The following is a 144,179-nucleotide window of genomic DNA, read 5'->3' as shown; positions in this document are numbered from 1 at the left end:
GGGCCTGATGGTATCCACCCGAGAGTCCTGAGAGAGCTGGCGGATGTCATTGCCAAACCCCTGTCCATTATCTTTGGGCAGTCTTGGCTCACTGGGGAAGTTCCGCTGGACTGGAGGCTGGCGGATGTTACCCCCATTTACAAAAAAGGGCGGAAGGAGGATCCGGGGAACTACAGGCCTGTTAGTCTGACCTCGGTGACGGGCAAAGTCATGGAACAGGTTATCTTGAGTGCTATTAATGAGCACATACAGGTTAACCGGGTGATCAGGCCCAGTCAACATGGGTTTATGAAAGGCAGGTCTTGCCAATCAAACCTGATCACCTTCTATGATGGGGTGACCCGCCTGGTTGATGAGGAAAAGGCTGTGGATGTAGTTTTTCTTGACCTCAGTAAAGCCTTTGATACAGTTTCTCACAGTGTTCTGGTTGAGAAACTGATAACTGCTGGCCTGGATAGGCACAACCTCCTTTGGGTTAAAAACTGTCTGGATGGCCGGGCCCAAAGAGTGGTGGTAAATGGGGCTAAATCCAGCTGGAGGCCGGTCACCAGAGGGGTTCCCCAGGGCTCAGTGCTGGGTCCGGTTCTGTTTAACATCTTTATCAATGACCTGGATGAGGGGATTGAATGCACCCTCAGTAAGTTTGCGGACGACACCAAGCTGGGAGGCTGTGTCGATCTGATTGAGGGTAGGGAGGCCCTTCAGAGGGATTTGAACAGACTGGATCGTTGGGCTGAGGCCAATGGCATGAGCTTTAATAAGGCCAAGTGCAGAGTTCTTCACTTGGGGTATAAAAACCCCATGCATCGCTACAGGCTCGGGGAAGAGTGGCTGGAGAGCTGCCTGGCGGAAAAGGACCTGGGGGTGTTGGTTGACTACCGGCTTGAAATGAGCCAGCAGTGTGCCCAGGTGGCCAAAAAGGCCAATGGGATACTGGCGTATTCCTGGAAGTGCAGAAAACACTTGCAGATCTAAAAATGTTGACAGAAGACTCAAGCTCAAGCACAGTTTTAGCTGTACAGTTTACATTCAGCAAGCTCTCCCTTTCTTTCGGCAGTTTGTCTCCTAAATGACCTTGTTTATGATCAGGAGATAAAATTGTCTTTTTGTCTTAACTGGGACTACTACAGTATGTTCTTCTAATGAGACTGCCTGTATTTCAGATATGCAACAAAACTTTTTTATTAGGACATGTTAAAACCTAAAGATAGATACGTCTAGGGATGTGCAGTTATTATAGATGCGGTTACCATGGATAAAAAGAATGGATAAATATGAAGGTAAAGATGGAGAGTGTGCTTCTCACTTCAACTTTGATCAGCAAATTGGAATGTCTTATCATGTTTAAGTTCCACTTACTGAGCTCCATTAAATCTTATTTAGCAGATGGGCAAGGAAGTCAAATCGAGCAAGTGGAGGAAGGCATTGGTAGTGTTGGGCAACAAGAAACATAGCAGTCAACCAGTGATAAAGTCCTGGTGGTCTGTCTTGTTTTGATCTTGACTAGTTTGACCCTCATCCTGTCATTAATTTGATTAATTGCTGGCAGTCAGTTGAGCCAGTATGTATACTTTTATATGAATTGTAGGATAATCATCATTCTTTTCTCCTTTTCTAATGAGCTTGAATTTGGTAGAAAATGCTTTTGTGTAGAGATGCTACATGAAATACAGAGAAGGCTTTTATCCTTGCTGCCACAGTTCTAGGTCAAAACGCATTTAATATATATCAGCTATAAAGGCTGGAGGCTGTTTGGAGAGAGTGTATTAATTTCTCACCAGTCACAAAGAAAATTCTTTTGTCTCCACATCCACCACTCACAATTTGTATTCACCACTTAGTGGAGAATACCATGGAAATTAAATCTCTACATAGAGAAATTTTGCTGATATGGAGATATATTTAGATTTTGAACGTCTTATTCCCTGTAAAGAATGTACTGATATCCAGGCAGGTACTGTAGGATCTTACATTTTGAAAACATTGTTTAGTTTGCAAAATATATTGCAAAAAACTATACAGGCAGCACTTGTTCTATGGAGAATACTGCATTTTTTTTTTCATTTGCCATAACAATGATTTCTTATATTTGAACGTTCAATGTTATCTAAGGTTGTATGCTTCTTCCTGCTTTTGCATACTAAAAACTCTTTACATGACAATTTCTCCAACTCTCCTTTGCTGATTAACGAAAAATCAGTGTAATAGACACACACGTACGTACAGATAGTCCGCACGCTGTGTTTATGGGAAAAGAAATTTAGCAGCAGTCTTTTCCTGAAGTGCCCTCAACTGACTGAGGATTTAAGTAGTAATGTTTAGGTATTATGTTACTATCAGGAAAGATTGCAAGCAACTTGTAAAAACAAGCTAGATGGTCATATCAGAATAACTAATGAGATATACTCTGTGACATATATAAATGCATAGAATATTGGTCAGGTACAACTGGTGGGACAAATTTTCGCCCATTTATCTTAAAGAAAAATGTTCATGAATCCCAGCTGTTAAGTAATCTTTGCAGATCATAGTACTTTATCATGAATAGACATTTTATATAAAAATTTCAATAAAGTACAAACAATAAAGTTATTACTGTCTTTTGAAGTACATGTAACTATCTATTTCGATTTGCTAAGCACTTAACATTGCCAACTAAAAAGAGATGGAGAACAGTTAGACATGCTAATTTGTTTCCCTTTTTACTTGATTTAATGCATCTACAGTACAAGGCCTCACCAGAAATTATAGCCATTGCTTCATCTAATACTTATTATCAAATTACACATTTCCACTGAATATTCAATTACCATAAGAATACGGAGAAAAATAGAGAGTGGAGGCAGAAAAAAAGAATAAAATTATTTAGAAGCCAAAGTACAACCTGAAATATTTTGATTAAGGATGTTGTGCACAGATACCATGAGACTTATTCCTGTGTCTGCTGTTTGTGCCTGGTCAAGAACTATCACTTTTTGCACTAATTTCTTGCTTCGTATATTTTGTCCATCCAGTTTATAGAATTAGGGAGGAATTTTCTTGGATTGTACTTGCAGTTTATCTTGCTGATGTTTGTTGTTTTGATAATATTAATGTCTGGCTTTTGATAAAGCCCAATTATGGCTGCACAACTGGATTCTAAAAAGTCTACATAACTTTCTAAAATTCAAGCATTTTTATGGCTTCCTAATGAGTATCACAGTCACTTAATAGTTTCTTAACACTATTCCACTTTTCTTACCAAGTCTTCCAGATTTGAAGGATTTCCTCTGTGAGCTAGAGGTATCTTCAGACACATGAGCTGGTATTAAGTAGCGTTGCTACAAGCAGGATCGAAATTTGAAATGTAAATTATCAGTCTTAATCTGGAAGTGTTGCTGCTTGTTCTTAAGAAAATTCTGGTAAAGGATCACTTCAGTCATCTAGGGCTTCACAGGTTATAAAAATGAACATATCCGAGTCACAAATCTCCGAATTTTCAAAAGTTTTCTTTTCTTTGTCTTGCAGGCACCCAAACCCACAGAGGCATGCAACAAGGACACAACACAGATAGTAGACTTCAATCTAGTAAACACTCTCACAGCTTGAATCTGAAAACTATATCGTTATGTGCTACATACCATTTATCTCTTTCTTCTTTTACACAGACTACTGACTTTACTACTGTTCTTCATATGTATTTTACTATTTCTCTCCCATTTTTTTGTCCAAATTAAGTCCAGTCCAGTTTTTGACACCGGTACTAAATAGAATTTTCCTCCCTTCTCCTGCCCCCACCCCATCCTTAGTCAATTCATTGCTGCTGCTAGTTATAGGACATTTCTTTCATTTCAGAGCCTATTTTCTTCATCTCCCAGAGGACTGACCGTACCTCATGAGAGCCCTTCATAGATCTAGAGGCTTTAATAGTCTGTCTCTGTCTCTTTCTTTCCCCTAGCAACTGTTGCTATCTCTTAACTTTAGTGTTATTTAAGGTATTTTCACAATAAATACTGCATAGTAATTAGCATCCCAGTCACAACGCATGCCTGTAGGGAAATGCTGAATGAATGCATTTTTTTTTCTTTTAGAAAATTATCCAATCTCTCATTTATAAAAGCATTTTAACAAGAAAGGTGAGGGAAGAGTAGAAAAATGGAAGACAGAGAAAAAAGCAACTCTGTTTATGCCTTCCAAATCTCTAGAGAGCAAAATAAGAAAAAATCACTCCCACATATTTGGATAGTTTCTTAGGCTCAAGTGAAGAAGAAATGAGTACACACATATACTATATTTTCTGTGTAATCAATAGATAACCATGGAACCACTCACTGACTTCAATGGGAGGCTTTTTATTGTGGCAGAATTGTAGGGATCCTGGGGCGCTCTGTCACTGTCAAAACTCTTAAGCACTGAAGTCTCCAAAGACTTCTCTGAAAGCTCATCACTCTCTTTTACATAGAGAAAGACTTGGGGTCACTAATGCAAATAATATATCAAAACTTAGCAAGAGGAGAATATGCTGAGTGACAAGGCAAGCAGGGGAAGTATCTTCAAGATGTTGTTATAACATCATGTGAAGACTATCAAGACTATCCGAGGGCTGGAGCACCCTCTTCTATGAAGACAGGCTGAGAGAGTTGGCGCTGTTCAGCCTGGAGAAGAGAAGGCTCCGGGGTGATCGTATTGCAGCCTTCCAGTACTTAAAAGGGGCCTACGGGAAAGCTGGAGAGGGACTTTTTACAAGGGAGTGTAGTGATAGGACAAGGGACAATGGCTTTAAACTGAAAGAGGGGAGATTTCAATTAGATATAAGGAAGAAATTTTTCGCTCTGAGGGTGGTGAGGCACTGGACCAGGTTGCCCAGAGAAGTTGTGGATGCCCCATCCCTGGAAGTGTTCAAGGCCAGGTTGGATGAGGCTTTGGGCAACCTGGTGTAGTAGAGGATTTCTCTGCCCATGGCAGGAGGGTTGGAACTAGATGATCTTTGAGGTCCCTTCCAACCCTAACCATTCTATGATTCTATGATTCTAAGACTCTCTGAAGGACATCATTTTGGTTTATTATGCTGTTTTGCCAAAATCAAAATTCCGTTGCTCAATTAGAGTTTCCAACAATCTCTGAAGAAAACTCATCCAAATATACAAGTAAGCATGAATTAAACTGTGTCAGCTCTATGTATATAAATTATAAGGAGGGCAAGGGTATTCCTATTAATCCTTTATCAGTATCCTGATTTTGTATTATGAGTAATATGGTTATGTGGATGAAATTCACACCTGATTAGATAAAATCAACACACCTCGGGAAATTTAAAAAGACTACAGATAATGGCCATCCTCCTGATCCCTTCATTAATCTCCCCTGTCCCCAAAGTAGGAGTTCTGCATTGTATATTTACAAAACAACGTGAAGCAAAAAGGTTTACAGGGAGGAACTTGCACATGCATGATCCGGTTGTGCAGGTAAGATTCACAGACACGGAGACTCAAGGAAGTCTTTATATACAAGAAGGAAAAGCTTATTTCTCAGGACAATGATTACAGCTTTCTGAACTCCCAATAGATTTAGTCTCAAACAGTGGATGTCCCTAATGTGCTTTAAGTCCTTCAATTAAAACACTATGTTCTTGTTTATACATAACTTGATCCTTGAGCCAACTACTCCATCGAACTGGTCAATATGTTAATGGTTAAAAAATTTGCCAGAACTTAACGCATTTCCAGGCCTTGTAAAAGCTTCACAGTTTTCAACAGTTTGGCACTTTCTTCAGTCTTAAATGAATGTTAGCAGCCAAAACATTTCCCAGGGTTTGTATTTAATTTTTGGCCTGAAGAAAATACCTTTCCCTTCCATTTAAGGTTAAAAGATTTTTAAATATTTAAGCCATCCTGTGGTTTCTTGAACCTCACTTCTTCATTCTCATCCTTTGCTTAAACTGCTGCAAATATAATGAATATATTTCCCTTTAAATTCTTTTCCTTGGAAATCTATATAATTTTTGAGACAGAAAATATGGCAAAGCCAGCCCATCTTTGTGTGGAACATATGTCTCTGTAAGATCCTACTGCCAAGAAATCATCTCCTGCCAAGCCAGGCTCACCACCATTCCCAAGGGGTGGTGTTCTCTTCGGTTTTCACTTCAGCTGAACTAGCCATATCTGCTAATTCTTTATTGTTCTTCTAGGAGCTACAAGAAAGCTAAGTGGGTTAAAAAGATGTCGGGGGGAGGTTTGAAGATGAAATATCTTTTTTGTTCTGGAGGATATACGGCAGACAAATGCGTAAACTAGTAGAAATACTCAACTCCTTATAATCAACATTCACTGTGAATTTACACCTGTCCCCTCCTGTTATCTGAGTTATTATTCGGCACATTCTTCTGCATCAGACATGTTTCTTAACTTTAATTTCTTCTCAGCCTTTTATCTTATTCTGGCTTATACTGTACACTGTGCTTTATTTGAAAATTTAGATTTTGTGTTAAGGCAGAATGAGCACAAAATATGTTAAAGAAACAGTGCTTCAGAATTATAAAGTATTGTACATATTTATATGTTGTGGTTGTTCTTATGGACAGAAGAAAAGTTTTGGAGCGTACATCTGGAAAACACACAGCATTGTGATAAAAAACACCAAGGAGAAAAGATGAAAAATAAATTCTAAACAAATTTTTGGTTTTATCGGTTGGGTACAGTGGAAATCAGGAACAAGAAGTCTAAAACTGTGCAAACAGTCTACACAGAAGAATTTAAGGCCCAAGTATGTGGAATAGTTCTAATTTCACTGAATATGTTTTGATATAATTGAAAATTCAATTAATGATCACCAAAACTGTGCGCCATTCAGCTACAGTTTGCGACCGTTCCCATGTTTGGGGGACTAATGCATAACTGATATGTTTGCATACTATTTAAAACCTGCTGCAGCCACTGCACTATTCTCTTAAATTCATATAGAGCTTTTATCATGCGTTAAGTATATCTTGCTACATGGGCTAAGCTAGTTCTGGTTGCAGAACAGGTGATATATTTGCCTGCACAAAACCAGATTGAAACATATCATCTTTCAAAATACTTTATGAATCCTAAAGACTTCCCAGCCCTACCTAGTTCCAGTCCTTGAGGTCAGATAATGTTTGGAGGGATAATTGTGCAGTCTCTTGTAAACCTCCAGTGAAAGATATTCTACCGTTTGGTAGAATGTTTTAGCTTAACTACTCTTGTGGTTAGGAAGTTTCTCCTTAAAATCCAAATATAATCCTCTTAACTGTGTAGTAAACTAATTAAACAGCTATTTAACCAGTCTTCATCCAAAAAAATATTTAGTAATTCATATTTCACAGCCTGTGAGATATATCTGTCATAATAGTGAACATGACAGTGGGATGTCCCTTCCCTGTAGTAGAGACAAACATCATTTAAAGACAGTATCACTTGTTTCTTATGCTTTCTATACTTCAGATTGATGACGATGTTTCTATATGTTTCACCATGTGAGATGCAATATTGATTTCTATGAAGAATGCATATATAACCATAGCTATACATTGAATTTACAGCTCTGTATATACAAATCAGACTCTGTCCACTATAAGAGACTAGGCAATATTTATTTATACAAAAATGAGTGATACTTGAATAACTGAATTTTCCTTCTTTTTAATAGGGGAGAAAGGGCAGATCAGATTTCACTTTCGTTAAAGATCTGAACAGGAGCATAACTTTCAATAAGCAGAAGAAACTAAATTCATGTAAGATCATGTTAGGCAAAGGAAAAATGTACTAAAAAGGGTCAGTAGTTGAACAGGAAATAGATTTTCGAGCTGTCACTTCAATAGCCACAGAGTCTGCCAGAGATACTTCTTTCACGGCTTGGTATCCTGAGCCCACATTGTCCAAACTTGTGTCACTGATCTTGTGACTTTATAAACTAAACAGTGAAATGCCTACAAACCTTTATATTTTCAAATGTAAATTAGTACGTTTTCCTTCCTGACATCTACAACCACATCTAGATGATTTGTTGGCTGAGGATATTGTACACCAGCATTAATTCACTAATTACAGTCATATGGTCAGTTGCCGAAGGAGCTGCGCCGGAGCCGGACCGACCCGCTGCGGAGCGGTAGATCTCGGCACACACACGGGCTTTTCTCGAAAAGTCGGGAGACGCCGAGGGAGTGAAGAGACACCCCCCCGCCCCCAGCTCCCGACCCCAGGAGCCGGCAACTCTCGCGGGAGACGCTGACGTGGCCTGGGCGTTGCCAGAGCAACGGCGGCCCCTCCCACCCCTATAACAGACCCGCCCAGGGAGCGGGAGCAACCAGGACGGGCAAACAGGGCGTGGCGCGGCAGTTTGCGCAGCAGTTTGCGCGTCAGGGCTCAGTCAGTCAGGCTGCTGCTCGAGAGGAAGGTTTAGTAGTCAGCTGTCACCTTCTCAGAGAAAACTCAGCCATGGTGACCGCCTGGTGGAAGGTGAAGACCTCCACATCTGGCAAGAGGGATGTGGGAGCGCAGAGAGAGCTCCCACGGAGGGATGTGGCTGTCCAGGTCTCAGGCTGTGGGGAGTGCCTGAGCCTCTTCATGGTAAGTAGTGAGAAGAGCTGTGTGAGGTGTGACCAGGTGGAAGATCTGCTTATCATGGTTGCAGAGCTGTGGGAGGAGGTAGAAAGGCTGAGAAGTATCAAGGAGCCTAAAAAAGAGAAAGATCAGAAGTGTCGGGCACTGCCCAACCTGAAGCAAGGACATAAACAGGAAGACCCAGAAATGGCAACCCAAAACAAAGGGCATTCTGATTCCTCACCCCACACAGCAGAGGACAGTAGCTCAAAGGTGAACCATGAATGAAAAGAAGTCCGTGCTTGGGGCAACAGGTGACCCCCCTGCTCCTTGCCTACCTCAGCTCCCCAGGTGCCCCTAAACAACAGGTGTGAGGCTCTGGAGGTGGAAAGCCCGTCGATGGATGGTGAAGCTGAGGGACCATCTCCTCTGGAGCTGTCACCAGGGTCAGAGAGGACTACCCATTGTATCAAGACTGCCTCCACAGGGAAGAAAAGAAGGGTAGTAGTTATAGGTGACTCCTGTCTGAAGGGGACAGAAGGTCCAATATGCCGGGCTGACCCTGCTCTGAGGGAAGTCTGCTGCCTCCCGTGTTAAAGATGTCACTAGGAAACTTCCTAGCCTGGTACAGCCCACAGACTACTATCCTTTACTACTCATCCATGTGGGTGGAGATGAAACCAAAACACAGAGTCCACGGTCGATCAAGAGGGATTTCAGGACCCTGGGACAGCTGGTAAGAAGATCTGGGGCACAGGTAATCTTTTTGTCCATCCTTCCAGTTGAGAGCAATGACACTGGAAGAAGCAAGTGCATTCAATCAGTTAATAAGTGACTTCGTGGCTGGTGTCATTGCCACAATTTTGGCTTTTTTGACAATGGCATGGACCACATGGCACCAGGCCTACTGGCACCAGATAGAACTTGTCTTTCTCAGAGGGGAACAAGGGTCTTAGCGCAAAAGCTAGCAGAGCTCATTGACAGGGCTTTGAACTAGATTTGAAGGGGGAGGGAGGTAATATCAAGAATGATAAAGATATGCTGGAAGTACCTGCAGAAGAGAAGAAGGGAATTCCAGCCGCTCCAGCCAGGAAGTCAGATTCATCTGGGGCCCAACTTAAATGCCTTTATGCCAATGCACGCAGCATGGGGAATAAGCAAGAGGAGTTAGAAGTGTGTGCGCGCCTGTTGGGATATGATGTTATTGGCATCACGGAGACGTGGTGGGATGAATCCTATGACTGGAGTGTCAGAATAGAAGGGTACAGGCTCTTTAGGAAGGATAGGCAGGGGAGAAGAGGAGGAGGAGTTGCCCTCTATGTCAAGGACCAGCTAGAGTGCGTGGAGCTGCACCTGGGGACGAATGAGGTCCCGACTGAGAGGTTATGGGTTAGGATTAAAGGGAGAGCAGGGACAGGGGATGTAGTAGTAGGGGTCTGCTACAGACCACCTGACCAGGAGGACTGGGTGGATGAGGCCCTCTACAGACAGATAGGTGCTGCCTCACGTTCACGAGCCCTGGTCCTCATGGGGGACTTCAACCACCCTGATATCTGTTGGAAGGACAGCACAGCAAGGCATAGGCAATCCAGGAGGTTCCTGGAATTCATGGATGATAACTTCCTTCTCCAAGTGGAAGAGGAATCAATGAGGAGAGGTGCTTTGCTGGACCTCGTTCTCACCAACAATGAAGGGCTGGTGGGGAACGTGAAGCTCAAGGACAGCCTTGGCTGCAGCGATCATGAAATGGTAGAATTCAAGATACTTAGAGAAGCAAGGAGGGTGCATAGCAGGCTCACTACCCTGGATTTCCGGAGAGCAGGCTTTGGCCTCTTCAGGGATCTCCTTGCTAGAGTACAATGGGATGAGGCCCTGGAGGGAAGAGGGGCACAAGAAAGCTGGTTAGTATTCAAGGATCACTTCCTCCAAGCTCAGGAGTGGTGCATCCTAACAAAGAGAAAGTCAGGTAGGAACACCAGGAGTCCTGCATGGATGAACAAGGAGCTCCTGGACCAACTTGGGCACAAAAAGAAGGCCTATGGGGGGGGAAGCAAGGACAGGTAGCCTGGGAAGAATACAGAGCGATCGTCTGAGCAACCAGAGATCAGGTTAGGAAAGCTAAAGCCCTGATAGAGTTAAATCTGGCCAGGGACATAAAGGACAACAAGAAAAACTTCTATAGATATGTCAGTGATAAAAAGAGGTCTAGGGAAAATGTAGTCCCTCTCCAGAAGGAAATGGGGGACCTGGCTACCCAGGATATGGAGAAGGCTGAGGTTCTCAATGATTTCTTTGCCTCAGTCTTCACTGGCAAGAGCTCCAGCAGCACAGCCCAAGTCACGGAAGGCAAAGGCAGGGGCTGTGAGAATGAAGAACCACCCACTGTAGGAGAAGATCAGGTCTGAGACCATCTAAAGAACCTGAAGGTGGACAAGTCCATGGGACCTGATGAGGTGCATCCGCGGGTCCTGAGGGAACTGGCAGATGAAGTTGCTAAGCCACTATCCATCATATTTCAGAAGTCGTGGCAATCTGGTGAAGTTCCCAATGACTGGAAAAGGGGAAACATAGCCCCCATCTTTAAAAAGGGAAAAAAAGAAGACCCGGGGAACTACAGGCCAGTCAGTCTCACCTCTGTGCCTGGCAGGATCATGGAGCAGATCCTCCTGGTGACTATGCTAAGGCACATAGAAAATAAAGAGGTGATTGGTGACAGCCAACATGGCTTCACTAAGGGCAAATCCTGCCTGACTAATTTGGTGGCCTTCTGTGATGAGGTTACAGCATTGATGGATAGGGGAAGAGCAACTTACATCATTTACCTGGACTTATTCAAAGCATTTGATACTGTCCCAGACAACATCCTTGTCTCTAAACTGGAAAGAAATGTTTTTGATGGATGGACTAATCGGTGGATAAGGAATTGGATGGATGGTCGCACTCAAAGAGTTGTGGTCAACAGTTCAATGTCCACGTGGAGGCCAATGATGAGTGGTGTTCCTCAGAGGTCGGTACTGGGACCAGTGTTATTTAACATCTTTGTTGGAGACATGGACAATGGGATTGAGTGCACCCTCAGCAAGTTTGCAGATGACACCAAGTTGTGTGGTGTTGTGGACACGCTGGAGGGAAGGGATGCCATCCAGAGGGACCTTGACAGGCTGAAGAGGTGGGCCTGTGAGAACCTCATGAAGTTCAACAAGGCCAAGTGCAAGGTCCTGCACGTGGGTTGGGGCAATCCCAAGCACAAGTACAGCCTGGGCAGAGAATGGATTGAGAGCAGCCCTGAGGAAAAGGATTTGGGAGGGCTGGTCGATGAGAAGCTCAACATGAGCCAGCAATGTGCACTGGCAGCCCAGAAAGCCAACCGTATCCTGGGCTGCATCAAAAGGAGCATGGCCAGCAGGTTGAGGGAGGTGATTCTGCTCCTCTACTAAGCTCTCGTGAGACCCCACCTAGAATACTGTGTTCAGCTCTGGAGTCCCCAGCACAAGAAGGACATGGAGCTACTGGAATGAGTCTAGAGGAGGGCCACAAAGATGATCAGAGGGCTGGAGCACCTCTCCTTGAAGGCAGGCTGAGAAAGCTGGGGCTGTTCAGCCTGGAGAAGAGAAGGCTCCGGGGTGATCTTCTAGCAGCTTTCCAGTACCTAAAGGAGGCCTACAGGAAAGCTGGAGAGGGACTTTTTACAAGGGAGTGTAGTGATAGGACAAGGGGCAATGGCTTTAAACTGAAAGAGGGGAGATTTCGATTAGATATAAATAAGAAATTTTTTACATTGAGTGTGGTGAGGCACTGGAACAGGTTGCCCAGAGAAGTTGTGGCTGCCCCATCCCTGGAAGTGTTCAAGGCCAGGTTGGATGAGGCTTTGGGCAACCTGGTGTAGTGGAGGATGTCCCTGCCCATGGCAGGGGGGTTGGAACTAGATGATCTTTAAGGTCCCTTCCAACCCTAACCATTCTATGATTCTATATATGTGAAAACCAGCTTAATTAAAAGGAAAGCTAAACTTTTTACAGTTTTGTTGAAGGGAGAAAAATCTGACATTTCACTTCTTTCTATGTGTGACTTTTGCTTATGGACAAAGGTCATTTCACAGCTGCATTAAATCTCAGCAGACACCCAGAAAGGAAGAAAGTAAATGTTCCCATTCAACTCAGAACTGTGTGTCTTTTTGAAGGTGTTTTGCATAATCACCGATTTTGCCTCTTCTCTTTAGCCCAGCCCTGCAAATATTTATATATAAACTCACCTTTATATATGTGAATAATACCATCAAATTAGTGACTTCAGTGCTATACTTACATGTGTTACATATCTTTGTAGGACTGAGCCATCATAATGAGAATTACAACGAGAAAGTGATGTCCATGGGTACATTAGAAATACGTAACACTAAATTCACCAAGAAATAGAGACCATAAATGTAATTTTTCCTGTACATTAGACAACTGCTACTGATGACCTCATCTATTGAGGGCTACTCTGTAAAAGTACATATGCATTTACTTTAAAATATGCAAATAATTATAGAATTATGTTAATTTTAAAAGCTCCCAAAACTCTTTATAAAAATATTTTTTTCTCCTGATGTTACAATGTTGCCATCTTTAACATGGAACAAACTGTTCATTTTGTGACCTACAACAAGCCTTCCCAAAGTGAAAATGTCCTATGGAATTTAGTGTTGACTTAAGATCAAGCATTGCTTCATTATTACCTGAAAGAGCAAATTCTCACTGCTTTATTATCATGGCTCTATACAACTCTAGAAATAAATGATATAAGTGATCACTGTTTATTTAAAATGATGTAATAAGAATCTATTAATACATAAAGAGTTTGAAGAAGGTGAAAGGAAATAAGCACTTATTTATTTTAGAATGAAACAAGAAGGATATTCTAGGAAATTATCTGATAGCAGTTTCAAAGGAAGCACTTCAAAGAAAATACTTTTTTCATGCTTCACACTTTATGGTAAATAGCTATTTGCAGAGCACTTTGTCACAAAAGCTCAATAATAGGAATGAGTTTGAAGGGTATCTCTATTGATGGCCATTAAACACGACAGCGTGGATGCAATTTCCAGATGAGAAAATTTGTACACCATTAATTCCAGGAAACTGGATAAGTATTCCAACAGGAGGATCACTCACATACATACATATATATCTATCTCACCTTTTCTTACCTTATTCCTTGCTCACCGGCTACTGATAAATATCAGAGACAGGATATCCAGGCAGACATTTCATCTGGTCTGTATGATTAATTCTCATATTCTAATATTTCCATTTCCTACTCTGGCTTAATATGTTAAGAGATCTCAGTCCGTGAGCAGGTCACAAACACTATTAATCTTCTTCACACAGTATATTGGGGTTTTTATGCATAAACCCGTATGAGGCCAGTCTCTCAGACATCCCAGAGTATACTGGCTCTGTTAATATTAAAATCAGCACCTAATAAAACACAGTGCAGATAAGATGCAGTTTGAGTTGTCAACCATTGGTGACGAGAGCCCAGCCTTATTGACCTGTTCCTGATGATCCTATTTGGTTATAGATAGGATATGTTTTAACACATTAAATACTCTAATTTACTAATTCTAGTTGAAATTAATGTAAGCAGTTAGTATACAGCACTTCAGAAACAGTGTTCCACAAGAATTAAAAGATTCTGTGCTTTTTTTCTCTTGTCCTAAAAGTCACATTTGCATCCAATTTGTGTTAGATTAACATGTTCAAGAATCTTCAATGACTTTTTGTATGATTGTTTTATAACCATTACTTTTCTTCCATGGACAATTTGCCTTCTCTGATAAAATGATGTTCAGATTAGGATTAGTGGACTATTATGTGATCAGTATAGTAATTCCTATATGACAAAAAATTAGAGATCCTGTAAGAAACATAATCACCCTGACAGGTTTCTTACAGCTTTAAATGTTACAAGCACTCAGATAAGCCAGGTACTTTGAGTAACTGCATTTCACATACAGAAAATCAGGGAACATAGAGGAATGCAGTGCATTTGAACCTAGTTTTTAAAATATCAAAATTTTTTAAATGTATTTCAGTCAGCTCCATCTAAATGCACTGGTGGCTTTTAAACACCTGAGAGTTTTAGTAAAGAAAATTAATTAAGGTTGCTATTCCAAATTACAAATACCATATCCTATATTTCATACTATATATATGTTATGTACTATATTATATTTCTCCAATATACTATTGGATACATTATATATATATTATTATTTTAATACATTTTTATCTAATATTTATTTTCTATGTAAGATAACTTTTTATTTTAAAACCCACTACATGATGCAGTGTATACTTGCAACTGTACAGAATAATAAAATATAATTAGATATAGAGTTAGAACAATGACAAGTTCAGTTGACTGCAAACAATTATGACACCAAATCAATTAAAAAAACCTCTCAAATTATTTTTAAACTGGGAAGTATAGTCAATTCAAGCAATACAGCTTCATAGTATATTTTTTTACAGTAGTTATACTTGCATATGTTGAAGGTTAAATTCATAGCGGTAGGATTTCAGGGTAACAAATTATCCTTCATAAGAGGAGGAAAATATTTCTTTAAGTCATCTTTCCATTGCTTCTGATCTCGAGTTGGATTAAAATAAATGTAGAGTTATGTATGAAAGAAAACCCCAACATTCCTGTTCTGTACTTTTCAGTATTTCATGGACCATCAGTGAAAATTAGTCTTACGCATAGGTGACACACACCTTCACTCCTACTTTCATTCTTAAGTAGACTGTATTTAAGGATTCCTCTCTGGTGTGAATTTAACTACTTGTGAAAAGAGGGGTTTGCTTCTTCTCAGTCCCTAGTCAGTGGGACAAACTGGTCTGAGTTTGCTTAGTATAGGTATGACAACAACACATCAGTTATTTTAGAATTATTACAGTTGATGAAGGAATTTATGGTTTCTTCTATGTGTGAAGTCATTCTGCAAGCTTTGCCACTGGCTGGATCAGAAAAAAGTTCATGGATGAATCAGACAGATAGAAAAGAAACTTTTAACTGAAAATGGTACTTACTTAGAAACAACCACAGAACCATGTCTCATTTTTATCACTTTGGAAATGATCTGAAATCTTATCACTGTTGTGAATTCTGAAAATAAAGCAGCCACCATATGGCTGCATGAAATAGTGAATGTTGATTTATTGTTCTCACTGAAGACATTGGCATACTCATAAAGAAGGAAAAAACTCACTTTCATCCACCAAAGGGCATGCCATGTCTTAATGGATATTGTTAAAAACTGTGCATCTTCCTCATTTTCTACACCGTACTGCAAAAAGCTTTCTCTTCATTAAAGGAAGAATATATGATACTTCATTTTGGCAGAACTATCATGTTTACAGTCCACAGTGTTGCTTCTTGAATTTCTACACCTTTCTATTCCACAGTATTAAAATCTGACATGTTTTATTGGTCAGGATGAACTGAACACTTAGGCATGTTCTTTAAAAGTTACCGTTTATTATATCCAAATACATTCAGGAAAACGCCTCCATTTTGCATTCAAAAATATCATTTGTCATAAAATCTCTAGTGTACATTATTTCCATCAAGGCAGTATTAGAGCCAAATATTCTTGCAAAAATATATTTTCTTTTTTTTTTGACAGATCTGTACATGTGCAATATCAAAAGCAGATGTTTGCTTTGCAACTAAAAGAGATCATATAAGATTATTTTTTCTCTTTATTCTTTAATGTAGAAGTAGCGTAAGATGTCATTAATGACCATAAGAGTTTGTTACCCAATACCCTGGAAAGCAGCTCAGTGACACGTATTATTCAAACGAATATGTATTTTAAACTTTAAGTTTTAACTGAGTAACAGTAAAAGTACTAAATCTGTGCTCTACCAGCAGGAATTCTCTCATGATTTCAATTATTTTCATGTGTTTTCAACCTGATGTTTTTAATTCTGCTATGTTCTCTCAAAAACTCTGTACAGCAATCACTTTCCTTATGAAGGATATGTCATACACAGGTCATATCTGGAGAGGTATACTTCCACAATTCTGCCCACGAAGCCTTGAACTTCTAGGTGAAGAATCAATTGTACATGGCTTTCCATTCTCACAGTTAAGGAAAAAAATATTTCAAAATTAGAATATGTAGAAATAGCAACTTCTAGTTTGTATATGTCATCAGCATGACAGAGGAGAAAATATGGTTAATTGCACATATCTCAATGAGTTGTGCACAGATGAAAATCACATTTAGAAACAACTGTGTCAGAAACTGTTTATACTTTTTAAAATTGTTGTAATATGGCCAGGCTGCAGATGAAATAAATGCAGAAAAACAGCTTGCATATCTGGTTGTGAAACTGAACAAGTTTGAAGCAAAATTAGGGAACCTAGATAGTAAATAGCATTTCCTCTCCTTTTCTCCCCTCCCCTTCCCTCTCCTCTTTTTATTTCTTGAAGTGCATGGCTAATAATCTGCTCTTTTGCATTCAGGATAAAGTAAAAGATAAGAATTCTTGTCCATTAATAACATTGTTACCAAAGAGTACTGAAAAGATTTATGGGTCACAAAGCTGATCTTCCTTCAAGATGTAATAAACTGCTAAAGATATCCTGCTAATAAGGTTAGTACTGGTGGTTGACTTTTTTAAACAAAATCAATAGTGTGGCCAGCAGGACTAGGGAAGTGATCATCCCCCTCTACTTGGCACTGGTGAGGCTGCACCTTTAATACTGTGCTCGGTTTTGGGTCCATCACTGTAAGAAAGACATTGAAGTGCTGGAGCGTGTCCAATGATGGGCAAGAAGCTGGTGAAGGGTCTGGAGCACAAGTCTTATGAGGAGCAGCTGAGACAACTGCGATTGTTTAGCCTAGAGAAAAGGGGGCTCAGGGGAGACCTTATCTCTCTCTACAACTACCTGAAAGGAGGTTGTAGCAAGGTGGGTATCAGTCTCTTCTCCGAAGTATCAGGCAATAGGACAAGAGGATATGGCCTCAAGTTGCACAAGGGGAGGTTTAGATTCGATATTAGGAAAAAATTCTTCACTGAAAGGGTTGTCTAGTATTGGAACAGACTGCCCAGGGAAGTGGTTGAGTCACCATCCCTGGTAGTATTTAAAAGACATGTAGATGTGGTGCTTAGGGACATGGTTTAGTGGAGGACTTGGCAATGATAGGTTAACAGCTGGACTTGATCTTCAAGGTCTCTTCCAACCTAAACAATGCTATGATTCTATGATTCAAATAACAAAAGAAGCAAAGATCATTTGTTGAACTGTAACTCCAGAGAAATTGCTGCACTTTAATCACAAGGAAACCCTAATTTTCCCAAGAGTTTCTTTGAAAAGTTACCATCCTTTGCTGTTTTTTAAGTTCTGAGAATTTGGTGAGGAAGTCTCATTAGAATCCAAATAACGAATGGAACATTCAAATATGACTGCATTTTCATTTACTTTCACTCAAAATATTACTGTTGAACAAAGGTATAATCTGACGGTATTTCCAACCTAATCAGAAATGGGAAAAGTCTGAAACAGAATCCTGTTTTTGAGATTAGTCTAAGTCTCGCAAACTCATTCATGTGTTCAAGAAGCTAAAGCTCATTCTCAGAAGGACTGCACCTACCTGCTACATTTGTGCGTAGATGAAATTTCTTTCGAGCCACTCTCTGAACGAATCAAGTGCACAAGTGTGTCAATGAAACTGTATTAACAGAGCCAGTGACAAACAAATTACATTAGGTTGTGTTGAGCAGTGTGCTGATGCTGCTGGCTTTCACTGATTGCTCAGAACATGAGTGCAGCAAATATTTCACTGCACAAAATATAAGAAGTAAGAGTAACTTAGGTCTTTCTTAAAAGTGATGAAACCCAATGTCTTACCATGTTTTTGAAAATTATTCTCATACTGTATTTAGACACTTCTAAAAATTTTACATTTAATCATGAATACCCATTGCTGCAGTCCATTTGGTTAGCATATTTTGAAGATGGACAGATATACACTCTTGCTTGCCGTCAACACGTTGGAAGGGAGGGATGCCATCCAGAGCGACCTCGACAGGCTGGAGAGGTGGGCCTGTGCCAACCTCATGAAGTTCAACCAGGCCAAATGCAAGGTCCTACATCTGGGTGGTGGCAATCCCAGGCACAAATACAGACAGGGCGGAGAATGGATCGAGAGCAGCCCTGAGGAGAAGGACTTGGGAGTACTGGTGGACGAGAAGCTCAATATGAGCCGGCAATGTGCTCTTGTGGCCCAGAAGGCCAACCACATCCTGGGCTGCATCAAGAGGAGCGTGGCTAGCAGGTCGAGGGAGGTGATTCTCCCCCTCTACTCTGCCCTCGTGAGACCTCACCTGGAGTACTGCGTCCAGTTCTGGAGTCCCCAACATAAGAATGACATGGACCAGTTGGAGAGGGTCCAGAGGAGGGCCACGAAGATGATAAGAGGGCTGGAGCACCTTTCCTATGAGGACAGGCTGAAAGAGTTGGGACTGTTCAGCCTGGAGAAGAGGAGGCTCCGGGGTGACCTTATAGTGGTCTTCCAGTACCTCAAGGGGGCCTACAAGAAAGATGGGGAGAGGCTGTTCAGGAGGGCCTGTTGTGATAGGACAAGGGGTAATGGTTTTAAAATAGAGGGAGGTAGATTCAGATTGGATATTAGGAAAAAAATTTTTACCATGAGAGTTGTAGAACACTGGAACAGGTTGCCCAGAGAAGTGGTGGATGCTCCATCCCTGGAGACGTTCAAGGCCAGGTTGGACAAGGCCCTGAGCAACCTGATCTAGTTGGAGATATCCCTGTTCCTTGCAGGGGGGTTGGACTAGATGACCTTTGAAGGTCCCTTCCAGCCCTAACCATTCTATGATTCTATATCTGTTGTAGGATATCAATAATAACCTCTATACATCAGTTTAGTAACAAACTCTTCTCTGAGAAAAGGGTATTCTCGATAAATACCTTTCAGCAGCCACTTTCCAGATGGCAGCTCTAATGGAGGAGGCAATATAGAGCTGTGCTGGATCTCCCTGTAGCTCTGCATACTTCTCGACAGCTATAATGACTTTATAAGAACCAGAACAAAGATTTCACAATTAAAGCAGCTTTGATAATCTCTAAGACAGGTGTATCTCAAGATGTCTGCATTGGGGCTAAACATCTTCAGGTGTTTTTGTGAATAAATATATTGTTATGAATTTTTAGAATTTTAAGAGTAACAGATGCTTGTTTGAACAAGTCAAAACTTTCAATCTCTTACAATAGTATGCTGAGTAAAAATCCTTTTACTCCTTTTACTGCACATTTTGTTTCATAAATTGGCTAGTTGGCAATAAAAAAAGAAGCAACAAAACAAAAGGATGACAAGTGAGAAAAAATTTCTGTCTGATGATTCCATTTATCAGTGCAAATCAATCTGAACATTATATAATTTTTCATATCAAATTTGCTTAGTGTTTAACCATTTTCATAAATAGCATAGCCTGTGATGTTCATATAAACTAACATTCTCACGATTTGCATAAATTTAGATTCCAGTCCTGTCAGTTACCATATCTGTACATATAATTTTTGGTCTGTTTGATTCCTTGCACAATAAAGGTCTTATGCCTGAGGGGATGATGATGATGAATCTCACCTTTAATACTGAGCCAGAACCCAAGGCTATTAAACAAAACAGCGTGACTGAAAGACTTACAAAATCTTTCAATGACAGCCGCTATTCCTGATGACTTTACAAGATACAGATTCCAAAGAGGTATAGAGGAGGTATTTGAAGGAGTATGAAATGAATTCCTGAATCACTCTCTTTATGATTTTTAACATTTGATTTACAGTCTAGAATCATAGAATGATTTGGGTTGGAAGCGACCTTAAATATCATCTAGTTCCAACACTGCTGACAAGGGCAGGAACATCTTTCACTAGATCAGGTTGCTCGAAGCTTCATCCAACCTGGCCTTGAACACTTCCAGGGATGAGGCAGCAGCAACTTCTCTGGGCAACCTGTTCCAGTGCCTCACCATCTTTAGAGGGAGGAATTTCTACCTTAATCTACTCTAAATTTCCCCTCTTTCAGTTTAAAGCCATTACCCCTTGTACTATGACTACAAGCCCTTGTAAAAAGTCCCTCTCCAGCTTTCTTGTAGTTCCCCTGTAGATACTGGAAGGCTGCTTTAAGGTCTTCCCAAACCCTTCTCTTCTCCAGGCTGATTTCATATCTAAATTTAAGTTAATTAGATGAATCCATGGACCTGACACGTATTTGAACTCAAGTCATTATAAAGCAAAAAAATTTTTTTACACTATAGATAATTTTGTAGAATTCATTGCCTCAGGAAGTTGTACAGGCCAGAGCTATAAGCAAGTTCAAAATGGGATTAGCAAATTCACAGCATGAACATTCTCTATGGTTCTGTATTGACTATTAAAGAGACTACTAAAGTCCATTAACAGATCAAGATGATGACTCCAACCATGACAGTACATCAGAGGAACGATCACATTAAATATATCCTGTTCAAAACAAGTGTTGCCCAAGAATCCACTAATGACTGCAGTCAGAGACATGTTATAAGACAAGGTAGACATTTGATGTAAAAAAAATTACAAAATATTTTAATTTTTTAAAATGAATGCTCTTTCTCTGTATAATTTTGTGTCTAAATATACTATTTGTCTGCTGTAGGTCTTTTCATCAATGATTAGCATAAATACAAATTTTTAATAAATAATGTTTGGAAAGTGACTCCCTTCCTTCAGGGAAGGGATTATCAGATGTTCAGAAACTAAGATTAGCAATTTTCATGCAGTGTTCTCCACATCAGTCCTCAAGCCTTAAAAGTAATTTAGTATTCAGAAAAGGGGCTTCTTTGTTACAGAAAATAAATGTCATTTGGTGGAATTTATCCTGAGAGGAAGGGAATCCATACAAAAAGTATACATTCAAGGTTTCAGGACTAAAACTTAATGATACAGAAATCTATGACAAAACTCCCAATAACTTCAGTGTTAACAGGATCTTATAGTAGGTCTGTGGTATACTTTATTTGATATACTGGTTTTGAGGCAGTGACTCAGACTAACAAGCAGCAACCTCTTGCTTGCTATCTTAAGCATAGTTTCCTGATATATGCTAGATGACTTTGAGATTCATCAGTGCTAGTATCTGATACTGAAAGTTATTCTGGCTGAGAAGAGTTCTTTTGTCTGAGTCATGATATATAAGGAAGTATTTTCATAAGGACCAAACCCTAGAAACTGAGTCTCTACCCTCTGATTAAGTTTGCAATCATAGTATAGAAGAGCTTACTAGCATGTACATGGGCCTGCCTCCAAGGGCACTAGGGAGCAGGAGGAGTGGGCTGCTTTGCAAGGGAAAATGAGCTGGGTGCCAAGGGTGGCAGCAAGGCAGGGTTCTCGCTGACAAGAGCACAGTCTCGCAGTACCCAGGCTAAGAACACAGAGTGGATCCAGTGATACTAACAAAGGTCAGCTCCAATCTACATCAGACAAGTCTACAGTAATAAGACAGGTTCAAGGTAAGGCAGGAAGCCAAGTCCAAGGGTCAAGTTTCAGATCTGCAAGGTACCAGGAAAAGGAAAAACCACTACATAGCTCAGGCAGAGATCAAACCTGAGGGCCTGAGCTTAAAACTACCTCCTCAGCAAAGAGCAGCAACTTCTCATTTCTCATAGTTCTTTTCACATAGCTCTTTCCATACAGCTGCACCAAAATCCTGCTCTGAATGCAAGTGACTAAAAGGGAGGGAGATGAGCTCAGGACCTTCACAAAAGCATGACTCTGCTATTGCAACTCTAGTCGATAGATTCAATGCTAGGTCTCAAATTTCCACTGTCATTAATGACTATCAATACAAACATAAATACTATCATATCTGCACTTAGTATTTGTAGAAGCTACAAGCCTAATAGTTGTCCTGTGGACTATGTGTAAATCTGGAATGATTCTTTCATTTCTGTAAAGAACTGATTTTATTTCTGGAAAGTCTTGATAGTTATTATAAATTATACACATTTTATAAACTAGTTTAGAAACAGTGGTTTAAATCAAGGTAATATCCATACAGCATGAACTACATAGGAATTTCATTCTCAACATGGAGAATCTTTATTAACCAAAACCGGCTGAATTAGTAATTAGAATTTTTGTAGTGAATAGTAACAGCTTCTTGGAAGAACTAAACATCCATACAATAGAGGATAACAGGAGGATTAAGTAATGTAAGATTCGGCTATGGTTTTATTCAGAATAGATATTCACTTATTAGGGCAAGATCAGAATACAGTCAATTTCAATATAGCTTTCAAGAAGAGTTTAAAAATCTGTCTTAAACAAGAAAACTGTTTTTAAGTGAAGAACAAAGTCATAGAAGGCTTAAATTGCTTGCTAAAATCACGTGCTAGTCAGAAACAGTCATCAGTTTCATTAAATTAATATATTCTACTAATAATTAACCCAATTGATTCTCTTTTCCAAATATTCTCCCAGCTTTGGGGAACAAATCTTTTTTTTTCCCGCCCTAATGTTCATGCCGTTATGAGAAATGATGCTGCTTTTAGGTGCTTGCTTGCCGTTTTGTTCCTTGCTCCTGAACACTACAAACTGAAGTTTATAAAGGAAATATCTTTATATTAATTTTAGCAGTGATGTTGTCTCAAAAATTTATAGGTGAATGGCACTTGCAGGAAGGTAATAAAAGCACTACAGAATTTTATATCGAAGTTTAGTACTCCAATTCCCAGATTATTAAGTACTCCATGGGTAAGGAATTTCCTAGAAGTGCTATACTTCTCCATTTTCACCTCACTGACGTTAAATAGTATTGCATACACATGAAATTAAAAATCAATTATTTTATTTTAAAAACTGTTAACACAGTGAATCTGAAACTGATTACAGGGTACATTCTTCCCAGGAAAATTAGTTTTCATAATAGTATTCTGATTCCCTGCAATTTATTTGTTCTGGTAAATTATGATGAAGATGTTATACTTGATTCACAAGATGTCTAAGTCACTATAAATTATGGGGTTTTTTTTCATTTGAAAGGTTTTCAAATTTATCTTAACTTTTTAGAAAGAAGTAGTAGGACAGCAGATTTTGAATTTGAGGAAAAATTGCAGAGAAAAAGAACTAAAATCCTTTAGTGGGAAAACTGGAATGTGAAGAGCCCTAAAATGAAGAAAGGAAGACGAATTTTGAAAGTCTGGTAAAGGTCCTAGAAGAGACAATACAAACCCAAAGAAAATCCTAGGAAGAAAACAGGATGAGGTATGGTTTTGGTATGGTCTGATTGGTATGGTTTTCTGAACAGGAATGTATTTCTTACAGACTACAGAGAATGGTTTTAAGGTATCAAAAATGGGATAAACATTGTACTACTGCTTCAAAATCTTATAATCGAATCCATCTAGCCATATGTAAAAAAAAAAAAATAAATTAGTGGATCTGCTAAGACTGGCTGTCAGAAAAAAATACAAGTGTTGGATCTATAAATAGGACGAATGCACTAGATTCAGGAAAAAATCAGGCTGATGTAGGAAAAATTGAAAGCTGAGTAGGAGTGACAGCCTGGTCTTGAAGCTTTAACGTTTCAACAATCTCCATTGTAACAATCCTCATTAGCCATTAATGTTGCTTGCTTAAAATTAGAACAGGATCATAACTAGTACATGCCTGCACCGCACGAAGATCACTGAGCAACTGCTGATCCAGGCTGGTATGTCCACACATGGAGGAAGCTCTTGCAATGGGAACATGAATCCAAAGCCAGTGAACCATTTTCTTGACAATAACCACCAGACTTTGGCACAGCAAGGCACTAGAACCACAGAAGAGGAATTACAATGCTCCTGAGCAGTAGTCCTTGATTTGGGAGTGTTGACAGAATTCTTTAACAGCCGTATGTCGTGGCTGAGAAAGCTCCAGACAGGAATCTGGAAATAGTAGAAATACATACAAAAGACATTTTCGGAAAAACAACTCTGTCATTTGTATATAGAATCATAGAATCATAGAATGGTGAGGGTTGGGAAGGGACGTTAAAGATCATCTAGTTCCAACCCCCCTGCCATGGGCAGGGAAACCCTTCACTACACCAGGTTGCCCAAAGCCTCATCCAACCTGGCCTTGAACACTTCCAGGGATGGGGCATCTACAACTTCTCTGGGCAACCTGGTCCAGTGCCTCACCACCCTCAGAGTGAAAAATTTCTTCCTTATATCCAATCTAAATCTCTCCTCTTTCAGTATAAGTCTATTGCCCCTTGTCCTATCACTACATGCCCTTGTAAAAAGTCCCTCTCCAGCTTTCCTGTAGGCCCCCTTTAAGTACTGGAAGGCTGCTATAAGATCACCCTGGAGCCTTCTCTTCTCCAGGCTGAACAGCCCCAACTCTCTCAGCCTGCCTTCATAGCAGAGGTGTTCCAGCCCTCGAATCATCTTCGTGGCCTCCTCTGGACTCACTCCAGCAGCTCCATGTCCTTCTTGTGTTTGGGACTCCAGAGCTGAACACAGTATTCCAGGCGAGGTCTCACGAGAGCAGAGCAGAGGGGCAGAATCACTTCCCTCGACCTGCTGGCCACACTTCTTTTGATACACCCCAGGATACAGTTGGCTTTCTGGGCTGCCAGTGCACATTGCCGGCTCATGTTGAGCTTCTCATCCACCAGCACTCCCAAGTCGTTTTCCTCAGGGCTGCTCTCAATCCATTCTCCGCCCAGCCTGTACTTGTGCATGGGATTGCCCTGACTCATGTGCAGGACCTTGCACTTGGCGTTGTTGAACTTCATGAGGTTCTCACATATAGCATTACACATTCTATTTCCTTTTTTGACGCCTGACTTCCTGGGATTCTTTGCATGGAAAATCAAATATTTATCATTATTTAAAGCAAGATGATCATTAGTATGTATGCATAGCTGCTTCTTGCACTTGTAAGGGACAACAAGCAGCTCTGAAAGCAAATGCTTGGAAGTTTTTTGGGAAGTATCTGATTATGCCTGACATTAAAACTCTAGGAAGTGTTAAATGATGTAAGCATTTTTTCTGGTTTAGGTTGTATCATATCTACTAACTTTCTGAGAAAAAACTATGTTCTGTCACTTGTAAAGAAGAGATGTACATGTATATTCTAACAACATAGTACACTAAATTAAGAATTTAAGAATTGTATGCATTTCCCTATCTTTGGGACAAGCTGAAAAATCCCTACTACACAGACTACCACAGGCATATGGATGTGTTTTGCATTAGTTTTCTGCAAAACAACAACTTTGCTCAATGTACTTATTGGACAAAATACATTTGGCATTCCTGCAACCATGTGTTGGTTGAAAAACAACGTTCATTGAGCACATTAGGCCCAATCGTAAATCATTACTGCATGAGTAACTAGTAAAAAGAGTGTATAGAAGAGCTCATCTGCACCAGCTGTAGCTTTTTTCCTTGTACATATTTTATTAATAAATATTTATGAAACATATTACAAATTTGACTACATTATTACTAGTAGACTTTATCAAACGAAAATCTTTGTTAATTACAAAATGGAATGAATTTGCACAACACATTAAAAAATAATTCCATCTAGTCCTTCATGAAGCAGGATATTTGTTAGCTCTGCCATGAACAAATTGTGGAATTTGTCTAATTTATCCATAGTTTACAATGGACTCTCTTTCTTACATCATTTGCCACTGCCAGAATACACTATAATTCCTTCAGAACTACTTGAAAAAAGCAAGCATCATTTTCTTAATTAACAGTTCCTGTTTCAAAGATATAGGAACCTACCAGGAAGCGAGGTGTCTGACAGCTCAAAAATGTAACCGTTATTTTATGCTATGTTGGACACAGAATTTAGCATATGCATAAATGCACAAATGACTACTCAAAACACTGTACTACCTGTTAAGCCATCTGAAACTAATAAAGTTATACACACGTGTTAAAAGGAAATAGCTTCTAGTGTGCTCAGCTGTCTGTTCTGAGATTTACCACAGAAGAAAGCGTCTCTCATTGAGTGCAAACCAGGAAACGGATTTGCAAATGGAATTTTTAATACCTATTAACTCATTACTCTCCCAGAAATCAAGTCAATTTAGCGCTGCTAAAACACACTGGATTGGCAAAAACAAGCATAAAAATCCTTCAGCAACTGGATATAGAAATTTTACAAGATGTTCTATTTTGCTGTATTTTTGAGAGTTGCAGATCTTTTTACAGATCATGAAACCAATAGTTCCTTCTTTTAGCTTTACTTTGTTGGAAGGGCAGAATAAATGTCAAATAGCGCTTTCAGCCCTCTGCATCTTTTGATTAGTCTTATGGGTTGTAGACACTGGTACATGTCACGAAGTTCAGATAAAATAATTAAGTATAACTCTAAGTGTTATTTGGATAATCTTTGCACTGCATTAGTCCAACTCCCAATTAGGTCTCATGGATCTATTTAAGAAACAGCAGAATAAGCCTTTGCACTGTTACCTACTCCTGTTCTTGTCCTAGGCTTGCTCAGCAGAAGTCTATCTTGAAGGCAGTTTTGCTGTCTCCACAGCCACGATAACTTTAGTTTCTCCTCACACTGTCTGTAAGGATGCCAGTTAGTACCAACTGGGACTATTTGTCTCCAGTAAAACTCACATAGGAAGATGACTGAGTTTGACAATGTTGCTCTCCAGTGTGTGAAACACCATCCGTGACAACTTCAGGTTTTAACCAAGTGGGCTGTATTTGAAGCCTAGACCAGAAAGATCCAATTTCCTGCCAAGTACTATTCAGCCATGAATTTATCTAAAATCTGTCATTTTACAACTTACTGCCATTAACCGTTATTTTATTAAGTAACAAGAGCATTTGGGATACAAGCCATATGAGAATAAAATTTTTTTCCTAATGTTAGCTCAATATTAAATCAATTTGGAGACTGTTTTGTGTTTGCAGTGTTTTGCTTTTTGAGCAATTTGGCTACTGTCAGTCAATATTTGACGAATGTCCAGCTTTCTGTAGCACTGTTTTCGGAATTTACCTATCTTAAAGACAAAACCTCTTTCTTCATTCTGTAAATTTCCCAGCCTTTTCAGCTTTGTTAAGGAAGGTATATTAAATAAAACACATATGCCATAACTTTTAATACCCTGTTTGCTTCAATCTCATTAATGGTAATATGGAACTGCTAGGATCAGATAATTGGATTTAAATCTGATAGAGTCCCCAGATAATCTTTGCACCCTGCCATTATTTCTGTAGTAGACAGAGGTAGCATTGGATCTTTGCAGCTCAGACGTGCAGAGATATTTTGATTTTTGCAGCTCTTACTCTCACAGATGATTAGGTGCCGGTACAGCTGGAGAAGAGACAAACAGATTGTTTTGCAGGTAAAAGAAACAACTGTGCAACTGATATTCACTCCTGATTTTTTAAAAGACTGGTTTGGATTATCAAATTAGTTACTCATTTAGCTCTCAGCCAAACAACTTAGCAGATTTTTTTAATGTTGGTGGGGACCTAATTTTTGTTTATATTTTTTTGTAATGACTCGTTTTATGCTTGGGTCTTTTAACTGAGAACTAGAGGAGGAGAAAAGAAGAAGAGTAAAAATGTACAATGTCCCATCAATTAATACTCCAAAGAAATTTAGGCCTGTGTTTGGTCAGCCAGAATGGTTGAACAGGCAACAGCTGCTCGTCTGTGTCGGGAGTCTCAGGACAGATTTAATTAACTTTTTTTTTTCCTAATTACTTGTAGATCATCTACTGTGTTCTTTCAGTAATGATTTTTTTTCTCTTCTAAGCCCATAATGCAAAATTGCCTGTGAATAGCGACTTATAATGAGATTAATTTATGTGTTATTAATAAGAGTAAGGAAGACTTTGTTTGGTTTATGAGAAATTCCTCACAGGCTTTAATAGATATGGGAAAAAAGCGGAAAAGGATAAAAGAAAAATATGGTGGCTAACTTTGCTGTGTGACTTTTTCCATATTATTGGACCAAATTTTCCTGGATGTTTTCCAATCGGTATTGTAAATGACTTTTAAAGTATGTAACTGTCTAGAGCAGCAATTGAATTGAATGCAGCTGTATCTGGAGTGAAATGTAACAGACTACAATCAAATTGTACTGCCATGAATTGGGAGCTACTGTGATGGAAGTATTTTGAGACTGAAACACCAAGCAAATTTTAAAACTTCAGGCAAGCGTTTATTTATATTTTATTACTAGGTACCTTATCAACAATTGCAAATCATATATAAATCTAACATAATAGTTGAGCCTTGGGTAAATGATAACATGCGATTTTTTGTTACCAACAAGCTCTGATACCCAGTCTTTGATTTTCCTAGCCTCTGTGATTGAGATGGACCAACTCATCTTCAAAGAGGGAACTTGAAACCAGCATGCTCTCTTATTTCTTCTCCAAGCTCCACTCTGTATCCCTGGTGTTTAGATGCAACTATTCCATAAGCTAAGGTCGCTCAGGTCCTCTTTTTCATAGGTGCTGTCTTGTGCAGGTGTTATCTTGCAAGTGATGGTCCATTCCGTCTTCTTCAAATAGGTGTTGCCTGTTTGGAGGCTGGATACTGCTGATATGATTCCTTTGAGAAGCTCCAGACTGGGAAATGTTATCTTTTTTTTAAAGTCAATATTATAAAATATTTCACCTTGTATGTTAAGTCAAGCAGTTTTGTAGCATGTCCAGCTGCAAGACAAACAAGGTAAATTTCACAAATAAGTCTTCATGCTATATGTGTTTTAAATAGTTCAAAACCCAACTAGAATTCTCAAAAATAGTATTCTTTGAAACCTTTAAAGTGCACATATGTTTATTTCTCAAGTGTGTACCACCCGAGTTTCAAAAATCATTTTTAATACAATTTTTTTTTGTCTATTATATCTATAGCTAAATCTGTGAGCATGAAATCTATTTTTCCAGAGATGACTGGTAATTAAAAGTTTCCTTTTCCTTTTTTTAAAAATTTTTCCTTTTTCTTCCACTCCCTTTCCCTTTCCCTCTCCTGTTCTTATCCTTCCTCTCTCCACTCCTTTCCTTAACCTTCCCCTGTCCTCTCCTCCTCTTAATCTTCCACTCCCACCTCTCCTTAGCATTCCCCTCTCATCTTCTCATCCTTCCAGTCTCCTCCCTTCTCCTCCCTTCCACTCTTTGCTTGTCTTCTCTTCCTTCTCCATCTGTAGCTATTACATAAACACTGCAAATCTTCCTATACATTTGGAATCTTTAAGAAACAAATAAACCTTTTTTTTTTTTTTTTTAATGAAGGAAGCACCTGCCTGAGATAAAATTACAACTAAAGAACTTAAATAAGACTTTTTTTTTTTTTTTTTTAGAAGAGCAGAGCTTTATGGTATCTGCAGTAATGGAATTCATTCAAAACAAACTCTCACATAGCTGCAACAGAATGGAAAGATTAAGCATCTGGTAGTAGCTCACAGATAAGTTATGCAGGAAAGACAAGTAGTGAATGTTATGCCATAGAACTAAAATAATCTTTTGTTCTGAAAGCAATAGGAAATGAGTACATTATTCACAAAGACACTGATGTGAATTATCTGCCATCCATTTTAGGAAATAATGATTTTTTTTCCCCAGATACAGCTAATTTCATATACATATATGAAATAATTTCTCATACATATTTAATGTAAACAAATAGATCATCTCTAACTTCTGATTTTCTTTTCCAGAAGAAGATAACTGAAAGACATTAAGAATATTCTGACAGCTGTTTTTAAGAATTCCTACAATTTTTCTGAATGTTATAATTTATAATTGATTATAAATGTTTGGGTTTTTAGGTTGCATTTCTGGAATAAAATTAATGTTATTTACAAGTTATTTACAAGCTTAACATACAGCAATATTGGAAAACAAATAATGCTCAACATACTAGTAGATATTACTGAGAAGTTTTTATGCCCCAAATTCTGTAAGTTTTGCAGTATTTATCATTAATATATTGTTGGCTAAACAGTTTTGGTTCTTGAGCTATATAGTTACCATTAAAAAGTAAGTTATTATTGTTATTAACCTAGAAGTTTATGTGATTGTGCTTAGGAACATTTGTTTATATTCAATGTTTTCTGGTGCTAACAAAACAAAAAGCTTGGAATAACAATGACACTGCAATGAAAAGAAACACATGTGTCACAGCAGTTTCAAAACTTTCCAAAACTTGTGATCTCTGACTATTTAGAAACTGATGTTATTGAAAATAAAATTATCATAATATGACCATCAGTATAACATGGTTTTTTTTAGAAGGAAAAGGGATGATTTTGAAGGGGGAAAAAGTGCTCTTATTAATGAAAGTCTGCTGTCCTACTCATCAAAAATCTGTATGTTAGAGGTTACCACACAGACGCAGGGACAGTGACAGCAGAATAAAAATCGGAGGAGTCAGCTAAGCATCTGTAGACCTGACGTCATTTTATTAGGTCTCATATGATGAGAGAGACCTCTTCTTTCTTCTTGTGTCAGGAAAGAAAAAAGAAGAAAAATGAAAGAAAATAGGAAAAAAACTATTCAGCTATTGAAAAAGAAGACATCCCTTCACGAAAACATTTTTGATAGTATTGGTTTTGTTTCGTATAAGAAATTCAGAGCCCAGTGCAGGGATAGAGAAAATTACTCCCACCCCTAGGTTATCAGGAGCTGATTTAGCTGTGATGGAAGACAGGACAACTATGAAATGCTTTATTTTGTACTCCAGTTTTGAAGCACAGCCATGCTGTAATATTATTTCTATACCAACATGCTCCTGTCAACACTCTTTCACTCAGGTTACCAGAGTGAGTGGGTGTATTGCCAGTGCAGTCAGTTCTGAATCCCTTGGAAGGCTCTATGCCCTCTGGATGGGGGAACAATCTGTACTTTGATAATGTGATATTAACATTACTGCAGTTACAAGAAGAGCCGCAGTAAAGACTTTAATATCCACAATACTATCCCCCGTTTTCCTTTGGGCTCCTTGCAGTAGACACCACCTTCTGCACCCCACTGTCATGGGTCTCCAGCTCCTCTTTGTGGATGACAACAGTTGCTGCAGCAGAAACAACTGAAAGGTTTCCAGCATTTTGCCTCGGCACCCTTTCTGCTTGCCCCTCTGTGGAACAATGCCAGCACCCAGAGGCTGTGTTCAGTGTTGAGTTTAAACAGGGATATGTGTTTTACCTTCCATGCACTTTCTACACCTCCAGAGGGCCCAAATACTAAACCTTCCTTTAGAAACTGTGTGAGCTCCTTGTATGCAGTTAGGAACAAAACCATCCCTTTTAGATCTTTTGTCATTTGTAATTCTGTCTTTAAAAGAAGTCCAGAAGAGGGAGAATAGGAGTACACTCTGAGGCGTCTGCATACTCATGCCAGGAAAGCAGTAGAAAATTATTACATGAAACACTATGTAAATGTTTCAGACCAACAATTGCTTATCCAAGCCATTTGGAGAATATTTATATGTTAAATGCATTTGCAACCATGAAAGGTGTTTTGTACATTCATCACAAAAATAATGTGACGTATTTCTCAGATATATTCATGGCATAATTCACAGTCACATTTACTCAGGTTCCTTTTATATGATTTGTTTCTGACATTCATAATTTTATTTCCTTTTTTCTTATTTTATTTTTCTGTTAAGAAGGAGAATCTGAAATGAATATAAGTGCAGAAGTGTTCAGAAATAGGAGGTTTTGTCTCAATTGAAAAGATCAAGTACTTGTAAATCTTTTCAGAACTGGAGTGGCACAAATGCTTTGCAGTGTCAGTGGTCCATAAATGCAATGCATTTGATGGCTCAGTAAGGAGACCAAGGCAGTTCTTGAGCCTCAGCAGCGTGAAAAAGCTGTAACAGCTTGTGAAAATCATAGAATAATAAAAAATGATCATAATCAACAATGTAACATATGATTCAGGCATCCCCAGTAAGAAATAAAAGTAAAGCTACTTAATTAGGAGAATGTACTGAGGCATCAGAATATCAACTGCTAAATGGTAAGGTGGCAAAAAGATTCCAGAAAACCTGAAAAAGGTAATTCTATGCTGACAATAGACAGATAGTTAACTACTGTCATCATCCCTGCCTTATTATCCATACTCTGAGTACATAGTGAGGGCAAATATTCTTCATGTTTTTTTTTATTTGAGGTATTTTGAAATTTCTATTATAAATTTTAACCTCTGAAAGTAATACAGAAGTAGAGACCATACAAGGAAGTGGTTTTTCCAAGACTGAAATGAAAGAATGCTAGAGCAGGAACTCTTACCTTTCTTTTTCATGCTTGAATCAGTAGATTACAATAGAGTATATGAAAAATCATTTCCCTTCATGAACTTATCATTGGTGACATGGCATATCATTGTGGTCAGTAGTTTCATATTACAGTTTATATTCCATATTCAGAAATGAACCAATAGAGCTCTTTTAAAATTATATTTATTAAATGGCAAAGCACAGTAAGAAATTTAGGTATCTTGTTTCAGCTCATTAGCAACTGACTAGGAACTAAATGTTCCTCTTTTGGTTTAAATTTTAATTGTGCAATTTTTGTTAATTCAACTACAGCAAGTATTTTACATATTGCAATTTGCATTTTTCTCTGAAATATCTGTCGTTGGTCAATGTCAGAAATGAGCCAGATGAAACAACTGGTTTGTCCTAACTACGAATAGCTAAGCATTTTTGTTGTCAAAATTTCAGACGTTGAAACACCACAGAGACTGTATTTCTGAAACTAGCATCCTACATTTTCTTCACATTACACATAGAGTACAAAGGGTGCAAAAAGTACGTAAGGATCTCAGCCCACGTCTCGAGACATTCCACCAATATCCTGAACATGTTTAATGTGGTGCATTTGTGATGAATATCCTGACAACACAGAGCAGAATATCTACCAAATACAAGGAAATACACCAATTAAACTGTTTTGCATTGAAAAAATAGTTGTTGCATGGAGAAGCACTGAGAAAGGAAACACTCCCTTTCTGTGTTTGTAGACAATTTCAGTTTTGGAAGCATGAGAACTGTTGCCATGTTTCTTACTGCTTTTTCTGCTTTAATTCTTCTGAATAATCAGATATCTCTTTTTCAGATATTATTTTGTTCTTAGCTACTGTTACACTTAGATTTGGCAAGTTTTTAGAGCTTAGTAACTGCCCACTCAGATGGTGACTGGTCCTGGAAACAGATGCCTAAACCAAATGCATGAACTCCTCAAGCACTGCTCTAATTTGCTTTTATATTCACTGTGCTGCTGAAGTTCTGCTTCTGGAACTGCCATAGTCTCAAGAATAAGGTCTCCCTCACACCTATGGCAAATAGACTCAGAAGTAAGTCTTTTGATGATCAACCAAGCAGTCATGCCTTGGGATGAATGCTTTGTTTTAAAACTCAATCATAGAGATGATCCCTAAAATGTTATTTTGAGACAATAAAAAAGAATTTTGGTCACTGGGTTTTATTACAGCAACAAATCAACTGTATCAGACGAAAAAAGCTCTTGAAGGAGACAAAAATTCCTGTGAGTTAAGTTTCACATCCAAGTTTTTATTTTTTTACTGCATCACTCTTAAAATGGAGTGTTTATGGTTTTGTTATATCAGTGCTCAGGCCTCTTAGAAGGACAGTTATCCTCATATGAGACAATTCTGCAGTTAAAACATTCATTTAGGAAATGAAAGACTTCAAGCCCCTCAGTTGCTGTGAATTCCAAATTGCACTCAGACCTGCTCCCAACTCCAGATTGTTTTTTACATTATACATTCAACATCTGTGAGATTAAATGCAATTCAATAATCATGAGCAAATGATTTCCATAAATACTGATTATTTTCCTTCTCATTTAGTCTGATGTAAAATTAACCTCACAGTCTAGAAATAACCTGAGTGCTTTTCTTTAAATATAATAAGTCCATGTACTCAAGAGATTGTAGACACCTACACTCCTGCCATTTCACTAGATATTAGGTATTTTACTCACTTTGGCAGAAGTGTCAAGTTTCTAGTGCACGAATTTAAAAATATCAGCCTTTGCCTTTTCTTAGCATTATGCAATGCCCTTGACAACTGAAATACCACTTGTCTTGTAACTTACACCTTCTTGAGTAGTTAAGCTTCTATTTAATTCTTCTCTGACTGATAGAATATTAATAATGGTTAATGTTCAAATGATGTGATCCACCAGCTGCAAACAGGTAATTTTGTTTAAATAGTCAACTAATTGAAGTTAATTGAACTGTAGAAGTAATGGTAATATAATGTATTTTTTGCAACAGTAGTTCCATTTATATTTTAGTCTTACGGTAAATTCACTTCAGCTGTTTTTATTCATTTGCTCTCCAAAATAATTGCCAGTGAAGACCTTTACTTCTAATAAACCACATGAAGAAAGACTTTACCTATAAACTCAAAACTATGAAACATTGCCACATTTTTAGTTACATAACTGCTCTAAAGCAAAGTAAATTTAACTTATCCCACTATACTACCATGTTCTCATTAAGTTTAGGACAACTTAACTCAAAAGAGTATAGCACAGCTATTAATGTTCAGCGTTGTTAAGCAACACTACCTTTCAATGGTGCACAAGGGTAGTCTGAAGAGGAGACCTACTCCTTATTATGAAGACTTGCAGCTACTATAATTAATGCTATTTAAGATACATGAATTGTATGATCACTGCAAACCATACAGAAGGATGATCTTGCACCAGCTGTTGGAGTTACACTTATCTGCACAGGCTACGTATTTGATTTGAGTTACCTAAGCAGTATCTACTAGTATTAATTAATACTATGTTTGAATATTCTTAGCCTCACACTAAGCAATCAGTTCCTAAAGACCTAATTTCAAAAATTATTTTTCAAAAAACAAAACTCATTACTGGTTGAGGAATTCGAGAATCCCACGAAGCTGAAGAGTCTTCTACATCAGACTGAGAAATCTCACCTGTATCAGGATAAACCCTTAGAAGACAGATCCTGAATGTACAGAGTATATATTACATTAGATTTTTTTAGTTAGAAGCAGTATGACGTAAGAAATTGTTTTAAATGCTTAATCATCTATAGTTCCACCACTTATTTTGCTTAATCAGAGTAAAAACTCAGACTTGTTTGGGATTACTCTGGAACAAAAAGTCTTTCACTTTGCATCTTAAACAGAACAATTTATTTGTTTTCAAGATTGACTGGAGTATATCAAAACAGCCAATTGCAACATTGCCAATGCTATCACTGGATTCAGCACAATAGTGCTTGAAAAGGTAGCAAATACACATATTTCCTGGTTTGATGAATATTCCTTAATTCACATATTCGCAGGTATAGATTTCATCTGCAGCAAAAAATCTTGGCTGCACAGAAAAGGGATGGAGACAAATGCCCTATGACTCAGTCAGTAAGTGTAAATAATAAATACCTACCATTTACAGTGTATATTCTTTTGATGGATGTTTTTGATGCAAAAGTGCCGATTCCAAACCTGCTTTTCAACTCAAAAGATGAAATAGGATAGCAGGATACTGTGCATGGATAAATTTCTGGACAGTTGAATTGCACATTGACAAAATAGAAATAATGGTATTTTGAATAGAAAGCAATGGTCACTTCTGGTCATTGATACGTGTCAGCCAAATAACGATCTCTGTTTCTGTCGAGAATTCATGGACAGAAGTTAGTGCAAGTCTCTGTCTCCGCTTTTAGCTCCTGAACTGAATAAGAAGTTGTATTTCTCTAGAATATAAGGGTTACAAAGTTCAGTTCTGATAAGTGTTAAGTAACGCATAGCATAGATAGGGATGGTTTAATATCCTATTTCCATACGATACAGAACTAAGTTATAAAATTATACAAGAAAAAGATCCTATCTCTGTTTTGATAATTCAGTCGATACCTCTTCTATGAATGCAGCTGAACTAAGCTAAACAAACACAGTGCACATGAAGGGTAAAGACTCATGAACAAAACACTGCCACACTAGTGCATAATAAAATCCTGCAGTGGCAGCTGGGCTTTGCATAGTGTCATGGTTTAGGCTGGGGGGGTCAACTAAATGCCGCACAGCCCCTCACTCACCCTCCCCCACCCCCAGGGGATGGGGAAGAGAATTAAAGAGGAAGAAGGAAGGAGACCCATGGGTTGAGATAAGAACAATTTAATACTATTACTAATAATATATGAATATATACATATTTATAATGACAATAATATATATAAGCAAGTGATGCACAGTGTAATTGCTTGCCACTCCTTGACCAAGACCTGTCCCGTCTCAGACTAATGATCTCAAAACAGATAAGTCATGAAATCACAGTCCTGGACAAGTGAGAGGCCGGAAAAGAGAGCAAAAGAGAGAGGGAGCACTCGGAGAGTCTGAGAGTGAGAGCCCTGGAAGAGCAAAAGCCCTTCTTTCCAGCTAACCCTCATTTTTACACTGGGCATGACACTACATGATATGGAATACTTCAATGGACAGCTTGGCCCTCAATCCTAAATCTAAGTTCAAATCATAGGGGAGTTGTGGACCCCTTGTCCCAGTCATGCTTCCCCCTATCCTGTTGTGCTCCTGCATACTGGCAAGAACACAGCAAGCTGGAAAATCCTCGAGGCCTCAGTGCCAACTATAAACATCAGTGTACTATCAACATTCTTCTCATAATGAATCCTGGTCTGTCGTGGGTTAGGCCGATCCGGCAACTAAACCCCACACAGCTCTCCCACTCCAGTAAAGTGGAGAGGAGAAAAATATAATAAAAGAGCTGAGGGTCAAGACAAGAACAGAGCAGCACCCACCAACCATGGTCCCAGGCAAAAGAGGCTGTTTTCTTAAAGCAAAACTATTTATTAACAGCTACCTACGAAGAGAAAAGCAAACAAAAACGGTTACTTGAGAGGATAACAAGAAAACAAGGCCAGATCTTAAAATCAACACTACTCCCCCCCTTTGCCTTTTCTTCCCAGCTCTACCTCCTCCCCCCAGCGGCGCAGGGGTCAGGGAATGGGGGAGTGCAGGTCAGTTCATTCCATGTTGTTACTGCCGCTTCTCTTAAAGGAGAAGAAGTCCTTACACGATTGTCCCTTTCTTCAGTGGATCCCTACTCACGGGGAAAGCGTGAGTCCTACCCGCAGGATGCAATCTTTCCCCAACAGATTGCCCCAGTGTGGGCTTTACCACAGTCTCAGATTCTTAGGGAGTTGTTGCTACTCGCTCTGGTGTGGGTTGTCATATAGACCTTAAATGCATCTCCATACAGACTTTAAATGCGTAAATGCGCCTCGACCTGTGCCCATAATTCACAATAGTCTCAGGCATCTCCTTTAAACAAAACACCTCCCCATTGGCGGGGTTGTCCCACGGACTTTAGATGCGTACCGTACTCAGGCTCTGGCATCTCTTCTCCTCGGCATGGATCTTCCACGGGCTGCGAGTGGGTCTCTTCTTGCTCCACCAAGGACTGCCTTTTGGCTACAGGGGGGCTGCCTTTGGCTACTTGCCACTGGGTGCAGGGGGTACTCAGCCGCAGCACACGTTCTTCCATTCTGTCTTCACTGACCTGGTATCTGTGTGGCCGTTTCTCTCAGATCTCAGTCTTTTCTGGATGAACTCGGCCCGGTGGGCACCCCAGGAGTGGGGCTCTCCCTGAGTTCCCCAAGTGGCTCCACCACTGCCATCCTCAGAGGGTGGCACCGGCCCGACTAGGCACCGGGGAGCAGGGGCCGTGCCTCCCTCCCTTCTCCTCGCTCCTGGGCAAAGGCACGCCTTTCTGGTTCCTTTGTCCCGACGTAAATAGGGCAATTCACAGAGGCGTCGATTGGCTCAAGCCCCGAGGGGAATGGGAGTCCGGTGTGATGGGCAGCTTCTGCCACCTGGACCTCCCCCCCACATCAAACCATGACACAGACTAAAACCAAAACACAGAGCTCTCCTCACTGCTAAAAAGATCTAACTCTATCTCAGCTGAAACCAGGGCACACAGAGCTGGGTGTCTCAAATCTTGAAAGAATATAACAAATTTAAGGTCATTGCAGAAAGACAATATGAAAACGTAGGAATGTGGAAAATCTTTCTTATAAGAATGAAAACAATATGTTTTCTGTATAATGGACGGTCATGGTTCAGCCAGTCAACATCTAAGGCACTATGAGGTCACTCACTCGCTTCTCCTCCTCAGTGAGGTGGAGAGAAGGACTGAGGGTTGAGATAAGAACAGGGAGGGATCACCCACCAGCCATGGCCCCGGGCAAAACAGACTCAGCTTGGGGACAAAACAATTTAATTCATTAGACATTCATTCAGAGAGGATAACAAGAAACAAAGCCAGAAACACCTAGCCCCCATCCCTTCCTTCTTCCCAGCTCTACCTCCTCCTCCAGCGGCAAAGGGGGACAGGGAATGCGAGGCTGCAGGTCAGTCTATCACACTTTGTTTCTGCCTCTCCTTTCTTAAAGGAGGAGAACTCCTGAGACTCTTTTCCCTACTCCAGTGGATCTCCTCCTCATGGGACAGTCCACAGACTTCTCTAATGTGAGTCCTTCCTGCAGGATGCAATCCTTACCCATCAGATTGCTCCAGCACAGGATTTTCCCCACAGAGTCACAGCGTCTTAGGGTGCAGCACCCGTTGCAGTGTAGGGTCCTCCACGGACGTCAGATGCATCTCTGCGTCCTTGTGAGTCACCAGCAGCATGGGGAGTCTTTCCCATGGAGACAATCTACAACCTCCCTTAGGCTCAGGAATCTCTGCTCCAGTGTGGGGTACTCCATGGGTTGCACGTGGATCTCTGCTCCACCGTTGGTCTCCATTGGCTGCAGGGGGGCTGCTGCTGTCTCACCACAGGCTGCAGGAGAATCTCAGCTCCAGCACACCTCCTACTGCTCCGTCTTCACTGACCTGGTGTCTGTGTGGCTGTTTCTCTCAGATCTCATTCCTGTCTGTGCTGCAGTCACACCAGGCCCAACCAGCATGACGGACCTCGGCAGTCCTGGCCGGCCAAACTCCACCCAGCAGGTGGCCCAGGAGCAGGGCACTTTGGAGTGCTCCAAGCCACGTTGCCACGACCATCTCCAGTTGAATGGTGGTGGCCCAGCATGGGTAGTCGCCTGCCTGGGAGGCTGGGGGCCAGCTCCACTCCTCCTCCCTCTCTTCAGTGTTGGTCCAGCCCTGTGCAGGTTCCTTTGTCCTCTTCTTAAATAGGACATTCTCATAGGCACTGATTGGCTTTGCCCTGGCCAGAGAGGGGATGGGGGGTCTGATCTAACCAAAGGCTGGTCAGACTGGTTTTGGAGGCTGGGAAGCTTCTCGCAGAGGCTATCTCTGCAGCCCCTCCCTTGCTACCAAATCTCTGTCACATAAACCCAGCACATGGATAAACTATAAGAAGGGTCTAAAACCGGAACTGTTTGCAGAAGTTATAGTGAGATTCTGTCTTGCTGTCTCAGAGAACAAGAGTAACAGGTTTGCAAAAAATACAAAGTAATAAAGTGAAAGTATTGCATATCATGTATAATTTATACTGTATGACTGATTGCTACAGAAAATAAGCAGTGTCATAAACTGAATAAATTTTATGAAGGGATTGGCTATGCCTGTGGGGAATGAGTTATTAAAGTTACAGCAGTTGCTGTTTACTAAAGACACTAAAACTTGTGTTTCTTAGTTTAAATTCGTGAACTAACTAATAGTTAAGCACAAGAAACTCTATCCGGCTAGGTCATGCCTTAACATGTTGCACATCTTTGTCATAACATATCAATGGGGTGTTTCTCACCAGTGTGCTCGGGATTCTACTATCATCTTCTAAAATATCTTGCCCAGTTCACCATCAAAGATTTTACTTCTCTGGAACAAAGACCCCAAATTAAACATCAAGTCTGATCCTCTCCTGTAAATCTTGTGTTCAGAGTAACTGTGAAAAATGTTTACTCATTGCAGTTGCAATAAAAGCTTTGCAAAATGAAATCTGTTTTTCTCCATTTGTCGTGTTTCAAAGTTATTTAGTTCTCCTGCAATGAGAACATGCACTGCATGCCTATGAGAAGACCTGGATTCAACACAGGATTTATAGTGAAGCATCCTTCACTGCCAGATATCCTGGAATTCTTAGACCATCTGGTTTCACAATACACTTGTAGCTGATTATCTGCTTAAAAATTAATTAGGAACACATGTTAACAGTTGTGATAGCATAATTGTTAACACTCATCTTATACATCTTTTGAAAATCAATCATTGTCCAAAACAGATTCCAAAATAGGATGAAGTAATGAAATAAAAGGCAGCCTCCACTGGAATTAAGACACATCGTCCGTGTCTGAGAATGACAAAAGCGTTACATTGTAGTTTTCAGTATCAAAAATATCACATTCATGGTGAGGTATCAAAAATATGACATTCATGAAGCTCCTTCCCTTATTATTTTTCTCTCTCCCCATCATGTGAAAGATAACAAATCTAAGTTTAAATGACAGCATAGTTAAGGACAAAACCAAAATGGCACAATGTAAAGTAGAAAACACCATAAGACTCAACTGCTTAAGGATCACTGAAATATAATTTTATTTTCTCACCAGAGTTAGATCTCTCTTCACTTTTTCACATAGAAGAAATGCTTGCAGCATTTACAGTTAAATAATTGCCCTTAGAAAAACATCAAATGTGGAATAATCTAAAAATATCATCTTCCCTTGAAAGTTACGTGTTCTTTCATACCACACTGACTCTTTGAAACGATGACCGAGGGTAGCTTGTACAAGTACAAACAATACATTATTGTGATGAAGTAGGTTACTCAACATCAACTTTGCTGTCGCAACTGTCCACTTGTGTGTTCCAAGTCACTGAGAAATGAAATATCTAAGCAGCTTGGACTATCATTAGATTGTTTTTTTTTTTTTGTAAATATTTATAAATATGTAGCACAGCTGGAATGAAACTGGAAATTGGAAGAGAAAGTAAATGTTTAAGCTACCTTTCTTCCAAAATTAGTTGTCTGTGAATAGATTCCATCATATGATAATATTTTTTAAGAATAAGCCAATAACAAAAAAACTCTTACCTATATTTGATACTAGCCCTGCAAAACAGACAAAAGGCAGCACAAAACATCAGAGTTTAAAATTCAAAGAAACTTTCACTTCTGCAAATTGTTTAATAAAAATACTTTTTCTAATAATGTTTTGAATTCTGGTGTTTTGCATTTCAGTTTCTTTAGTCCACTATAAAATGGTCACTATAATTTCATTCCATAGGGGTTAAACAGTCTAAATTTGTGATTATGTAGTTGACCACAAGTGAAAGGGCTTTATAACTTTCAAACAGCCTTAAAAATGTAACTGCTTGCTAATTTATTCTTTCCAAACTATAAGTCTCATTGCACATCATTAAGCCTGAAGGCTACATGGCAACTTATCTTTGCAAAGCTCGATAATTTCTGCAAATGGTAATCACTGTGGAGTTTTTGGTTTTGTGCACTGTGCTGAAGGGCTAAATTATTTTCCCTGAGCAGGCCCTGGGATATCTTAATGGCTATTTTACTGTTTACACAATTCTCTCTCTTACTCTTTTCTCACTTCCTTGGGCAGTGTTACTGCTTGACACCACTATATCATCATTTAAACTTGGCTGAGAAACATTAAATGTTACAACTCATGCCAAAAACTGGCTATTTTTGACATGAGTTAGTAAGAAGAATGCTAGCGTTTTCTAGCAGCCCTATGTAGAGAAAAACACAAAATGCAATACAATACAGAATCAAGTGCTTTTTGTAGAATTTGTAATTAGTCCTAAACTGTGGTTCCCACTTAAGTAGTATGTACAACCCTGATGATCAAACCTAGTCTGTAAAGAATTTTCAGTCAGTATAATTATTAGTCAATGGACAGAGAAAGCAAATATCACAATAACATACGTATATGTATAGATATACACATACAAAGTTATGTTTCCTCATGAATTCAGTAGGGATTTATACATTTAAACAAGCTATATTAGCTGATTAGTTCTATGAATTATATCAGCCTCAGTTATATCAGTCTAAATATGCTTAATTTCCCTACTCAAACATGAATATTTACAACAACAGGAAACATTGTATCAAATCCTTTGCAATGCCTAATATTTGTCTATCAATAGAAAGTTGTCACACTTCCTTAACTATGTTACTGTAGACGAAACTAAACAATTTTCCAAGTATTGGCTTCAGCTGTAATTTATAGCAAGCCTTAAATTGCCAAAAATCTACATTAATTATATTTATAATGCAAGGAATAAATTCTAATCTGGTCAAATATAATACACACTTACAAACATGAAAATTACTAAACACGATGTAGACAGATGGAGACACAGATCCATCTGCCAAAGAACACCAAGAACACCTGCATTGGTAGCCTTGCCACGGGGGAAAAAAAAAAAAAGGATTATTCACTTAAGCGAGTCTGATGTATTATAGGCTTACACAGTAGTTGGTATAAAAAGGATTTGATATTTTAAATGGACCTGTGAATGACCATTAGTACTAACTGTCTTTTTCTGATATATCAAACCCATTAGCCATGTTCTCTCCAGAAAGAAAAGTAATACTGTCATGTAGTATATGTCAAGAATTCCATTTAAGCGTTCCTCCATCTGATTTGTCATAACAAAGTATTAACATTTTCCCTGAAAAAGCTAGAGAGAGAACAAGGGGGGAAAAAAGTGATCAAGTTATACTTAAGTCCTCATAAGTACAAGTCCATTACTGTAAATTGATACTTCTCTTTCACCAACTTCCATCAAGTGAGGGTATTTTAATCTGCAGTGTAGATGAAGGCACTTCTTTCCTTTTAACTGCTATTACCCAGCTTATGATCATGATTATTGGAAGATGCTATAATTATAAAGATTAATTAGTAGTCAGAGTAATAGAAGCACATATCTTACATTAGCAATATGTCAGATTCCAAGACTGAAGCTTTCAAATACAGAAATGAGATTAGAAAATCACAGCGCTTGATAGGTCAGGCAAGAATATGAAAATGTATTTTTTTTGTCATTAGGAAGCTTTTGTGCTGATATGTAAAAATGGTAATGAGTCTTCTTCCTCTTCATCAGAACATCTTTTTAAGTTTGTAAGAACTCTTTGAGTGCTAATTAGGTAAGAACCCATCAAAAATCAAATTAGGAACAATTAACACTCATTGTCACTGCTAAGGAAAAATAAAGGAAGGAAGAATATTTGGCAGCATGCAGACTTTTCCTGAGGTGTTTTACTTGAAATAAGTGCACATCAAAGTACTTTACTGCACAGGAATTCAAAAATCCCAAATTATAGTGCTTTTTTTATATAATCCTTATTGAAGCAGAGACCAAAGTTCTTGTGAAGAATAGCTAAATCTATACTATGTTGCTTGCCATTCTTACTAGGAATAAAAATTTCCTGAGCAAGCTAAAATTCTTGGCAATATTGTGCACATACTATCACAAAGATTGGGGGAAGGGGACAGGAGGAATTGAGTATGTTTTTCGTGTTCTATCTTAATATGAACACAACAGAGATGAACTGAACAGGGACAATATGTTGCATTTCTGCTGTTTTTTCTTAAAGCTTTTTGCAAACAAATGTATTACCAATCAAAAGACATGCTTTATAAACTCAACAGGCACATACACCCAAAAAATGAGTTCTTTATGCCCTCTGTCAGTGGTAATTTGTTCACATTTGCATATGCTTCTTAGTTACCTGGGAAGATGATCAAATTGATTTCCAGAAGACAATAAACTGTCATGAGGAAGAGGAACACTGAATTTCTTACAAATGTAATTTCCAAGCTAGAAATAAAATGAAATTCTTCATTATTTCAGATATCTTATTGTGAGGACTTAGTAATGAGAGATGGCAAGGGAACTCAGTGATTAAATACAATGTTGATAAGATATTTTATATCATAAAAGGTTCTGTAGCAACAAAAACCACAGAAGACAACAGCAAAGACCCAGGCAGACTATGACTGATATAAAGAATTCGTAATTTAATACATGTCCTTGTCACAGTTCTTATGTCAGTGATCCCTAGTAACATTTCTTTGTTTATGATTTTATTTCTCTTCTAGTTATCTTTCATTTTGTTTGCTACTTACAGGGCCAGTATTCACTTAAATTAAGTAGCTTTTCAAATAATTATCACTATTAAGAAACCACAGTATATTTAACTGTAAAAACTGTATGATGTTGAAAGTTGTCCTATTTTATTAAGAAATGCATTTAGACCTCCTGCATATTTTTCAGAACCATATATCTTGTAAAGAACACATTTAACTCCATAGCTTTCATCTGCAGGGTTCTAGTCAGCCTGAAGTTTTCAGAAATCTTTCTTCAAGTTCCTGTGTCTTCCAAACCTAATCAGGTCATCCAAATTAATTAACATCTACAAAAATTTCATGTCTTCTACAATTTTCCTAAGGAACTACTGAAGTGTTGAAAATGTTTTAAACCTACCTTCCGTTAAGCAGTCAAACAAGTCCAAAGGACAGATGAAAGCTCTCTACATTTTAGTATCTTTTCCCAGGAGTTCTAGCCATACTCACTTCTAAGTTCCAGAACTGAAAATCATTCATTCCCTAAGCAAGCTATCAAGTAGACCAAGGAATCTTCTACATGTAGCATGGCACAGTTTACCAGTATATATTTATTCAAGGTCAAATATTGATACAGAAGTTGATCAAAATGTTACAATTTCTGTTTCCTGAGAAGTTCAAATAAAAAGGTGGTTTTTTTTTTTTCAATATAAACCACAGGAATTTCAAGTAGCTCATCAAATCCAAAAATAATCCTTTTCTCCAACCTCCACCATCACAAATTTCCTAAGAAATTAAGCAGATCCTGAAGCCAACGGTAGCTTCTTTCTCTCCTTAAAGGCCAGGCTTGACAGTGACAGCTGACTGCCATTGCATAAAAAATCCTCAGAGAGTTTGCAAATGAGATAAATTTCCCTGTTAAAAGCACCTGTGAAGACAATTATAAATTTGTCATTCTTCAAGAGGGTGGGGGGAACCTAAGCAAATAAATGTAGTCTCACTCATTTGCCCCTACTCCTCCCACCAAGTCTTTTTAACAATGAGAAAATAAATAAGAATAATACTGAATTTCTTGCTAAGAACAGTTAATCTTAACTGTTATCTTGCTAGATTAGATAAACTACTCAGATGCTACAATTCTTAATTTATTATATTTTCTGTTATGAAGACAAATTTGCATCAGAAAAAGATGAGAGTAGATTCATGAAATTGGAGCAAGGAGTCAAGATGCTTCATACCAGAACAGCTATAATATATTCTAAAAAAATCAGACTTTTAGTACTTTTCCTCATTTAATATTATGTTTCAGTGCAATCCAAAATACAGATTCCAAGGCTTAGGTTAAGAGTAGTGAGTACATTAGATTATTGTTATTGTGTTGTAGCTTTCAGAAGACATTTATTCCACTTACGCTAAGTGAATTTCTACTCAGTCTAAGAATGCACTCTGACATTATGAGTTCATATAAGAGCCTAAAGAGCATAGGACTGAATTTTCCAAGACTAGAAAAAAAAAGAGACTTGTTTGTGTTTGAAACTAACCCAAACTACCACAGGAATCTCCTACCCTAGATTTTTGATAATAATTGTTTGACATCAGCGTGGGATTTCAATAAAGCTGTACTATATAGATCCAGTTTTGGCATTTCTCAGGGGGAGCTCATTTCTGGCTTCAGTTTGTGAGTTTGTATGGAAGAAATATGTCTGAATGGATACAGAAAGTTGTCAATCAGTTAAGTTTTGACAAAGCAAAAGGTTCAAATTACATTGTGTATTTGTGTGTATTAAATCATCGGTATTTTAGAGCTAGAAATACTTCTGTGTTGGCTGTCAAAGTCCATTCTGAAGTTTAGATAAGAGATAACTGAGGATAAATTCAACAACATGTTTGCAGTGAGCCTGTGGGGGAAGGGATACATGCTTACACACAGTATAAAATATACTTACATTTTCTTCTGTTCTTAGTTTACAGTAAGGACTCCTTAGTACTTCAAAGATTAAGGTAGTTTCACTTTCAGAATGAACGTTGTAACGTTTCTGGTGTTGGACACAACTCTGTCAGGATATATCTGTGTTGCACTAAATATATTTAATTTACCTGAAATGAACTTATATGAGTTAAAGAACCTTAAAGATATCAGAAGTCCAATAAAATTTTCAGAATTATCTTTAGCAAGAAAGAAAGATTAGTATAGTCCTTACTTGGGGAACTCAGTGAGTGATGTGAAAACCCTTACAAGGACAACGAACACTGGAGACATTTTGGTCAAAGTGGTGTGAAAACCTATGGTAGTGTTGAATGTACTGCTGAACCAGCCCTTACATTATTTCCAAAATCTGTACTTTTTTGAAGAGGGCTTTTTGTTTGTTTGGTTTTAGGGATTTTTTTGTCCATACCTCGCTAAGTACGCACAAACCTTTTCCCTATCTTTCACACAATGGTTTGGCCAAAGTTATCCATGCCCTTGTCACCTAAATCCTAGATAACTTTAACATATTGTGTGTGGAAGTATACGAAAAAAAGGAGAGGCTGTGTAGTTGGAAAGACTCAGAAAGACAAAATCACCATTGAATCACCATGACCATATCCATACCCTGCTCTCATTCTTCCAGCTCATCCCATTCTACTTCTAGTTTTTATCTCCAAGACAACCAGCACAGTTAGCTGACATAAAAATCTAAGAGGAGTCTTCAGGGTGAAAGATTCCAGTCAGCTGTCTTTTCAGACAACCAGGTCATGCAATCTGATTTTAATCATATCAAGATTTAGGAAGGAAAAAAGAAACAAACACTCCTAATTCTTAGTAGACTTTTACCGTCCCAACTACCTGGACAAAACATCTACACCAGGTAATCTACCAAAACCATTGTATTTTCTAAAACACTATGCGTTACACCAGTTAAAAGGAAAAAAAAATAGTCTTTTTCATTATGTTGGGTTGACCCTGGCTGGACATCAGGTGCCCAAACTGCTTTATCACTCCCCCTTCCCCACTGGACAGGGGAAAGAAAATATGACAAAAGGCTTGTGGGTTGAGAAAAAGACCAGGAAATCACTCAGCAATTACCATCATGGTGAAACAGACTCAGCTCAGGGAAATGAATTTAATTTATTGCCAAAAAGTTGGAGTAAGGTAATGAGATGGAAAAACAAAATCTTAAAACACCTTCCTCCCACTCCTCCCTTCTTCCCAGGCTCAACTTCACTCCCAGCTTCTCTACCTCCTCCCTCCAAGCAGTACAGGGGGACAGGGAATGGGGATTGTGGTCAGTTCGTCACACGCTTTCTCTGCTGCTCCTTCTTCCTCACACTTCTCCCCTGTTTCAGCATGGAGTCCCTCCTATGGGAGACAGCCCTCCACAAACTTATCCAATGTGGGTTCTTCCCATGGGCTGCAGTTCTTCACAAACTGCTTTAGTGTAGGTCCCTTCCGCGGGGTGCAGTCCTTCAGGAGCACACTGCTCCATCACAGGTCCCTGACAGGGTCACAAGTTCTACCAGAAAACCTGCTCCAGCATGGAGAAAAACCTCTCTCCACATGGTCACAGGTCCTTCGAGGAGCCTTCTGCAGCAGGGCCTTCCTACAGGGTCACAGCCTTCTTCAGGTGCATTCAGCTGCTCTGGCATGATGAGGTCCTCCACAGGCTGCACGTAGATCTCTGCTCCACCGTTAACCTCCATGGACTGCAGGGGCACAGACTGCCTCACCATTGTCTTCACCACAGGTTGCAGGAGAACCTGCTTCAGTGCCTGAAGCATGTCACCCCTCTCCTTCTTCACTCACATTGGTGTATGCAGAATTGTTTCACATCTTCTCACTCCTCTCGCCCAGCTGCTGTTGCACAGCAGTTTTTCTTCTTCCTAAAAATATTGCAGAGGTGCTACTACTGTCACTGACTGGCTCAGCTTTGCCCAGTGAGGGGTCCATCTTGGTGCTGGCTGGCACTGGCTCTATCGGACATAGAGGAAGCTTCTAGTAGCTTTTCACAGAAGCCACCCCTGTGACACTCCTCACTACCAAAACCTTGCCACACAAGATTTTCGTGAATAAACACAATTGCCATTACAACTGCAGAAGACAGTCATTTGCTGGACACAGATACTGGCTAGCCTCATACAAGCAGCTTATGGGAGTGAAGAATTAGTTGCACTTTAGTCCCCTTCAGGGAAAGACGTTTAAGTATAACCGATTCAATAAATACTATTCTCATAAATTGAGTGAAGTTTATCAGTTAAACAGGCAAACTGTGCCTTGAAGAACCTGAACAAAGAGAAGCTAAATCAGGTCCACTGAAATGTCCTGATCTGGCTTCCTAAGTAGATGAATAGGACAGTTAATTTCATTTTATCTACAGCCTTTGTTAAGAATTATCCATTACTACATTGTGCACTACCAATAAAGCTGTCTACGCTACTGATCAATCAAATTCATTTCTTTCAAGCCTTTCACTTTTCTCTAGTCAGAAGGTATGGAGTTACAAATAATGTGGGAGATCATTCCCTGCACTTTCTATTCTAACCACCTACTTTGAAAGAACATTAATCTGTTACTACTTTTATATTGACCTATCCTAGTCACAACTTCAAAAAAAGCCCTTATCTTAAGTAATGAATGGATTTTTAGGAGCTTCCTAAGCCCTTGTGACCATCATACTATAGCAGAATGATTGTCTGTTAGAAACTGAAATCGAATTCAGACTTCCACTACAGAAGCTCAAGCATCAGACACTTGAGTTTCAGAGTAAGACGAGTTGCACTGAAAGGTCCTCAGTGGACTGACTACATCTATATAATTGCACAGTGATATAAAATGTTACAAAACAACATTTCCACACAGCCTGCTTGGACACAGAGTGTTCATGAATATTGGTTTTCATTTTCAAATTATACTTTTGGGAGATCTATTACTGTAGCAATGATCTAGATGGAGTGATTCTTCCCTTAAAAGCAAGCATGCTGACTTATACTGCTGGCAAAAAATTTGAGGCCTCTTCAGTAAAGAACCAAAAATCCCTTGAGGCCCTGCTGTGCTTAGAAAAAGTCAACAAGCAGCACAAAGCTAATACTTTCTCACATCAGACTTTCCTCTCAATCTTTTTTTTTCAGCATGACTAAATTCTTGTGTTCCAAATGCGATCAAATATTTTACTCTATCAGCCACTGACTACACTCAGATGTTATCAGCTCTCTGTAAAGAAGCTTGCAAGAGGAAAAGATATAGACTTCTGAGGAAACAGAGAGGATGTCAAGGTAATAGCAAGGATACACAATGTCCTTGGACATACGTGCTCATCTATAAACAAGCAGTACCTGTTTTATGTGCGAAGCTTTGGAAATTCTTTACACTGGAGCAAAAAATAATGGATGTTAATGAAAGGTTATTTTTTCTGGGCCTGGAGAGAAATAGAGTCTGACTTTTGGAAATTAAAGTTTTAAAAAAGTTTGCAAATTCTAATCAAAACTTTCTACACTTGTGGAAACTTTGACAGTTCCCAACATTACCTTTGATCACGCTGACATTGAAGCAATCCTGAAATGAGCGCAACAATTAACATTGCTTTAATCACTATTATAAACCTCCTGAGAGCAGTCACTGCAATAAAATTGGCATATTAAATATATGAAAAAATAATTGCAGGTGCAACTAAACATGATTAATGATCAGACAACAGCTTCCACATGAAAAGAATATTAAATAGTTGTGCACTGTTGTCAGAGCCAACATTATTAACATATTGGCTTGTTTGCTTGAATAGAGCCCAGGGTAAGAGGACAGAGAATCTTCATAAACACCAAGCACTATCTGCACACTGTTTTATAAAGTTTTCCACACGTTTAAAACATAGGTATCTCTAAACTTCTCTGGATAACAAAACGTGTAGTGATATAGCATGACAGGGAGCATCTGAGACTCTATGAGGCACCTTTCATATGAACTTTAATATACTATACAATCTTCTTCATGGAAATAAAGATCTGGCAGACTTCTGCTGGAAATTATTTTGTAGATAATGGCATCTACTGTCTTCAGGAGTGAAGACAGTGTTGTTAGTTCATTATTTTGAGACCTGGACTTAGCTATCTGCCTGTTCATCTTGTAGCAAGTTCTCTCCATAAAATGATGCAAAACGAAGAATGATCAAACTTTTCTGGCAAAAGGGGGAAAAAAATCATATAAACTTTATAAAGTTTAAATTTTTTTGCATCTTTAGAATTGTTTATAGAATTAAAGACAGAAATTGTTTTTATCATCATCTTGAAAAATACTTAAAAACAAAATATCTATATAGACCTTATTACTGTCTTTTGCTCCTACTCTTTGGAGTGCATGAGGAATTAGCTATCAGATATATTTTTTTTTTATAATTTCATAAACCTGCTTTTATAGAACGTTCAATGTATTCGGTATGTACCCAGTTCTAATATACTCAGCAATATTGCGATATTGCATTGTGCCTTCTTTCAGATATGATTCCAAAACACTTATGAAGTTCCCTTAGCAGATATTACTTTTAAGTAACATCAGCATGTGGAAAACTTGTCATGGTACATGATAAATGCTTTATGTGTCTATCACTAACAGTATATAGGTCAGTTTTACAACTGAAAATTACAGTTTATATTTATATTATTAAAGCTGAATACCAAAAAATTCTTAAGCTAAAGGAGCCAACGTGTCAGCAATATAGCTAAGTTCTCTATTTTAACGTCTCAGTGAGGAGCAGCTCGCTTAGACCATCTTATTACTGAAGTTTATGCTTTCCTTCCACCTTACCTCTGCTGGTTTTCCTAACCATTACTATTGTGACTTGATATTGGAATACAAAAGCAGGCCTGAATAGTTTATGTTTAAAATTTTTACTATGCACATACAATTTTAGCACTTTCTTTGGACTATTAATATATAGAATGTCAGAAATAGATCCACTACATGTTTTCATGCTGACAAATTCTTAGATTCTACAGACCTTAAAAATCATACAATACTGACAATGAAGAGTTGGGATGGGGTCATTCTTTCTTTCACTCTCTTTTTTTTCCGCCTCTTTATTCCCCTTCTGTAAGTATGAAGTCCATTAATACAGCCTAACATTTAAAAAAATGTTGTCAAGACCAAGGGGCAAAATTGGGATTTTTAAAGTGATATAGATATAAGTGGAATTTACATTATTGTCTTTTTTTAAAATTATAATCTTAAGTTTCTTACCTTAAAGAAATATTTATAATCAAATATAAGTTTCAATAGTATTCTTAATTTATAAATGCCTTTCGGCAGTGAATCTGTATTAGTTTTAGTCACTTTGTAGGCTGTAACAGAGACACAAGGTGTTAACAATACAAATAATTTTTCAGAGATATTTCCATATTCACAAACGTTTCCACAACAGAGATATTGACCGAATCCCATATATATTTATGCATGCATCTGTTTTGAATATGGTAATCCTTGTGTCTTAAAATCTGGAAAAATTTCATCTTAAAAATAAACAGTGATAAAAATGTTGCTGAATGAGAAGAAACTACTAAATTCAAACAATACAGAGCATAATATAATATAGTGGATCACAAAGAAGTTTGATTCAGATGTAAATCCTAATTAAAAATGTACTCTAAACACATTAAATTATTTAGAATATTTGCTTTAATTGTATAAAGAATTATAAATATGTGTAAATGTGACACATTTGAATCAGGAGGTAACCACCATTTAGTAGGAAATTCAAAAATGTCTACTAGTAGTGGGTAGGACAATGTTGTTAATACATTTATTAAAACGTTTATTAAAAAAAATCATTGCAGTTGTACAAAATATTATATACCTTGTGGCTTAATCTAGTTCCCAACTAACCCCTACTCTTGGATTTGAAAAAAGACTCACTTATACTGAGCATGTGGGCGTAGCAACGAGAATAGAGCCTATCATGAAGAGTTTAACATTAGCTTACATGTGCTAATGCATTTGAAACCAGATTTTCTTTGCTGTTATGTTAAGTTACCACTCAAAACAGACTACTGTACTGTGGTGGTGAATTTTTCTACATTTTCTCAGCAGCTACAAAGAAATAAACTAATCTAGGCTGACTCAAATGATACTTCTAATTTAAGACATGCTGTGAAAGATTAAAGAATTTAAGGAGACACAGGGAATTAAATTGCCTTCACCAAAAATCACATTCTCTTTGTCAACTACGACAATTGGTAGTTATTTATTTAATTTCATTTTCAAAGAAAAAAAAAGAGTTTGATGAATATTTTTTATAAAATTATCCTCCCTTGCTAGTGAAAAGAAATTTAAATAGAGAAGGTAGAGCTAATACACAGATTGCAATTTTAATTTAGCTTCATATTTATGCTGTATATTACCGAGTTGAGGTTTTCTTACTTAAATATACTTACAATTAATGTGACACAGGATTGACAACTCTATATACTAATGACTTTTTTCACAGACACTGAAACAGGGACTACATTTCCCATTCCATCATCTTGTTCTTTATATTGTCAGTCACATACTTTGGAATATCAGCACTAGTCATTGAAACGCTGTGAACTTTGTAAAAGGAAGAAACGTTACCTTAAGAGGACGGGGGTAAAACATGGTCTTAATTAGAGAAGAAACATACACAGATATATATACATACAAATATAAATGGAAGTGGAAAAATTAAATGTTAACAGAAGAGAAGCATTGGCTTTAGCTCCCTGGCTATAGGACCACTTGCTTAGTCAAAGAGCTGGACAGCTTTAACTTTTTTTTTTTTTTGACTGTTGGTGTTTTTTTTTTTCCACAGTATTGTCAACTTCCTCTAAAAAGGTGAATGATTAAGTCAGATAGGTACCCCTGAAATGAGAAGGAAACTGAATCTTCAGCAGACAGGACTCAGAGGTGATGAAAAGGAATTTCCTAAGGTATTCTGCAGAAGTTGTTGTAACTCAGGAAGTCAAAGTTGGCTGCAACCAAGTTTTAAAACAAGGGCCTGTTCTGAAAGAACACAGGAGGTAAAGGGAAAGTTTATAAGTAACTTTTTATTTCTGGCTCTTTCTTTCTAGTCAGTTTGGGAGTGTTTTAAATTTAAAACGTTAATTATTAGCATCTATATTGTAAGAAAACTTCTATTTGGCTTGTGGTACTGTCAGAAAAGGTTTATTTTCTTATATGGTTCTGTCAAAATTACTCCTATTACTATGAGTCTTGGAAAACTTTGAGAGAACTGTACAACTAGAGATTTTACCTGCTCTATAGCTGAGTGTTTTGATCACTTTCTTTTCTTCTTGAGCTTTGATTTTTGATAACATGCCAGCTAACACTTAAAGCTAAGGAGGTTTTTTTCTTTTTAATCATGTGATCATCTATCTGACCAATCCATATGAACGCAACATTTCATTAATGACCATAAAATCACGTTGTATAGCTTTATAATAATTATGACTTTTTAACTTGTTGGATTTGAACCGGTGATCATATCAAAGAGGAGGTTGGTGTCTTGATTAATAATGTCCCTTTGATAATCCAGCAATGATATTCTTAATACAATAAACATATATACCCCTGTTTTAATAATGTTATGAAATAGGAAGTGGCGGTCAGGTCTTATAACGTTTGGAAACATGAAAGATAAACCTGGTCTTACAAAATACACATTAGCAGAAATAATTTCACTAAAGGAATGAAATAAACTGAGGGAGGATGCATGCCTAGGAACCAACTTTCTTGCTTTAGCTGAAGCAACCATAAAAGGCCATACACTATTTTTCTGGACTTGCTTGCGGTTTCAGAAACCCTTTGCAGTGGAATGAGTTTAAAATAGACATTTTCTTTCCCTTTTTGCCAAGAATAATTTTCCTTTTTTTTTTTTTTGGCCAAGTTTTAAGACTTCATTCATAAGTAACCAGATTATTCTGGTCAAAACTGTAATCTAATCATAAGTGTAATGGAAATAAGATAAGGGATTATATGAAGAACAGCTACCAAGAGAGAAGATGTACATTTACAACCCATAACACTTATGTAGATAGATTGTAGGCATAATAAACAGCCACAGGAGGGAGGGAGAGACAAACAATTACTCTAATGGAGAGGGAGATATTGTGATTAACTTTAAATGCTAATCACTGAGAGATATCTGTAGTAAGAATGACATAGAGAACAGTTATATAAGACACACTTGCCTTCTGGGGAGGCAAGATAGTGAGAATAATAAATAGGACATTCTACATCAATAGAAGAAGTCCCACAGATTTATGAAGTTGTAAGAATATGTCTGCTTTCCACCAAAGTCAGAGTAATTTCTTTTTGCTGGACCTTCCTTTTCAGTGTCATTTTCAGTTAGGAAATAAAATGAGCTGACATTACAAATAACAGTTGGAAAGGGAGAGAAAGAGGAATGGAGAAAGGAGGGAGAAGAAAATCCATCACCAGAACTCCAAAATAGGCAGGTTAGGTTTGCTACTCATTACAGATCATACTGAAAAGTGGAAGTCCATCATTTTGCCATTAATATATTTGAGACAGATGTATTTTTCCATAGAAAACTGGATTTATGAAAGCATGCAATACATAGGAAGAATTGAACATCAAGAAAATATGAATTAAAAAAGTATGACTCCTTATGAGGAGCACAATTTAACACTTTATCCATGAAGACTGCTAATTTGAAAAGTACAGATGAGATCTCAGATGATGACATCTATAGGGAAAGTGGTGTGTGATGTTAAACTCTTTCCATGCTTTACTGAGCTATTAAATCACATTCATTTTCTTGCAATAGAATTTTTCTCAACTGGTATATGGGAGAAGTTAAATTTCATCAATGATCTGAGATGGACTTCTGCAATAGTCTCCTGTTTAACAATGCAGTTTTCACTATTGGAATATCTGGCCACAATGCTTGTCTTGGATTGCAGTGGAGTTTGCTTGAGTTATTGGAATTTGATGTATAACACAGTTGATATTAGAATAAAGTGAGGTAATTAGCATGCAAGCAGGAAAGAAAACCTGATCTATTTGCCAGTGCTTAAAATGGTAGGCTTTTCTCATCAAAATCCTGAACAATAAGGTATAAAATAAATGCATGTTTAAAATAATGTACTTGTTTAAACTGGAAATATATTCAGCAAGGTTCTATATATCCTAGCTCTTTTTTTATATTTTAATACAATTATGCACAAGGCCCAGAAATGTGGAAAATTCTCCATAACAGAAGACAAGGCTCTGTCTTTCTTTACATAATAGGCTCAAACTGAGAAGTTAATGAATTTTTTTAAAGAAATATATACTTGAAGTACTCTCCAGGTAGAGTTGCTGTTACTTCAAGGAAGTAAAAGCTTCATAGTAATGCAGTTCACTCAATTCCAATAACATAGGTGATCTCCTTTACATTTAATCTCTTATTAACTTGAATTAAGTCTGAACTAACCATGATCAAAGCTAACTCGAAATGTAGAAGAATTTTTTTGAATTGGATTTTCATTAGTTCAATATCCTGAAATCGACACCCATATCTAAGACTAAAAGTGCAAATATGGGAACATGCAACTAAATTGAGAACAATTAATCATTATCATTTCATCAGATATTGTGTTCATAACAGATTCTCATTCATAAACATCTAATTTTAATTGGTGATTTATCAAAAACTATGATTCGTTTTATTTCTGTGTCTCTGGAAGGAGATACAAGTCCTGTCTTCAAAAATAATGAAGTCTGAAGACTGATAAACAAAAATAAAATTAATAAGATACAGAGCTTTAAAAGTAGAAGGAAATAGAGAACTTTTTGTTATATTCAAATCTTCAACTATAGGACTCAAAAGCATTGATTAAGATGAATTCTCTGACCTCACTTAATTGCTGATGTTAAGAAAGAGAAAATTCTAAAGGCAAATCAGAAATGAATGCTGTCATGGTTTAGCCCAGCTGGCTAAGCAACCACACCGCCGCTCACTCACTCCTCCCCCTCAGTGGGATGGAAGGAGCAAATCGGAAGAAAAGCATAAAACTTGTGGGCTGGGATAAGGACAGTTTAATAGAACAGTGTAAAAAAAAAAAAAACAAACAAGAAAAGGGTAATAACAACAATAATATTAACAAAAAGAGCAAGTACAAAAGGAGCAAGTGGTACAAATGCTCACCATGCGGAACACGGGAGCCCAGCACACTCACAATTGGCAAAGATGTGAAAAAGCCCCTCTCTCAGCTGGCTCCCTCAATATATATTCTCTGGGCATGACGTCATATGATATAGAATAGCCCTCTGATTAATTCGGGTCAGCTGCCCACACTATACCCCCTCCCAGACTTCCTGTGAAAAGTTAACTCAGCCAAACTCAGGACAAATGGTAATTTAGACTGTATAATTTCTTTCCTTTCACTGCTGTGAAAGACCCTAAAAATCCTAGACATTCAATTTGGATGGTATCACTACCCTCTTCTAAACCTGTGGGTTGTTTTTTAATTATTTTTACTGTTATTACATATAGATATAAAAAGAACGCATGTTACAAGCCCAAGGATTTTTCTTTTTATAAGGTGGACAAAGACTGGTGTGACAGCAGGTGAAAAAGAGAGGAAAGATTAATCTTCCCTACACCTTGTTCCTCTTCATAGATGCTATGTTTAATGGATGTCCACCTTCCTCTGAAAGATTTCTTCGGTATACGGTAGCGGTGAGCAAATCCGAAGATGTTATTGTAATACAACTTCGCTGTCTTTAAAAATCTGGATTTTGAACACTGCTGTTTCTCTTTAAGATATTGTTGCCAGATAGCCTACTCTTCTGCGTCCATAATGCTTTAATTCAGTGAAGAAAGCAATTTGCTTTATCTCAGGCAAAGTGCACATCTAAAGCTTTCCACATAATGCTAAGAAAAGGTTAATAATATCTAATACTGACAAATCACAGAAGATCACAAATATAATTTTTAAAATGGAACAATGGACATACTATTACTAGCTTTTTATTATTTTATTATTCAGGTATTTCCATAGTGGCTGATTCCAGATTCCTTTCTTTAAAACAAAATAAAATAATAATAATAAAATTTATAAAAAAATATAATTCTGTCAGTCTTTGGTAATTAGGAACTGATTAATCAAATTTGCTGCAACTCATTTTGCTGATTTTCCTCTGTTGAAATGAATCTTGCCTTCAACTAATGAATGATAGTGCTGATAACTGAGGACATTTTAATCACTGAGTACTGATGATAGATGGTTTGCCTGTTTTATTGAATTGTTACTTGGCAGTATATTATCTTTGAAAGTATCATGATCTGGATTCAAAAGTGGAAGGCATATTGCAGGGCAATGTGAAAATCATGATTATTTGTTGGAACTGTCACTAGTTCATAACAGAGAAACTACTGACTTTATTTCTCAATCACAACTGGAAAACCAAGCATTTGAAACTCATTTTTCTCCCCTTTCTTATCTGGAGTTTTATATGTAAAAATATGGAAAACAAAGAGTATATGGGTACTGCCAATGTTTGCTAATAGAAATGCTCCTATTCCACAGCCACATAGTTGATTATGTATATTTATAAATTCATTTATGCAATGTTTTAAAAAATGTAAATATTCAGTAAGAATTAAGTTAGGGACACCTTCCACTAGATCAGATTGCTTAAAGCCTCATCCAACCTGGCCTTGAACACCTCCAGGGATGGGGCAGCCACAGCTTCTCTGGGAAACCTGTGCCAGTGCCTCACCACCCTCTGAGGGAAAAATTTCTTCCTTAGATCTAATCGAAATCTGCCCTCTTTCAGTTTAAAGCCATTGCCCCGTGTCCTGTCACTACATGCCCTTGTAAAAAGTCTCTCTTCACCTTTCTTGAAGGCCCCCTTTAGATACCGGAAGACTGCTATAAGATCTCCCCAGAGCTTTCTCTTCTCACATTGCTGACTTATGTTGAGCTTCTCATCAACCAGCACCCCCAAGTCCTTCTCCTCAGGGCTGCTCTCAATCCATTCTCCGCCCAGCCTGTACTTGTGCTTGGGATTGCCCTGACCTGTGTGCAGGACCTTGCACTTGGCCTTTGGAACTTCATGAGGTTCTCACAGGCCCACTTCTCCAGTCTGTCAAGGTCCCTTTGGATGGCATCCCTTCCCTCCAGCATGTCAACCACACCACACAGTTGGTGTCGTCAGCTAAGCGTGCACTCGATCCCACTTTCCATGTCACTGACAAAGATGTTAAACAGCACCGGCCCCAATACTGACCCCTGAGAAACACTGCTTATCACTGGCCTCTACTTGGACATCGAGCTGTTGACTGCAATTCTCTGAGTGCGACCATCCAGCCAATTCCTTATCCACTGATGTCCTTCTGTCAAATCTGTGTCTCTCCATTTTAGAGACAAGGATGTCATGTGGGACAGTGTCAAATGTTTTGGATGAGTCCAGGTACATGATGTCCCTTGTTCTTCCCTTATCCACCAATGCCGTAACCTGGTCATAGAAGGCCATGAAATTAGTCAGGCAGGATTTGCCCTTAGTGAAGCCGTGTTGGCTGCTACCAATCACCTCCTTTTTTTCCATGTGCCTTAGCATGATTTAAAGGAGGATCTTCTCCATGATCTTGCTGGGCACAGAGGTGAGACTGACTGGCCTGTAGTTCCTTTTTCCCTTTTTCAAAATGAGGGCTATGTTTCCCCTTTCCAGTGCTTGGGAACTTCACCAGACTGCCACATCTTCTCAAATGTGATGGATAATGGTTTTGCAATTCATCCGCCAGTTCTCTCAGGACCCACAGATGCATCTCGTCAGGTCCCATGGACTTGCACACCTTCAGATTCCTTAGATGGTCTTGATCTTCTACAGTGGGCAGTTCGTCATTCTCCCAGTCCCTGCTTTTGCCTTCTGTGACTTGGGCAGTGTGGCTGGAGCACTCACCAGTGAAGACTGAAACCAAAATTCATTGAGTACCTCAGCCTTCTCCATATCCTGGGTGATCAGGTCTCCCGTTTCATTCCAGAGGGGGCCCACATTTTCCCTTGTCCTCCTTTTATCACCAATGTACCTATAGAAGCTTTTCTTGTTGCCCTTGATGTCCCTGGCCAGATATAATTCTATAAGGGCTTTAGCTTTCCTAACCTGATCCCTGGTTGCTCAGACAATTTCTCTGTATTCTTCCCAGACTACCTGTCCTTGCTTCCACCCTCTGTAGGCTTCCTTTTTGAGTTTGAATTTTTCCAGGAGCTCCTTGTTCCTGTGGAGACCGGTCACGAGTGGCGTCCCTCAGGGGTCCGTGTTGGGCCCGGCCCTCTTCAACATCTTTGTCGGTGACGTGGACAGTGGCATGGAGTGCACCCTCAGCAAGTTCGCCGATGACACCAAGCTGTGTGGTGCCGTCGAAACGCTGGAAGGGAGGGATGCCATCCAGAGGGACCTCGACAGGCTGGAGAGGTGGGCCCGTACCAACCTCATGAAGTTTAACCAGGCCAAGTGCAAGGTCCTACATCTGGGTCATGGCAATCCCAGGCACAAATACAGACTGGGCGGAGAATGGATCGTGAGCAGCCCTGAGGAGAAGGACTTGGGAGTACTGGTGGACGAGAAGCTCAATATGAGCTGGCAATGTGCTCTTGCGGCCCAGAAGGCCAACCGCATCCTGGGCTGCATCAAGAGGAGCGTGGCCAGCAGGTCGAGGGAGGTGATTCTTCCCCTCTACTCTGCCCTCGTGAGACCTCACTTGGAGTATTGCGTCCAGTTCTGGAGTCCCCAACGTAAGAAGGACATGGACCAGTTGGAGAGGGTCCAGAGGAGGGCCACGAAGATGATAAGAGGGCTGGAGCACCTTTCCTATGAGGACAGGCTGAAAGAGTTGGGGCTGTTCAGCCTGGAGAAGAGGAGGCTCCGGGGTGACCTTATAGCGGTCTTCCAGTACCTCAAGGGGGCCTACAAGAAAGATGGGGAGAGGCTGTTCAGGAGGGCCAGTTGTGATAGGACAAGGGGTAATGGTTTTAAAATAGAGGGAGGTAGATTCAGGTTGGATATTAGGAAAAAATTTTTTACCATGAGAGTTGTAGAACACTGGAACAGGTTGCCCAGAGAGGTGGTGGATGCTCCATCCCTGGAGACGTTCAAGGCCCGGTTGGATGAGGCCCTGAGCAACCTGATCTAGTTGGAGATATCCCTGTTCCTTGCAGGGGGGTTGGACTAGATGACCTTTGAAGGTCCCTTCCAGCCCTAACGATTCTATGATTCTATGATTCTATGATTCTAGTCTCACCACTCTTCATGAAAGACTCATCAGCTATTCTCTCCTAAATAAAGAATCTACATAAGCAGCTACTATACAGATAGATAAATATTACAAAAAAGAGTAAATAAATGCAACAGCTGCCAGGACTAGGTAGCGTTTTACCTGTAGCTGTAAAGGAAGTGAAATATGAAATAGCTAATCTACTAGTATGTAAAATTTTACAATTTTTTTTGGTAAGATTCCGTAAGTGTGAATAACAGTAACTGATAAGCCTGACATTTCTATCAATCAGGCAAAATATTACGATATATAATAAAGAACAGAGTTGAGGTGCTCAGAAATGAACAACACACTAGGCAACAGTTTTCGTGGTTTTAAAAGTTACCTCATAAATCTTCTGCAGTTCCTTGAAAGAACTCTAGCAAGCGTATGAACAAAAGAAATAAGGTAAAAATCACTTTTTGAAGTTTAAGTAGGCTTTTGATATGGTCCTCATTACCAAAAAGAAAAAGAGGACATACAGAATAAGAGTGAATAATCTATTCCCACAGTGAAGGTCACGCGTGAACTTCCACCAGATCTACATTGTTGAGTGCACACATTCACATTGTGAAAAATGCTATGAATATCAGTGACAGATTTTCCCTGTGATGTTAAATTATTTGGGAGAGTAGAGGCAGAATCTGAATATGAAGGACCGTAGCATCTCCTCACGCTACTCAGTGATTAAGCAATACAATGTCAGCATGGAAATTAAATGTAATTAAATACAAAGTGTCCCTCGCTCCACTCCACTTTAGGTTTAGACATATAGTAATGGGCTCAGAGCCTAACTGTCACCTTTCAGGAATGAGACAATTGAGTTATGATACGTAGTTCAATGAAAATACCAACTCATTAGCAGCCAGAGAACAAACCGAATCCTGGAAACTATTGGGAAAGAAATAGCAAATAAGAACATCATTATACAGCTGTAGCAATGGATGGACTCCATGGAACACCATATACAGTAAATTTCCCTCCCTCTGTCTCAAGAAAGACACAGTAAAGCTGCAAAGGATTTAAAGAAGATAGCAAGGATGAGCAAAAATATATAGCATGTTCTGTATGGAGAATGATTGAATAGATTAGGCTGAAAAATTCATGAATGAGGGAGAAGACCAGGGAAAGCTATTTAATGATACAAGATTTGGAGAGCTGAACAGTGATAACCAACCATCATTCCCTTCACCATAAGAAGCAGCTTCGCACTTGTTTCATCCTCAAATATTTTTGTAGTCATTGTATGCTATATCCACTGCGTAAATACATTTACTACATAAGCCTTAATGCCACCAGGTTTGAAGCTTGTGTGATTTCTAGAGGCATATTAAAGAAACCCATTGATGGCATGTTATAGTTTCCTTTTTCTATTAAAAATCCCAGAACAGTTACTCCCCTGATGACTGCTTATACTGCTTTTAGAATTTTATTGTTTTCCTGACTAATCAGGAAAAAGAAAGAAAAAGATTAATTTTATCCTGTTCTTGAAGGAACGGACTAGACTTGAAGATGTTGGATAAATGCCCTAATTTCTCAACAGAAGGATAGCCAGTAATATTCAGGAATGTAAGAATAAAGAAATATCTTTTTGAAAAAAGGTGTGAGAGAGAAGTAATGGTAGTAATTTTAAAAGATCAGCGTCTCAGAGCGTCTCAGATTAATGATCTTAGAAGATCAGTATCTCAGATTAATGTTTACAAATAAAATTATGAAACATTTTAAGTCTTGTTCCTGGCCTTAGGAAGTCTCATGGAGGATTTTTTCCAGAGCTTCGAACTATATTGACTTTGCTACAGTTAAATTCCTTATCCTGATGGGTAAAGAAAATATAGTTGAAAGCACAAATTAGTTGCAAATGAAGCAGCAAGGCATCTTCATACACGTGAAATAGGAGAAGATGCATGGCAGCCTATAGCCCTAATGTTATTTATATCCTAATATATGCATGGATCTTTGCAAATATAAAGAAGAATCCTTTCCTTTCTTTACTTCTTTATACTTCCCATCTTCTGCATAAGAATCGCTTCTTTTTCCTCCACTTAAAGAAAAAACCCTAAACTCAGCAAGTCATTAATTGTTCATTTATGCTTACTTTTTTAGTCATGTTTTTGGTTTTCATTGAAAAGATATCACAAAAGTTGCAATTGTGGCTGTGACTGAAAATTTTTGTTGGTGGTTTGTTTTGTTTTGTTTTTTTTTTTAATGAGTGAAGGCAGATCCTGTATCTAATGGATAGCACTGAACACAGAAGGTGTTCAGGTGCAGACATCAAATTTAATGATTATGACAAATGATAGAAGTGCAAAATTTTATTCTCATCTGAAAAGTCCAGTCAGTCCTTTGAGCTCTCAGAAGGTATTCAGAGTCATTTCAGAGTTCTGATTTCATTCCTATTGTCCAATTTTCTCCAATGCTGATTAACTCTTAGAGACTCTCCCTGATTATTCTGTGATACACTCAAAGATGTCATAAAAGGCATCTCAAACCCCAAAAGGACTAAAGGACAAATTACATTCATCTAAAGTCTTCTGACAAAAAGGATAATAGGTAGAATAAAAATCTTTATGGGTGTGTTCTCCTAAAATGCAGCTATGTCGACTCACAAAATACAGTATTTTAGTACAGCGATCGGCACTCCACAGAACTGTGATTTATAAGGCTCTTGGCACTGCTGAATATAAAGGAATTCGAAGCACTGTGTAAGCAAATTTGAGTCCAAGCAGTGTTCATGATCTAAACATTGCATCATTGTTCCCAGAGTGTTTGGTCACTTCTTGCTGTACTTTCAGCTTTGACTGACTGAGTTACAGTTTTGGGATTTTCTAAGCCAAGTAGCGGTAACAGTAAGTGGTAGTACCTACATTTACAACAATGGGCATTAATCTCTTAATAGTCATCATTCCCCAGACTCAAATTAAAATATGTATTAGAATGTTCACAGTTAAGGAAAAAAAAATGCAACAAATTAATTTAAAAAACCTTCAGAGTTTAAAATTTGTGAGTGATATTCTTATGCACTACTCTTGCAATCAGCTATTGCTAAGTCTTTTAATGTATGAAGTATATATTAATGCAAGAATAAGATAGAAATCTCCTGATTTAGGAGCTGGAGAGAACGGAGGCATTGTTGTTTTAAAGGACAGTAGGAGATTGCTCCTCTTCTCCCTATCTACATTAACTGACAGTCCATTTCAGCAACCACTGATACCTTAGGTCCAGTCTATTAAATAATAAGTCTGCACACACTGCGAGTTTTATCTGTCTATCGGGGCTAAATCTACACTAATCCTTACTGCAGAATTGGAAATGGAATTTGGAAAGGGCTTGGAGAATTCAGTCTATTGATTTACAGGCCAGGGTTCACTGATGTTGCTCTGCTACGAACCAGGACTGATTACTTTTCAAATGAGCAAGGTGGGGCAGACACTATCTATGTTCTTCTTCAGCACATGTCTGAAGTATTTGAGGATTTTTTACTTTTTTTTGTGTGTGTCTTAAAGTAAAAAAGCTTGACTTTCTTAAAGCAACTGCTTTGATTTTTGTGTGTGCTCCACAAGAAACAACATTTCTAACATTACAGTATATACTTATTTCCCTTTCTTTTCCCTCATTAGTTAGTTGATGAAGTTGTAAAGAAAGGGAATAAATGCATTTAGCATTTGGTATAATGCCTTAGTGCAAAAAATAAGGTGGAGACTTCTAAAATATTGTCATGGTTTTTAGACTGAGGGTCGAGACAAGAACCGAGAGGGAGCACCCACTAACCGTGGTCCCGGGCAAAACATGACTCAGGCTTTCTTCATAAAACAAAACAATTTATTAACAGTTACTTAACAAGAGACATAAGGGAATGAAACCGGTTACTTGAGAGGAGAAAAAGAAAACAAGGCCACATCTTAAAACAACACCTCCCCACCCCCTATTTCCTTCCGTTCCTGGCTCTACCTCCTCCTGGCGGCGCAGGGGCACAGGGAATGGGGGAGTGCAGGTCAGTTCATCCATGTTTTTAACTGCCACTCCTTTCTTAAAGGAGAAGGAGTCCTTACACCATTTTCCCCTTGATTCAGTGGATCCCCTACTCACAAGGAAAAATCCCAAACTTTTCCAGCCTAAGTCCTACCTGAAGGGTTGCAATCCTTCCCCATGGATTGCACCAGTTCGGGCTTTACCAGTCTCGGCCTCTTAGGGAGCTGCTGCCACTCGCGTCGGCGTGGGTCGTCCCACGGACTCCAGATGCCTCCACGACCTCGTCGTGCATCCCATGCCCATTATTAACAGTACCTCGTCGTGCATCCCCTGCTCCACGATCTCTCCTGGGCTCAGGCATCTCTTCCCCGACGTGGGTTTCTCCACGGGCTGCGAGTGGGTCTCTGCTCCGCCGAGTACACCCTGGCTACAGAGGGGCCGCCTGCCATCTTCACACCGATTTGCAAGGGAAAACTTCAGCTCCAGTACACCTCCTCCTGCTCCATCTTGACTGACCGGGTCGCTGTGGTTGTTTTCTCTTAGATCTTAATCCTCTCTGGGGAAGCTTGGCCCTGCGGGCACCCCGGGAGCGGGGCACTTCCCGAGCCCCCCATGTGGCTCCCCCTGCGCCATCTTGAGCACATGGCGCCGGCCCAGACCATGTAGCCGCCCGGCCAGGAGCAAGGGCAGCGCCCTCTTCCCCTCTCCTAGTTCCTGGACAAAAGACCCCTTCCTGTCCCTTTGTCTCAACTTAAATAGGGCAATTTGCAGAGGCGCCAATTTGGCTCAACCCCCCGAGGGGGATGGGACTCAGATCTGGTGGCACAGGGAGCAAATCCCCTCCCCTGCCACCAGAACACCCCCCCACACATCAAACTGTCACAAATATGCACTGAAAGCCTTTTGCTAACCATTAAAAACATTTAACAAAGATTTGGTTTAATAAGAATCTTAGATCCAAGTACTTCTAGTAAACTAGAACCTGGATCTGAAATCCATAATTGTGCTCATCTGTACAAGGACAAGAAACGAAACTGGAAGACAAAGCTATTTGTTCTAAACACATAGATACTTTGGGGTTTGAATGCACATTTTCTTGTGCTAATGTATTACAGTAAAATGCACATATACATTTGCAGAGAAATCTCAGAAAAAGTTGCGATATGTTGGCTTGTGTATTACCTTAATAGTTCTGTATTAGTGTAAAATCTCAAAATTAATTACTACAAATAGGAAGATTTGACACTTCGATGTTGGAGGAAAAACTTCTGTTAATACTTAGCAAAAGTGGAAGTCCCAGTGGAATCTCATGGAAGAACAATCTCAAATCTGAAATGAATGTTTTACAAGAACAGTTACTCCTCTCTAAATTAGTGATACATTTATACTGAGGGTAATCTTGAATGTCAGGTTTACATATGTACAAATTTTCCATTTTCAACATAAAAAATGTTTTCTGCTTCTAATTAATTGTCCTAGTTTCAACTGGGACAGAGTTAGTTTTTCTTTTTAGTAGTTGAAAGAGCTCTGTGTTTTGGACTAGCATGGGATTTGTTGTGAGGAGAATATTGATAGCACATCCATGTGTATAGTTGGTGCTGAGACAGTAAGGACTTCTCAGATTGCCATATTTTGCCAGTGTGGAGCATAACAGGCTGCATGGGAGCATGGCCGGGACAAGGGTACCCACGACTCCTCTTACGATATGAACTTAAATTTAGGATTGAGGGCCAAAATGGCCAAAGGAATATTCCATATCATGCAGCATCATGTCCAGTATACAGATAAGGGTTGACTAGGAAGTTGGAATTCTGCTCTCTTCTGAGGGGACTCTCTTGGACACCCAGTCTCCTACAGGTCTATCTCTGTCTCGCTCTCTTGTCAGGTCTATCACTCTGGAATTATGGTATCGGGACTTATCTGCTTCTGGATCACTTGCTGGGATGGGATGGGTGTTGGTCATCAGGTGGTGAGAAATTATACTGTGCATCACTTGTTTGTATATAATGTTATAATTATACATATATAAAATATTATTATTATTTATTATGATGATGATATCATTGTTACTTTTAATTTAGTATTATTAAATTCTTCTTATCTCAACCCATGAGTCTCCTTCCTTTTTCCTCTTTAGTTCTCTTCCCCATTCCCCAGGGGATGGGGGAGGGTGAGCCAGCAGCTGCATAGTATTTACTTGCCAGCCAGGATAAACCATTACATTAATTCAGGGAATATCTTGTTTGAAATTCTATACTGAGTTGGATGTATTTAGAGGAGTGGAGAAGATAGGAGGAATAAGAAATAAGTGAGCCTTGTAAATAGTTTCAGCATTTTAGATTCAAAGTGTTGTCATTCAAGATTTATCCAAAACAGTTGCCTGGTTGGAGATTTCTTTTGTGAATTGTTTACGGCTTTACATAAGGCTTAACATGGCAGCACTACAACCTCCAATTGTCACTGTCTGGTTAGTACAGATAAAATAATAATATGATAAAAAATTAGTCCGTGAATGTTCTAGGCTCTAAACATTACTTTGAAATAGACTACTACTTTTATTAGTATTCTATATGGAAAAGAGGTTTGTTGAACGGGATCAACAAGCAAATTGAAACTCAAAATGAAGTTTCAAGTATCTAAAATAGCACTAAGCCACTCATAAGCTCTTCAGTTTATGTCCTAATTTTGGAAAAGCAGTATATATGAATTTGTCTTTGTTGTATTTCTGATTCAGCATTCCAAAAAGCAGAATCAACTCCAATGTCTTTCAAGGCTGATGATGGCTAAAAGATCTGAGACATTCAGCATTTTCATCAGCACAATAAGATCTTCCAAACTTCTGAATGGTGGGAAAAAGACAAAGCTCTTGAAGATCTGTCTCTTGCAAATATGCTATAGTGAGTCCATTTCTAGCGGGGGGGAAGGAAAGAATATTAAAGGCTTCTTGGTTAAGACCATTTTGAAAACTTCATCTTTCATTTTTATCTTTTAAGTTAATTTTTCGGAACCCATACAGATAAGGAAATCTGGAAACCATATTAGGCATGAACTGGTTCCAGCAACAGCCAGCTGGGTTGAGGTCATTAAAAGCCAACCTTGGCACATCTATGACAAGGGACATCCTGTTGGGCTGTAAATTAGTAAATTGATGTGAAATTATAAGTAATTAGCTGCCACACTTTCACAAACCCTGTGAAAATTATTTAAAAACATCTAACAGCTGTTGGTTAATAAAGAGAAATAATCTAGTTGCTGCAGAACTTTTTAAGTGCCACTAACGAAAATGTTGGCATTCTGGGAAGGGTAGCTGCTATGTGACAGCAGCAAGATCAGAAAAAATGGAGAGATCGAGTGCATTCTGAGGAAATTTGCTCACGACACCAAGCTGTGTGGTGTGGTTGACATGTTGGAGGGAAGGGATGCCATCCAGAAGGACTCTGACAAGCTTATGAGGTGGGCCTGAGCTTCTCTAAAACATCCATGGGGAACGGTTGAGAGCACTCTTCTCTCTTGTTAGCATCTTGTTAAAGGCACTAGACTACTAGCATACTGTCATCTGCTTTCTTCCATCTTAAAAAAGGTAAATGCAGTACTCTTATTTGGCATTTATGAAAGAGTCTTTCAGTTGAAAGTCTGCATATTACACCAGTATTTCATACCTTGATAATGATTTATTGTTTATTATTCTTTTGTGTGAATTCTTAAGAAGTATTCTATGGACAATATTGTATGTCAGGCGAAGGCAGCATGTAATGATGGTAACATAAGTGTTACCACTGCTACTCTAATTTGTAGTTTTGGTTTGTTTTGTTCTTCCCTTGCATGTGCTAGCAGCATGTCTAAATCAGGAGTATGAGTTCCCACAATAAACGTCTAGTTACAGAAAACTTGACATCCATCTCCAAATTCCAAATTAAAACAATTCTTCTCACCACAGCATTGTGCTGCTTTACATGTATTTAGGTCTTTAACTTCATTGTTATGAGATTCTCTTTGCTGTTCTCTTGATCTTAGGTTTAAGCAACGAGTTATGATAGTGCATTATAATTCCTGACCGTAAATGTTACATAGCTTCTATCATCTCATTATTTGATGATGAAAAGACTTTCCTTTTCCCCTCCACTAGAATCACAAACTTCACTGTGCAGCAACGCTACTGATGAAAAGCAGATACAAGCAACTTGTAGAGAGACAAGATTATCTCTGTAATGTTTTACTAAAAAATTTGAGAAGTATCTTACGTAACAGGAAGGAACATCTGTCTTCAAAAAGGTCTTCCAAGAAGTCCTGGTTGATACTGACAAAATTTAATCTGCAATGTTTGAGATTCAGTCAAAAAGTGAGCTGTTTATACATCTAAGGTACACTCAAATTATTCCCACTGAAAATATCCCCAAATCCCTATACAGTGAAATGCTATTCATGATCCTACTGATGACACAACTTTCAAATATGAAAGAGGGTTTTTTGCTCCAGAATTCTGCAGAGATTGATTCCATATTAGAACTCATTACTATATAGGAACCAAAGCTCAAATCCAAATATCCCTCCATTCTGAAGAACATCGGATTTAAACCTTTAGTTAGGCTTTAAAGTCTTCAATACCATATTTCTCTTCAATCAGCTAATGTGCAAGGCTTAGTGTAATCTCTTATGAATATTTTAGCTGAAATGAATTGATAAGAATTGTGCAAAAGTGCTGGCTTTTAGTCAGGTGTGTATCTATTATTGTAAGGGAGATCAGAGACTGTACACGCTCCAAAACCAGCTTTTGCATTTCACAGATGAGAGTTGTGAGATTGTACTTGGACACTCTGCAGAAAAAATGAAGGCTGAAGATGATTTCTGGCCTTCTACCTGTCCATGTGTGGCTGAGAAAAGATCCAAGACAAACTGGTCTGATATTGGTAATGATGAAAGAATACAGATTTTTGTTTGAAGGCAAAAATCTTTTTGAAATTTTCAGAGATAAAAATTCCTCATAAGTCTTGTCTTGCAGTTCCTTTTAATTCCTGTACTTGAGGAAATTCCATAATCACTCTATTAATGACAACGATCTTGCTGTATTCCAACAAAATCCTGATCAGTGTTGAACAAAATACGTTCATGCTGTGGCTGCAAGTACTTCTATTAATTAGACGTGAAAATCTGAAGAAATATTTTCCAGCAGATGACACTGCACTTCTCTAAGGCAAATGTCCAAATGTGTGTTCAAACTCGCTCTGACGTACAAAGAAAATTAGACATCTATCTGCTTGCTACAGTACGTGAATATTTAAAAGACAGAAATATTATCTAAAAAATAAAAATATAAAAAATAAAAATAAAAAATATTTTTAAAATATTCACTTCTGCAATAGGGTAAAGTTAGGTGTATCGAGATACTGATGTACTGACTTTCTATTTGCCTCACCAGCAAAGGGGTTATATACAGTCAGCCACTGGCAACAAGAATAACCAAATTTCAATTTCTGAGATTTCTTGTAAAATTTTTTAAGCCCTTACCTGCGAAAATGAGTTAAACCACTTGAGTGGTAACTAAGTACTACTTCTCTGCTCACAAATATAACTAAGGAAACGATTCAAGCAGGAAGCTCCTACTGAAGGAAGGAAGACTGAAAAAAAAACCCCACCAACCAACCAACAAAAACAGATAAGATTGACATTTCGATTTTGAAAACCTGAGCCATCCGTAGTTGTCATGGTTTAGCCCAGTTGGCAGCTATATTACCACAAAGTCGCTTGCTCACTCCTCCCCCTCAGTGAGATGGAGAGGAGAAATAAAAAAAGGCCTGAGGGTTTTGATAAGAACAGGGAGTGATCAGCCACCAACCATGGCCCCGGGCAAAACAGACTCAGTTTGGGGACAAAGCAATTTAATTCATTAGGCGTTGGTTCAGAGAGGATAACAAGAAACAAACCCAGATCTTAAAAACACCTTTCCCCCATCCCTTCCTTCTTCCTGACTCTACCTCCTCCCCCAGCAGCGCAGGGGGACAGGGAATGGGGGGCTTGCAGGTCAGTTCATCATATGTGTTTTGACTGCTCCTTTCTTAAAGCGCTCCTTACACTGTTTTCCCCTGCTCCAGTGGATCCCCTCCTCACAGGACAGGCTTATCCAATGCGAGTCCTTCCCACAGGATGCAATTCTTACCTATCAGATTGCTCCAGTGTGGGCTTCTTCCCCACCGTCATGTTCTTTTAGGGTGCAGCCACCCGCTCCAGCGTAGGGTTCTCCATGGGCTTCAGATTTTTTCTCTGCCTTGTCATCAGCCTCCAGCAGCTCACAGAGACCATTCTCTGCAACTCCCTTCAGGCTCAGGCATCTCTACTCCAGCATAGGGTTGTCCACGGGCTGTGGGTGGATCTCTGCTCCACCGTTAATCACCACAGGCTGCAGGGAAATCTCAGCTCCAGCACACCTCCTCCCGCTCCATCTTTGCTGTCCTTGGTGTCTGCGTATCTGTTTTTCTTGGGTCTCAGTCCTCTCTCCACTGCAGCCGTGCCAGGCTTGACGATCCTCAGCAGCCCTGGCAGGAAAAACTCTGCCCGGTGGGCGCCCCTGGAGTGGGGCACTTCGGAGCTTTCGACGCCACACTGCTGTGGCCATCTCCAATAGGGTGGCAGCAGTCCACCATAGGCAGCTGCTGGCTCAGGAAGCCAGAGGGCCACCCCCCCACCTCCCCCCTCTCTTCAGCCACCTCCCCCCTCTCTTCAGTGTAGTCCAGCCTCAGTTTGGGCTCTTTTGTCCCCGTCTTAAATAGAGCATTTGCAGAGGCACTGATGGCTCGGCCCTGACGTGAGGGGATGGGGAGGGTCTGGTTTTGAGCCAGGGAAGCTTTTCGCAGCTACTTACAGGGGCCATTTCTGCAGCCCCTCCCGTAAACCAGGCACATTGGTATTCAGAGGTACTTCTTTGTCTGAACAACGTTGTCCTCCTAAATCTGAGAACAACGCTGCAGGAGGTAGATGTTATTCTTCCTCTCTTCAATTTTTACTTTGCTCATACTTCAGTGTCTGCATTGAAAGGTCCAGCTGCAGGCAGGACAATTGGGAATTTGGCCACCAGTAAAACAGAGTAACAATAAGACCATATAATAGATCCCATTTTAATATTTACCGTTCTCCACAGACATTATGGATATGGAAGCCGTGACAGAGCTGGTGCTCTTAGTGCCTGCTAGCTATGCCTGTCAATAAGTCTATGTAAGTCTTGTAGGTTTGAAGGGCAGTGTAACCATATGACTGTCTGCTTTACCATCCAATGCATGCACAGCAGATTGGGTAGTGTTTGTGTAGGGAAAGAGCTCTTTTTTTTCTTCCCAAATACACGGCCTAGGACCTGAGCTTCCAATTTTGTAAGACTTATTAACTGACATTTAGAAAATATGTTTGCATTTTCCTGTGAGGCAGAATAAATAATAAAAAACATTCATTAAGCACGTGAAGTACTTCCAGTGAAACAGAAAATTATGAAAATATACTGAGTACTGAAATTCTGATTCAAAGGAAGTACTATTTGAAATCACTAACAAAGCTACATCTTGGAAGTTTGAAATTCATGAGCATGAATTCAGATAGTCTGCTTTAAAGGATAAAAGACATCTTTTCTTTTCCCCTAATAGTAAGATTAAATAAATGCCTGTATGGAGTACCTACAGTTAGAAATATATATTGTTGCTCCACTTGTTACTTACACGTATAACATAAAACTATGAATATTACCATTAGATAAATTTTACTGTTGAGTTGTTTTTTCTTCCTTCTTCTGAACTGCTTGCATCAACTGGACAACTTTGACTGGAGAAGAGACATCATCCTTTTTATTGCTTGAAAATCCTTCTGTTGAAATATAGTCTTGATTTAGACAAGGACAGTTCCTGATTCAAAGTGCACATATCTTTCATGAAAACAGTTGTACTTGTTTATAAGTAGTAATGTAGAGCCATTAAATACCAATTTATTTTCTGAATGTCAGCTCTTTTAGTTGGCTGCGTACTCTGGCTTTGACATTTGCTGTTTTATCGGTCTAGTACTGATGAGTGAAAGTAAAAGGTTTCATCACAAGAGAGTTTATATCAAGCATTTTATATGAACGGGGGAAGAGACAGGATAAGTTAGGCCTTCCATTAACTATTTTTTTTTTTTTTTGAAGAGTTGGGAAGGAGATCTGCAGGTCATATAGCTGTCTGTCCCCAGCTGGAACAACTTTACTTGCACTATTCAGGACAAATTTTTTGTCTATCATAATCTTTAAAATTTCTGGTAATGGAAATTTCCTACACCATCTTATTAGTACTGCATGACACTGCATTTATGCCATTACTGTAAAACAAATCTACTTTCTCCTCTTATCTTCCCTGCAGCCTGTGATAGACATCTGTCTTTCCCCAGCTCTCCTTTACACTGAAAAGAACTCTTTAAACAATTATCTTACTGATTTAATGCAACATAGATTTCTGAGTGTCTTTTTCCATGGTCTGTTACGTGATCAGTTAACACAGCTAATAAATAAACTGCATTTACCGGTAAAGAGCAGCTTCTGATTGTGGTTAGCCTAATTTTGTGAAAAAAGTACTGTGTTCGTATGCTCAGTGCTTCAGACTGTTTTAGGACTCAGAAAGTATAGATAAAAGTAGTTGCAAAGGAGCGAGCAGTGGTTTGCAGTGATCATAATTTTATCTGTTTACTCGTGACACTACAGAACTAAATATAGCATTTTCAAAGGCAAAAATAATTTAGATTTTTAAACTTATCCAGTAACTGACGTCTGCAGAATTTCATTTGTTAGACAATTTTACCTTTGAGTAAACATTTTAACTGTAATGAAAACTGTTATCTTTAAATCAGAAAGAGTACAATTAAAACCCACTGAAAATAAACTCAGTTTCTGTGCTGGCTTGTATGGTAAACAAATTCCGCAGAAGAATGTTAAAATCCTGATCACAAATAATAAGTTTCAAAGAAAATAATTGAAATGAAGTATGTCAGTGGGATTTTCATGAAAGCTAATATTCATATAGGGACCAAAATACAAGATGTTTATGTGATTCACTGAATCATTCAGTTGTCAGAAATCTGAAGATGTATATCCAACCTTCTCCTCTTTAGTATGTGCGTGACTACATATTCTTATTTTTCTGTTTTCAGAATCCATTTCTTAAGTATCTTTTGTTCTTAAGGCTTGCCATTTTGTCAGAGCACAGTGCAGAGCTATTCAGATGAGAGATATTAGACTTGATCAAGGTATCATACACATATGATACCTATCAATACACACCGTGTATTGCCAACTGTGTGTCCAACTTCTGTAATCCCATATCATTCTTCCAGGCTCTCAAAAAAACCCTGTAGCATGTAGCTTTAGTTCCCAGCTCTGAAGAACTGGTTGAACAGAGACTGTTGAATATCTGTATGCTCAGCAGACCTGGATAAAATAAGACTTTACAGAAAAAAGAGTTTTTAAATACGTTATGTTCTTGAGCTGAAAACTAGATCTGTGGAAAGGGTTTATGAGAAAATCAGTTTATCCATAACGTATTGTCAGGCAGCAACGACTGCATTTACAGTCAGGAGCCTCATTCCCCATACAGCAAACATTAAAATGTGCACCTTTATTTCCTTTGCCCATAATGAGACTCCTTTGGCTGATACTATTTTATATGCAAATGTTTCCATATTGAAAGTGTTGGACAGACAATCCTTAGCATGGAATTGTAAAGGAAAAATATGGATACAAAGTTTAGTCCTTTGCAAATGGAAGATGAAATTGCATTTTAATAACATGTTTCAGACCCTGAAACAATGTGACATAATCAGACCTCCCTCCTTCTTCCTTACATTGCTTTCATCAGATTAATGTCAAACATATAGATGAAGTATTGTTGAATGTACATAAACAGATTATCATAACACAGGCCAAAGTAGATAACAAAAGAACTAAAAAATTGTTTCAACAACCTGTGATGCAATAAACAAAGCCAAGGCCTGAAGATAAAGAGTCTTAAAAAAATCACCAGCAACAAAGTGTAGGAAGTTATAAGTTTGGAGCTACTGAGAGAAAGAAAATGTAAGATCCTACAATATATTGGATGTAGGAGCTCTGCTGGAACTCAATATCGAAAAAAAAGAAAGAATAAATACTGGTTTAAACTGTCATTACAATATACAAAAACTTTCAGAGAAGATGAAGATTAGACAGGGAAAAATTCCCTAGACTGGGAAAAAGTAATGATTTATGTGTTTGGTTTTGAAATTTTGTATTGATTCATATTCTACTTCCAATAGAAATCTCTTGAAAATTTCACATCAATCAGCACCTATTTGTTGCATAAGTGCTCAAAGAACATCCTGATGTTTTTGTTAGGTAGGGAATACTGCTAACTTTGTCAACTGAAATAGTGGAATTTAACAAGCAATACAATTGATACATTCTGCAAATGTAAACAGTGTTGGAAAATAAAGAAAAGAGGAATAATATCAAATAGTGATAATTATAACTATGCAGACTTTTTTTTTGCCTCCAGTGGGATCTTACTAACAGTAAGATGTTCCTTGTGTTTTCTGTAACATAGGTACTAAGGACTTAGAGCTCGTGCTAATATTCCAAGAATATGTAGGCAAATGTGAGTGTGTTTGTGAATGTAGAGTGTGAGAGGGAGTCTGTGTTCTCTAGTGAACTTTAATTTGACCAGCTGGACAAACCGTGCTTGTTTATGCTAGTGCTGCTGATGTTCATGTGGGTGCTGACAAAGGCACGGATCTGTCTGTGGTGCGCTATGTGGCCAGCCACGCTAGATGTTGAGTGAGTGTGTGTAATGTGTCCCTCTGGAGCACAAGTTCAACCTTGCTACTGGCCGAACCTGCCATCTTGAACAACAGCAGTTGCATTGATCAGGCTGGGATGGAGAGACCTCCTAGAGTTAAGCGTGCAACAGGCCTGGCTGTAGCAGCCAAGAAGGAGGAATGGGTCCTGGAGCATGCTGGAGTCAGCAATTCACATAACGTAGTTAACATGCATAGATTTCCCAAAAAATGTGAACATCAAGTTTTAAAACCTTGAGGGCAGTTGCAAGAACCAGCACCAGATATGGATAAAATCGCTGTCTGACTGATATAATTTAAAACTGACTACTCTGATAACTACTGCTATCCCTTTTGTAATTTTCCTTTGTCTTTTACTGCTTGATGTGAGGCAGAACTGGCTTATCTAACTATTAAGTCAGTGCTTGCAATGAAGTTATGACCCCTTTCCTGTCTTATGTACTTGACGTTGTCTATCTCCAATATGTTATTTATTTACTTTCTTGCCTTGACATCCTTTGTAAGTAATTCTTCTAAAGACTCATCATGATTACATGAGGCACAATCTGGTTTATTTCCTTCTAACCCATTGTATTTTGACCTTTCTTGTACATAAGTCTGCCTTTGGATCGAAGAAGGAAATGGAGGTGTGAAAGAGAGAAGTAGGAGCTGTTGCAGGGGCAGCCTCATGCTGACTTCATTCTCCACCAGTTTTTCACAGGACAGCCATGGCAGTGGAACACAAGAATCAGTTTACAGATCTCGGTACTTTTCATGCCTTCTGCCAACATACCACACGATTTCATAATGGTGTGCTGTGAGAATTGATCAATTAGCGGGTACAGTTATGCCAGGGAAACATAAGGCCTAGTTTAATTTAAATTCTACTTTGACCAATTAAAATTAAGAAACCAATAACCAAAATTAGTAATGATAGTACAAAAAACCATCTTCTTAAACAAAAATTAATAACTGTTAAAACACAATCATACACACATCTCGCTCACATGTAGCCTGCTATGGTTACGTACTATCTACAGACCATATCACAGCTCCATAGGAGAATCTCTGTCTCCACTCTTCCTCCGAGTAGCCAGACCTACCAACACTGTTCCTCTGTGATCACGGAGGATCTTCACCACCATTCTCCCCACCTCCTTTCTTTACCATGCCAGATTTGTGTCACTAGTCCCTTTCATTTACCGTTGCTGGATTCTTCCTCATTCCACTTTTGGGTTCTAATTTACAGGTAGAGCTATTATTTCTTCATTTTACTTTCAGGTCACTACTATTAATCCCCAGGCCAGTACCATTTACTTCCTGCCAGCAATCATACTCAAGGTGACTCACAACCACCCTTTCTCACATCCAATAACTATACAGACTGTTGTCTGCATACGTTCATCTATGGCAAATATGAGTTTTGAATCAAGCAGAGAAACCTGGTCAAGAAGTCCCAGTCACTTTTGTTTGTCCTGTTGGATGTTATTCGTATGGCATGAAACAAGTTCATTACCCTTACAGGTATCTTGAATGTTTTGAGTTTTGGTGCCTTTCTAGTCGTGTCCACTCAAGTAGTAAAATGAAAGAGACTTTAAAAAAAACAAGCCACAACAAAAATTTAGACTATGTATAATTTATGATTGCATACCAAATATTACTTTTAAAAACAGTAGGATTGCAAAGTCAGTAAGGAAATGACAGAATCAATGTCACTTATATTCTTTATTACCATCTATGTAACTTATCTTCAAAGGGTCAGTGTTTACTTAATGAATACTGAAAGAAAGTGATATAGCAGGTAGTTGTTCAATGTAAATGAGGCCTGAGGTTTCACTTGATGCTGTTGAAAACTTGTTCGGAATACAAAATGAATAATTATTTAAATGAAATTTTTGCGGTGTTTATTACTGCAATAAAGCAGCTGGTTTATATCATTGACTAATTCGTCTTCAAAAGCACCATTCTAAATGGATGTTATGTATTCAGAGTACAAGCTACATGATCTGTATCGGTTTGTTAAAATTTTCCTGATTAAATTAATGGTGTTCAGTTTAGCTTATAAATCCCCTAATGTTTTAAGACTTGGACACTGGTGGACAGCAGCAGGTACTTGACCTTGACTCTCTCAGTGTAAACAGCAAGGCGGCTGGCAGATTATCTATGAGGGTCTCCAATTTGGAAATTAACTTCCTTACCTATTAATTGGTCTAGGATTCAGGTTTTTTCAGAAATCTCGACATGTTATAAAGCATATCTGTTTTTGTCTTCCATTTCCATTAAGGAAACTGAGGAAATTATCACGTGAATTCAATATATTTATTTTAGGAAGTTATATTCTAGGCACTCAGAACTGTGAAAAGATAACAATAGTTTCCTTCTGAAAAGTAAAAAAACCCAACCCATAAATGAATTTTAATAAAATAATGCTAACAACATTATGTAAATATTTATTCCAAAATTAATGGCCCTCGTTTGCCTGTGTTTGTTTTTGTTTGCATAATCTTGTAGTAAATTTCACAAATGAGTTTATATGTAAGAATACTTATTGAAAAAAGCTTTTGCAATCTATCATTACAGAAAAACCACTTTGTAACCAATGCTTTTTACCAGAATATAGATTATGAAATACCTGTGTCTCCACTTGGACAGCAGAACCATATGATGTACTTATGATATACAGGCTCTGGTCAAAGATTTAATCAGTGTGTGTTTAAATGTTTATTTATAGGAATAAAGTGTACAGATTATTAGATCATTTTAATAAATATCTTAATTCACTTTGGTTTTTATATCTATCTTCTCTAAGTTTCATCTTTCGGTTAACATTAAATCTTTTATTTCACTGTCGCTTATTGCAGTTTATAAATATATTTTTATATATAAATATTTGACACTTAACATTTCTCATAAATAAGTTAGTTTTGGCAAAAATAATATAGTAGGCCTAAATTTTGTTTACAATTTCAAATAAACCTGCCATTGTCCTCAAGGCAGAGATGAGCTTAAGCATTACAGTAGTACTTTGGCTAGCAATTAACACCAGAAAAAGGAGCTATGAGTACTTCAAATGATACACAGAAAAAAACAAACAAAAGGATTTCAGATGAAGGAATGGCATGAATACTATCTTTCCTCTTCACCTGCAATAATCAGGATAACTTTGACTCCATATTGGCTCTCCAGTTCACCTTGACTCATAAGGGAGAACTCTCATGAGCTTTGGAAGAATTTGAGCATAAATATTTCATTATAGGAATGATCATGGGGTCTGAACTTAAAACTCCAGAATATTTTTATTGCCTTATAGATTTCCTGTACAATGAGTTTGCCTTTTTTTTTTTTTTTTAAGGGGAAAAGATTATTCAGATTTGAAGTAATGTTTGACTGCGGAACTTTGCTCATTGTGACAAGTTGCTCAGGAATCTTCCATTAAGTTCCTGTGACTTAATCAGTCTGCCTGCTGAGCTGTGTGCACTAGGCATTTTGCACCACCGTTCTAGCGTGCTGTGTTTTACCCGTTTACAATGTACATGCACCATTCAACACCAAAACAATTCCAGTTACATGAATATGGGGAGTTCCATTAACAGCCACATTACAGAATAAAATTTATTGTCTTCTAATTAGTTTTCTTATTAGTTTTAATATCTTCTTGCAAGGCTGATTGCTATTGTTCCTACTCACAAACTGGTGAGCGTGTGAGGTTTGCTTAAGAATAATGCAGAAACAATTCTCATGATGTGAAGTACTATCCATTGAAAACTTATTGGATACTAGCTTGCCTACCATATGTAAGGCAATATGTATACTCCACATATGCAAGTGTACAAATGGCCAGGTGATGCAATTATCTCAGTTTATCATCAAATGCATGTCATCTTTTGCTCTTTATATCTTTATCCACTATTGTCCCTTTCTTTATTCTTTCAGCTATGCATTTCTTCTGAATTTAATACAAGGAGTAGATGAGTAGCTTTCCAAGCTTATCTGCATAAGGCACACTTGAAGGATTTTAAAGAAGCCTTTAAATAAAGGTCGTGGACAGGAGCAGGCTCTGTTATACATGAAATTGCTTTTAAGGGGAAGGACAATGTTTTACAGAACTTATGCTGGCTAAAAATAGAATGGTTTTAAGAAATAATTAAAATGAACTAAAACAGGAAACACAGTGTGTTTAAAATAATTTGAAAACAGGTCGTTTCACAAAGTTTTGCTTCATTTGTTCCCTGAATCTATTAGCTCATTTTGTTGAATGAGTTACACAACAAAATAATTGGAGCCCTTCAAAGAGTCAGTCCTCTATTTCTTTCTCTACGACTAATCTTAAAAATACTGATTGTTAACACCAACTCTAGAGTTGATATTCTTAAAAACCATGTGATTCAATCAGTCTCTGAGATTCCTTTATCCCCCCCAGACCACCATTTAAAGTCTATGAACTCAGCAATCTCAAACTGCAGTCATCATTGGACTGAGAAATTTTCAGATAACAGTCTGATGATTTAGTGCTTCCTGTCTTCCTCCATCTTGGGATTTCCAGGACCTGGTTTTATCCATATTTGAAGTTTTATACACTCTTCATATTCAGGAAGTGCTTTTAGGGATCTTACTGTTCACATGTAAAATTATGTAGTTCACTTAAACCTTGAGTTTGTCCCATTGGGAATACAGGATCAGTTTTCAAGGTCTGTCTTCAATATTCTGTGTCATTCTATTTGGCTGTAAAAAGATGATCAGAGGTAAAATTTTGAGATATACTACTCATTGGGTGTTCAAGTGAAAGGAGTTCTAGAAGTGAAACTTACACATACCAATGCTCTTTTTATTTGAAGCTTTCTGTTTGGGTTTGAATCCTTTGTCCATTCAATAGTTCTGCCTAAACAGTGTTGCAGCATTGCTGGGTTTGGCAGCTGGACTAGATACAGGTCTTCCTCACTGTCCTCTCACCCCCAGCCCCCTCTTTTTCACCTCAGGTTCTTTTCTCTGTAGGTAACCAAGTTTTTGATTTCATTAGCAGTTACACTCCATCTGTAATATTGATTTGAGTATTTCTATGTTGAATATGTTATTTTTATTTCATTGAACTCTGAGTTTGTTGTTTCATTTCAGCTTAACAAGTCCAGGTCTTCAAAACAGCTCAAAGCCTTGGGTCATGCTCCTTTTTTTTTTTTTTTTTTCCTAAAAGAAAATCTGTGGAGAATGTGGAATCTCAATCTCATCGGTGTTATATTTTCAACCGAAACATCTCAAAATAACAAGTCAAAATCAAATACCCATCTAAGAAAACATCTCCCAAAAGACAATATAAAATTTATTTAAACGTTCGCTATGTGTTTTCTTATGACTTCTGAGGGAAAACACTAGCACAACAAGCACAGAATGTTGTCTTAGTATCTTTCCAGAATAATCACTGATTTTAAGTGGGGAAAATATATCCTTTTCATTTTATATACAGATCCCCTGTTAAATAAGCTCCTACTTAGAGGAAAAAATATCATATGAAAAATAGCCAACAAACACACATTGACGCATAATCATCACTGAGTATATTTGCTCTCGTTTTTCCTTTTTCTTCTGAAACTATAACTTCCAAAACGACAATCCTCCCTGAGCCTCTGGTGTAGAATGATGCAGACTGCGTTAGGAGTTGTGCCATTTCAATTCTATTACAGTTTTTCTATCATCTGCAGAATCTTGTCTAGCTCTTTGGGTGTTTTGTTACAAATGCATTCTCTCTGTAAAACAAAGTACATAATTCCTTTTAACCTGTCCTTCCTGCCACACTATTTCAAGATGCATTGTCTTTGAGTTTGCATTGTTTATGACAAATGCCATTTACATACTAATTTATGCTATAGGCCGAAGATGTATTTTTTTTTTATCTTTTATTGCCTGTGTGTTTTCTCAAAATCATTATACCTACTATTGTGCACCTTTTTGTAATTACATTTAAAACATTTCTGACTGAGAATTTATTAATCATCCGCTGCAGGGTTGTCCTTGGCTCTTATGAAGAAATTCTCTGAGGTAATGGACCTGTTGCAATCTATTGGTGTTTGAAATATTTGTTAGCAATCAGCAAATCAGTATTGCATTATTTACTGCTTTGCATAACGCAACAAACAATTCCAACTGTTTTTCTAAGAATCTTTTAAATATTCAGCTACCTATGCTTTGAAAGGTGGTGGAGGAGGAGGAGTTCAAAGAATTGCATTCTGGCATATCAGAGAAGGAGAAGAATTCCTGTTTGTTTTCAGCAAAGGAGTGTGGAAATGCACTACCTTAGAAAAAAATTTAACCACTCTGAATTTTATCAGAGACTGTCTAGTTTACTCATGGAATGTAGCAATAAGAGTACTGTGTAAAAGAAATGGACACAGCATTCACGAGGAATCTCAGTCATATCTATTGTTAACAAATCAGCTGTTTCATAATCTGGAGATGCTTGGATTTTGTTGGTTTTGTTTGTTCACATCCCCTTTAACTCTTCCTTGATATTCTTCTGAAGAAAATCCTTGTAGGAAGTGAGCATGGTAGTTCCACAGGTAATTCACTGTGAGGTAGTAAGAAGCTTGCTTTGCGTTATAGTCTTGCTTCATTGGCTGAAACTTAAGAAATAACATTAGAACATATTGTAATTCAGCCTCATTTATTTAATAGCCTTGATGAAAAATAAGGAAGTGCTTGGATAAACCGTCAAAAGAAATGGGCTGGCTGATTTTAAAGGAGGCAAGCCAGCTAGTATTGTCGTTTAGTGACAGCTGGTCTGGAAAACTAGCCAAAATATGGTCTGTCAAGCTCACAGAATTCGGGTTGTAGTCCTTGTTATGGGGAAACACAGGAGACTTCATTGTTCTCCACACATTCGGAAGCCAATTATGCAATTATGACAGTTGTTCTGCTGGCATGTGTAACCTCTTCACTTCTGAAGGAGTTTTATTCTGTAAAGATATACTGTACCTGTGCAAGACCTGTAAGCAATGACAAGGTAGACCATATTGTCAGGGAAAAAAAAAAAAGGTAAGTACATTGTTATTTGAGGAAAAAAGTCTCAGGCTCAGAGGACTGACATAAAGGACAGTGACAGAGAGCACATCGTTACCAGCTGTCCCAGATAAATATTTCACACCCATAGTGGTACTACATTAATATTGATGATATATTGATATTTCCCACATTTGCTATATGAATTAATGAACTACTGGAGCAAACAGCCAGAAGGAGTGGGATGATTTGTTACTCTGTAGCTTCCCCAATTTGCTGTCTTCCCAAGGCTATACATTATCAAGAATAACAAATGGAATTCGTATGGCTCCCTCATTAACATGCATTAGCTGTACCAGATTGTGTCTCGTGGTTTATTAGGGTCAATCCACGAGAACCTCCATATCTTCAGACAATCTTTCTCTTCATTAAATAAAACTAACAAAGAAGTAGGACATGTTTAAGGAAAAAGCTTTTCAGGTTAGTTTTGTTCTCTTGTAGAGTTGTAAAACAGGTTCAACCAATTAATTTGCCCATGAATATCATTCTACTGACCACCTTTTTCAAATGAGCCCACCCTATGAAACTTACATGTTATTTGTATTTTCACAGAATGATAGAATCATAGAATGGTTTGGGTTGGAAGGGAAATGACCTCAAAGACCATTTAATTCCAACCCCCCTGCCATGGGCAGAGACACCGATCGCTAGATCAGGTTGCTCAAAGCCTCATCAAACCTGGCCTTGAACATCTCCAGAGATGGAGAAGCCACAACTCCTCTGGGCAGCCTGTTCCAGTGCCTCACCACTCTCATTGTAAAAAATTTCTCACTGACATCTAACCAAAATCTACCCTTTAGATACTGAGAGACTGCTATAAGATCTCCCCAGACCCTTCTTTTCTCCAGGCTGAACAACCTCAACTCTCTCAGGCTGTCTTCATAGCAGAGGTGTTCCAACCCTTCAATCATCTTTGTGGCCCCTCTGGACCCATTCCAACAGGTCCATGTCTTTCTGATGTTGGGGATCCCAGCACTGAACACAGTATTGCAGGTGGGGTCTCACAAGAGCAGAGCAGAGGGGCAGAATCACCTCCCTGGACCTGCTGGCCACGCTGCTTTGGATGCAGCCCAGGATATGGTTGGCTTTCAGGCCTGCAAGAGCACATTGCTGGCTCTATGTTGTTTAAAAATGTACTAGATTGTCTATTGGTTTTGGTCATACTGGGTTTCCTGATTTCTGGAGTTTGCATTCTCTGTCCTTTTGATTTATAGTATCCATAGGTCTCACTGTTTCTGAGTTGGTTGTTGTTGTTATCATTGTTGATAGTAGATTCTGTACAATGTAGTCAAGTTTACTGGAGCAGGTGCTGCACAGAAACACTACACGACAGACTTCAGCTCAGTTTGTGATCTATCCTAGGGAAACAGTAGAGAAAGACAATGGTTCATCTTACCAAACATACACATAGTTCAGTGTCACCTCAGGACAGAAGACAGTTTTACTTGTTGCATTGTTAATCACTTAGAAGAAAATTTCTGAATGAAGCATTCACCCTTTTTACCCTGGAATGATCAAGGTTTGAAATGTCTCTTTTTTTTTTTTTTTTGTTTTGTTTTGGGTGCTTGAGCGTTTTGGGGTTTTTTTTAGTTAAAGAGTCTTATTTTTTCGCTGACCAACCAATCTTCTAATATTTAGCTATAGAAAAAAAACAACTTATATTTTACCTCCCTCAGGCAAGAGTTTGAAGAGTAAATGCTTTTACTAATAGTTGAGCTTCCTTACACAGATATGTAATCAAGCCAAGCAATCCAGCACAGTTTTACTATTGGTTTGATTTGATTGTTTTTATAGACAGCTTATGGCTAATGAAGAGTTTTAATCATAAATGTTACCATATAATTTGATGTCTATCTGCAGTATGTTTGATTTCTCTATATTCCAGAGACTTCTCTTATCCTACTAAACATTTTCAGAGCTCATTAGCACATTGCTGTAGATATGATTACACTTTCAGTTGGCACAGCATTTTCCTGTTGATTGCAGGGTGGTAAACAGCTCCCTTTGGTGCTTTTCCCTCTCATCTGGAGCACAGAACCTAACTGCTGTGACCACTTATGTGACAAATTTGGCAGATGCAAGATCCCAGATGGAAAGCTCTCAAATTTGTGTTTCCAGTGTAGCATCTGGGTATATGATTGGCTTCCTGGCTGACTCCTTACAAGATCTCCTGGGCTGCTTCTGCACATTTTCCTGTTATAGCAGCTGCAGTGAGAGTTGTGGAGCTGGGTTATGCTGGACTATTGACAGGGCCTTCTAATTTGCATAACCTATTGAAGTTATAACTTCCTTTAATTAAACAAAATTGAACAAAAAAACAACTTTCTATTACCTAAAAATATCATATTGAGAGTTAGTTTATTTCGATCCACAACTATTCTGCTCCACTGTTTGACAGCGAATGTTTACTGAGGGGGTGGAGCATCTGCCTGCAAGTTAGCAGTCACATTTCATTCTCTCTTCTATGATAATTCACAAGGTTAATAATTTAAAATCTATTAACTGAATGAAACATACTAAGCGTAGGGAATTATATTATTAGTAGTATTTCTGAACTTGCTACAGACCTGTTCAACTGTAAATGATGGCTTACTTAGAGTTAGGACTAAGACAGTGAATTTGTGTTTCTAGCAGTCAGTTGGCAAAGCAAAAACTGAAGTTCTTAATATTCTAAAAAAATTAGGACAGAACATTAGAATATGCAAGGGAACTTCATACCGATATTCCGTAATATTTATATCCTATGTTACTTCACTTGTGACAAAGTTGTGTTCTTTGAAAATACAAGGTAAGTAGAAATTAATCTCTTTCCAATCCTTTAGAAAATCTCTGCATAGTCAGAATATGAATCAAAATTTTTAATTAGGAATTTAGGTACAAAATTTACATACATTAAGTATGTATTTCATATCTACAGGAACAATAACACCTGAGAATCCTTACTGAAATGCCCCTTAAGTTCAAGAAATATGAATACTACTTTAAAAGTGCTATGCAAAGCCTATAGTTTCACTCAAACTGAATGGAACTTCTATGCATTTTACGTAGTACTTTTTCCTGTAAAATAAAAGAGCCTCACCACACCCCAAATCCCCACAAACATCAGTAACTGTATGAGTGTCTCTTTCATATTATCTCTTTATTTTGAACTTTGAAACTCCCAGGGATTTATTTTTGCTCTTCAGAACTATAAAATGACATTTGTGAATATTGTAATGGCATTCTGAGCAGGACAATTAATAAAATAACAAGTGACTTTAAACAGCATTAAGAACAGTGACAAGTGTCCTGGTGCATCATACCATTCAATGAGAGTAATTCACTAAGGGGTGAAATCCTATAACGTGTATTCTTAATGACTTGACTTGAATATGGGCAAATCTTAGGATCAGCTGTGGGTTCAGGACAATAAATCCACCTTCAACTCTCTTCAGAGATGTGTACAACATGAAGATTCAGTTAAATGTTGAAATTAAAATGCACTAACTTCCTTCTTAGCAATATGTCACAGCAGAACTGCGAAAGCCTCAGAATGGTCACATTAGTTCAAGCAAGGCTTCAGACTCAAGTGTTTTGTGTTCTATTGCATGCATGTCTCCTAGGGAAACAAGGACCTCTCATTCTTTTCATTCATTGTTCATTTGTGTAGCGACCTCAAATTTCAACCACTGACTTATGATGATAATGTCTAAATGACCATGGTTTTTTCCTAGCACTTAGTTTGCTGATTTGCCTACTTTAAACACAGTAGTCAGGATGACTGGGATGCAAAAAAAAAAAAAAAAAGAAAATTCTTTCCTCTCTGAATTACTTCTGTTGTCCATAACGTATATAGATCATTTAATCTTATAATACGCTTAGCCTTGCATAATTCACGGTTCTTGTCCTTACTTCAATAGAAGCAGCATTTCTCCAAGTACTTAAAATTTTAGTTTTGTCTTCTGGATTTTTTTTAAGCAGTACTACCCCCCCAAAAAAAAAAAGACATGAAATTATTTTATAGTGAGTCCAGTAGCCAAGATTTTTGGAAAATTAGAAATATGTATAGAGAGAAAACTTGACAACTTGTGAAGATTTACACATAATAGCCTGTCCATGAACAGTCACGTAGAGATTTAAAAAAACCACCACTGTTTCTCTCACTCTTTCCCTCCTGGTGGTGTTACAGCTGAGAAAACTTACACAATGCTATATACAAGTTTAAAAAATAAGAAATTTCTTGGCATGAGGTTTCCTTTATTTTAAGTCTACTGGGGGAAAAAACCCTCAACATTTTTATTGGTTTGTAATATGGCTTAGATGGATACTTTGTAAAAAACATGAACCAATCAAAGTCATGACAAGGTGCAATATATGTTATGCTCTTAAGATAGTGAAGAAAATAATGTGTAGGAATCAAAGTTTATTCGTTATTTAATATTTCAAACAAATAAAGTATTTGAAGGGCCTGTGGCAGAATCTGGTGTCTCATACAGTGGTACAAATCCCCAAAAACATCACTTACACTAAAAGAATTCTTCAGAGTTTTGCTGATAACAGTGTTATCAGCAGTGTTATCAGGCTCTTCTAGTCACCAGGCTCTGTTTTATTATCTTTTTTAGATATTTAATACTATTTTTTGTCATTCAGTAATTGATTATCCTGTGTTAATTGCACCTTCTAAATACTGGCAGGTCTTTATCTCCAGTGTTATATTAAAGGCCATTGTGCTGCTGAAAGTTTGACTTTGCAGGTAAGGTATAAAACTGAAGTCTTATCACTCCTGTCTGCTAAAGATCTTACAACATTGTTTTGCAAGAATAATATGTTACCATCAGTTTCTTGTATAAACTGCAGTTAGCTTAATTACATTCTGTCTTCCTAAATTCCTTCTGTAGTGTCATCTTGATAAGACATTTTTCACTTTCTGTCTTAAAACTGTTGTGTAATACTGCTTTATGCTGTTAAACATCTGCTGTATTCCACCCCGGTGGTGTCTGATTCACGGGCAGATAAAGTGATTGCTGTGTGCCTTGTGTATAAAACACTTTGGTATCCTTTGGGATAAATATAAATGCAAAGTGTTGCAACAAATCTGTAGTCACCAAGGACTTTGTGGTTGTCGCTATGTTGCGAGTTATAGCAGTTGGAAACATCACAAGCAGCAGTGATGGAGCAGTAGAATCAGTTTTTAAATGCATCTGACTCTAAGCTAAAAGAATTTGTAGGAATAGATATTATGACACAAAGTTGAACAGCTGTTATCCCAGCTCTTAGAAGACACTGCTAGATTTACAGACAATACTGATTTCTACCATTCCCTGACACAAAATGTCTATGGATGCGTCCTGAGAGGAGGAAGTGTCTCGGAGACCATGGAACATGTCTAAATTCTCTTTCATAGAATCATAGAATCATAGAATGGTTCAAGTTGGAAGAGACCTTAAAGATCACTTAGTTCCAACTCCTCTGCCATGTCCAGGGATGCTTTCCCCTACACCAGGTTTCTCAAAGCCTCATCCAACCTGGCCTTGAACACCTTCAGAGACGGGACATCCGCAACTTCTCTGGGCAACCTGTGCCAGTGCCTCATCACCCTCATAGTGAAGAATTTCTTCCTTAGATCTAATCTAAATCTACTCTCAGTTTAAAGGCATTGTCTCTTGTCCTTTCTACTACATGCACTTATAAAAAGTCCCTCTCGTCATATTTGTGGCCCTCCTCTGGACCTGCTCCAACAACTACACGTCCTTCTTATGTTGCAGGACCCAGAGCTGAACGCAGTACTCCAGGTGGGGTCTTACAAGAGCAGAGTAGAGGGGCAGAATCACCTCCCTTGACCTGCTGGTCACACTTCTTTTGATGTAGCCCAGGATATGGTTGGCTTTCTGGGCTGCCAGCTCCTGTTGAGCTTCTCATCAACCAACAACCCCAAGTCCTTTTCCTCAGGGCTACTCTCAATCCTTTCTCTGCCCAGCCTGTACTTGTGCCTGGGATTGCCCTGACTCATGTGCAGGACCTTGCACTTGGCCTTGTTGAACTTCATGAGGTTTGCAGAGACCCACCTTTTGAGCCCGTCAAGGTCCCTCTGGATGGCATCCCTTCCCTCATGGCATCCCTCAACATGTCAGCCACACCACACAGCTTGGTGTCATCAGCAAACTTGCTGAGGGTGCACTTGATCCCACTGTCACCAGTAAAGATGATAAACAGCACCAGCCCCAATGCCTACTCCTGAGGAATGCAACTCATCACTGGTTTCCACTTAGACATTGAGCAGTTGACTGCAATTCTCTGAGTGCGACCACTCAGCCAATTTCTTATCCACCAAGTAGTCTATCCATCAAATCCATGTCTCTCCAACTTGGAGACAAGGATATCGTGTGGGATAATGACACTACTACTTTGCAGAAGTCCAGGTAGATGATGTCAGTTGCGCTTCCATTATCCACCAACGCTGTAACCCCATCAAAGAAGGCCACTAAATTTGTCAAGCACAATTTGTCCTTAGTGAAGCCATGTTGGCTGTCACCAATCTTCTGCATAATTCAAATTTCCATGAGTAAACTGGATGGGGGTTGGTGGTAAACCCCTGAGTATTGCACTTGGAAACTTCACATTTTTTGTAACTGGCACAATAACAGTGATACAGAAACTGATTCAGGGGTGTTACAGCTGTCTTGGTAACAGAAGGCAAAGATTTTACAAGATGTTTGCTTGCCTTTGATTTTTGCAAGTATTCTTCTCCATGGTTTTTAAAGAATTTCTCAAAAAGTCTCCACTCTAGTGCTTGCATTATTGTTCCTCAGAAAAGAGAAAAATAGCAAGGAAACTACTCAGAGAACTTGACATAAACTTCCCTCCAACAATAACCAATACTTGTGCTTTTGTGTGTGTTTTCTTTCATCTTTTTTGTTTTTCTTTCCCACAAATGTCCATGAACCAAAGTAAAATTCACTCTTTTCCAAACAATTATGCCTGTGTTTTCGTAACTGTGGGCTTTTTTTCAGGCAGTTAAGTGTTTATCACACAACACTATAAAAACACTTTTGACTGCATAATCTGAAGAATTAGCCTTGTCTCAAAATACTCTTGGAAGCACAAAGACATATTTATCTTGTGTGTTTCAGGGGGAATATGGCACTTCTTAGTCCATTGGAATCCAAGTCATACTAATACGCTGAAAAATACTTCTGAATAAAATAGTTTCTGTAAAATGACAAAAAATTTAAGATACCTTAGATGTGCGGGAATGACAACCACATAACTGGTTACCAAGCAAGAAGACCAAACTACTTATATATGAAAAACCTCTGCAATATAATGACATAAATCCATATAAAATCTACTACTTATCAGGGAGTGTAATTCATAAAATTCTGTTGCTGCCAATTGAAAGTTTGAGCAGTCTTGCTACTGATGTGTTTTCATTATAGATGAGAAACTTAACTTCAGCTTCTTGAGTAAATATTCTTTCTTAATTCAAATCATAAATTAATTTCAGTGTGCTTGCAGACACTATAGCCTACAGTTTAATAATTGTAAATCTACATATATATGCAATGTAGTTATGGCTGTATAAAACAATGTGTCATATGGGAAGCAAAGAGAAAATAATGGTAGCTTATACAAGTATTGGAATGCCAATGATATCAGGACGCCCTACTAATATTAGGATGTGAATATGGCTATTAAAATGTTGATTAAAGTAGCTCAGAACATGTCATACAAAATGTTTGAGCTACTAAATGCCAGAGAAACTATTGATAAATGCAAGAAAATTTGTAAGGGTGAAGCAGTGTAACATGTTACTTTGTTCCCAAGTTTTAATGCACATCAGAAGAACTAAATGCATCATATTTATTTTAACAGCCACATCTTTGTTTAGTACAATAAAAAGGTGCATTTAAATATATAGTATGATGTAATGCTCTACAAATGTATAATACAAGGAGAATCTAGACTCAGTATGCTGTTCAAAACATAATAATAATCCTTTTGATTTAAGGATTTTTTTGTTTTGTTGTTATTGTTCTCTTTAGCACTGTGTGGGAGGAAAGAAAAACAAAAAAGAAACTCCAGGAACTTGGTAAAGACAAGATTTTTCTTTCTATTTTATAAGCTCCTCTTTTTCCTCTCTTTAAATATACTGACAGACACCATGATAAAATGATCCTTGTATTATTGTTCTTCACTCAGCATAAAAGGATAGTGATTTATTGATGATTAAATCTTCAAAAGGAGTATTAGTTTGGAAGTTCTACTGGATTTGAAGCAGCTTATTTGAACTATTTGGAACTCATAAGTCTCTCTAATTAAAACCTAGAGTGAACTTTTTATTTTCTTCTGAGAATTCCAGTACTTTTCAACTTATTATATGACAAGAACAGTGGCTCACATTGTCTCCCTAATTTTTGGCGGTTCTTACTGAAGCTGCTTATGGCTACTGCTATAGCAACAGTAAGATCTATAACAAGTAAATTTTATAACCTAGAGAATAGGACAAGAAATAAAACTTTTATGTTTTAAGAATTATTCCTACACACATATATATTCTGATTATAGGAACTTAGCAGGCTTTTTGAGCTAATTAAGTCTCCAAGAAGACATTGTTTCTCTATTCTTTTTCCCACCTTCCACCTAAGCAAATCTCTCTACACACAGAGATGACCCTCTGTATATACTTTTCCTATTTTACATGAAAAAGACAATGAAATTTAGTGGTATTGCTTTCTCTATATCTTTTTACAATGAGACAGAAGTCGTGTGGGGGCCACTGGCTTGCTGGTAATGATGGCAAGGAACTGAGAGCTCCCCAGAGGAAGGGTAATGGAATTGCAAACAGAGTTGACTTAAGAGGATTGCATGTCTCTCCCGAAAAAAATTATATTCTTAACATCTTATGGTTCTATAATTCATGATATAAAGTACCTTGTCTAACAACCTAGTTGTATGTAATTCTGGCCAACAGACTTCATGGAGCATTTGTGGACTTTCTCCATGAAAGAAGGCCTCATACTTTTGGCTTGTTTATACTCTATTTAGCATTAAGTTAAATTAAAAATTAGTTTTAAGACTTAATTCAAGTTTAAGTGGAATAACCCTTGTGATTAGCATCTAAAGTGACAAATTTAATTTTCACAGTCTTAGTTCCATCCCCAATAAATTCAGTTGTATGCTTCCCTATTTGCTGCTTGGGAAAACTGTTTTCCAAGGCTTTCTCTTTTTGAAGCATTCTTATCTGTAGATGCAGCATATGTCCAAAAGTCTATTGATGCAACTAAAATTCCTCTAAATTATCATTCATATTATATATTGCATTAGAAGTCTGATATTTACAGAAATAGAGTCACTGTTAGTGTATCATGACAGTGACTATCTGGAAACTTAGCTTTCTCCTGGATTGCTTGTGCTCTACTGTGTTGCCCCTCCAACAGATGTCAGAGTGGCTGAAGTCTTGCATGAGAACCAGGGCTTGTGAATGTGAGGCTGCTCTTATCTCTCTATAGAGGGCCTCATCCACTCGGCCTTCCAGGTCAGATGACCTATAGCAGACCTTTAGTATAATGTCATCTGTCCCTGCCTTCCCTTTAATCCTGACCCATAAGCTCTTGGTCAGCTCCTCATCCATCCCCAGGTGAAGCTCCATACACTCCAGCTGATCATTGTCACAGAGGATGACACCTCCTCCTTGTCTCCCCTGCCTGTCCTTCCTAAAGAGCCTCTACCCTTCCATTCCAACACTCCAGCCTTAGGACTCATCCCACCATGTCTCCATGATGCCAATATGATCACAGCCCTGCAGGCGTGCACACATTCCTAACTCATCTTTTTTATTCTGAAAGGTAGTTGTAGAAAGGTGGGTGTCAGTCCCTTCTCCCAAGTAAGAGGCGATAGGACAAGAAGAAACAGCCTCAGGTTGTTCCAGAAGAAGTTTATATAGGATATTAAGAAAAATTTATTCACAAAAAGAATTGTCAAGCATTGAAACAGGCTGCCCAAGAAAGTGGCTGAGTCACCATCCATGGAAGTATTTAAAAGATGCGTAGATGCCATGCTTAGGGACATAGTTTAGTGGTGGACTTGGCAGCATCAGGTTAATGGTGGGACTCGATCTGCAAGGTCTATTCCAACTTTAATGATTCTGTGATTCTATCATTCTGTTCCCCATGCTACATGTGTTTGCACAGAAGTATTGAAGTTGAGACTTCGATGAAGCTGACTTACTGGCTAAGGTATCTGGAATTCCTTTCAGCTGCTCTTCAGGTGCTCTCAGCTTGTCATGGGCAATCCTGATATTACCCCGCCCCTGTCAATTCTTATTTAAAGCTCTCACAATGAGCCCTGCTACCTCATAGTGCTGTGTAGGCCATCCCATTATGGGAAAACCCCAAATTGTGTTGGTGACACCGGTCACACAGCCATGTATTAATAGACTGGGTCCATCTGTTTCTTCCAATGTTACTGCTCACAACTGGAAGGAGAGATGAACAAATAACCTGTGCTCCAGATTCCCTTACCAACTGTCCCAAGGCCCTGAAGTCTCTTTTGATCGCCCTTGGACTACAGGTTGCAGCTTCATCACCACTCACATAGGTTAGCCATACCAGGCTAGGAAGTTTCCTAGTGCTGTCCTTAACCCGGGCGCCAGGGAGGCAGCAGACTTCCCTAAAAGGAGGGTCTGTGTGGCTTTTGGACTCTCTGTTCCCCTCAGAAAGGGGTTGCCTACAACTATAACTCATCTTTTCTACCTTGTGGAGGTGGTCATGATACAAGGGATAGGCCTTTCTGACCCTGGTAACACCTGTGGTGTGCATGGGCCATCATCCGTTGACTGGCCTTCCACATCCAGAGCCTCACACCAGAGGCACCAGGGAAGGTGAGGTGGGCAAGGAGGTGGTTCGCCTGCCACCCAGAGTGTGGACTTCCATTCACTTCTTTCCTTTAAGCTACTGCCTTCTGACTGGTGTGGGGAGAATACAGGAACCCTTTGATCTTGGGATTTTTCTGGTGGCTGTTCCTGTTTCTGTCTCAGACAGTTCTATCAGTCTATCTCTTTCTCAGACTCCCTGGTGCTCCTTCACCTTTCTACCCCCTCTCATATCTCTGCCACCAGACTGAGTAGGTCATCCACCTGATCACACCTCAAACAGCTGTTCTCACTGCTGCTTTCCACTATTAGTGAAAAGCTTTGGCACTCCCTGCAGCCTGAAACCTGGATGGTTGCATGTTTTTATGGGAACTCTGTCTGGGTTGCCACATTTATTCTGCTGAGTGCAGAGGACATGGTGTTCTGCCGGGTAGATACCGTAACTAAGCTCCTTCTGAGAGGGTGATGACCATCAAGGGAACTTATCTACTGAGCTGGCAGGGTGACCATCCTTCCTGCACGCCCTTTCACTTCAGCTGCCGTGCCACACTCTGTTGGTAGCGTTCCCAGCCACTAGTGCTCCCCAGGCTGCTTTCTGTAGGTGCGGGGTGGCTGTGGGTGCTTTGGCATTGCCCGAGCCACATCAGTGCCTCCTGTGAGAGGTGCTGGCTCCTGTGGGTGTCTGTGCTCCCCTGGTGTTTCCCTGCCTCAGGAAACCTCCTTGTGCGCCAAGATCGGCCGCTCCCTGCGGATTGAGCTGTGTCCAGAGCCATATGTGGTGCCTATAAAGAGACTCCTGAGGGCAAGCAAATGAAAAAAACTAAAGAAATCTCAAAAATCCCTATGAGGACTAAACTGGAAATAATTACATAATTTGGCAATCTCTTAAAGCTTCACACATCAGCCAGCCTTTCAGCCTGCATCCAGCAGTAAGCAGGCAGGCAGTCAGCAATCCCAATGCTGAATAATCATACAGCGGGAAATAAACTTGGGAGTGCAATGCTTTGCTAGGAATTGGATGGTGACAAATGATGATGATCAACCAGAAGATAAACAATAACAAGCAGGCTTAATGACAACATTGCGAGATTCATCGACACCAATGCATTCGTTGCCTACTGGCACAGCCTCCTGGAACTGTAGTTTTTCTTGTGCCAAACTGAAATTCCCTCCATAATTACTTTTTCCTCTCAGTCATCTTTGTTATCTATTTTACTGTCCAGAAAGTAAGTTTTTTAGTTCATCACCAAAAAAGAGCCATTCAGTTTTAACTTACTTTAGATGGAGACAGCTAGCTAGCTAGGTAGCTAGCTAGACGCATACATAGACAGACACATTTTTTTAAGGGTCTGTTCTATTTCTTTCTATTAAAAAACATACATATACAAATTATGTAAAAAAAAATCAAGATTGGATTCATAAACACGTTTTATATTGAAATCTCTACTCTAAAAATGGCCAGGATCTGGTGTCAATCAGAGGCAAAATTGGTGCTGTGTTCATGTAATTGCAGTTGGCTAGCTGCTTGGTCTGATGGGCTGAGATGCTTTGTTTGGAAGGAAGATCAAGGACTCAAGAGTGAAAAGATGCAGATGGGTGAAAGAGCTGGGAAAGAGTATGCATATGGTGATGTAGGGAGAACTGATATATTAAGTGCTTTTGGGCTCTATTTGGACTCCTAATCATCCTTCAGCTGAGTTCGCTGGCTTCATCAAATTGGTAAGCAAAAAATCAACAGCTACAAATGAGAGGATTATTATGAAACATAGATAAAACTGAAAATTACTGGCTACAAACATGCATACATCACTGCTTTATGCTTTGCAACATATGCTTGTAAAACTAGAATTATTATAAAGTGATCTACAATAAATACATAAAAAGGATATGTGGGGAACGAAAGAAATCAAGCATAAAAATACCTTTACAGCTTTGGAGATTGGGTAAGCATCCAGCAAATCAGCTTTTTAGCTAAATTTCTTGGTAAGGCCTGCATTAAATATTTTGCACAGAACCTCAAATCATTTGAAAGGAGTTTAGTTTTTGAAGTGTCTGTTAACCTCAATCTAAATCCATGGAATCTCGCTAAATTAATGATGCTGATCACGTCTAAACACCTTTTCTCTTTTGCTACTTGTAACTGCTGTTCTTAACGCTCTTCTTCCACTGGAAACCATAAGAGTCTTGGATCACCATGATACTTGGATTTTCCCTGACGTCTCGGATGTAAACTCTGATTGGATTTGGTGATCAATGCAGAACAGAATCATTTCAGATGTCTCATTTATCTATAAATGAGATATAGATATAAATATATATATATTATACATATATAAATATAATATATAATAATATATATTATATATATATATATAAATATATATATATTTATCTATAAATGAGATTTTATTCCTCATAAAATACCTGAATTTTCTTAATGTGACTTTCATAGTACTTCATTGCATGGTACACCAGACGCAGTGAAATGCATGTATAAATAACAAGTCCTGTATTTTCTTGGGTTGAGAAATGCTTGATTCATACTTACAGCAGAAAGCCTGGATTATTTTTCCCATTTCTTTTCCTCTAGGGAACATCCATTTGGTGTGCTGTGTGAATTGTGGAAGCTGTTTGGTACCCAGGAAATAAAAAGTTCCTCAAAATGGCTAATCCTTTTTTTTTTTTTTTTTTTTAAGCACAAGGATGCCACTTATGTCCTTAAGCCAAAATGTATTTATGAAAAAGGTCATCTTGTATCTGCTTAAAATTTGAGGTTGCTCCTGAGAAATGGTTCCAAATCAATTAAAAGTGACCTCACTAGAGAAGTCTCTCTCTCTCTCTCTCAAGCAAGAGCATACTTATACTTTTGTATAAGTGCAAATCATGTATCCTGTCTATAATCACAGTGTTAAATACTTTTAACAAGTATTTAATTCACTGAGTAGTAAAAATGTATTTTCTAATATAAGAAAAATTAATATGGAACTAAAAGGAACTGAAACATAATACTACACTTTAAAGAAGTATCTTTCTCTGCCATAAGGTTTTGAAGCCAGGAACAAAGATTAGAACATTTTCATTAAGGCAATAACTACCTTAACATTAAGCTGTTTGAAAATGTTTAATTTTAGGCACAAAAAAATGATGAATCACATTTAAAAATAATGCTTCCTAGTTTTCATTGTTCTTAATATAATTAATAAATGCACCTTACTATGTAATGTAATACACAAAGAAAAGCAGGAGGATGTGGAACAAAACAGCATTTCATATGAAGATACTTATTTAGTGTTGGTTAGCACCCTAGATTTGAATAAATGTCCTGGGAATTAGAAAACAATTAAACAAAAAATAGCTATCGAACAGACAGTTTTAGTCTATGGGAATGACTAAAAACAAGTTTTGCCAGTACAAAAGTTTCTTAAAAAGTTCTATATAGGACTTGTCCATCCAATCCCTCAAATTAACCCCACACCAAAAATTTTATGAATCGAGACCATTCTGCCTGTACACAGCTACCACAGTGAGAATTGTTCTAGATCATAGAATCACAGAATCATAGAATGATTAGAGTTGGAAGGGACCTCAAAGATCATCTAGTTCCAAGCCCCCTGCCATGGGCAGAGAAACTCTCCACTACACCAGGTTGCCCAAAGCCTCATCCAGCCTGGCCTTGAACACTTCCAGGGATGGAGTATCCACAGCTTCTCTGGGCAACCTGTTCCAGTGCCTCACCACCCTCAGAGTGAAGAATTTCTTCCTTATATCTAATCTAAATCTTGCCTCTTTCAGTTTAAATCCATTGCCCCTTGTCCTATCACTACACTCCCTTGTAAAAAGTCCCTCTCCAGCTTTCCTGTAGGCCCCCTTTAAGTACTGGAAGGCTGCTTGAGACATTGTCTTCCCTTCATTTTTGCTTCTCCATACATCTGCCTGTAGTATAAAACTTGCATTTTTTTTCAGGATGTTTCCTAAGAAGATTGCAATAGACTGTACATGGATTACTAAAGCCTGGCTTCACAGGGTACCTTTGTGACATTTATACTTAAGGAACCAGAAGAGATTGAGCAGATCAGGACTGGGATTAAAAAAGGAAGACATGTTTTTATGATGAAAACCATAGGATCGTGAGATAATCCAGGCTGGAAGAGAGCTCAGTAGGTCATCTAGTTCAACCTCCAGCTCAAAGCAGGGTCAGCTATGAGGTCAGACTAGATTTCTCAGGCTTTTATCCAGTCAAGCTTTGAAATCCTCCAAGGATGGAGGTTACACAACCTCTCTGGACATGTTTCAGTGTTCTCACAGTTCACACAGTAAAAGTTTCTCCTTATATTCAGCCTGAACCTCTCATTTCAATTCATACAAACTGTCTCTCATCCTTCCACTATGTACTTCCATGTATAGTCCAACATCATCTTAACAATAAAATCAAATACAATTCCCTTTGACAAACATATCTACTAATAGCATATAAACACACGACTTCTTGTGACTAATTTGTGACTTTTATAAGGATGGAGAAAGATTCTTAAGACCTATGATACTGAGATACAGAAGAGTCCTGTAACATTGCACAAGAAATGAATAGTAAAGAATATTGGAATAACAAAAGTGGAAGGATTAAATGCATCAAGTTACTGATTAACAGAAAAACTTCTGTAATAAGTTTAAATCTCTTCAGTTGGAAAACAGAGGGGAAGAAAGAAATAGGTGTATTAACTTATTAGCAGATAATATTAATTATAAATGGGATATGGCTGAGAAAAAGGTCAACGTACTTCTGGTATGCTTGAGGCAAAGTACAGCTAGGAAAATACAAGTGATGTTGTACAATGTCTTCAGCAAGACCTTATGTAGAAGGCTGTGTACACCTGGGATCACTGCAATCAAGAAAGATTAACTCAATTTGGAACAGGTATGTTAAGTGCTATTAGGGCAGCTGAGAAATGGAGAGCTTGAAAAGAAATACAGTTGCACTCTACGGAAAAAAAAAAAAAGCAACAAACAATTGAGGAGAAAATAGGAAAATTCTATTTGAGGGACATACCTAATGGGTATAACACAGTTGTGAACAGTGAAGTGAGAGCCTGGAGCAAGCCATCCAGTTTTAGAAGAGTTCACCAAATAACAATAGAGAAAAAATGGGTGTTTTTTTACAGCTTTGATAAACATTACATGAAATTGAGGAAGCTAATAAGAGAGGACTAGATTTAACTGTTCAAAAGGTCATATTTTAGAGGGGCTTAAGACAGGAAATAATTATATAATATACTATTGATATATTTCAAGACTTGATATATTGTAAAAACATCAAACTACACAACAAATGAATTTGTATAGATGGCTAAGATAGGCTCTACAAGAACTAATGGCAAATAAGCATTTATATTCATAATCAGTGTACAATGAAAAATATTAATGGGAACCTGTTTCCTTTCAGAAGCTAAAAAATATATTGCTGATTCTGTCAGTTTCTTGGAGAAATGCAATAACACTGGATAAAGAATCTTCACAAGGCAACACCATGTGCTCTGTTGTGAGATGATTGTGAGTTCTGACTTAATTAGTCCTGGCCATATTCCTTGAAGATAAAAGATTGTAATGTTTTTCATACTCGAAGGTCAACCTTTATTAACAACATAAACAGAAGTAACTTTTTTAAATAGAGAAAACTCACAGAAATTAAGGCAGAATAGACAGAAGACAAATAAAATGGGTTTATTGACAAACTTCCCATACGCACATTCTTTGTAAGAGACAAATCTTCTTTCCTGAAAGTTAGTTCAGTGGCTTTATGAATTGCAGAAAAGTCTCTCACCTGACTCCAGGTGTGCTTCCCACTCCTTTCTCTCCCTTAGAAAATGCATGAGGTACCACTCCTTGTTCAGAAGCTCTCTTTTTCCCTGTTTGTCTTGCTCATGAATATGAAACTTTTTCTTCCAGCTGAGCTCACTTATCTCTGAAGGAAGAAGCAATTTTTCCCTAATTCAATCCCACTTTTTTAAAAGGAACATAACATACAAACAGAAGTAAATAAAACAAGTACTGTCCATCACAACACCACTTACACACGGATCCATGAAAAATATTCCCCATATTGCATATCCTGTTAAGGAGTAACTCTGATTTGGTAATAAGAAAGGAATTATAAAACAAAAGGTGAGTAGATGCTATCTTTCACTAAGAGAAGACTTGATTGCAAAGATTATATATATATATATATATGCTTTTACACAGTTAAAGAAAAATTAGCATGAATGACAAACAATTAGACAACAATTACGATTTTGTTTCTCTTCAAAGAATTTATGTTATTCGATTTCTTCTCTTTTCTGCACAAAGACAAAAGACTAAGTGACAGCACAGCAGCAATGAGAAATCCCTGAGCAGCTGGAAACGTAAATAAAGTAACCGCTCATGATGTTCTTAGCCCTAGGAACAATGCCTATTGTTACTCCTCACACACCTTGCACTTTTTGACAAGGTATATGAGTACTTGAGTAAGTTTACATTTACTTAATATCTGTTAGGGTAGTAGATCAACCATGCACTTTTCAAGCTGATGGTATTTGATACTATGTGCAAATACCATTCCCAATTATGTTAGCTACTGGTCATGTATTTATTTTTTTTATTATTATTTTAAAAAATATTTATTTATTTACTTATTTATTTATTTTTACATATATTATTGCTGGTATTTCTTGAATCCAAAATTCATACATTTCACCAAATGGTAAGGAGTTAAAAAGTTATTATTTTTCATTTACAGATCACTATTCTTCAAAGGAACTTGAAGCTATTTATAAATTATGCCAAATTAACTAAACTCACAACTGTAATTTTTCTCCCTTTGCAGAAGATTAAATTTTGATATCGGTATGTTAAATGGCTCACACAGAATAGACCTAGAGTTAATGCTAAATATAGGATATCATCTAAGTAAACAGTTTCAACAAGTTTTATCCATAAATAATTACTGATAATAAAAGTAGAAAATGACACTAAATATACTACAATTCACAAATTATCTAAGTCTATAATTTCCAGAGTTTTACTCTGATGTAAATTATTTTAGAAAGGGATTAGTAAGAGCATGGAATATTGGATAAATTTATTAATAGCTGAAAATAAACAGAATTGTAATATTTCAGAAAGCCATCCTAAACTAATTACAGTAAAAATAAATCAGTTTCAGCTTATTGCAACTAGCTTTGATAATAATATACATCATATTGAGACACAGCCTTTCTCCCCTCTTGTTACATACGTATATTAATTTGCTCTATCTGTACCCACATTTTGTTGCTGTAGCATACTAGGCATAAAGTAATACATAGAAGCTTCAAAGTGTTTACCCAAACAAGCCATAAACAGGGGTATATTAATACTAAATATTAATTAAAATAAATGAATGTGGTTCATACTATTAATTAACAAGAACTGTAAGTCCTCCTTTTTTTCTACAACTTCAGACAATGATTTTGCGAATCTATGCACTGAAAAGAGATTTCTGGTATAGGGTTTTATTAGAAGTATTATCTTTGTAATAAATTAAGAGAACTGGGTTAGATATTTACCATTCATATAAAATAATGTCTTTAAAAGAGCAATGAGTACAAAATAGAATTATTAAAAATCAGAAAATGACAAAATTAAGAAAGCATCCTTAACTCTGTCCCTTTTCTCATGTACATTAGGGTACAGTCTCCAGTAGCAGAACTGCATATTTTTCCACTGATTCCTTACTTTCATAAGTGTGTAAATTGGATAACACAAAACATCTTCCATTCACCATGTGTGGCTCTGTAACCAATTTGCTGCTTGCTACCCAAAGACATCCTTAAATAAGAATTTCACTTACTTTCTTGATCAATTTTTCTCTCTTTTTTCCTATAGCTAAAAGCAAAAATAAAGATGATAAGTGTATATTTAAGTGTCCTGAGGGAGTTAAAATATATAATTGTATTGACATGTTAATTATTCCCATTTTCCTAGCTGAAATATGGGATTGTAGTTGTTTTTAATGTACTCCTAAATGTCATGTGCTTAAATGTTAAAGCAGCAATTCTCTTCCACTGTAAAGAAGATGGGAAAATGCATTTTTGTAAATCACTTGCAATTTAGTTAGATTAAACTCTCCTTTATTCATGTAGTTAACCACCATTTCAAGTATTTATTCTGGGACAAATTGACGCATACTGAGAAAAATAAAATAGGAGACAGTACAGGAAAGAAAGGAAACAAGCAACTAGAAAAATTCTGTCTGGTGGATTACAATCTGTCAGATTCTTCTCCCTGTTTCTCTTCTTAGAGACTGGCAGCTCCTACAGTTTTAGTTATGCAGTGTACTATCTGTTGCCTCTAAATAATATAAATTACACTTAGTTTTATCAGTGTTAACGTGATGTATCTGGCCTTAAAGTAAGCGGTAGAGATGAATGAGTAACAGGGATACTTTAAACCAAATCAGCGTAAGTCCTTCTGCATTCAAATGTTAATATTTGCTTTGAATTGGCAGCTATTGTCAGTTCCTTCTAAATGTATGTATTCTCTAGAGAGTCCAGCAGAATCAGAACTATAAGGCTTAGTGCCAAATCATTTGGTGAAACTCTATCATGTATATGTGCACAGCCTAAAGAGTAACACGAAAATAACCTGAATACCTTTAAACTCCAGGAGTAGAATCAAACTTCCCTATTCTGTTTGTGGTGCTGTTGCTTCTAGACTTCATAATTATTTAAATTAATATATTGAAATCTAGTTCAAATCAACTTGTAATGCTGTTCCATTTAGAATATCACCACTATTTGATCAAGGTAATTTAAATCTAATTTGGTATCCTTATACCAGCACCAGTCAGAAAAATGACATAGTTTGAGGCCTGCATTATACAGAGGGGAGCAATAATCACTGGAGCACTAAATCCAGAGATGGAAAAATGAAAGGAGAATCATTTTATCTTGACCTACAAAGTTTAATTAGAAAGGCTGTGTGAATTTCAATGCACAGGTTTCAAAAATGTTTCTCTATATGTTTAGAGAAACATGTTCTCTAAATGTTTCTTTATAGGTTACTTATTGTTCTATCCACTCTTTCAAATATAATACTTTTTTAAAAAAATTATTTTAAATCAGGACATTATTTTGACGAAAAGCATTGTTTAGTTTTGAAATGTCTCAATTTTTCTGATGTTTGAAGTTCTTAAATGTAATTATCCAATTAATTCCTTAGTTTTTCACAAATAAACAGTTGATCGAAACTAAATCCAAAATATAAAACCTGAAACTAAAACTACATTTTTTGTAAATGATGTTAAAATTAGATGAAATTAAAAGATTGGTTTAGTTTACGATGGTCCAACCTACGGACTTCTAAATTACTGTACTTATGTTTAGGGCTCACTCAAAACAAGAACTTGTTTATTTGGCAACTTCTGTTACAGAGAAATAGAAAGTAAGATTTTTTTAAAGCTCGAGGTATGTGAATTAATAGTACATAAGAAAGATTTCACAAGCATATTAAATCAAACACAGATATTTGAACACATAAGCAAATATAGCACATTATCAATATTGACTCTGCAGGTTTAATTAATTCACAATCTAGTGAATTCAAAAGGAGTCGTGAGGAGTTTTAATCCTACAGAACTATGCAGGATCCAGTGAAAAAAATATTCTGTTGGGAAATTCCCAACATTCTCAGTTGTTCATCCATGTATTATTATAATAATATTTTATTTGTTAATATGCCTGTAATTTCTTACCAAGAGTTTCAAAAGACTAATTTAAGTAAAGCTTTTAAATATGTAGCTACAAAAGATTGCTCTACCATTTTTAGGCAGAGTAAGCCTGATTTCTTTTTTTCATGAGGGATTTTAGAAGACACAAAATGAAACAGAAAAAAAAAAAAAAAAGAGTCCTCCTCTATGTTAAAAAATAATGGTAGCATCATACAAATTATTTACGTGACTTGTAGCAGATTATGCTCTTCATTTTCTGCCTGTTGAACTACAGATCAAAGAAGAATCGATTTAACAGAATGTTCTCTTCCTTCTTTAGCATGTATTGAACCTTCAACCAGGTTGCTCTCATTACAATGCCTTTCAGATAAAAAAGCTTATTTGAAAATGGGTTCTTCTGCAGTAGGTTTTGCATGTTTAGTGATGCACTAATATAGCGTGAAACACAACTATTATGATTTTGCTGACATTTTTATACTCTTTATTTCTATGTAAAGAAGGGATAAAAGTAAAAGGACAAACTGTGAGACCTTTCAAGACATTGCTTCAGTTAAAGCAAGTCAGTTCCAAAGAAGTGAACTGAGAACAAAGGAGAAAGTTAAGTGCAGAAGATGCGGGTGTGCAGAGACAAAGCAGGCCTGATGATACCCACAATTTTCTCTCCCATCTGTATCATTCTGCATCACTTTCCTTTTCCTTCCTTCCTTCCTTCCTTCCTTCCTTCCTTCCTTCCTTCCTTCCTTCCTTCCTTCCTTCCTTCCTTCCTTCCTTCCTTCCTTCCTTCCTTCCTTCCTTCCTTCCTTCCTTCCTTCCTTCCTTTCCTTCCTTCCCTCCCTCCCTCCTTCCTTCCGATGCAATCCAATGAAGCTATTTTTGAGTGGTTTGGGATTTTTTTTCCTTCATATGACTCTGAGAAGTATAAGAATAGAAAAAAAACAAGTATAAGGAGTATGTAGTGCATAATCATTTAATCTTATGAGCTAGCCACTTGACTGGCATATAATGAGGAGTTCATACATTTCTACTCAGATCAGATGAACAGACTATTTATATTACTTGAACCCAGTCCACCAAACTAACATGGTACTTTCCTGACTGCTACAGGGAGGACCCTAATGCTTCATGCAAAATGGCATCACAAACCAAATTTAACTTCCTATCAGCCACAGGTCCTATACAAATTGGTCAATTTTTCTTTTCTTCTTGCTTGTATTCCTATTTCCTGCCCTACAACTCATGAGTGGAACAACACAAAGGATGTTTAGACATACTTAACAATCCTTTTAACTTAGAAGTCACATGTTGAAGTCATTTACGTGTGTTGTTCAAGTTATCCATTTCCTGTTGGTATAACATGGTAATGTCTATAATGAAAAATGAACGTATAAAGAATTTTTCACGAACACAAATGGAGGCAGCAAAGTCTGTCTCCAAGAAAGGCAACAACACAGCTACATGTTCCTCCCACCTTAGCTTTTTGTGTTTGTATCAGCACCATTTGATTTTATGGCCATCCTTTTATTACCATCACTTTTGAAATGTATTCTGGACTGGTTTGTGTCATATGGATCTAAATTTAGTGAGTGAAGTTCTCTATAAACAAGATCATTACTTTGGCTGGTGGTGCTTAGTATTGAAAAGTAACCCTCATTAGAATGCTCCTTCTTTTTTCCTGCTGGAGCCAGCAGAGTTGATCTGTCTAGTACAAATCAGATACTGTAAGGAAAGGGAAACTGCAAATTTAACTCTTTTTAAATTTGAGAGTTAAATTTGATGAGACAGCCTTAGGCAGATATTATAGAAAACACTTCTTGTCTGCCCCACCAAAGAAAGAAACTAAGAAATATATTATAAAACAGAGTTTTCACAAGTTGTTTGACGTAGACATCTTACTCCATGCCAATTCAAAATACGAGCAAACCCTTCTCTCTTGCTATTTTCAATGTGCTTTAGCCACAGAGAAGCCCTAAACTACTCACCCAAAGCCAGTTTTGATAAGCAAGGCTTCACCTTTTTTAAGGTAAGGAAGAGAAACTTTTTTTTTCCTAAAGCTAGCTCCTTTGGCCCTTGATTTCAGACAACGCTTCAAGCTGGCTTCTTGGGTTAACTTCACAAAAAGTGAAAATGCAAGGTGAAGAAACAGTCTTTGCAATTGGTCAGGAAAATACAGCACAGACAGAGTTTTAAGCAAGCCCAAAGTCCTGCATATACAGAGTCTAATCCTGGTCTCCTCAAATGACTCCAATTTTTTCTTTGGCTTCACTGGGATGCACAGTGCAAACTCAGCTTTATAAAGAATTTGGAGAAGGCCCAAGCACTTTTTTTTTTTTAAACCAAAGGGTTTAATAAACAGAACTTTCATCCTAGGCTGGCTATTTCAATAGGACTTATACGTATAAAGACTTTCTGTGCTGAAGATAGTCCCTAAATGTATAATCCCTGCTGAGCAAGCTGGTTAGGGGAAGCTGCCACCCTGTCTGTAGCTCTCAGCAGGCATGCAATTTAAAGACTGGAGAGTTTAGGTACTCTTTGTAACACTGAGCCTTCTGCTCCAAAGAGCTTAGAAGTGTAAAGCTGGTGAATGTAACCTGCCTTCTGTTAATACTGCACTTCGGTGTGCTTGAGTTGCATTTTACTTTTCCTCTCTTGTTTTCCCTTCAAAAAATGGAAAAGTAAATCCCTGTGAATCTAAGAAAGCCTATTTTTCATAGACAAATAAACCTATGAATAATATATGGTTTGAAGTAAATTTCTGAAAATCTACCCTGCCAGAATTTGCCAGAATGCTTCAAAGTGAGGCAAAACAATTCTTTGCATGCTGTTCAGAGCCGGCTACTGAAAAATAAGATCTCTCTTTCTCAAAAATCACGTCTGTAGGGCTGCTTTGAAATGATGAAATTGTATTACCTAGTGAAGAAGAAATTAACAGGAATTGTCACTGGGTATTTACCATGTTATTATTAAATAATACAGTAGTGTTGTTGTTACTAAATATGTGATTCCAACTATTTTCAGTAAACATGTAATTACTACATAGGTATTGTAAAATCCCATATGTCACTTTGGCTGAAAATCACTCTTAAAACAAGGTTTTTGGTATTTGTTTCCTCTTTTATTAGGAATGGAAATACCCTGAAATGTGGGATTCCAAAGTGAAATTACACTAATTTGTAATTATTACTTTAATTTGTAGTAAAATTTACAGTAAACCTTTTTAACCACGTTTTCAATAGCTAAATAATTGCTCTTGTCCCACTACAGTTTCCTAGTCAGAATTTAATTATAACTACAATATTTCATTTTTCACACTGTACAATCAGAATGTCTACGGATTTCAGACTGAGCCAGGGTCTCTGGACCATTTGAAAAGTAAAATATATGCGTTTAGTTAGGAATAGCTTTAGGTTTTCTTGGGTGAGATCAGCAGCAATCAGTGGGAGGTGCTTGAGGCTGGAGTTTGCAAGAGAGACCTACCATTATTTCTTATTGCCTATTACTAAAATATTTGTGTATCTTGTGTATTACATAAACAGCATGACCTAGATACAAGGATGCAGAGTTAAATTCCAGGATGCACAACCTTCTGTGATAGGCATATTGGTGTTCTGCACAGTCAATGAGGATTGCTTGCTGCCAAGGAATGGGCAGGCGTGTTGGTCAAGGAGATTGTGATAGTTTGATGTGTGTGGGGGTGTTCTGGTGGCAGGAGAGGGGATTTGCTCCCTGTGCCACCAGATCTGAGTCCCATCCCCCTCGGGGGGGTTGAGCCAAATCGGCCTCTGCGAATTGCCCTATTTAAGTTGAGACAAAGGGACGGGAAAAGCTCTTTTGCCCAGGAGCCAAGAGAGGGGCGGAGAGCGCTGCCCTTGCTCCCGGCTCCCGGCCGGGCGGCTGCCTGGGTCTGGGCCGGCGCCACATGCTCAAGATGGCGCCGGGGGAGCCGCATGGGGGACTCGGGAAGCACCCCGCTCCCAGGGTGCCCGCTGGGCTGAGCTCCCCCAGAGAGGATTAAGATCTAAGAGAAAACAACCACAACGACCAGGTCAGTCAAGATGGAGCAGGAGGAGGTGTACTGGAGCTGAGGTTTCCCTTGCAAATCGGTGTGAAGATGGCAGGTGGCCCCCCTGCAGCCAGGGTGTACTCGGCGGAGCAGAGACCCACTCGCAGCCCGTGGAGAAACCCACGTCGGGGAAGAGATGCCTGAGCCCAGGAGAGGTCGTGGAGCAGGGGATGCGCGACCAGGTACTGTTAATAATGGGCATGGAATGCACGACGAGGTCGTGGAGGCATCTGGAGTCCGTGGGACGACCCACGCCGACGCGAGTGGCAGCAGCTCCCTAAGAGGCCGAGACTGGTAAAGCCCGAACTAGTACAATCCATGGGGAAGGATTGCAACCCTTTGGGTAGGACTTACGCTGGAAAAGTTTGGGATTTTTCCTTGTGAGTAGGGGATCCACTGAATCAAGGGGAAAATGGTGTAAGGACTCCTTCTCTTTTAAGAAAGAAGCGGCAGTAACAACATGGAATGAACTGACCTGCACTCCCCCATTCCCTGTCTCCCTGCACCGCTGGGGGGGAGGTAGAGCTGGGAACAAAAGGAAATGGGGGGGGGGGAGGTGGTTGTTGTGTTTAAGATCTGGCCTTTTTTCTCTTTCTCCTCTCAAGGTAACCGGTTTTGTTCCCTTTTGTCTCTTGTTAAGTAACTGTTAATAAATTGGGTTTTTTTTAAGAAAAAGCCTGAGTCATGTTTTTCCCGGGACCATGGTTGGTGGGTGCTCCCTCTCGGTTCTTGTCTCGACCCTCAGTCCAAAACCACGACAGAGATACAAGATAAAAGTGCTGTTGACCTTGAACTAATGAATGTCATATGTCTTAATTCTTCATCCCTTCTCAGGAATTTACTGTGTGAAACCAGGATTATTTTCTGCTCAATTTCCCAGGTTTCCCCTTTTGAGAGAGATATTAATATTCTTTCCTGCAAAGAATTGAGCAAGTGGACCTGCCTGTCCCCATACCCTCTCCAACTGTGACCACACTAAGAAGAGGAAAAGGATATTTTCTATATTTTCTGTTTTAAGCGTTACATTAACAGGTAGAATATTAACCAAAGAAATAGACAACAGGGCTTCTGCTTTGAAAGTTCAAAACACAATACACTACATCTGATAACACCACTCTGTAAGCAGCAAACACCTAGTAGTTAGGTTGTGCTGTCGTATATCAAAAAAATTCTGATCATTCTTGTGGGAGTCTGGTTTTCTTTGTTATTTACTGTAAATGGAGACTATAAAAGCAAGACAGACAGCTACCTTTGTAGCTTATCTGAAATAGAAGAAGTAGGGGTTTGGCTAACATCATCACAGTCCATAGCTGAGAAGCTTCAGAGTATGAGCATGAATGTAGATTGTGGCTAAACCGATGGGCAATAACTCTATTAAGCCACATTAACTGATCAGTCTTGATCAACTGGCAAAACCCAGTTAGATTTGTGGTTTAAATCTTCTGAACACTTCCAAATTTGAGCTCAGGCTTTCAGCAGCCCACTATTTGCTACTCTGAGAGTAGTTTATTTACATTGACGCTAGCAGCTATTACTTTTCATTTCTTTTTTGAAGCAGATATATTTGTGTTGTTTGCCACTGTGCTAGATTTCAGAGCAAGGCATGTTCAAATATCACGGAACAGTGATGTGTTGATAGTTTGCTAGCAACACAATTTACCGTGCTGTAGAAAAGAGGAAAATTGCTAACCTTCACTAAAGCAGAATGAGGATTCTAACAAAGACTACCATGAACTAAATCAGTGATGTTTTTTCACAGCTGAAGATATCAGTAAACTAAAATGAGTTCTTGTATATTCCAGATCCCAGTATTAGAGGGATACTATCTCTAGGCCTGCCTGGTTTAAAAAAATTGAAGACAATTAACAATGTTGCCAAACAATACAAGGCACTATGATCTTACTTGCACTTTTGGGTGCTTTTTGTTTGAGAAAGAATAAAATTACAATCTGATTTCAGAAGAAACAGTTGAGAAAGCATGGATGGATATCCTGCACAAATTTCAAACGGCAGCAGCTAAAGACAAAGTGGTCCAATGGCAACTGGTGATTTACTGGATGAAGGGATGCTGTCTTATCAGTAACTGAGGGCTTTATTTCTGTTTTTTTTTTTTTTTCCAACATTGACTACAAATACAAGTTTTTAATATCAGTTATTCCAGGATTTTCAAATGCTATTTTGGAAGTGAGAAATATTTTCCTCAAAAAAGATAAATATTAAGTCATATTATTAGATAACAGTAGTAGTGATGTGTCATGAAATAATGGATAAAGAAATTAACATAAGAAACCACAAAATGTTATTAGGTATATCATAGTTACAAGAGTTAGATGAATCAGATGGCATTTATCTCAGCAATAACATTAACAGCAATATGTGAGAAGTAATTGGTCATATAAACAAAAAAATTAGGAGAAAAATTTATGAAGACTGATGGCAAAATCAATACTGTGTCAGATTAATAGTTCCTTTCACTTGGGTTTCCAGAAAGAAAATAAGTGGGTCTGTGGTAGACTTTGAAATTAAAGAGAATGTCAGTAATTGACTAGTGCAGGATGTACTCAAGCTACTGTTAAGTGTGCTAAATCCAGGGGAATGAAGTGGGATTGCTTGGAAGTTGATAGGATAAACAAATACAATATGATGTAGTTGTTCTTGTAGAATGACAAGAGACAAATGTTTTGCATAGGAAAAAGAGCGTTGGGATGTTGCCAAGGGGTACTAAGGTGCCTTTTCAGAGGAAATAAAGTTTGAGATTTCTATGTAGATAAGATAATAATTTGACCCAGACAGACTCTTTTCAGGATAGTTAAATATTTATATACCACCATATTCTGAATAATTTCAGAGGAAAATAAGTAATTTCTTGTTTAGTTAAACCAAATACAGTAGTAAGTAAAAATAAAACCACTTATTTTTCAAGTTTCATTTCCTCCCCTCCTCGCCCCCGTCCATTTGAATGCCCTCAAAACATTAACTTTCATTTTAATGAATATTTGCATGCTGCACTAAAGGACATATTAAACTTGGTTTATGCACAATTTCAAATACTTTCTAACACCAAAAAGTTATAACAGTGGAATTTATACTTCTACAATTTATTTTACAAAATCCTGTAATCTGTGGGAAATTGCAGTTATCAGTACAGGCAGATACCACTGGAATGAAGGGTGAGCCTCAACTAGTTTGTAGTTAGGTAATTTTATCCATTAAATTAGCCACTAAAGAACCATTTGACCACACATACATCTAGCCAATACATAGAGCTGAGCAGAAAAAAAATCAACTATGCAGAATGGGAAGAATCAAATTTATAAGTAATTTTCAGTACTAAGATTTGAAGTTTTCCTAATAATGTTATTAGCAGTAATCCAGGATTTAAAAGAAATCTTTAAAAACTATCACATTGCTACCAAAACCGTAAAGTTTATTAATAGCACAGCATGGGATTTCATGGAGGCAAATGTAAATATGCTCACATATTCTTTGTAATTTTTTTCATTTTATTTTTAAATAAAGAATTAGGATGAATGACAAACCAAAACTGAAGCTTTAAATTGCAACCTGGATTTAAGGCCTGGATCCACTGCTTAGATTGCGAAAATCCCTTCTTCCCTACGTTTTCATGACATTCTTCCCCCCACCTCAGCGTACAAAGCCTGTGTTGTATGTTTTTTAAGGGTCTTAGAAGATTGACCGATTCTTGGTTTTGGAAACAAGTGACATATCAGAATAATCTTAGTGTATTATGAAAGAGGCAACAAGTGAAAGAGGAAGTGGCAGTCATGGAAACAAATTTTTCACAGAACATTTTCCATCATGCTACCACAGAGGAATATTGAGTTGGATATAGAAGTATGAGAATGACTTTTTTCCCTCAGTCTTCACTGGCAAGTGCTCCAGCTACACTGCCCAAGTCACAGAAAGAAAAGGCAGGGACTGAGAGAATGAAAAACCACCCACTATAGCAGAAGATCAGAGACCTTCTAAGGAACCTGCACAAGTCCATGGGATCTGATGAGACACATCTGCAGGTCCTAAGGGAACTGGCAGTTGAAGTTACTAAGGCACTATCCATCATATTTGAGAAGTTGTGGCAGTTCAGTGAAGTCCCCACCAACTGGAAAAGGGGAAACATAATCCCCATTTTGAAAAATTACAAGACCCAGGAAACTGCAGGCCAGTCAGTCTTCCTCTGTGCCTGGCAAGATCATGGAGCAGATGCTCCTGGCAAGTATGCTAAGGAACGTAGGAAAAAAGGAGGTGATTGGTGACAGCCAACATGGCTTCACTAAGAGCACATCCTGCCTGACAAATTTAGTGGCCTGTACAGCTGAAATTACAGTGTTGGTAAATAAGGGAAGAAGTACTGATATAATCTACCTGGACTTTTCCAAAGCATTTAGTACTGTCCAACATGACACCCTTGTCTCCAAATTGGAGAGACATGGATTTGATGGATGGATCACTTGGTGGATAAGGAATTGTCTGGATGGTCACACTCAGGGTGGCAATCAATGGCACCATGTCCAAGTGGAAGCCAGTGACGAGTGGTGTTCCTCAGGTGTTGGTACTGGGGCCCGTGCTATTTAACATGCCATCCAGAAGGACCTTGACAGGCTGGAGAGATGGGCCTGTGCAAACCTCATGAAGTTGAACAAGGCCAAGTGCAACGTCCTGCACGCGGGTCAGGGCCATCCCAACCACAAGTACAGGCTGGGTGGAAAATGGATTAAAGGCAGTCCTGAGGAGAAGGACTTGGGAGTGCTGGTTGATGAGAAGCTCAACATGAGCCAGCAATGTGAGCTTGCAGCCCAGAAAGCCAACCGTATCCTGGGCTGTATCAAAAGAAGTGTGGGCAGCAGGTCGAGGGAGGAGATTCTGTCCCTCTACTCTGCTCTTATGAGACCCCACCTGGAGTACTGTGTTTAGCTCGGGGGCCCCAAACATAAGAAGGGCATGGAGCTGTTGGAGCGAGTCCAGAGGAGGGCCACAATGATGATCCAAGGGCTGGAGCACCTCTCCTATGAAGGGAGGCTGAGAGAGTTGGGGCTGTTTTGCCTGGAGAAGGGAAGGGTCTGAGGACACCTTTAGAGCATCCTTCTAGTAGCTAAAGGGGACCTACAAGAAAGCTGGAGATGGACCTTTTACAAGGGCCTATAGTGATAGGACAAGGGGCAATGGCTTTAAACTGAAAGAGGGCACATTTACATTAGATCTCAGGAAGAAATTTTTTACAGTGAGGGTAGTGAAACACTGGCACAGTTGCCCAGAGAGGTTGTGGATGCACCATACCTGAAGGTGTTCAAGATCAGGTTGGATGAGGCTTTGAGCAACCTGGTCTAGTGGAAGGTGTCCTATGGCAGGGGGGGCTGGAACTAAACAATCTTTAAGGTCCCCTTCTAACCCAAACCACTCTATGATTCTATGATTTTAAATCTTATTATATTTTATTTCCCCTTAAAATGCCCTGAGAAAGAAAGTGAAATTAAAGCCAAAAACTACTTTTAGTTTTCTGTCATTTTCTGAAGAGATTTAAGGAAGTTTCAAAGATCCTTGTTGAGAAAATCACTTTAATTTGATCAAACTACATATTTTTTAGTATTAATTAAAAAATCTAAGAAACATGTAAGAAAATTCTATAAAATGTTCTCTCTTCGGAGGCTCTGAAAATATTATTGCATAAACCATTCTTCCCCCCCCCATATTATATTAGGATGGTGTGATATATCAGTAATGCTTAAAATAGCCTTCTGAAAACTCATAGTATAAACACAGGATAAGTAAATACTTAATCAAATCCAAACGTGAGTAATGGAGTCTTGGTACTTATCACAAGTAGTGGGAGAGCCCAGAACTTATGAAAGCAACTCTTACAAGACAGAGATAGCTATCCAAAATGTTGCAGAATAAAACACAGAAAAGGGAGGTCAGATTTAGGAATAAAGTACAGAGTAATTCCAGGGTGGAATTTAAGCCTCTAATCTGGTCCACAAAGGAGTTTAAGCTGTCCAGAAACATACTTAAGTAGACATTTTTTGGAAAATAAATAGTGGATATGATCTGGCGTTAATAGATTTTGCACACAATGTGGAAAACAATCTTAAAGTGAAATTTAAGCACATGTCACGGGAACACATTTTTAGGTGTGCAGTGCAAGTCCTCTGTTGGTTTTGCCTTTTGGAACTGTCTCACTGTTTTAAATAGCTACACCAATGAGGCCACTGGGGAGGTGAAACACCTATTTGACTGTCTGGGATACATTAGCATTTTCACTTTACATTAGGAGTGCACTTTTGAAGGAAATGGCTAAAATTTGTATTTAGTGCACTTTGGTTCGTGTCACAGAGCAGCCCTGGCCGATGAACAAAAGGATTTCCACTTTCAAAAAATAAAATAGGATGGTACCAAATCTAATACATTGCAACTATTAATGGTCGTTGAGACTACAGGACCAGACTAAAACTACTTTGATCCAAAACGCCTTGAAACGAGAATATTGTAGTTGTGAAGTTTCTAGCACAATTTTGTTCTGCCTACAAATCTACTCCTTTTGAGCTTACTAATGAAAACACAGACCAGTTTTGTTATGGTTCAGAAGGTAGGAGCTTAAATTTTTTATCTAGCTAAGGAGGTGGGTGGTACAAGAAGTTGGTTCAAAACACTTTTACAAAATAAAGGCTTAAAAAACCAAAGTCAAACACCTCAACTACTTCTAAAATGCCTGGTTTGTTGCAATATGAATGAAAACCATTTTGATGCTAGTATTGTCTGAAAGTTCCAGAACCAGAGTAATAGCTTGCTTTAACAGTATTAAAACAATTCAAATATTGGATAATATATTTTTTTCCCTGTCCAAATGTAAAAAAAAAAAAAGAATATTCTGTACTTTTATGTCTTTGCAGCCATGAAGAAGTGTACCATTAACTGGCATTTTATATTTTGCTTTTTGTGCTTTTAATAGTTAGTAGTTACAAAGATTTAGTTCTGCAATAATCGCTACATCCCCAGGCTTATGCTTCAAAAATATATATTAGAGTGTAATAAAAACATCACTTTAAAGTGTTCACTTACATATTGCTTCAAACCTGACGTTCAAGCAAGACTCTGGAAAAGAAATATTTCTCATTTAAATTGTAGTGAAACTGACAACATATAAATAAACTAAGAAAATCCTTCTCAAAGCATTTAATCAAAACAAATGTCCATTTCTTCATCTAAAATTAAAATGATCAGAATTTGAACATGTTGATGCATAAAGGAGTATGAAATTAATGAGTGCAAAAGGAACCTTGGAATGGACTGCCTGAAGAATTCGAGCAGGACCTTTTAAAAATTGGTGCAACAAATTCCTGTCTTATCAAGGCTGAGTCCAATAGCTACAGTTGCATAGATCACCTTTGACTAAGGTAAAACCTCACTTGTATATACAAATTTATTTGTATATAAAATGTGAGAAAGAACCAAATGGATTCCACTGAATTGCAGTAATTAATGTTTAGATGCATGTATCGTGGATTAAAACATATTTATACTTTCTTGATAACATGAACTGAGTTTTGACAATGTTTCTGTTAACAAGAAGGATAAGAAGGGGCTGGTGATAAATGCAAAATACTATTTTTGTCTCTGTTATTAATTTGCTGTACAACTTTGGTTGGTCTTTTGATCTGCATCACCAAGATTTTAGTGAAAGCATGAGATGCACACAAAAACGGCCGTGTGACAAGACACAGCTTTTCCTTTATCGTATGTTTTTAGGTCTAATTTGACCAGTTCATGAACATAGGACCCTTCCCCCTCGACCCTTCCAGTAGTGCCTATACCAGGAATACTCAAATCCCTCTTGCCAGTTAGACATCATGTTGTGAAAGCAAGACAAAGCTCTCATTCTCTGTCTATTCATAAACCTTCCCCTTTCACAGAAACCTTAAAGCCTGCTAGGTGATTTCCTGATCTTGACTGCAGTTAACTGGCTCCCATCTACAGTCAGGCACACTGACTATATGGCTTAGTCATCTTCATGTTTATGCTTCCTCATGAAAGTGTTTCTGGCCTGGACAAACTGAGCCCCTGATATGATCTTTCCACTTATCTAATGCCTGTTGTAAAAGATGGATCCATCATACTGGAACAGATATCCATACTCATATTGCACACCAGTTAAAGAGTAGAGGGCTTGGATTCACCGCTAAGGGGAGAGTAGAGAAAGAAATACAGTTGCCACGGAATCACTACTTAATAGACCTAATTTTTTTTTTTTACTTTAAGCATTTTCATCACCAACTTTAACCTTTGCAATGAAGCAGAAGCAGACCTTCCTCTTCTAAGCAAAAGAATGCTAGACTTCCAACAGGTAGTGGAGAAATGGCCGCAAATTTATGTAGAAGTAGAGGATTGCTAGGCAGAATAACCAGATGCCATGACAACTTAGGAAGTCTTCACAGGTGAGGCACACTGGTTTATCTAATTTGAAGTTTACAACTTAATCCTTCTGCCCAGTGATTCTTAGCACAACATGACTGCAAGCTGTGAAATATATTCTTGTGCCTGACTTTTCCAACTTAATTTTCAGTGTAAAAAACAGGTCACCTCTACAAAATCCCCTTCTATTTTCAAAAAGAATCAATTTTGTGCAGGGATTTTGGGTATCTTTCAGATTACAGTGCAAACTTCCTGAATCTATCATCTGCAACTAAAGTAAATAATTTACTATGTTTTTAATCTAGCCGTGACTCCACACAAACATAGGAAGGCAAAATTAAGATTTGTGTGCTTCACTTTCTTTCTCCCACTGATTTGCTTGGGGAAAATGGTAGTTTGTTGAATAGCTGAATTGGCTGCCATCTGAAAGCATACTCGTTATTCTTGAAGTCATCTGCCAAATAGGGGAAGACAGAGAATAAATGTTTGAATATTTTTTGTTTTGTTTTTCATATTACTATGCACATCATTCCATGTTACAGAATACACTCTCAAACCTTATACTACAAAATTGTCCCTTATACCTCTCATTACTCTAATGTGGTGATGCTCTTATCAAGTCTTAACTGATTAAGGATGTCCAGCCTCATTCTACTTAGCATGACTAGCTTTCACATGAAGATGTTACGTGTAAAGGTCAGGTGCTACAGTATTACTTACCTATTTAACTACAGATCCTGCATTTAAATATTTTCTCTTAAATCTGGGACTTCACAATATCATTTCAACTAGAACACTTACCTAGCTAATTTCCATGTCACTTCCTAAATAATTTCTTTTGTATAGGTTTTCTTTATATTTTCATTTATAAGCAAGATTCCCCGACATTTTCTGACTACTTATGTGCTGATCTACAATAAGAAGGGGTGGCACTTTTCTAAAGGGGCACTTCTTTCCTGAATTGAGCAATTTCAACTCCTGATCACAGGGTGGTAGCACTCCTACTTCTTGTGCACTGATGCTCATTGCAGTCAATAGGCAAGGGCAGAAAATAACAGCTAAAAGCTTCTAGATTCTGCTCTCACTGACATGAATATGCCTTAAAGTCATGTGTAGAAAGGCAATTTTAATATATGATGCTCACATAATGTCACTAACATATGCTGTGCCAGCAGCAAATTGATTGTAGCTCAGCCTTTTCCATTTTTCTTTCATCCTGACATTACAGTTGACAATTTTTAAATGTTGAACACTGGGGCAGTTCTAGATAAATCATACACACAGTCACAGAAAGCAACTATGACACATCAAACTCATTATGTCTGCAATAGTGAGCTGTTCTGTTCATGTACAGATTAACTTCTGACGAACACTGTTGGCTCTACTTCATATATGCAATTTGTCTGCATATAGGCAGTAAAAGTTTTGCTGCAAGCCAGCAATCTGGGTTGCCAGACTTTTCTGGGTTGGGGAAAGCAACCTGTTCTCATAGAAACACTTAAGAAGCTTCATCCTGTTTTATACAGGATCTTAGTAACTCCATTTGATATATAACTATGAGCTATAACATGATGGCTATCAGTTTTTCTTGAATGTAAGGGATTCTCCATGGGGTTTCTCCCAGAAGTCATCTGTATTGAGATATATCAATGGACTAAAGTTTTAGTGTTGTACTTCAGTTGCTGTGTTCATATCTAAAGAGAGAGAATAGTAGGTTGACTTGACTGTAACTGAATATTGTTTGTAAAGCATTGACCTTTTTTTTCAGAAATATCCAAACCAGACATTTATCTGTTAAAAATATGTCAGATGAAAAAAAAAAATAATCAGAAAGTTGAAGCATCTTTCCAGGTTCTGGACTTGACCAGCATTGCTGCTACACCTTCTGCAGCCAGCCACGAGAGCTTGAAATCTTGTGATAAGTTATTATTTTGTGGTTTTCCACTTTGGCTCCAAAAATTATAATATTTTAATTATTATTACTTTCACTCAGGCTGAATAATCCTTACTCTGAGGCAATTTGGCTTCTCTGCCTCTGTCCTTGCTTGAGCTGGGGACCAGCATAGCATGTGGGGTTTGCTGTGCCCATCTGAGGGAGGAGAGAGCTTCTCTTGCTCTACCCAAGCAGAAGGGTAATGGAACACGGAGAATCCCAAGAAATGTAAGGGGAGGAGGGAAGTTAATGAAAGTCTCTACTCTATAAATAAATAAATAAATAAACAAATCCGATGGTGGACTAAGTTGACAAGTGTCATGGGCTGAGCTACCACGCTGCTGCTCGCTCAACTCCTTCCTCCGGCGGGATGGGAGGAGAAAAATCAGAACGAGAGGGGTGAGACCAGTAGGTTGGGATAAGGATGATTTAATGGAACAATATCAGGAAAAGGAAAAAAAAAAACAGGGTAAACAACTATGAACGTACAAACGTGAAAACAATACGAACCGACCGCACGCGAAAACGCAACGCACCGCCCGCTCCCAATCACCGAAGCGAACCCCTCCCCCAGCTGCTCCCCCAATATATATCCTGAGCATGACGCCACATGGTATAGAATAGCCATTGGCCAGGCTGGGTCAGCTGCCTGAACCGTGTCCCTTTCAGCTTTCCGCGAAAAAGAAAAAAAAAAGAAAAAAGAATAATAAAAAAAATTAATCCTTTCCCGGCCCAACCCAGAATAACACGCTACACCACTTCCATTCCCTGTGGAGCACTTGCAGCTCATTCCTCAGATGCCTCCCAACAACATGGAGGTTTTTACATTAGGCTGGCAAACCTATCTCCTCTTTCTAACCAGCTGGCAACCTGTTTTACCGCTGTCTGTTACACACTGGAGCCGGAGTTATTCCATCCATCTACACAGAAAAAGGGAAGGAGAAAAAACAAGGTTCTCATGGAATCTTTCAAGGGCCGCCATGTCTAGCTTTCTTAATTGCGAAACAGACGGCTCCGAAGTAGAAGCCTGAAAGTGTTGAATGGTTTGCTGCTTTGCAGCGGTCTGATCCAGCCACCTGGCTGCTCGATCTCTTCCTATGGCTGAAAGCGGTGAGGAGACCATGGTTGGACTTTTTTGTTGTAGCTTTGAAATAAATCTCTCTTCTTTCCTCTTCCCCCCCCCCCCAAATCACTTACAATCTTTGCATTTTATTGAAACAGTTGTCCAAACCCCAGAAGCTCTTGAGAACCATCAGTCTGTGTCCCTGATTGCTTGATTTCCTCCCTGATGTTGTCTTACTATAACTACAGTCTTTTGACATTAAATAGTGCAATTATTTCACTTTCGTCTCATGGCAATAATACATATTAGTCATGTATTCTGAACACAATTATAATTGACTATTTTCAAATGAAATATTTTCACCTATCTTACTGAAGCGTGGAACAAAAGGTATTTTCCTACAGCTAACGTAACCCTTCAGGCTGAAGGTTTTCTCTAATACATACCAGTGAAATCTCATTAATGAGTAAAATGAGGACTGCCACAGTTTCTAATTCCCTGTTTCTCTCCATCAAATGAGTTTTAGTGACGTCTATTTTTCAAGAAAGCTTCCCACATGACCTCTAGGAAAACAAGGGATTAGTCAACATCTGAAAATTCTGTTCATTGAACTATATTGATTTTGTTGAAGGCTGATGTATTGATCAGGATTCATTCACTTGGAGAAGAAAATAAGCTATGCAGATTCTCTATAAGCGAAATTAGAATTAACACTGAAAACCTGCTCGAAATGAACAAAAACCCTCTTTCCTCAACCTTTTTTCCTATCCTCACCCAAAACACTATGTAAATAAAATTGTATTGAAAAGAGAAGGCTCAAGAAGATAAATCAGTCATGACATTTTTAGGAAATAAATTTAAGGCTACTTAGGAAATCATCAAATTTCTTAACTCCAGTTAATAAGAAGTAACTGCAGGTTCTTGGGTCTGGTCTGTGTCTGACAGGTAGAATAAATAAATGACCTGAAGATAACAATGGAGTCAGAAGGTAATTTGGCCCCCACCATGTTTAATTTATGGAAGATATCTGTTGGAGAAATGCCAAGTAATGCGAAGTAATCTCTGAATCAAATAAAAAGCTGTGCTGTCACAGAGAAACCTTCACTGGGAAATTCATTTGCATATTGCCACAAAGGAAATGCTGCACATAAACACTAGCACAAAAAGCAGATTTTCTTTTTTTTTTTTCCCCAAATATAAGTTCTTCAATGCTATTCAAATGTAAATGTTTTAAAAGTCAAATTTTAAACCAAGCTTTCTTTCAGTGATTTGTATTACAGTGGCTTAATCATTACCTTTATAATTTACACCCTTTTAGCAGTTCCTTTCATTGTGATTTCATCAAAAAGGGGAAATTTATGTATAGAACTATTTGTATAACCCCATTCGGTCTCATATCTTGAAAATATGATTCACAGTCACTGAATTCCAGAGTTTGATTTAAGTTACTTTGTGAATGAAATAGTGCTTATTCATACTCCCTGGACAGCCAGAGAACTTCTGGTCCCTGGGACAGCCACTGGCAACCTCCTTTAACCTCTGAGAAATATTTTACAGAATGACATCTTATAATCTTTCATGGTATTTGATTACTAGCATGAGAAGAAAAAAAGTTCAGAGACCACCTTTTCTTTCTTTCTCCTTCTTGCCATCCCTGCTTCACACTCACAAAAAAACCTGACTAATTGTTCATGGCATAAGAGGTTGGTTTTAATGTGTGCAATACCATATTCTCATTAATAAAAATATCTACTTTTAGACATCTCAATAGCCTTAACTAAAATTTTACTGGGAGAAATCAAATATGCTAGTAAAAAGATCTTTCCAGTAAATTAATTTTACAGATGTTTTGTTGGTTGTTTCAATGGGACATTTTTATTAATGAGAATATTACAGTGCTTAATAGCAGACACTAAATACAAACAAGTTCACTTACAGCTGTTAAAAAACCCAGCTACATTTATGGACATACAGAAGTAGCCCCTCTTTCTTTGTCATTCATTTCGGTGGGCTGCTTTGGGGTTCTTTTCCTCTCCAAAGACGTTGTATTAATAATATTCACAACTATCTATTAGGCAAAAAGCAACTTTTGGATGCAGCTTTAGTTCTCAAAGTAATCATATAAAAGGGTCTCTGAAATGGTCTGCTATGTGATCCATCCAAACTTCAGAGTTAATTTATGCTCTGAGTTGATTCATTGTGTGTATCTACACAAATCCTTCTATAGAGAGGAAAAGAACATTAGTTACGGTTACAAGAAAATAGCTAATATTAAGGGAGTGCATGGAAATAGTTCCTAAAAGGAAGAGACAAGTGTATCAGTGGAATGAGGAGAATGTTTGCCCGTTACCATTTTGGAATTCTGCTTTTAAGTTCATCTTCCCCACTTCCATTAGTGGGACTGTAAATCAGAAAATCCAATGGTGGGTACTGAATAGTTCTTAGGTTCTGCTTTAATCTTTTAGTACTCCGAATATGCTTGTATATCAGCATTCATTGCATATTAGCTTCCCCCACCACCTTCCCCTTCTTTTATGTACATATTTAGCTGAATTTCTTGAATTTACAACTGTTAGCCTGGAGAAAACTGCAGGATTTTTACATGTTTCAAGGTTACTGAAATTGTATGTTCCATTTATCTTAATGTATCCACTTTCCCCTATGCTTCCCCTGAAAGCCCGCTTCAGAGTTTGTGCAAGACGTGCGTTTACCTGGCAACACAAATGTTGGACTCATCTGTCCTGCTCAGCAGTTTCGCTTCCAGTCACATTTTTAAAACAAAGCAGAAATCTGTCACTGCATTTCACAGGGAGTCAAAAGGACTGTGCATATGAGGCTTGCTCCAAAACTACTAACTCTCTCTAAACATCGAGATTTTTCTTGTTCCTGGTTACCTTAGGTGCTCATTAGTTGCTAAGCTGCTTCTGCACATGAAAATTGGTATGTCTGTGTATTTACAGAAATTCACAGTTTTGTGGGTAACCTTAATGATCACATCATGAATCCAGAGTTCTCATTTCATTCAGTCCTGGGGCATTTATATTTTATTCAAAACTTTAAAATCCCTTTTGATAAGGACATAAACATAGAATTTGGCAGGTAGTTCCTCTTAGTTACAAGTTGAAAATATACTGAATAACTAGCACTCTTTCAAATTGCGTCCCCCTGTACTAAAATTCTCTCTGAGATCAGCTGATCTAATAAATCTAGGTAAAACTAACTCACATCCAGAAAACATAACGGCAGCATGAGATCAAGGAATCTGATTTAAAGTTATTTTTCAGTTCTCTTCTTATTTTAAAACTGAAGATAATAGTTCTATTTTATCCCTCCTGTGCAACAAAGCATTTAACAGGTTTCAATTACTGGAAAAGTTGCGCTATGAGGGCATCAGGAACTCTTGTGAGAAAATAACTGCTTAACAGTCTTTATGATGATGAGTCATGGGGCAGAAAGATCATTTTCATCTTCTTTTGCACAGCCTTGAGGACATTGCAATTGCTTACAGGACAATGACATTACCCCAGGCTCTTCTGGCAAGTCTGGTAATACCCTAATGGACAACAGCAGATAAAAAGTAACAAATAAGCAAACAAAGAGCTGTGTGATACAGTCTCTACTAAAAAGATAAAAGGAAGGGGTGGAAAGAACCATGAATGAGAGGGATTGCCACTACGGTTGACCAAATGGAAAGCATATTATTTTCTTCTGAATCCATTGATGGGAAAAAAGGCACTAAATAAATAACAAAAGTAAACTGAACTTGGTGATGTTCAACACAGGACTTGCCTATAAACTATGCCCTAGATATGGTTCTTCCTGGACTTTGGGAAAAATGAAACCTTTATCTTTTTGAATAATAATAATTGATCAAGCAAAAGCAGATTGTTTTTGTCCTACAGATTTTGCTTTCTTGAACTGTGAAGGAGAGTGTGCTGATATCCAGACAGAAACCTGAATGGTTAGGCACTATCATATGACACTCATTAGACAGTACATGTTTTACTGGTTGGCATGCTGTGAAGCAACAAAAGAAATTATACATTATGGATTTGAATAATGGTATCTCTGAAATAGTACAAGGCTAACTGACAAGGCAAGATGCATCAGTGCCACTGTTTCAATTTTCAGTTTATTTTATTCAGTATGCCTTTCCTTTGGAATATTAAATGCATCGTGTTTTGCCTAATTCAGCCCTTGGATTCCTCTTATGCCAGTAATAAGCTGGAAATGTATTAGGAGAGTTAAATCAGTTCTCATCTCGTCTATCTTCCTCATTGCCTAAGCATTTTCTTTTGTATGTTAGCAAGATAGCATGAGTGATTTAAAGCACGACCAGAAAATGAAAGTTTGAAAAGAGAGCCTTGATCATCTATCTATTAGCTGAGGACAGGATTGATTCACTTTGTCTCTCCTGTTTACATTAATTTCGTTAGAGTCGCAGTCCAGAACTCCTACTATGGGAAGATACCATATTAGCAGTTGCTAGAAAATGGAATCTTAAACTGCATTTTAGAAAAAAAGACAACTGGAGCAGTGCCATACAGCTCCTTCCTGAGCACTGAGGGCAGCTGCAGGCAAGCCCCAGAGGGACTGGAGCAAGGACCCAACAGCACTGCCTGGGGAGGACATGAGGAGCAACCAGCGCCCACGAGGGCCTGGCACTCAACGCTCTTAAGTCTTCAGCTTTTAGTTTTTGGGAGCCTCTGGAAGTGTGCTTTATTTTACAGCCCTATCATCTACTGGTTTTGGAGCTCATACAACTGTCATCTCTACAGCAGGATGCAGTGTCTGTTTATCAGCTGTGCAAGGCTAGTTCTTATCCTGATCGAATTGCTGTAGATAAGTTGTGCATTAATGCTAAAAATAAGACTCTTTGTATTAATTTATGTTCTGCGGTATCTTTAGCCTGATTGAGGCAAAGATAAAAACTTCATTTTGAATTACTGTTAGCTAAACTGTCTTGTTCCGTCTTCTTTTTTATATTTTTAATGGACAAACATTTTTGATCTGTTGAATCATGTGCTAGAATGAGTCAATATCTTTGTCATGTTTTAGGAAACTCTTAAATGACAATTCTTCGTTGTAGTCTCTTCTTTTGGTATCTCTTATCATTTTAGAATTTCAGAACTACTCATAATGTAGCATTTCTGAAATCTCAAGTCTCTCAGTGGTAGATAATCATTTTGTTTTCAATTTGTGGCTGTGGAAAGTACAAGACAAGTTGCATTTGGGTCTTCTTGATTGCTGCTCTTTGTTTTTCAAAACTTGAGTTTTTCTTTTTTTTTTTTTTTTTTTTTAAACTGGAAGGTGCTAAACATCTTTATCCCTGTTCCATGCTGCATGTTGTTTGTTAATGTGTTGACAGTGGGGAGCTTCTGCGTGACTCTCCCCACTGTGATTCTTCATTCATATAAATGGCATTCCTTGTTAGTAAACCAAAATAATCTCTAATTTATTGGGTTTTTCTTTTAATCTGCTGCCAACTAAATACATAGGGTTTAGTCAGTTCTAACACATTTTCCATTTCTAACACAGAGTGTTTGTCAGCTGACATTTGTCATCCATGAGCTGCTTGAGCAAATCAAGCTTCCTAACTGTCCTTGTACAAATTTTCTATACAGTTGAGATGGCCTTTATTCTGTTCATATGTCCTAGAAATTCAGAGGGTTTCTAATACCACAGCCTAACTTGAAGATATCATCGAAGGCTTTATTCCTCTCATAAAGAAACCTGAACTAGAATCTGCTTTTTTTCAGACAATAAAAGATGACATTTATCCTTAATATACTTAATGGTAAGTCTGAGCCATGCAAAGCTAAACATAAAATTAATTTCTACCTACCTTGAAAAAAAAGTTCTGATTTCCTGACTTTAATGAAGTTGCTGGGAATTTTGCCACAACTTCAACAGGGTCAGGATTTAATTTTTAATGTGTCATGGTTTTATAATAAAAGGACTGAGGGTCGAGACAAAAACAGAGAGGGAGCACCCACCAACCATGGTCCCGGGCAAAACAGACTCAGTTTTCTTAAAACAAAACAATTTATTAACAGTTGCTTAAAAGGACAAAGGGAAACAAAACCGGTTACTTGAGAGGATACAGAGAAAACAAGGCCAGATCTTAAAAAACACCTCCCCCCCCTTTCCTTTTATTCCCAGCTCTACCTTCCCCCCAGAGGTGCAGGGGGACAGGGAATGGGGGAGTGCAGGTCAGTTCATCCATGTTGTTACCGCCGCTCCTTTCTTAAAGGAGAAGGAGTCCTTACACCATTTTCCCTTGCTCCAATGGATCCCCTACTCACGAAGAAAACTCCACAAACTTCTCCAGCGTGAGTCCTACCTGCAAGAGGCAATCCTTCCCCATCGGATCGCTCCAGTGCGGGCTTTACCACAGTCTCGGATTCTTAGGGAGTTGTGGCCACTCGCTTCGGCATGGATCGTCCCACGGACTCTAGATGCCTCACGACCTCGTCCTGCATCCCAAGCTCCATTATTAACAGTACCTCGTCGTGCATCCCGTGCTCCACGACCTCTCTAAGGCTCAGGCATCTCTTCCCTGACGTGGGTTTCTCCATGGGCCACAAGTGAGTCTCTGCTCCACCGAGCCCATCTTGGCTGCAGGGGGGCTGCCTGCCATCTCGCCACCAGTTGCAAGGGAAAACTCAGCTCTAGCACACCTCCATCTGCACTGACCTGGTGTCTGCATGGCCTTTTCTCTCAGATCTCAGTCCTCTCTGGGCGAACTCGGCCCAGAGGGCACTCAGGTGCTCCCTGAGTTCCCCAAGTGGCTCCGCCGCCACCATCTTGAGCACGTGGTGCCGGCCCGGCTCGGGCAGCCACCCGGCCGGGGCCAGGGAACGAGGGCTGAGCCCTCCTCCCCTCTCCTCACTCCTGGGCCAAAAGCACCTTTTCCTGTTCCTTTGTCCCAACTTACATAGGGCAATTCGCAGAGGCGCTGATGATTGGCTCAACCCCGAGGGGGATGGGAATTCGATCTGGTGGCATAGGGAGCAAATCCCCTCTCCTGCCACCAGAACTCCCTCCCCTACATCGAACTATCATATAATGATAGATGTCAGTGTTTTAACCTTCAGTCTTCTCTATTCTGCCTTCTGTATTTAGCATGTCATGTTTTCTAAATGCTTCGAAGTCCACAAAACTCTTGTCAAAAAATACAGACACATAGAAAATCTAAAGTTACAAAAAAATGTCAGCAACGTGTCTGCAAAACTCAGTTTCTGCACTGAATCTGTTTGTTTAAACTTTAATCTGCTTCAAAGTCAACTCTGTTACATTAACCCTATTATCCTTTTGCACAGAGCTGTTTTTATTTGGCAACATGAATACCAATACTCAGTTCTTTCAACTATCCAAATAAAGACAAATAATCATAGAATCATAGAATTGTTAGCATTGGAAGCGACCTCAAAGATCATCTAGTTCCAAACCCCCTGCCATGGGCAGCGAAACCCTCCACTACAACAGGTTGCCCAAAGCCTCATCCAACCTGGCCTTGAACACTTCCAGGGATGGGGCAGCCACAATTTCTCTGGGCAACCTGTGCCAGTGCCTCACCACCCTCAGAGTGAAAAATTTCTTCCCTAGATCTAATCGAAATCTCCCCTCTTTCAATTTAAAGCCATTGCCCCTTGTCCTGTCACTACATGCCCTTGCAAAAAGTCCCTCTCCATCTTTCCTGTAGGCCCCCTTTAAGTACTGGAAGGCTGTAATAAGATCACCCCAGAGCCTTCTCTTCTCCAGGCTGAACAGCCCCAACTCTCTCAGCCTGTCAATAAAATAATAAAATAATAAAAAAAAAGCAAAGCACAGTAAGGATGCAAAGAGAGGAATAGGAAAAAGAGTTTTGATTATGCAATACAATCAAAAGCACCTGTGCTGGAATTCATTAACTCTATTGAGCAGGCAGCTGCATATTTGCAACATCCCGATGAGACAGGGGTAAAAAGGCAGAGCAGATGACTGTACAGATTGGAAAACATGAAAAAAAATGTTTAAAGTGCCTCATTTTCTTACTCAGGCATTTGATTATCCTGTTTCCCTTTTAAAACTGCTGATTTCCTTGTATTTCTGTGTATGTAATATGTTTGCATAGTTCATTTTACAGATATCTCCATTATAAATACAAAAGAACACTGGAATAATGTTTTAAAAAAAACCTACAGCTTACACTAGTGGTTCTGCAAATTTAAATACTTGTAGTAGTGCTGAACACCTTTATTCTGTAAATTTATCATTTAGGAGAGACCATTCTAATTAGAATCATAGAATCACAGAATCATCTAGTTGGAAGAAACCTTCAAGATCGTCGAGTCCAACCATTCACCCTGCACTGCCAGGGTCCCTAAACCATGTTGCTCAACACCAAAACTACACGGTTTTTAAACACCTCCAGGGATGGGGACTCCACCACCTCCCTGGGCAGCCTAGCAATCATCCTTGCCATATTAGGCAACTGATAATTACGGGTTTTTCCTGTTTCTGTTCCTATTTTCCCTACCTCAAATTTATCCGTGCTTTATGCTGAATAGGTAAGTTTATAATCCATGGAAATTTTACTTGGACCTCTATGATGGCTTGGAGCTGTGGAAGAAGTCCATCGTCCTGATTCATACACCTGTTGTAATTAAGGGTCATCAGATCGATCTTGACCTCACTGCCTTTTTTTTGGTCTCTGCTAACAGTGATTATTATGAATTCTGAAAATAGCTGATGACAGATGTCTCCTACGAGTAACTTTTCTGATGATGAAGAAGGACTGTAGGTATTAATGCTTTCTCAGATTATATTCAATTCTACTCACGTTGCCTAAAGGATTAGGCACATGTGAGGAATATGCTGTTGAACAACGGCCTCTTTAAGTTGGAGCATTGCAAAGTTCTCGTGAAATAATTTCCTCAGGTTTAGCAAGGAAAAACAGACTCATGCTCTTAGTCACCTAAGCTTCAGCGGGATTTCCAAGTAATGTCTTTAAAAATTAAAGACTTCAGCAAGCCTTCATGATGCGCTGAGTTTTGTCTCTTACTGATATCCTGTGTTACAGGACATAAACAGAAATTTCTGGCAGTATTTGGTCTGCATGTCTATCTGCCTGTGTGTTTCACGTTATAATTTGTGGTCTCTTGTTTATAAATTTTTGAGACTAACTTATCTATATAGAGTACTCTGTATGTTCCACTTGGAGTGGAAAATAAGTGCATACACATGCAGAATTCCAGATACCACATTCAGATGTCTCATATGTCAGTGTTTCAGAAATAGCTCTGTTGAGCTCACTGAATTGACACTGAATTTATATAACTGAGAACAAAAGTATAGACTTCTTTTCTGTAGTCTCATTGGTAAGATCATGTTTACTAATATAACATCCTGCCCAAACAAGAGTTGTAAAACAAAGAGAAGAGCAAGACTGAGAAACAGAATGGCTGAAAACGAGTCCCAAGCATTGAAATACTACTGAACAAGATGTTTCTTTAAAAATTACTCTAATTCCTCTTCTCAGAATCTCTTAACATTATTTTCCTATTCATTATCTCCTTTGTTTCTTACTACTTGATTGAAATAGTACTTTTCTATCCTTTAAAAAGATTCCTATTTGTCTCATACTTATTTTAAAAACAATCATGTTATTAATGTGGCTTTATTAGCATGTTTGAGGTCAAACACCTCATTGGATAGACTTTTTCCCTGGAAAGCATTTACTACATGAATTGTCCTACTAAGGCAAATACTGCATTGAACAACTGAAGAAGCACAGTTAGCAGCAAAGCTGAAAGATAAGCACAGCAGTATCCATGAAGTATGTGTTACATGACTACGGCTAAACCAAAATAACTGACAAAGTTTCATGTCTTAAGCAATTTGTTTCATACAAATTATTATACAGACATACAGCTGAAAAGTGTCTTCATGCATTGTGGGCCACAAAGGAAGTTTAGGGGATGCCTAGGGCATATCAAGAGTGTTCTGAGAACCCTGAAGGGACATCTCTGAGCTGGTACATTTGTTTAGTGTCCAAATGGAGATACTTGTGATCCAAAAGCAATAAATCTATATTAGTCTGATACTGTACCTAAGCTGGCAGGCCCTAATCTTTCTGTGAGGCTAATTAGCAAGTTTGTGATTATACTGTTTCCAGTTTCAGACCTAGTACAGTCAGCTCTGAGGCAGATACCTCTTTGTACAGGCATAATGATATGTACTTCAGTGTCAATAACCTGCTTTTGCTTGAGTTTTCAGTTCTTAGCCCTCTTTTGGTGCTGATATATAACCAAAGTCCACCCTTCCCCAAGGAAACTGAGACATCCCTTCTTGATATCGAAGCAGACAGAACACTTACATGGCTCGTCAGCCTGCCTGATTTAATCCTAGGTCTCCTCTATCTTAGATGAATTTGCTACTCCTATGTAAAAGCTTCAATTAATATGATATAGTTACAGACATACACAAATTCTGACTCTTGTTTTCTTGCTTGTTTGAGGATCTTCATATCCAAGTATGTATGGCTGCCAACAGAAACATAAGAAACTGCACTGGTTCACAATTTGGAAGTGATTTTTACCAAATTGTACCTTGTTTTGCTTTTTTCCATATTTCACTTAAATAATGATTTATAATAATAACTTATTAGAAGGCCACATTTGCAACGGTTTGCCTGCCAAAAAGCTGTTGGATGCTCCGTGTTTCTGATTTTGGTAGACGACATCAGAATCTTTGATGCTCACTTTTAGTCTTGTTAGCAGTCTGACTGTCTGACCCTGTATTCCATAACTTCTCAAAATGTTTGCAAAAAAAATGTTGTTACAGTATATTTGACTTCCAAGGAGTTATTTTTTTAAATTTAAGAGCAAACAGGCTATGCTGCCATAGAGTAAGAGAAATGTTTTTCCTCATGAATTACATGATGAAAAACTGATGAAAAACTAACAAAAAAGAAAAGACAGAAACAAATTGTGGAAAGCTATTAGATTGTCCTGAAGAATCTGCATTGGAACTTCTGCTTTTCAAATTTAGAATAGTTGACCATGAAGAGTCACAGGAAGATCTCAAAACACTAAATGACTTAGTGACAAAATGGATAGAATCTGGTGTGAATTGCATACATGCAGAATGGAGAAAATAACTCTAATTAAATATATACAGTGATGGCTCCGAATAATGTATTGATACTCAGGAAAGGAATTTCTGAAGTCACGAATAGTTCTCTGAAAATGTCAATCAATATTCATTTGTAGTCAAAAGAGAAAATTATATATCGAGACTTACTAGGAAAGAAGTTGATAGCGAAAAAGGAAACGGCACTATACAAATCTCTTGTATGCTGCTAATTATAAATGTTGTGCAAGTTTAGTACCTCTTAAAAAGTCCATTTTAAAACCACTAATTAGAACTGGGAAAAATACAGAGAAAAACAACAAGGATGGACAAAGGAAGAGAATGATACTGATTTGGCGCAAACCACATATATTAGGATTCTTCACTTTGGAAAAAACATGAAGAAATACACGAATGGTATGGAGAAGGTGAATAGGGAACAACTACTCAGTTTCCCTTAACATAAAAAACTGGCAGGCACCTCATTCAGTTACCAGGTATCTCATTTAAAACAACGAAAGGAATTTTGTTTTGTCATCTAACACGTAAGCTACACAGTAGAACTGTGTGTTGTAACATGCTATAATGTGTAAAAAATACATGAGTTCAAAAGACCCACGAAACTAGTCAAATTCATGAAGCATAGATCCATCAACTGTTCCTTTGTTGTTTTCCAGGATACGTTCTCCCAAAATCTCATCCTCAGAAGCATTCAACTTAGTTTTAGCCCAAAGGAGATTATAGTCTCCACCGAAATGTTCATTCTGTGTCACAAATCTGTCAAAGACTGTATTCACTGCTTTGAAAAATCAATTTCATGCATAAATTTTAAAAAGTTTCTCTTGCAGGAAACAAGTGCACAATAGCAGTCTCTTCAGGCTAACTTTAAATATCACTCTCTAACAGGGCCTAAAAACCCTTAAGAAAGCCTCATCTGCTCTTCCTTCACTCCCAAATGTCATTAATGTTAATTGACTTGTTGGTAGATATCAACCTGGGAGCACTGAAGAGTCTTACATGTAATTTTCATTTATTTTGTACCAATTATGCATACAAACACTTGCATTACATTAAAAAGACTACAGTTGCAATGTCAACGATTCAAAAGTTGCCAGAATGAATGCTCATTGCACAACCTTCACTGGTCCTGCTCCACAGACTCATTGCAATGAAGTCTTGATTACATGGTTACATATTATTTTTTCCACAGAACTCTTGTTGCTACAACTGTGATATGATATGCAGTTCTTTACGTTTTAAAAACATAAAACAATTAAAAAAATATGTAATGACAACAAATCCTGTCGTGGTGTTTTCAGGGTAAGTCACTAGCATTGCAATCTTCAGATTCCTTCTCTTCCTAGCCAGACACCTGGGACTTGAGCTAAGGGCTGCACTGGTGTCCATTCTTATTGTCAGTACTATCTCCTGAGGGATGTTTAATTTAGAATTATAATTGCAGAGCAATCATCAATGAAGGGAAGGATATGCTCAGTGAGAACAGAGTTTTTAACAATTTCAGCTTCTAAATACTAAGAAACATGTTGAAGGCTGGCTTTCAAAACAAAAATCTTTGAGTAAACTGTCGTGAAATAGTAAAAGACACATCCCTGACACAATGATGACTCCAAGCTAAACTTTATCTGCCAGATGAAGGTCAGAGTTGTATTTTCAAATTTAAGACTGGAAAAAAAACCAACCTGGTTTTCCAACACAAATATATCTTCACCATAGAGAATTTCAGCCCTAGTGAATAAAACTTGGCAGTGTTCCACGTAGGAAAATTTTGGATGACAGTACTAATTTTACGTAACAACATATGTAAATGAATACACAAGTGATGGCCAAAAAGCAGGCAGGCAAACAGTTTATTTGTTGTCTTGACAGATTCCAACATACCGCAGTTATAGGACAGCACATTTTGAAATAGTTACTATTCTTTCTATGGACTCTAGTAGGAAATGAATGTGTTAAAAGCAATGAATCATAGAATCCTAGAACAGCATAGGCTGGAAGGGACCTCAGAGATCATCTAATCCAACCTCCCTGTCATGGGCAGGGATGCCTCTCAACTAGACCAGGCTACTCAAGGACACACCAGGCTCGGAGCCAGGTATTAATCTGCTGGTACTTCCTGCCTAATCCCTCATCTTTGCCCACAGCTGGAGGGATAGAGGAGAACACAACATGTGCTCCTGATCCCTTGACCAGGCGCCCCAAGGCCCTGAAGTCCTTCTTTATTGTCCTTGGAGTGGTTCTTCCTAATTCCTCACTGCCTACCTGAAACAACAAAAGGGGGTAATAGTCTGAGGGCCGTACTAGGGAAGGAAGCTTCTTCCTGACATCTTTAACTCTGACCCCTGGGAGGCAACAGACCTCCCTGTGCAGTGGGTCCGGTCTGCATATGGGGCCTTCTGTTCCCTTAAGCACTGAGTCACCAATGACAATGAGTCGTCTTTTATTCCTTACTGATGAGATTTTAATGCCGACGGCAGTCCGACTAGGCTTTGGTGACACCTACAATCAGGGAGAACCATCATCCTCACTGTTATCCAGTTCCCCTTGCAGAGCACTGTACCTGTTATGCAAGGACACCTGGGGGGGCAGAGGAATTGCCAGATATTTCCCACAAATTGCTTTAATTTCAGAATTAAAGCACAGATTGCTTTAAATTCAGAAATTGAAGAGATATTGGTTTTGTTTATGTTATAGTGTCTACAGTGGTTATGTTACAATGATTATTTATTTGAGCAGAGGAAGAAGTATACTTTTTAAATGGAAATTGTTAGAAATACTATCAGTCTCCAAATACCTTTAGTGATAATAAATTCACTTTTCTTATCCTTTGAGATGGTGGGGGGTGGAGTTGGGGGAGGGTGGGGGTGGGATGCTTTTTCACATGTAATGCTTTTTAAATGGGTCCTCCATTCTTTACAGGGTGTGTGGGCTGCACTGCAAAGCTTTCCTACTCCATGCATCTTCATTTGAAAAAGCTTTATTCATCAGATTTTATTACTTGATTAAACGTCTGTAAACACAAATACTAAGATCTGAACAAGTCTGTACAAGGGGGATGAGACAGAGTGGGTATTTGTCTGAATTAAGGAGATTTAACAAGTCTAGCATTGTGATGAAGAGAGACAAAGTGCCATCTAGTGAAAACAATAACTGTTAACATAAAGAAAAGGTTAAGATCTTACTGAAGATTAGTTCAAGAGTTTCAATTGCCAGATGCATGGGACTATAGCTAATGTTTTATTAATATAGTGTCTCGATATATGCAGCAATTCAATTACTATAATTATTCAAATCTGTGAGTACGTCATGAATTTTTGCAGTTGCTTTTTTTAAAAAATACGTATTTTAATCCATTTTATTTTTACAAAATGAAACATGGTTAAGTTGTGCTGGAAATGCTGTGGTTATTCTATAAGAGCCACACCAGCACCCCAGTAAGATACAGAGTGTAACCTGTGAGCCATTACGGAGGACTGAACTGTTTGAGGTCAATAAGCAGTCTACGTATTTTCAGAAAAACAGGGAAAACTACATTGAGATCTTCCACTTGTCTCTACTCTCTCTCAAGTTCATCTGGTTTGAACAGATTCTTCAACACAGATTGTGCAGGGCATTAATCGCTGAAGTCATTAATGCTCAAAACTATGGCTTTGAGGGTATTGTCCAGTGGTAAATAAGTCTTTTTTAAGAAATAAAAAAGAAGCTCCACTGAATCATTATGAGGCAATCTGTGGGAAATTAAAGCTCAGATTAAAGGTAATCTGAGACATTAAATCGCTAGGCAAATCAAAGATTACCTTTTGATTTTCAAACACCAAGGAACAAAAAAAGTTTGCCTTAGATTTGTGAGATACAATACACAAAGTATTTTTAATCTAAGGATTTAAATAACTGTAAACATGCACACTTTTATAGAAATACTGTTTTCAGAGGGAAGCTGAAGCAAAACATCCTTCCCTCATTCATCCTGAGTTCCTGATCGTTTCACAATACTCCACTGTGTATCGCTGTGCTTTCTAACTGTAGTTTCTCTCTATCTACAAAAAAAAAGGGCAAAACATTTCAGTAACACAGTTTGAGTGTTGTGAACATCATTTCATTGTGAAAAGTGAAACAGGCTGGGGAAATACAATCATGGTTTAGTTGGTGAACTCCTAACAACGTGCTCAGCATTGAATAGGATACAAAGTTGAGCCTTCTCTAAACTGGAGAAGTTGTAACTGGAATAGTCGATGTATGTATGTTTATAAATATGTATTCTTAATACACATATGAAATTCCCAAAAGTAGAGTTACTGTGGCAAAAATTGCCTGCAAACTCCTTTGCAAATCTTCCTAATGGTCACCTTTCTTGAAATTTCAGAATTGAACCTGACCCCCTGAGTCAATGCTACTGATATTTCTCATCTCTGAAGATACATTTGATAACTTGATATCCTGAGAAAAAGAATTTGGAAAACTCCTTTTTCCATGCATGTGAAAGATTAATTTAAAGATTTTAAAGTGACTTGAATTACACAACACTGGCACCTTTTTCTTAATCTCCTTGGACTTTTTTAATTTACTCTGAATCAAACACATTGCAGTATTTAGATTATCATGTCTTTCTTTTCACTAGCTTATCATTTACTAGCTTTACTTGCAGTTCACATGATAAACTTTGGATAAATAAAATTTATATTATTATTAACTTGATCTCACTTAATCTGCAAGTTTCCTGCTCAAACTGAAAAAGGTTTATAACGACTACGTAAACCTATAGTGTAACAAAAAGTACTGTGCCTTTAATTACTTGACAAAAAGAAAAAACGTTGCTTTCTATAAATTGATTTAGGATTCATTGCACTGGGATTTGGAAGAACTCAACAGCAGAGGAGGCACTGTAAGCAAACAGTTGTTAAAAGCACATTAGCAAGGATTTGGAATGGTTCTATGAGTGGGAACATGTAACAGGAATATTAAAGTCTGACCACTAGAAGGAATGTCACAGAGCACAAAAGGGTGAAACAATCTCATTGCCACTGTTCCTGGGATGTATCCTATTAATGCATTCCAGGATGCTGGTGTCTCCTGGCATGTTGGAGCAATGATACAGGATCAGTGACAAACTTGTTAGTTTATTTATTAATTTATTCTACCTGCCATCAAAACACAAAAAGAAACAGAACCTCACACTTTGGGACACTTTCTTCCTTACTTCTATCTTTGTTTTATTTTATTTTTTAGTTTCCTCTTAGCATTAGTTTTGAATGAGAGTTCCAAGCATGCTTAATCACTGAAAAGTTCCTGACGTTTTCTATAAAAGCAGTAATGTTTGCTTTTATGGTAGCTTATGCTGTAGAAAGAAGCAATAAATAGTGAAGCTCAGAGAAAACACTGAGGATTAATTTCTTTGAATGGCTTCTACATATGCCATAAAGTTTCAGTACATAATGCTGATCTCTCAGTGTTTAATACAGTACAGCTGTTAGTAAATCTTCTTATTTGCTGTAGCATATATTGTTAATTAAACGGTTCTGTCCTGCCCAAAATTCCTTTTAGGCGTTTGCCTATGTTTGCTTATTTTCCGCTTACACATTCAGTCAGTGATTTGTCCACTATTTCCCTTTTCTGATGTAAGTAAAAGCAAGCTGAGCTAGAAAGAAGCAATAGGTGGATGTCAGCTACCATGAGGAAATAGCAGCGAAAGAAAGGCAGAAGAAATGAAGGCATTAAGACATCATCTTGCTGTCTGCAGACACAGAACATATACCATCTCAAACTCAGACCTGAGTTCCACCAGAGTACATCATATACATTCACATCAGGAAAGTCACACTGTCCTGTGACTTCAGATAACACTAAGTATACTGTGTCTGTTTGCCTGCTGGGTGGGATAAGGATCTAACATCAAGTTATTGGGAATAAGAATACATCTTTCATAAAGAAGCTTAAAATCCTAAGGTATTTGATGAGTATAATACCTGGAAGTTACTGTGGGAAATTTTCTCCTCTTAAGCAATCTTCAGTTCTATGACTGTACTTTAGGATGTTAAAAAAGTTCTCTTGGTTTAAAACCTTGTCAGATGTAAATGGAGGAAAACTTAACTATGGTGTATAATTTCACTGAAAATTTATTGAAAAAAAAGCTCCAGCAAAAAATCAAATAGGTAAAAGTCTAAAATGACATATTGAAAGGGTTTTTGTAATTCTTTACGGAAGTATGTATGCACAATCTATATTGAGTAAGAGATGTTTTGTATGTGCATTTTCTTCGTAATGAAAAAAGTTAACGCATTCATATTTATACAGCTGATCTGAATATTTATGTCTTTTGAAAGCAAGAAGATGGTCAAAATATTAGCTAATGTCTTGAAAAGACAAGCCCTTGTGTATTTCCTTTGCTAATGCTTTAGAAATAAGTTCCTGTGGGTTTCTTTCATAATGATTTCCCCAAATTATTGAAAAGAGAAATCTATTAATGAAAACAACTACATTATTTTTTTTAAATTTTTACCTTTTCTGCTGAGAAATCTCTTGGTAAATTATGTCAGGTCATATCAGCAGCATTGGTCTGCCCACATAACACAATGTGACTGATGTAGGCTGACAAGACATGCAGACTAGTGGTATGTTAATAGGGTAGGCAGTGAGGTGGGAGGAAGAAAGATAAAAATGGATTTGTCTTAGAAGACAAGATGCAAATGTTCATAAGCAGAATCACAACCGGCCACAGTAGTTGTCTTCCTGTAGATTCAGCATGGAGCTGACAATTACCTGTCCTTTCATTTGTGAAGCTAGACCTTTCATTGTAGACTGGAGCTCTACAAATAAGTCTCTCTAATGTGTCTCACTGCAAAGAGCCCCACCAAAAGCTTATCATGTCCTGCTTCAAAACTCATTTAGAAAGTGCTTCAGTGTGATTTCAGTCAGTGCTTAGAACTAGCAGAGGTTCTATGCACAGAGGAAACTTGTATGTTGTACAATCATGGGTTTATATTTTTCAGCATCTCAGTTTGAAACCCTTTTTTTGCCAACAAATATACTTTAACATTAGCACTCAGAGAAGCATAAAGTAATTAGCATATGAATCACTCTAATCAAGTTCAAAGAGCTCGCAGCCTTCAAAGACATTTCATCATTTGAAGAAGCTACAGTTTCACACCAATTCTTATGGTCTAGTGAGTATCAGTGACTCAGAAACACAGGGTTGTGTTGAATATGAAGGCTACTTGCAATGAGCAACCATAATTTCATTTTCTTGGCAAATGAGCACTAAGGCTGCCTACTACAATTCCAGGAATTCAAGATGGAGTGGAGACAAGGGGAGACACAGCTAGTTAGGAGTGTCAGGACAACAATTCTCATGTCAGTTATGCTGGCCGTGAGTCCTTAAGTTGCTAAGAATAAGTCAACATGATACTTAACGTGGTGTCATAATGCATGAAACAGTATTCATGCTACTTAGACATCAAGTTCAAAAAGAAAACTACATCTGAGAGTTTTATGTAAACCAAAACAATGCAAGGAATTTCTTCATCAGATCTGCATCTGCTCAGTTTATTATGCCACTCAAAGCTTTTTAACAAAAACTTGCTTGTAGGGAATGTTTCTTTGCTGAGGAATATTGGGGTACTTTACACAACTTAGAGAAATTCTTTAGTCTTGAAGAAATTTCTTCCAAATATTCTTAAAGAATTTCTTTATAGTAACTATAATTATCCCTATTTACAGAAGTAACTAAAGAGAACAAAGATCAAAGTGACTTGGGTCCAAAGCCATTAAAAGAAAACTATGGCAGAACTCAGACCTCAAGTACAGAACATGCAAAAAAGCAGGACTCTTAACATTTTGGGGGAAAATTCACTTCAGCAGCAGACTCAGTAATAAAATTAAGCTAGCACTCCCTGCTTCCAGTTGCCTGTTTTAACTACTAAAAATTCTCCCTATCAGATATACTTTGATATTTGCATCCCATATAGTATATGCTGCAATACCTACTGCAATATCCCTACGTTGTAAGGATAGCTACAAACACCCGAGCAGCCTCAGCTTGAATTTCCCTCCACATTTGTTATAAAGAGTTAAAGATTGTTAGGTAGTTCTGAAAGTATTTGACAAAGTGATGGTTTGGTTTGTAATTTATATGCTGATGGTGGCTTCTTTTTCCCCTTATTCCTAGCTAATTAAAAACGCTTAAAAAACATTCACAGTAGCTTGGAACTCATAGAAGTAGTAAAATTACTTCCAATAAAAATGTAGAAGAAACTCTCACAGTCTTGGCTTCAGATATTCTGCAGATTTGTGGTGAAGAACGTAGCTACCAAAAAGATCAAACTCTCACATGATAATCTGTACTTGAAATCTGCTTGATAAGAGTCCAACAGATAATTTATAATGCATAAATTCAGTGGTGCTTTTCTGATTTGCATGTTGGTTTTGAACGCATCTCTAGGGTTTTGTCTGTTCACTGTTTTTTCCAATAGATACCTGGATATGTGGCATAGGTATGATACTTGGGTATGAATATGTGATCACTATCTTCTAATTAGTTTTCTTCTATCATCCTGCTCCACTGCTTGGAAGTGTCTTTTTCAACAATTTTGCTATCAGCAAAATAACTTGCTAGAATTTATTACATGCTCAAGTATTATGGCAGGCAGGGCAATATAAAGGCAAATATAAACAACATTAATATAAAGGAAAGATATATGAACACAGTAAAAATCGTTCACTTAAGTGGGAATGAATACATGTCAAAATGTCTTTGAAGTATTGCTAGTCTGTTTTCCTAGAACAAGGGTAGAGTGAATTTTTAAAGACAGAAAAATGATTCTGTAGTTTACCTTCCAACTTCTATGACAAATCCCGTTTCTAAACTTCTAATGACATCAGCTTACAGCAGCACAGTTTATCAAATACCAAAAAACATTTGTTTTAATTTTTTCACTACAAATTCGAGTTTTTTCAAATTATTTTTTAGACTTTATCAAGCATGGTAATATGGGAAAAGGGATTCCCAAACCCCCAAATGCATCTGTCGTCCTCTTTTGTTGTAAATTTTGAGTGACTGAATCCGAATTTTACAAATGCTGCATAAACTATATCTGCCCATAACATGCCTAGTTATTGCTTTAACAGGAAAAATACTTGCCCTTTATACCAGGCAATGGATCCTAGCTACAGTAGCACTAGCAGGCATCATTAGGACACTGCCAGGTGCAGTCAAATAAGCTTTGCCTCTCTAATGTCATCTATCTTCAAGCCATTAAAAGTAACATTGTAAGCTGTTATGTAGTTGTCATATCAGGAGGAAGTCTTTTTCTGATTTAATTAAATTTTTCTGCCAACAGATAAAGACTCGGAATGGAAATAATTAAGCTCATACAGGTTATTCTCTTCTACTGTTAAATCATTTTTCAAGGAGAAAACCTCCAAAGTTTTATCCTTCATTGGGCCTTTTCAGGAGACTATTTTCTCATCTTCCTGCCATTTATTAATGTGTTGACTCATTTTAGCAGGACTGATATCTCTAGGGAATAATAATTCACTTCTGTTGAATCTCTGACATGCAGAAGCTGTTTCAGAGAATCCTTACCAAATAGTTACAGATGAACTCTCATCTGAAATCAATGTGATGTATTTAAAGTTGAAGGCAGCTGCAATGCACAGATTTAGGTTAAATGGCTTGGCAGCTGCCCAGCCAGCTATCCCTCTGGAAGATTTTCACTCAAAAGTGGTATGAATAGGCTGTTCAAGAGTACTCAAGGCCAGATACAAGAACTTAGAAACCCAGAATCCCGTTTTAAGGCAGATGAAGCAAATATGGAGATCAGAAGCCTCTGTTAAGCTGCTCTACACTGTATAGACAGTCGGGTATCTTCACATGGCATCCAAGGAAGTAGAAGGAGCAGTGTGATACCTTGAATCATAGAACGGTTTGGGCTGGAAAGGGACCTTAACGATCATCTAGTTCCAACTCCACTGCCATGGGCAGGGACGCCTTCCACTAGATCAAGTTGATCAAAGCCTCATCCAACCTGGCCTTGAACACTTCCAGAGATGGGGCATCTACAACTTCTCAGGGCATCCTGTTCCAGTGTTTCACCACCCTCATTGTAAAAAGTTTCTTCCTTATGGCTAATCTAAAACTATCCTCTTTCAGTTTAAAGCCATTGCCCCTTGTCCTACACACCTTTGTAAAAAGTCCCTCTCCAACTTTCCTGTAGGCTCACTCTAAGTACTGGAAAGCTGCTATAAGATCACCCTGGAGCCTTCTCTTCTCCAGGCTGAACAGCCCCATCTCTCTCAGCCTGTCATCATAGCAGAGGTGTTCCAGCCCTTGGATCATTTTTGTGTCCCTCCTCTGGACCTGCTCCAACAGCTCCTTGTCCTTCTTGTGTTGGGGACCCCGGAGCTGAACGCAGTACTCCAGGGGGGTCTCACGACAGCAGAAATCAGTTCTGTACATATTAGCTTCTTACTTCCAGCTTACTGGGAATGCTGAGTCTAAAACCCTCACTTTGTTACAGAAGAAGTTGTTTTTTGCCCTTCTGCAATTCACTTGAAATTAGAAAGAAAATTCCCTTTCACAGCAATCTTAATGTTCCTGTCACTATTTCCTGCAGTTGCAAACATATACGGAAGGAAGGAAGATGCAGGGATGAAAGGCAAGAGACACTTCCCATGTGTCCTGGAGTTCTACAGTTGTTTGACAAAGAATGAAAGAAAAAAAGAAATGAGTAACGAGTTGTCAGTTCCACAGCCTAGCAGTTAGTGCACTTTTTTTTTTTTTTTCCCCCTGAGTTTTGCTCTCGAAACAGCTGCAGTTTAAATTCAGGACAGAATAATGGAACTGTTCCTTGCACCTACTTGACACCGTGTGTGCACAAAATGGAAATGATTGATACTCATTGGCTGTTTTGGATGCAGTCTGGAGTGAAAGCAGGTAATACCATGTGAATTGCAGCTGCAAAACACCTGTTTCAAGACTGAGTGAAGTGGGCTCAGCACCATATAAATTGACAAGGGCCTGCATTACCTTGTATGCTAGTTACACAGTTTGCAGTCAGATTTCATTTCACCTTTGATTTCAGAACCCCTTCCAGCTTAATACTGCAATAGCCAGGAAGACATCTGAGCTCCTGGGATGTGCATCACTACTACAGCATCCTGGGACATCTGCTTCTGTTCCATTTGTCTCCTCCCTTGCACACATAGATCATGAACACGTTTCTGCTAAATATACAAAAAGGAACACATTTTCACATCATAACCTCTATGTAGCTGAAAATGAACATCACTCCTTCCTCTGCCAAGCAAGCTATTGTTCAGCAGTATGTTTCCTATTGTGCCAAGAAAATACTTGGCTACTTTATGGTACTAAAAACGATGTGCTTCAGGGTCTGTGATTAACGCAAAAGTGCGTAGTCACGGTTGCTTCCTTTCTATCTTCCTGCCTAGTTTCAGGATGGAAAGTTTTAACACAATACTCAACAGCCCTGATTAAGAGTAAATTAGCTAAAAATCATAGCCTGTGAGATGTTATAGCACTGAAGCCAAACGGTGAACTTACAGTAATAACCGGTATTTTGTATTTAGGTACAGTTTTTCATCTTGAATGGTATCAAAGTGTTTTAAAAACTAATAGATAAAAGAACTAGGCATTCTCAGCTAAAAGAGGGAGTGTAAGTAAAAGAATAATATAGCAGTAGGAAGCATAGATTTTGGCAAAAGGACAGCCCTTAAAGTTCAATTGACTCCTTTAATTTTCCTAGCTGCGAAGCAGGAGCTGTTGAGTAATACTTATAATATTTTCTGTTTACAAATAATTAATTCAACAAAGGTTTATTTTATGAATATATATCTTCCCAAATATTTACAAAACACTCTTTGTCACTGCATTTTATCTGATGGAATATTTCATGTGAGCAAAGCCAATACATTATCTTGTAAAAACTATTCTTACTGTGTACCTACATAATTATTAACTAGTGTTGGTCCCATTTTGAATAAATGATTTAAATTTTTTAAATTGTAAAATTATGAATAAGGAATAATACCTTTCCTAACAGCCTGTTTTTTTCTTTTTAAATACACTTGTTCCAAAATTTAAATGTCTTGATTTCATTAGTATGGGAATATTCAAAATTTTGAATCTATTTTAACAATGTGCTATTGCTTTATTTTTGTTTGGAAGCATTTTTAAAGGCATCATGGCATGAAATAGAGATTATCAGGCTAAATTTCTCTGCTGCATTGTCTGTTACAAAAAATTTTTCATTTAGGGAATTATTGCTGATGTAACATGGGTGCAATAAGCAAGCCAAACTTTTCACATACATCATTTATTTTGCACAAAGAGAACTGTTATGGAGCATGTTTAGAGTAATGTTTTACATTTATGCATCCCTCCACGTCTCCAAGAAATTAGGAAGTCAGGAGTTTTCCCTACATTTCCTCTTAAAAATAATATGCCTTGAGCCTATATTCTCACCAGGTTGCTGTCTCTCTTGGATTCGGAGTCAAAGCTTCACCCCGTAGCCATCCTGGCTAGCAGCCTTCATCAAGGCTACACATCTCTGACTCTAGGATCTCCTGCTATTTCCCTTTGCCAGCCACAGGGCAGAGGGGTAACTCAACTTGTACAAATGACTGCACTGAAGTGTATTCACCTCCAAAGAGATGAAACAAATGTACCTCAGGCAGCATGTGCAGACTGTTAAAATCATTCATTAGAATTCTTCTCAGCTCTGCTAGTCCAGGGTTTCAGCTACCAATCCAGGCTAACAGCTCTCCATTTTTTTTTAGAGAAGCAGTAAACAAGAGGATGGCATTCACCAGGCATTTGAGAGGCATCATTGGAGGAAGGTATCAGGCAGAGCATAGCTTAAATTAACTTTTTGTCATGTACAAACTTGCTTTAATAAACTTTCAACTTGTCAAGATCACAGCTGAAACACTTTTAAGGTCCAGCACTTCAGTGCAACTAATATTCTTCTTGACATTTGATGTATTATATGAGGAGTTTCAGATGTAAAATGCATTGTAGACAAAAAACTTTCTTGCCTCTGGAAGAAACACATAAAATGGTTGAATTATCAGGAAAATGACAGCCAGTAAGGAACAAGAATGCCAACGGATTTAGAGCTGTGGGAGCTCCTGGCTCCTGAAGGACATAGGCATTAAGTGGAATTCTGGAAACATATCTGGACTTACATCCCCCTCTCCAATAAACTATCATCGATCGCACCCTACAGACCACAAGGCCAGCAGAAAGCACAAGACTTGAGCCAAGTTAAAAACTAAGCCAAATGAGGAAAAGACAAGCTATTGACTTATAACACATCAGAGCTGGATTGTTAAAAGGGTTCAGTTCAGTTGATTGAGAGGCACTCCTTTATACCACATTTAAGCTTTGCCTAGAGAAAATAAGCTTGTCAATATATTCAACTGGCATTTATGCTGGCATATAAAATAAAAACCAGTGATGCACTGGGTAGCCATACATGCTAGGAGATAACGTTTTCCAGTAAAACAAAATGCTCCCTATCACCTAATCCACATACATGAATATGGCATTTGTTTGTTGTTTTTGTTGTGGTTTTTTTTTCCCCATTAACTCTTTTGCCTGTTTTGATTCTTGGGCATCAAAGATGAAAAAGAGCTACCTGGACTCCTCTATAGTACAGCATAGGCATCCATTGATTCAACCCTCTCTAATCATCATCCTCCCATAATGTATTCAGAATTATTTTCCCCAAACTACTTCTAACAACCTTCACTATGTTCAAACTCTTCTAATAGTGAATACAGCTGCCTCACCTCACATTTTGTGCATAGCAAACCGTGTTGGAGGATCCTCACAGTTCTTACATCCTAGGTCTCACTATCTGTCAGCGAATGCAAAGGCAGATCTCTTTAGGAGGTGATTTTTGTTTTCCATTGCCCTTGGTGCTAGCACTTGTTGCAACAGCTCCTGTGAGAAAATCAGGGTAAGCCTAGGCTCCAAATTAATTCTAATTGGGTACCATATATGGCTACCTAATGCATCACTGGCCCCTCTTCTTTATCTGGCAGCATAAGTGCCAGTTTAATGCTCCCATATGCTTGTTTACTCTAGATCTGATCTACCCAGGCTGCCAGGTGTGTGTGGGGTGGGGCAGTTGGCACAGTAGTGGTGGCTGCATACACAATATCACAAGCTTCAGGAGTAACTTTTCTAAAAGTCAGTAATGATTACAGGAGAACAGAATGCACACATTTTCCAGAATAGTAAGTA

This window comes from Tauraco erythrolophus, chromosome 6 (assembly GCF_009769465.1).
Source record: "Tauraco erythrolophus isolate bTauEry1 chromosome 6, bTauEry1.pri, whole genome shotgun sequence".
NCBI lineage: Eukaryota > Metazoa > Chordata > Aves > Musophagiformes > Musophagidae > Tauraco > Tauraco erythrolophus.
This window is presented reverse-complemented; position numbering follows the sequence as displayed.